The following is a 144,179-nucleotide window of genomic DNA, read 5'->3' on the forward strand; positions in this document are numbered from 1 at the left end:
CCTAAACTCTGGATATTTTACTATACAAGTCTATGTAAACAAACTGACACCCAAGGCGGAGTTAATTTTTACCTTATGGGAATGACATATTATTTTTGTAGAGATCCACTTGGCAATGCTACAAAACAAAAAAAATCTAAGCTCATGGCATTGTAGTTTCCGTAACATGACTTAATTTTATTTTCCTAGATAAGTCTACACAAGATTTGTCAGCCTCAGCGTCTTGAAAGTTTTTGACTCCACCTCAGAGGCATGCTTTATGTTACGTTAGTGAACAACAAGGTGATGCTGCATAAGAAATATCTAAGCTCTACTGGGCATTGCAGTTTCTGTATTTTCTTTAAATATTTCATTTTAAAAGTCTTTAACGTACTTTTGCAGCAGACTATAACAATTCGGTAACTTTTGAAGAGTGTAGAGTATCGGCTAAGGATAATTCCTGTCAAGTTTGTCCAAATTTATAAAATTATTTTATCAGATTTTTTTGAAGATATTGCAAACAACTATAAACTACGAACACACTACTAAATTCAAAGGCTCATCTGTGAGCAATTTTAAGGGCAAACAAGGAAGAAAAAATAACAAGAAGAAAAATACACATATAAAAAGAAATTGGCCAAAGCATAAGGGGAAATTGTTGTTAAAACACATTGGAAGAATCATAAATATTATTAAAAACCCAAGTGAGAGTATTATATATCTGTACGATGATTTTGTTGCTTATTTACTAAATGCACTAATAAACTATGTCGTTAAGTGTTAAAGACAGAATTTCTTGATTGAACAGGGCGGCCAAAATGCAGAAAGTGGTCATTTTGTTCGCAAACAATTACCTTTATATATATATATTCACTTTGACCATAAAATAGTTCACGGTAAAAGTCCTAATTGTATATAGTTTCGGAATGAAAATGACACTTTTTATTGTAAGATGTATCTCAATATTTATTAAAAAAAAACTGTAGTTTTTTCTGCTTTCTCTGTATTAGGTGTCAGCTTGTTATGATTTTGTGAAAGACAAGATACATTTGAGGCTTGGATAGATTTTTTTATGGTATCCTTCCCATATTGGTATGATTTCATGCTTGTTTTTTTTAATTTGGTTAATTTTAATGTTTGGAGTGCAAAACATCCTACTTTACCGATATTATTTATGAAACTAGCTGATATTATGATAACGCATAAAACAAAATGATGAAAAATAATTAGCAACATGTTTGGTTTTCTTTTTTTTTTTTTTCGTTTTTGTTTTCATTTCGAATTTAATTAGGGTCCCTTTATTCCTGTATTTCATAAAAAAGCGAAAGTATAACACACCTGCTTCTTTTGTCAAGGAAGAAAAAAAGATTGCCGATATCATCTCGTGATAAGCGGTAATCTAGCACTTGAATGATAAATGAATTTATGTAAATTTGACTTGGATTCTGTAGTATTTGATATGTGACCGCATTACGTTCGACCATTTGTTTGATAAACTGTTTTTATATTTTGACATTTTGTTTTCCGTTAGGGTCGTACCGTACTCGATCAGATCGAAAAAAACAAATACATTGTTAAACAAGCAATTGTCATATCTTACTATAAAACACAAATGTAATATGCAGAATCAATTTAAAACTTTTTCGCCTCTTGGTCAAATACTAACCTCGGTTACCGTTACTGGTAATTGAATTTTCTAACAGTTTGTTCTTGTTTTTGCTAAAACCGATCTCACCCGTTTCAACGGATAAACGTAACACCCCTTATATTTATCATGTTATGACTGTGTTTGAAGAGAGTCTCTATTATTAAGATATTAAAAGATTTGTTTAGGGTGTATCATATCACCCTTTTATTAACAGTAATATTTTATAGACCTTTAAACAACGCATGCCGTTGTTATTAAATATAAACGGAATGAAGTATTTTTTTAACAATATTTCCCAACACAGACAGATTATATAGATAAACATAGATAGCCTTTTTCTTTAATACAAATAATACAAGAGAAGCATTGATGCAAAGCATCAGAGGCGACGCCTAGATATATTTCTAAAGGAAGTATTAACTATCGTGCACTGGTTAGTGTCAATGTTTACTTCATTTTGAACTGAATAAACAACAAAATCAAATTTAGGCTGTAAATGACTAAGGCTTTGCTCCTCCATTTTGAATAGTACCATTAATCATCATAAATAAATGAATAGAAAAATATATTATTGTGCTGACAATGAACAGTGCATTTGTAGTGTGTATTTGTTTAATCAAAATAAAACTAATCAACAAAACATGACATAAACTGTTAATAATAACAGCTCCTACCATGTGACACAAAAAGGCATTTCACAAGAGAAGATGCCGTTTACCATTGTCGCCAACAAAACAATTTAAATAACGAAAATGTATAACTAATGATAGGATCAATACTGACTAATACTCCAAACCTCCTCATTAAAATTATGAGCATGATCAAAGAAATAGAAAATATAATACCATAAAGCAAAACCGATAGATTTCCTTCAACTTATTTATGAAATTATTTACATTGAATGATGAAATTTGACGTGTTTCCTATACTAATGCGGAGATTAAATGACTGCCATTTAATTTCATCACCTCATTTATCACTACTTAATCAGGGATTATTATGATTGTTTACAACTGATCCGAGTATTACAGCGCCTGAAGATTCATTGCTTTAAGATAATGATGCATAAATTAGCATTTTACATGTAGAGATTGCTAGCGGACCTCTTGAACAAGCAGCTTAGGTCAAAACAGGTACACCCAATGTGATCTAACTACTTAGTTCTGTTACGTTATCAACACCTGATGCTTGTATAAATCTTATTAAAACAAATACATTTACTTTCCGTACGATACATACACTATAATGGTGATGGAGAAAGTTATGTTTTAACAACTGAGCTGCGAATATTAAATATCCTTATCAAAATCAGTTTCATATATTGTTTGACTTTTAGTCCGACAGTTTTGTCCAAATAACACCTCGTTTTCTATGTTTGAATAAGTGGCTAGGTTTCTACGAGCTGAATAAAAGAAAACACTACTTAAAGCGAGGAAATATATGCCCGCAGGCATTTTTTTTGTAATCAATTTCACCAAAACAAACCCTTAACTGTATCAAAAAGTCAATAAATAATGTGGGAAAAAGATACAACTATTAAATAACTAAAGTCAGCTATCGCATAGATTAAGTTGTACACTATAAAATGAAAATGTTACATTATTTTAACCTTATCTGATGAAGAATTGTGTGTCGGAAATTCTAATTTGCAACAATGCGATTACTTAGAGGCAATAATGGCCTTAAGATGTACATAATTGCCTTCGAGGGTCATTATTGCAATGGCGAGCAGTAACTTATAATACATATACGGCGCTAATCTTAGTTGTCGCCCTTTCTAAGACAGTTGTCGATGTTAATAAAATATCAAATGCTAACAAATATCTGTCATTCAGTTTAACCTTTCAATTAACTTAGAAAACATGATAAACATGATAGCAAAATAAAGAGGAGAACATTTGATTTTGTTGTTGTTTATATGATATCAATATATGATCTCCTTTGTGAGAATAACGCTTAGTGCCATTTTCTTTTATAAACTTGTGTGTGTTCTTTTAAGAACGGTAATGATGTCAAGTCACAAATCTGGCGTTTTATTTTCCTGTCCTGTTGATGGTTCTAGTTCTTCCTTTGTTACAAATTGTTTAATAGTTCCTTAAGATCTACCTGGAGATGTAGCCTTAGTTTTATATTGATATATCAACGACTAGATATATTTTTTAGCTTTAATATTGGTTTTTAAAATTTCTGCTTTTATGTCTGTATAGTAGAGCTACCGTCAATCTGAAAGAAATTTTCTGAATTTCCGAGGGTCATGTATTGGTTTGATCTTTTTCTCTTGAGTTTATAGATAGTCCAAGTTAAGCTTTGTTGATCACGATTGACTATGTCCATCTAAACTTAGATTTACTCGCCTATTATGGAAAATCAAAGTGCTGCAGCACTGAATGCGACAGACATGCAACCGGAGAGACATTAAGGCTTTTTTTAGAAAAAAAATTACAAAAGATATAACAGAGAAAATTTGTTCCATACAAGTTCGAGCTTTGTAGAGCAATATATTTTATGTGTCCCAATCTGATATAATTCAGATTTTCTACTTTCAAGCAGAACAAGTAAAAATTTTTAAATACAGAAAGAAAGTTATGCCTAAAAACTCTGGTCAAACTTGTTAATCAGTGTCCTTATCGATTTATTCCAAGAAATGATAAGTAAATAGAAAAAAGACTGTCGACGAAATATTTCTAAAATAAAACCATGCAAAGAAACTTCAAGCAAAATACATAATACATGTGAGAATGTTAATTAGAATTGCTTCGTGTTATATCATCGTGGGCATATAGACAATAAAATATTAGTCATTTGTATTTTTATTTCTCTTGGATATGTCTCATTAATATTTTTGGTTAAAATCATCAGTAATTAATGCTGTATTTTTTTTAGATTTTTTTAGAATGTACAAGGTAAAGATGTAGAGGCCAGAGCACATCGTTTTTATTTTAATTTAAATGTCACTTAAGCACTACAGTGTTTAGTTGTCCCTTTCAATTTCACACTTAATTCCATTTTAACTTGTTTGCTTCTTACAATAATTGTATAGAATTTCTTAAAGTATTGCATGTAAACAAAGTAAGTATCCGCTGGTTTATTACATGTATAATGTGTACTCCTTAATCGCTTGTCCGAAAGTCAGCACAGGTGATGCAGAATCTATTTTTAGAATAGTGTTATCTTCAGGTCATATCGTGACCTAGAAAATTATGTAAACAAAACACAAGAATCGGAAGTAGAACTGATATTATAACTTCCTTCAATAAAGATTAGAATAAAAGACTACATGGTGGTAAAGTGTTGAAAAACTCTCTTGTTACATGCATTTTCAAAAATAGATATTTATAATACTAACCATTGTACTGCAGTCTAATTTATTAATAACTGCTGGATATTCAGCTGAACCCGCGGTATGAGTCACGAAAAGAGTTCTTCTTTTATTAATGCGCGAGTTATTATAGAGTCACGAAAAACTGTTCTGTTAATAAAAATGTTTTGTTTAATGGAGAAATATTTATTTCCTACTTATAATTTCTATGAATTATTGAGCTTACTCCTTAATTATAGCATAATTTGCTGTCCTACTTTTTCGACAGCGGTAAATTGTTTCAGCAGTTATTTGCATATTGCGCAATAATACTACTGGGCTACAGCGTTTTTATCAAATCAAATACGTTCATATTTGAACTTGGATATCTTAATTTGAAATTGAAAAGGCTAAATATGGAAGTTTTTAAGATATCCCGACAAAGTATGGGAGTTTCATAGGATCAAATTCATGTACTATTTTTTGGGCTGTTATTCGGTTGAGGACACTTGCGCGATTGTAGCCGACGAAATCCAATGTGTAGATGACATAGCTCTGAACGCGCCTGAGGGCACGTCCATCGCAAAAAGACGCCGAGTAGCAGGGTAGCAGGGCGAAATAATATCAATATTACCCAAATATTGCCATATAACCATGAAATACACTAGCTTCTGTTACATTATATAGTAACATAGGTATTAACATTTCGTTTTTAAAACCACTAGGCCATCAGATCGTAAATTATAAATTAAGTATTGAATCTTATTAAATTCCTCTATAAATCATGGATCAATTTTGCCAAAACATAAATATACTTTTGTAATAATGTATTATTGAAATAACAACATCAAAGCATGTTCAGCTATTACTTGCGGCATTGAATGCAATATATAGAGGATATTGAATGAGTGTAGGTTTAATTCTAAATTTATTAAACTGGTTAAATGAAATCATATTATGTGAGCTTCTGGCGAGTATAATATTGTTTAAATCAACGAATTTAATAAATTTAGAAGTCAATCTACACGAATATAATATTCTATTTATCATATATTCAAAAAGAGAAAGGTTTACAGTTAAAATGAGTCACATCAAACTGTTATACACTATGTAATATCGTTTTTATGAAATGGTTTTATTACACTTTCTGTGATAAAACGTCGTTTTCGTGATATTTTGCAGCTTCATACTCATTCGGAACACTTATTGCACTTATTCAACCCTGTGCTCCTTTGTCTCCAAAACGTCATATTGTGTCTGTGAATCTTCATCGTACTTGACCTATAGCTGTTCTCGGTGACTTGTTGTGTACGGCGAACTGAAATTCACAACATGTCAAACAAATTGATTTTATCAAAATCATGTCCTTAATTAGATAGGGATTCCTTGAATAACCTAGTCTGCACCAGGAATTTAAGAAAGTTCATGCGAGTATTCTGATAAGATATGAGCCGATTTCTAAACTGACGTATCTTGTTTCAGATAATAGTAGAGATAGGACAGTTTTGATATAGACCTCTAATTTTTGTTGGATTGTGTAATATATAAAAAACCGGGAAGAAATAAGATTATTACGTACAAGGAAAGGTGAGTGGACTTTTCTCCAAAAATAATAATTTTATATTCTATACATACGAATTGTTTTTAAATGAAAAGAACTGCATATTTGTTATCATATAATAATACTTTATCATCTAAGCATACGAAAATTGATATTACGCTGGCCAATGGCTTAATTCTTCCCACCTTGAAATTGATTTTAAATTATGAATCCATAAATCTATATAAATTAAACATATATTATGCCTCCGAAATCCGTTAAAATAAATCTATTATATTCTTTCTTAATGTCAAAATTTGTTTAATAATGTTTTAATAATGTAGTAAGAGCATGACACATTAATTAAAACTGAAGAAAGAAGCGTTGATAGTACAGATAAGTTTCAACATACATGTAATTTATTGTATTAAATACATGTTTACAAAATTATCATACAAATAATAAGTATATATCAATATGCAAATGATGGGTGCCCAATGGGCAACAAGTTCTTACAACATTAGATTAAGCCCTTCCAAAGAAAAATATTACAGAACAAATAATAAGGCAACAATGATTACTTTAAACATGTTTATAAACTTATAAATATGTATTCGATTTTTAACAATTTTCATTTTGATGTGCAATTCATCCACAGGTTGCAATCATTAAAAGTGATTTAAAATAGCTGCATTGTAGTATGGTTTTTGAAGAATGATGGTTTGTGAATGTTTGTCATTTAAGTAGGTTAGATTAGAGCAATTAAGCCAAGACAAATGACAAATATTAGAATAAAAACAAGAACAAGATGAAAAGTCAAATACCATCAAAATAATGGGTCGTCTTTCTTCATAATTGATTAAACCGATTCGAAAATGACAACGTTATCTTCATATTCTAAATTTTCTAGACCAAACAATAATGTATCAATGTTAATGGATAATAAGATCGAGTTTCTCGAAATAGTATTATTTGTTCGACGTAACGATTACATTTGTAAAGGAAATGCTCGGCATTTTAATCACAATATCAAGGTCTTATCATAAACATTAACTAATTCATTATTTAAATTACTGCAATTATTGCTTAAACGTGTATGCAATATTGATAAGAAAAATAATTCTTCTGAACCGTTGGTGCTTAAAACAGGTTTTTAAGTCTATATTTAAATATGTTGATTGTGTCTTGTATCAGGGTCGAGTTCATTCCATAATTCTAAGGAGGATGGTAAAACGATGCATTATATAACTGAGTGCGCCTAGCTTTACTTATATAATTGTAATTATTTCGAAAAGGATAATATAAGTAGTTTCTGATACAGTTGGCGGAAACAAAGAATATAAATAATCCGGTAGTAAACCGTAAGTTTTTGAATTTTTCGCCTACCCAACCTACTTCTTTGACCAAGCAATCTATTGATACTGATCGAGTTGCACCCGTAATAATTCTAGCGGATTGGTATTTTAATTTCTCAAGTGATTGTATTTTCATATTCAGCACACCCATCCCAAACAATTGATGCATACTCCAGTAAAGGACGCATATAAGATATATAAATTTGGTTTAAAGTAGATCTTTTGAGGCCCGCATAGACCCTAATACTTTTGATGCCGAAGCTGAAATATTATATACAATAACTTAAGAAACCTTGCACTGAGACCATCTGACCCACATGACTTTGTAATATCTATCGATTTTAATTGGTTCAACACATAAATGAGCAGTATTTTAGGTATTTTGAAAGGGGGTATATGCTGAAGTTAAGATGTATTTAGTTCAAAAAGCTCAGGATTTTCATAAACAGTCTGATGAATGGCATGGTGGGATTGGCGAAGATTCGCAAATTGTCTGTTGAACAAATTTGCAGTGATAAAAGGGTCAGTAACAGGGTTACCATCATCATCATTGCTCCAATACTCTATCCAATAATAGCATTCTAAACAATACATTTCCTAATTCGTTCAAAAATGCCAAAGTTATTCCTATACATAAAAAGGGTTCTAAAAGAGATAAAAGAAATATAATGATTCTAAGCGACAATATTATAATGATACCATTTTAAGTTTCAAGACCTTCCATTTTAGGACTTATGACTTAAGTTTTCATTCTAATACATAACCTTTGAAAATAGTATGTACTATTTTGAAATTTGTTCTTTGTATTACAGATAGTGAATTTTAAACTTCTTAACAAATACTGAAGAGTAATAAATGCTGTTTATTTGCACGTTGTTGTGTGTGTTTTTGGCGAGTGATGTCACTAACGCAAAAGATTCGAGTATCACCGGGTAATTGTTATACTTTTAACTTCCTGTCTTTCTGAAATAAAATTCTCTAGCTTCTGTTCATTTGTTGTTGATATCAAGATCATCTAACGGTATAGAGTCTGGTCAGACGGTCAGACTGTTCGGACTTGCAGGCTGGCCAATTTTAGTTCTCGCTAGATGTGGGTTATACACAATGAGCCTTTTGATTAACATTATTTTAGTTTTTGTTTCTTTCAAAAATAAGAATACATTTCTCTACATGTAGCAAAAGGCCAAAGGTGGGTTCTAAACTCGTTTTCTATTTAATGGCTTGTATTCAATAAATTCATTGTTATCATTGAAATGATTTAATACGGTAAAACATAATAAAAACGAAATCTACATCAAGTTTGGTGCTATATATCATTGTATACATGTGGAAAGTCGATTTTTGCTTATTTTTTATATAATAAATTATTATTTTTTAGATCGCACTGGATAGTTGTTCCGGACAGATACACCCCTGGGGTGCCGATTCCGCTGACGTTTAATTTCTACAACATTTCCGGGGTTGATGTCGATGTACAAGTTGACTTGATACGTGATGATCATCACAGTGTGTCGACGCTTACTCATACCTTCAAGGGAGGTAATGACCTGTTAATACATGTGGGGGAGATAACTGTATGTTGTGTTTTTTTTAATGACATAAGTTTAAGATAGTTCATAGAGTCGGGTATAATTATATAAATAGATTTACATTATAAGATAAAGTAATATTAGGCGTAATTGAAATGAAGAATAATCACAAACAAACGTGCAATAGAAGCTTTTCAGTAAGATTTGATGGCTTTATTTTTTTTTTTGACATGATGTAGTTTCGCTCCTTGGGGTGCCAAAGAAAGGCGCGAAAATACGACAGTGACCTCTTTCCCTTTCTTTCGCACACTGAGGCGCAAAACCAAAACGTGAAAATACGCAAAATGATCAGTTTGTCGTAATTTTCAGCTTTTAACATTCGTTCTGCGTGCTGGTAGACGAAATCACGAAAACATGAAAATACGAAAAATTGACGTTAAACGCCTGACGTCATCTTGTAAGAAATATGCGCGTCACAGACAAAAGTTGTATAAGGCTGTACATATGTGATCTTTTTAAAATCTTAGACTATACATATGATAAAACAAATATTAACTTCTGAGCCATCGAATATGATCTGGCTATCAATATGTTCAATATGACCTCTTCCGGAGAAAATCACATCATATTCAATGTCATACTAGTCAATAATTGTACGATTTTTCATGGAGCTATTATAACATTAAATATTTATTAAAGTAAAATTTTTTGTTTTTCAGCCAAATCAGAACTAGTGCAATTAAAGGTAAATGTATTTTTTATTGTACACAAATCTTATCATATTTTACACGTTCCTGTATTACTCATTTTAGTTAGACCTGCCTGGGCATTGAGGCTTTTTATTACTATTAAATTACGCTTTACACATAATTCTTTATTTAAGAAATGAGTGAATGGGCCCAATAAACCTGCTCATGAAAATACAGATTTTCTAAGTTCTCATGCAAACATAGATTTTAAGTGGTTAATTTGTAAAATGTTTTAAAATTTGTAGGTACCAGATACTGGAGATGATCCGAACAGGTACACCTTACTGATAAACGGTCTAAATGGGTTATTCTTCCAACAACATGCCATTCTTTATTACGACTCTGGTGCCGTACCAGAAATGTTCGCAATTCACATACAGACGGACAAAGGAATATACAAACCAGGACAGACAGGTACGTTGTTAACAATATTCTAAATATTTTGCCTTAAACGCTATTTTGCGTGTATTTTGTCAAATATTGCCTTTACTGCTGTTTTTAAAAAAGGACTTAACTATGTGCCTAATCCATGAAAAACTATGGGTCAAGAGGACATTTCTTAATCTTGGTAGTAGTATTTATATTTATTAAGCCTTTATTTGTTTAATTGAAAAAAATGAGTTGTCCCTGTACATTGAAACTCTGAACAACGTGTGCTGGTATTTTAATAGGATTATGATGTCTGTAATAAATCGTTTATTGGTGTAAATATTCTTTTGATAAAACTGAAAACGTTAAGCGTTGTGGTAAATATGAAAATCATTTTACGAGATGATTTTTATTTTAATTTGTAAATATCGATTTCTTAGACTCATAAAGTTGTCATAATTTGGTTTAAACAATATTTATTTCTTCATCATTATTTACAGACAATATTACAATGGAGCTTATATGAAACTCTCTCTTATATAACACTCTGTCATAATTTGTGTAATCGATTGAAGGTAAAGACATAGCATTAACTTGTGAAAAAATGATTTGTGTGAAAATAATTCGAAAAAGAAATCCAATAATTATAGTGATTTCAACATATACTTAGATCTTATCTCTTCTGTTTTTTTTAGTTCGTTTCCGGACATTCGGGATATCTTCTGATATGATGGTTTACAGTGGTCAGTTTAATATCTCAATTTACGTAAGTGTTTTAATTCATAACGAACAGATTGCACAGACAGACCGTGGGTTTCAAAGACATAATTACTATTTTCTTGTTGTTGAGTCCTTCATCCTAGATTTGTTACATTTCATTTTCTGTCCTTAACCAGCGGTTGATATTGAACTTGTTTAAGTCAGTGATAGTTAGCGTAGGAAATGTTGAATCTTCATTTCTGTCTGTAACACACGCTGAAAGCAAGTCTGCAATTCTTAACTTTTTTATTTTTATAACCATTGCTCTTGATTTCCGTTGTTCCTGTAAATACTGACCTTGTATACGTTTAATTTAAAGGTAAGGTTATTACACGACAATTCATTTCAATAATTTAGAAATTTAAAAGTACAACATGTATTGGAATACATTCTAGGATCCAAAGGGCAATCAGATGAAGAAGCTCGTGAATGTATCAGAACCTATCTACGGTGTTTTTGAAGATGTTTTCGTCATGGACACTGAACCCGTGCTTGGAAAGTGGAGAATTAAAGTCAGCGTGGACAGACAAAAGGTGAGTCAATGCATTTGATTGTTACTGATCTAAAATAGAAATACAACAACAACAACAACAACAACAGAAAACAACAGTTCGCACCTGAAATTCATTTTATTGTGGGCAGTCTACAGAGAGATTCGAAGAATTATTATTATAAGGTCAACGAGGTAACTTTTCAGAAACCAGCTTCTACAAAATCCAAAGCAACGACATCAAAATCTGCACTTAAAGGAACATGTGCAGTTAAATGGGGGAATTTGGGGCAAGGATATTAAACAAAAAGAGGTTTATTAAATATTTTTTAGGAACGGGAAATTAGGAAATTAGAAACTGATGGACGGGAACAAAACTGAAAAGGGGTGGAAATACTTACCAAGAAGTAAGAAAGTACTAGTGTTCCAAATGGGGATTAAGATGACGAAGTACGTGTCTTTAATCCAATAAATAGCAACTCAAATCGTGATATTAACTTCGGTCTCCGATTTTCAAACAAAGAGCAATTCATCAGCGAAAAAAAATGTATTTATATTCTGTTGCCTGTTGTAGTGCTCTTTAACAGTGACTTGTAAATCTAAATAACGTCAATAAAACTTCCAGTTGGATTATTTGTTGTTGGATTGGGGTTTTACATGGTATTTATATTCCCGTTGGGTTTGTGCTTTTGTTTCATTTAAAGTAATGAAAATAAAACTTTTTTAATTTTGAATAAAGCAAATAATTCCCTTCGATTTAAAGCAACTTTTTTGATGAATTCATTTCTGCCCTCCTAATTGTGTTGTTGATTAAAAGATAAAAACATGTGGCACTATATGTTCCTTTGATAGTCATAAAATCAGTGCGAAAATGATGATTGAATTTGTACGATCTTTTTTTTGTTGAAATGTGAAATACAATTAAACTGTAAACGTTCTGATCATATATAAACCACTTATATATTTGTAGAGGGAAATTTTGCTTACGATGATGGAACAAAGTGACTTATTCAGTATTTGGTAATTATGTGGTATTTTTTATATTTTTGATTAACGTGTTTTAAACTAATATACATCTAAAGATGGAAAGGTCAAACTTGAAAATTAGTCTTTATCATATACTTTAAATTGGCATTATAAATTCATATCAATACATGCATGCCTCTCCACCTTCAGAATATTAATGAGAATCTTACTGAAATATATAACTCGTTATCAGGGGTGGTAAGTTTGTAAAGACAGCTTGCATGTTTTTAAATCATATGTGCATGGTATGCTCTGTGTATGGTCAGTGCTACAATGTATGCATGGTCAGTTAAAGTTATATCCACCTAGTTACCCACCCCTAGTGTAAATGTGAAAGTAGAGGAAAAAAAGTAAAATATAACTTTACATTTTTGACATATTTGTTGTCGATTTTATATTCTACTTTTAATGATTATCCGATAACCCACGTGGCAAACGGAAATTTCATATATATTTCATATATAGAATGTATAAGTAACGCTCAGAGTATAAAAAACTTTGAGGCAGTCTTTTTATTATAATACGTAGTTTTTTAAACAGATAATATGTCAAAATATTTGTCATTCATCTAACTGTTAAAAGTTAAAAGAGTATTTTTCATTCAGCTTGAAAATATGCTATGCTGAAATATAATGAGACTGAATGGCAATGAATTACATGAGTAGAATTAAATATGAATATTAATCATTATTAATCTGTCTACAATCTTCTACTTGTTTAAGTTTTTCAAATACTGTAGAAACAATAAAAATTTATAATTTGGACATTTTTGGTATCGATGTCATTTTGTATTTTGATCAAGCTCTTAGTTATTTAAATGAACATCTAGATATGATGAATAACAATATTTTGTTCTGGAACAATTTATTACCTCTTATATGAATGCATGTTGTAGAATATCACGTTTCACATCACAATTACCGGCAAGAACATAAATATATAATGTTTTCGTGGTTCGATATAATATCTGACGCTAAATATTATCAGTATATATTTTTATTGCATTACAAAGACCTTCCATGATATACCAATTTACTTTTAAAAAATAGAAATTAAAACATCAAATCGAGATATTAATTGTTTGTTGTTTTTTTCTCCTTTAGACAGCAACTGAAGAGAAATATTTCAAAGTGGATAAATACGGTAAGGTGACATCATGTGTTTGTTTGTTTATTTTTCATTATTATAAATAAGCAATAAACAAATGTATTTGAATGTTTTAATTTATTTTCATATATGAAGAGTTAGATTACAATTTAAAAGTATCAAATGTTAATTTTGTGTTTTATTTCTGATCATATTATTGTTGCAGGAAATGCCATTGCCGTAGGCAATAATCTCTTTAAAACAAGTTGTAAAATTATTATTCAACATAAAAACATGATTAAATGAAGTTTGTAAGTTGTTTATACATATTTCTGATTGTTACTTACAGTTTTACCAAAGTTCCAGGTGAAGCGTAGAACTAACTCCCTATTGGTCCCGGCCCAAAGGGAAAGGGCATGGAACCGTCAGGCAAAGAAAAAAATTTTATTTTATTGTTTGCCTAAAATTTTTCTTTTAATTTGAATTTTTTATTTCAAAAAAAAATATCAAAATGATTTAAAAAATAGTTTTTTTTTACATAATCGCTTTACAAAAAATTCTTTTGTCGGGTCAAAAAGTTTTAAAAATTTCAAAAAAACACCCAAAATTTTTAGTTTTTTTTAAGTAGTTATATTCTATTTTTTAAATAATGAAAATCTTTTAAAAAATTCTATTTTTAAAAGAAATTTGCTATAAGTTATGTTCTATTTTTAAAGTAAAGTAATATGATATCAATTTTATTTTATTTTCTAAGTAATGATATCAGTTATTTTCTTTTTTTAAATAATGATAAAAGTTATATTCTATCTTTTAAAGAAATGACAGCAGTTATTTTCTGTTTTAAAGTATACTGTTACATTGTTTGCAGATACACATATGGCAAGCCTGTAATAGGCACAGTAAAGTTATATGCTGACATTGACTACAGCAAAACGCCATGGAAAAAACATGGAGATGAAGTCATGGTTGAGGCTACTTTTGATGTAAGGGTTGTTTTTGTTTAATTATTGTTCTAATCCACGTTTTAGTCACTTGATAAATGTAGTATAAATGCCTTTTCTAAAGAAGGTAAAAATATTTCCAACTATGGCATAAATAAGATATTTTTAACTTGCTGTAAACGGTGGTTTTCCTCTTTGTTGTGATACCTCTCTCCTAGATGTCAGGACTTCTTTCATAAGCGGCATTGGTTCATGCAATGATATAGTCGAAATAATGTATTAGTACTTACTTATTTATAAGTGCATGCACTTTTTAATTGAACTTAACGCAACAATAGATTATAACCATGTGCTTTTTTGTTTTTATTTTAAAAAATTCTCTACAAAATGGCTTTGTCGAAAAAAAAATCATGTTAGATACTTAGCGGGAAAACTGTTAAATAATATACATGTACCAATATTTTAATGAATTATTTTGAAAATCATGGAGATATCATGTAGTATTTATATATAAAGTTGTAACGGCAGATTTAGACGTTTACTTCTTGTTACTGAAAGTGCTCGTAACTTTACTCAGCAAACACATTCTCGTATAATTAAATTCAGTTTTAATTAGTCAACATGTTACAATTGCGTTTTTTGTTTCACTGTTAAATATCACACTTGTCTTTGTATTTAAAAGATAAATGGGGAAGCCAAATTTACCGTTCCATTCAGTAGAATTACGAATGAAGTCGATCCATACACGTTTCAACCATTTGTGGAAAAACTGGCAGGGTATCACCTGCTGATAAAAGCATCCGTTACAGAGAGTATTAATAACATTACAAAGAACGCTACATCTCAGGTTTGTACTGCTTTAATGATATACCGTGCTCATCCTTGAGTAAAATATTCTTAATATAGAAATTTATTGAAATTTCTCTGAAATTCTTACTGCAATTGTCTAATTTGAATAAAAGAATGAATAAACTATGTATGGGAAGCTGCGTTCCCTAAAGCAGGTTAATTAAAGTTGGACTTTTCTTTATTCTTTAATGACACTATATATTGATAGTGTGACCACTGTGTAAGATTTTGTATGCTCAGACTGACTGAGCATGTTCATGAACGAAAGTGATATATTTATGCTCTATCACCGTCTTCCGCAAAAATTCAATATTCGAATATGAGAACAAATTTAATTTGCCATTTGTATAAACTAACCAACGAATATACTCATGGATCAATATGAGACTATAATATAACATTATTTTGAATATTCATGTCAGGTTGTATTCTACCAAGAACCATACAAGATGCACTTTGACCATTCCTCCAGTATGTCGTTTTTCAAGCCAGGACTTCCATACATCGGACATGTAAGATTATACTGTGAACTATAACTTATAATGCCCAAAACTTAATATATTTATTCATCTAGCTTTCTATAGGATGTATTTTATATTGTTTGTTCATATTAATGATGTAAAGCAGAAATCGAAGAAAAAACAATATTTTAAAAGTACAAAACTATAATAAAATAAGATGATATACCCAATATTTTTAATTGTGTTTGTTTATTGAAGTGTAGTTTGCTCGTTGTCTAAAAGTAAAGTAAGTTAAGGGAACTAAGTATAGTTTTCAGTGTTTCCTATTCCAATTTGTTGATTTGACGCTTTAAGAAAAGATAATAGGCAAAACAAAGAAATACAAAACATCTTCCTCATTCATTCTTTGCAGGTTATACTGACTCAAGCTAATGGAAATCCAATTATTTCGAGTACAGAAAACGTTCGCCTTGTCAGTTATGTGAAGTTCTATGACCATGAATCACACAGATACAGGGCCAAATATCTTACTGAACAAACTTATGCTCCATCGGTCACTGGTAGCATCGAGATTTCAGTCATCCCCCCGGTTAACGCATCTTCTTTACATCTAGAGGTATGTACGAACTATTAACGGATCCTCTTAACATCTAGAGGTATGTACAAATTATAAACGCATCTTCTGGTATGAACGAATTATTAACGCATCCTCTTTAAATCTAGAGGTATGCACGAATTATTAAGGCATCCTCTTTAAATCAATCTAGAAGCATGCGCGAATTATTAACGCATCCTCTTTACATCTAGAGGTATGTACAAAATATAAACGCATCTTCTGGTATGAACGAATTATTAACGCATCCGCTATAAATCGAGAGGTATGCACGAATTATTAACGCATCTTCTTTAAATCTAGAGGTATTTACAAATAATTAACGCATCCTCTTTAAATCTAGAGGTATGTACGAAAAAAACACACAAATCATAGAATATAAAATTATATATAGATGTTTAATTTGTGTCTTTTTATCATTACTGAAATGATGAATGTTATGATTGTGTTTGGACTTTTGTTGTGTGTTCTGATTAGTTTTTTCTTCTTCTGTAAATACTTTTAAACGGACTTTTATATTTTTATTATTTTATATTTATATTGCATTGTTCTTTTGGATCAAAATTATTTAAGTTTCAAGATGTTTGAATGTTCATTGACGATCTTATGTTTTCTAGTTTTATAACTTTTCCACCTATTGTTCAAAATATTCTAGGTTTCTAACAGTTAAATAATAGCAGAGATTTTGAAAAAGTTTGTACCATTCATCACAAGCTTGATAATATTCAAACTTTGCTTATTTCACCAATTGATGACAGTCTTTTAACCTGTGTTTTTCATTGTTAAACGATTACAGTATTTTATCTATTTCACTTTCAGGTATTTTATGAGGGACTCACTGATACATTGAACGTTCAGAAACCTTACTGGCTAATGGACGATGGAAACATTCAAATTTCACAAAACTCGTCATCAATCGTGGTGAGTAAGCACTACTTACATTGATAGGCTATTTGTTGTATGTTTTCTGTAAATATGTACATTGAATACCACTCAAGCAGGTGCTACGTGGCGTGTGAGATGTTGTGCTTAATTATATCATGATGTGCTACATTATTTCTCATGAGCAGATCCAATCAAACCGAGTTGATAATTTTCATATACAATATATATGTAATATTGTTATTTTCATTGCTTCCATTGTAGACTATTTTATTATTTAGATTATATGAATATATTTTAGTTACTTTGGAAAACATACTATCACAGTTATTTTAAAATGAAGATTCATAGCTAACATACTAGCTAACTTGCATTGAGATATTCTAATGCTCCCCAAGGGGAGAGCATTTAAAATCGCCGGTTTTTTCGTTGGGTTTTTTGTCTGGGGCAAAAACTTTTGGAAGGGTTTCAAAAGAAAAAAAAATTTCCCCTAGAAACTTTGTAAAATTGACAATCTCATTAAAATTTTAAAGTAATAAAAAAACCCTAAATTCTGCCTTGCCTAATTTTTGAGTAGTTGCCCTTTGTTAATTTTTAAACTTTGTCCGTGACATAAATCTAAAATACAAGATGTATCAACAAGAAACTTAGATAGATAGATGTCATTGGGTAAGTGAGTGCAAAAAAAACCGTAACTGTACCTTGTCTAATATTGGAGTTATCGACTTTTGTTAATTTTAATTGTTTACCTTTAGAACTTTGTCTGGGACATAACGAGTCATCAACAAGTAACTTTGTACGTAAATAGATAATAGAAGTGCAGTGCAAATGACATAAATCTAAAACTACAAGATGTATCAACAAGAAACTTCGTAGATAGATAGACGTCATTTGGTTAATGTGAGTGCAAAAGAACCGTACCTCTGCCTTGCCTAATTTTGGAATTATTGAACTTTTTTATTTTTACACTTTGAACTTTGTACGGGACATAACTCTGAAACCACAAATGGTATCAACAAGAAATTGTGTAGGTATATAGATCTTATTGAGTAGATGTGCAACGCAAATGCACCGTAACTCTGCCTAATCTAATTTTGGAGTTATTGTCCTTTGCTCATTTTTACATTTTTAGCTTCTCCCTGGACATAACACTGAAACCACAAGAGGTATCAACAAGAATTTTGTAGATAGATGGATCTCTTTAAGTAGAAATGCAGTGCATAACAACCTTTACTCTGCCTTACCTAATTTTGGAGTTATTGTCCTTTTATAATTTTACACTGTGAAATTTGTCTGGGACATAATTCTGAAACTACAAGACGTATCACAAGATACTTTGCAGGTGGATAGATCTCATTTAGTTGAAGTGCAATGCATACGAAACGTAACCCTGCCTTGCTTTATTTTCGAGTAATAATGTATTGCCCTTTTTATTTTTACACTGTGAACTTTGTCCGGGTCATTCCTTTGAAACTGCAAGAGCTATCGACAAGAAACTACTTCTCCGTGTCCAAAACCTATTCGGGGAGCATCTTGTTAATGTATGTGTTTGCATATTTTGATACTAATCATCGTGTAATTCATGTGAAAATTGATCGTTAATACGGAAAATATTTGAACTTTTTTTAATGGAAAAAAGCTGAATTTCAAAATCGACAGTGGTCTGCCCGTAAAATTAATTCGTGTTTTTTTCTATTTTCAATCAGGTTGGAAAAGATGCTGTGTTCAATGTAATAAGATCAGACGGTCTGCACCATATTCCATTCTTCTACGCTGTGAGTAACTTCTATCTTTTATATATCATATCAATTATCTAATCAAAATCAAACAGTGGTGGCGTTTTAATGTAATTTTTTTTATTAATTTAATAGATTATAACACATTCAACGTGTGTGTTATATATCTTGATACTGAATATGAAATAGAACTGTTTTATCATCAACTGAAACTGAAACATTGATGGTTTTGAGGATACAAACAAATTTACATTATAAACCAATCATCACTTATGAAAACAGATATTTGCAAACTCTCGTATGCTACAAACGGGCTACCTGCATGACAATGCATCCAATACAATGCAGCTGTCTTTCCACGTGACCGACAAGATGAAGCCATACGGAAAACTCGTTGTTTACTATTTCGATACCGACTTGTGGAATGCTGACGCACTGTATTTCGACGTTAAAGAAGATGCTAACAAATTCAAAAACAAGGTAATGAAACTACAGCCTGTATGATCTAGATTTGATCCTATCCTTGATTTCACGCCATTTTATAACGTAACGTAACATAACATGGCATAAAATAGCATAAGCATACATATAGTCAGTAGACATTCATTATATATATGAAAAGGGATAAACGTATGATTAGACTTATTATCGCCGAAGAGATAATTCACGTTGCTTTAACCCTTTTCTGCTCGGTATTTTATTGTAGAAACCTATTCTGATATTTTAACTTATCTATGTTTGACAATGAAGTTCAAAGCAAATATATGTTGCTTTCAATATGAAATGTCAAACTGCATTTTCTAAATTATAAAGGTGTTTTGATTATAGCGCAAGTCTGTAAAAAATCAATGCTAACTGCAATTTGTCAATTTTCAAATTTTTGATATTTTATTTAACTTGAAAGCAATAAGATTTTTTTCCTTGAAACTATTAAGTAATTCTTGTATGTCACTGTCTAAATCATTATAATATAACTTATATAGTAATACTCGGAAGACAAATGACTTTATCAAGCCTCATGATATAACGATTGTTTTATTTAGGTTGCTTTGTCATTCGACAAAAGTCAAGCAGAGCCTGGGGAGAACGTAAGCTTGTCCATAACAAGTGATCCCCAGTCGTTGGTAAACCTTCTTGCTGTTGACCAGAGCGTCTTGCTTTTAGCATCCGGAAATGACGTCACACAGTCTGACGTAAGAATTTTGATTTGCAATTTCAAAATGACAAAGGTTATTACAATACCCGTGTAGTTATAAATCAATTTCTATTCTGTGAATACATGAACATAGGATATTGTTTTATCATAGCCTCAAGTCTTTTTCCGACTTGTTTTAAGCCTGAAACTTTAACAACAAAATGATTTACAGACGCGTGTTATAAAATGTAAGTGAATTTCGCTCTCGACATGTTTCATACTTCTTCATCTTGGCATCTAATGCTTTTTATGTGTCAAATGAAAGTGATACGTTCTGTGCACTCTTTGGATTAGAATTATAAACCTTTCCGAATACACTGAATAGTTATTTTAAAAAGGCGTTCTTTTAAAAAAAAACATACGTTTAACGTTTGCGTAAATGTGTTAATGTAGGCGTAGCCTGAATGCTTGTCCAAGCTAGCAAGACATAAATAACATCGCTGAAATGGAGTCGAAATGATAAATAACATATCAGGGTTTTCAAACTAAGACCGTCTTTGCTTTGAGTTGAAAATAGGATAATATATCTGTAGTATTACTCCTGAATGGGGTCCCCGTGTTATCAAGACAACCTATCTAAAAATACTTAAATTTTACTTGGATGGGTACGCATTCTAAAGACTGGTCTTTCATCTTTTTCTGTGTTTTGCTAGTATCTTATTTCTTACATTCATTACAGGTTATAAGATCGCTACAACCTTCCTCGCACTCCTCGGCAGATTCTAGTGAATTGCATGATCCCAAAAGGGTCATGGAGGTAAGTGTCGGCAAAAACATCTTTACTTGTGATCAAGGGGTCACTGACTTTGTAATAACAAGATATCTAGAAAAATCCGGTAACGTGGACCGAATGCGGGATAATGACTAAAATGTGTAAAAATCGACGTAAAGTGACAGTATGCCAATCCAAGGGCATATGCATTTGTGTAATTGAACAGGTGAAAGTCAAAATACGTTGACTTTATTCCATAATTCCTTTCAGTTTTATAATTTGCTTTGCATAAACGATAAATAACTCGCGTGACCTAAAGAAATTTCTGTAAATTTTTATCAGAATTTACCTGTAACCTTCAATTTATAAAAAGATGGGGACTTTTATATTTATTCTCAACATTTTTAAATATCAACGGTTGGTTAATCACCAACAAAACAGTCAATCTTTTTAAATATATAATCAATTCAGCTCATTTTGAAATGAAAATGAGCATAATGTACAAACTTTAACGGCCAAAACGGTAAAATTGGAAATGTTCCAGGATCGGTCCAGTTGACGGTGTTCATGGACATTAAGTAATTGCAAGCTACCAACGACTGGCTTAAGCAGATTTTGATATGAAAATAGCGAAAGTTTGAATTAAGAACATACACTGAACTAGTTAAAAATATTCACAGCCTTTTAGTGGGTTTCTTTAAACATAATGTAACTTAATAAATTGTCGATCCGTGAAATACATGTCAATTTTTACGCATAGAAATAGCAAAGGAAACGTTCAAGAATTCTAGATACATACGAAAAATCAATGTACGTACGTAATCGATTCGCTTTGTAATATAAAATATAATTTATTCAATATATTTTTCAATACAAAGCACACCAAGTAGGACAGTAAATTAATTTTTTCATGTGTTTCATTGTTTGAACATTGTACACTTTCATTTCTGAGTCAGTTTTTTAAATTTTAATTAAGTATGAGCTTTTTTAAGAAACAGGTCAAACCAATATTGGAATAGGATACATATGAAAGGTTAAAAATATAAATAATCTGTTCAGTTTTTACTAGATTTGAAAGAAATGAAAGCCTATGAAAACGTCACACCTGTCAAATAAACCAACTGATGTTGTTTTTGAGACGTAACATACCAAAGAAGCGCCTAACTTAATAGAAAACAGGTAGAGATATTGTTGCATTAAAAGTAGAGATATTGATTCATTAAGTCCTCAATACCCCTTACTATCTGTGAAAAAGCTAAAGAGAGTTCTAAGAGTTGGTTTCTTTTTATTACCACAGGGACAAGGTTTTCAATTACTGACTGACGTTCATGGATTCCAGTGGGCTACTGGGTTTCATAAACGTCAAATAGATTGTGGACCGTATCCAGGTAACCCAATTTATAATTAAAGTAGTTTGATAAAGATATGACCAAAATGTCAAAATTATGATTTATATTGGTTCTAATACTTCCCTGTAAAAAACAAAGCTTTACGACTGTATATATAATGCTTAAATTGTTCTAAGGCCATCTTTATACTTGAAAAGTGAGAAAATATGTTGTTCATTTGCGAAATGTCCGAGAATGTACAAAATAGACAGAACTTTAACAAAATATGATGAATGTATTTCAGGAAATGTTAACATTATATCATTTTTGAAACTGTAGGCAATTTATTATATTTTAATAAAAAAAGAAATACTTTTTTATGAAAATTTAGTGAATGAAAATATCAAAGCTGTTATTGTACTAACAATATTTAGATAAACTTTTTAAAATGAGATTCAAACCCCATTTAAATGTACATGTTTAAAGTACAAGTGAATTCCAAAATGAAAGTACAGTCTACCATTTTTATTCACAATTTCATATCCTTCTTTTTACGAATATATAATGACCCACATGATACAGGAAAAATTCTATAAATATCCTTCAGAGTGTATCAGTAACACTCATTTTATAAAAAAGAGTGGGCTGTCTTTTTATATTTTTGGCAGTATTAATAGTTTACCCTAAACATTTGTGAGTATCAGTTATTGGTCAATTAATAAATTGGTCAATCTTTTGAAATATGTGTCTAATTCGCCTCAACTAGACAACGAAGATAAATGAGCTTATTGTTACTTTAACCTCATTACTAGGCTATGTAACATCACGTGATAACAAGAATTTTACATTTTGAGATCATTTTAAATAAGCGTTCATTTTAAATTGGTCCTAAAAATTTCAATACTTTGAACATGAAATTTGGTCAATTTAGAAATCGTTTTTACATCATGTGTTTGTTTATTTAGCTAAAATAGCTTCCCGGTAAAGGAATTATATTAAAAAATATTAAAAATTATATACATCTTCTGCATAGGTTGTAGCAATAATGAGATGGTACATTAATTAACAAAATTTGTATCAGAACTGATGAAACATTTTAATAATAAATGAACGATATTTATGTATTTCAGGTGGAATGCCACCATCAGCTTTGCCAGGTAAAAATACTCTAGAACAGAAAGAAAACGATAGAAATGAATTGAGAACTGCTAGATAAAAACACGATGTGAATAAAATGATGTCCTTAATTACCTAAGCTTAATAACGAAATAATTTGAATTAAGTATTGTTGTCCTAATTTATCTGAAACAATGAACTACTAATGAAACGATGTGATTAAAATGATGTCCTAATTTGGCTAAAAAGGAACTGCTGGACAAGCAAACAATATGAATTAAATGGTGATATCTTAATTTAGCTAAAAAAGAACTGTTACATGTAGGTAAAGAAAAGATGTGATTGATATCCTGTTGTCGAAGTAGTTTTAAGCAAGGCTCAATAGGTTTTTTAAACGTTTAGTCATGTCAAAGGTTATTAGCTGCTATTGGTTGATAGGCTTTAGTTTGGGGGTTGTTAAAAGGTACGTTGTATCCAGCTGATGTCATATTTTGATAATGTTGATGATGGTACTTTTATTAACAATGAATGTATTGAATGTATCAGATGATACATATAAATAATAAATGTATTTTTGATGCCCGGACAAACACCTACAGCTCAACCAGGTAAGCATTTTCAAGAATATAAAACTTAGTACATTTAAAACCCGTTTTGTCTTTGCTATTTGCCTCGTTACTTTTAAGTGTTTGTTACTTAAGGGTAAAGAAGAACTGCTTGATAAAGAAACGATATGATTTAAATGCTGTGTCTTAACTCAGCTTAAAGCGAACTGCTAGATAAAGAAACGGTGTGATAAAATGATATTCTCTTAATGTAGCTTAAATAAGAACTTTTAAGATAAAGAAACGATGTTATAGAATGATATTGTCTTGATCTATCTAAATAAATAACTGTTAGATTAAGAAATGATGTGATTAAATTATATTACTTAATCTAGCTTAAACAAGAACTGTTAGATAAAGAAACGATGTGATAAAACGATATTGTCTTTATCTAAAACAATAACTGCTAGATAAGAAAACGATGTTACCAAAATGCTGTTATCTTAGTTAAGCGTAGGAACGATGTTATTAATATGATGTTGTCTTGGTATGACAACAAAATTAACTGCTAAACAAAGAGGTGATGTTTTTGTCATAATTTAGCTAAAAAAAGAATGCTTGATAAAGAAACGCTGTGATAAATATGCCTTTGTTCTAATTTAACTATAAAAAGTAATTTTAGCATGACTCAAATGCGGTTTCTTTCAACGTTCATTTATATCAAAGGTAATAAGCCTTTATTTGTTGGTTTTACTTTGGAGATTATTAAAATGAGCGTTGTATCCAACTGATGTCACATTTTTGATAATTTTGATGATGGTACATAACAACGTATGCATCAGATGATAAATTTTGTATTCATTTATTTCAGGTTTAATTATGCCTGCATCACCAACAGCTGTACCAGGTAGGCATGTTTTAGAACATGAAACTTGGTAAAATTTAGAAATCGTTTTTACACTTCAGAATTTGTTAATTTAGGCTAAATTAGAATTGCTAGATAAAGAAACGATGTGATTAAATTATCTAAGTGTGCTGCTTTAGTGGTAACAATTATGAAAATAATGACTACTTATATGTAAGACAACGAACTAAAAGCTGTTTATTATTATTGTAACATTTAAATGGTTGTTAATTTAGAAAAAAGGCAGAAACAGCTTAGTGATAAATGTATGTATCACCTGGGCGATTGTTATGACTTTACAGCAGCTTGTTTCTAGAAATTAACAAAATTCTATCGTGATACAAATATTTCTAAATCTTACTTCATCATCATGAAAAGGTTGACAGAAATGGAAATGTTGCTTTAAAATGTTCATATTTTCACATTTGCAGAACACTCACTCACTCACTCACTCACTCACTCACTCACTCACTCACTCACTCACTCACTCATTCGTTCGCGCGCGCGCGCACACACACACACACGCACACGCGCAAACACAAAACATAACAAACACACACACACACACACGCACACACACAAAAACAATAGACAGTCTGTGTTAAAACCATCGAAAATACCTTCTTTGATTATACTACGAAACTAATTCATCTGGTTGAATATAGTATTTTTTATTCAAATAACTACGCAGTAGATTTTGCAAAGTGAAACATGTTGTATCAACGTTCTTTGTTAAATTAAGATATCAGTTATAATGAACTTTCATATTTAACCTTAAGAGACATGTGGTTACCGCTTACTTGATCTTTTTTTCCATCTTATCGCGCTACTTGAGCACAACGTGTTCGAGGTGAATTGTTGTGATAACCCTGTGTCCGTCGTTAACCTTTTCACTAAAACAATTCATTCTCTTAAATCCCTCCACCAGTAGTGCTGAAACGATAAGAAATTATCATATTGAACAAGATGGCAGCCAGAGATGAAAATAGAAAAAGTGTTAAACGACATAACTTTTTTCAAAATGTATTTTGATGCAACTTTACAGATACGATTATTTTGGCTGTCTTTTACTGAAAATACTCCGTTTATTTCCGGTCTGCCGAACAAAATAAAATATTGATCGGTACTAATCCCCCCTTAAATGTTTGGTGGACTTTGATTCAACTATTTAAGAATGAACCTCAGATGGTCCTCTATAGATTTTTGTCAAATGAAAATGGTCTGCTGAACAAGATGGCAAGCTGTTTTGGACAGGACTTTTAGCTTTTTAAATTCAATGTTTTTGTAATGTTTTTTGTTAATTTTGTAACATATACTCAGGTAAGCATATATATACGTTTATTATTTACAATGAGAATAAGCTAAATGTTTGTATTTTAGGTAAATATTAGGTATATTTATGTATTTCAGTTTTATTGTCCGGTGCAACACCAACAGCTAGTTCAGGTAAACATTTTCTAGAACAGGAAATTTGGTAAAATTATGAAATCATTTTTTCTGTGCACCTTTGTCTGGTAACATTTATGGTTTTTATCTAAAGAAATGCTTGATAGAGAAATAATTTGATGAAATAATTTTAGTGTTCTGCTTATAGAATAAAATTAGGAACAATAATTACAACAAAAATACTGCAGCTGACTTAAAGCTTAACCTAAAGGTGTTAACTTTAATTGTGTCAATTTGGCCTAGTTGTTAAGGTCGTTGACTTCAAATTACATGCCCCTTACCGCTGTAGGTTTGAATGTTGCCAGGGATTTTGATACTTTCATGTGAGGAAACTATCCAGCAAGCTTACGAAACATCGATGGTTCTAATCAGTGACCCCTCGTGCCTGAAATAATGCACGAGGGGAACCTGAGGTTTTCTTTCACTAGTAAAGCTGAAACCTTGTCATATGATCTCTACTGTGATGGTCCGACTGAAAACTTTGAACATATGGATAACATATTAATGAGCTGCATCGAAAGTTATGGCTGTGAAAACGTTACGATACCTATTATAAAATAATTAAATAAGACACAAGTAAACTTATTTATACAGTAGAAAACAACAGAATCCCTAAAGAAGACCCAATACGGTAAAATTGAAAATGTTGGGAGCTCATTGGCTCTTGTTCCATAGTGAGTCAACAATATTGTTAACATACATGATATCATACTAGGTGACTTAACGGTACTAGAATCTGGAAATTAAGCTTATATTCGGACATAAGCACTAAATGGTGAAACAGGATGAAATAAGCATATGTTATGTTCTTGAAATACCTTCTTTGATTATACTACGAAACTAATTCATCTGGTTGAATATAGTATTTTCATTCAAATAACTACGCAGTAGATTATGCAAAGTGAAACATGTTGTATCAACGTTCTTTGTTAAATTAAGAAATCAGTTATAATGAACTTTCATATTTAACCTTAAGAGACATGTGGTTACCGCTTACTTGATCTTTTTTTCATCTTATCGCGCTACTTGAGCACAACGTGTTCGAGGTGAATTGTTGTGATAACCCTGTGTCCGTCGTTAACCTTTTCACTAAAACAATTCATTCTCTTAAATCCCTCCACCAGTAGTGCTGAAACGATAAGAAATTATCATATTGAACAAGATGGCAGCCAGAGATGAAAATAGAAAAAGTGTTAAACGACATAACTTTTTTCAAAATGTATTTTGATGCAACTTTACAGATACGATTATTTTGGCTGTCTTTTACTGAAAATACTCCGTTTATTTCCGGTCTGCCGAACAAAATAAAATATTGATCGGTACTAATCCCCCCTTAAATGTTTGGTGGACTTTGATTCAACTATTTAAGAATGAACCTCAGATGGTCCTCTATAGATTTTTGTCAAATGAAAATGGTCTGCTGAACAAGATGGCAAGCTGTTTTGGACAGGACTTTTAGCTTTTTAAATTCAATGTTTTTGTAATTGTTTTTTGTTGATTTTGTAACATATACACGTACTCAGGTAAGCATATATATACGTTTATTATTTACAATGAGAATAAGCTAAATGTTTGTATTTTAGGTAAATATTAGGTATATTTATGTATTTTAGGTTTAGTGTCCGGTGCAATACCAACAGCTAGTTCAGGTAAACATTTTCTAGAACAGGAAACTTGGTAAAATTATGAAATCATTTTTTCTGTGCATCTTTGTCTGGTAACATTTAATGTTTTTAGCTAAAAAAATGCTTGATAGAGAAATAATTTGATGAAATAATTTTAGTGTTCTGCTTATAAAATAAAATTAGGAACAATAATTACAACAAAAATACTGCTGGCTGACTTAAAGCTTAACCTAAAGGTGTTAACTTTAATTGTGTCAATTTGGCCTAGTTGTTAAGGTCGTTGACTTCAAATTACTTGCCCCTTACCGCTGTAGGTTTGAATGTTGCCAGGGATTTTGATACTTTCATGTGAGGAAACTATCCAGCAAGCTTACGAAACATCGATGGTTCTAATCAGTGACCCCTCGTGTCTGAAAAAATGCACGAGGGGAACCTGAGGTTTTCTTTCACTAGTAAAGCTGAAACCTTGTCATATGACCTCTACTGTGATAATCCGACTGAAAACTTTGAACATATGGATAACATATTAATGGGCTGCATCGAAAGTTATGGCTGTGAAAACGTTACGATACCCATTATAAAATAATTAAATAAGACACAAGTAAACTTACTTATACAGTAGAAAACAACAGATTCCCTAAAGAAGACCCAATACGGTAAAATTGAAAATGTTGGGAGCTCATTGGCTCTTGTTCCATAGTGAGTCAACAATATTGTTAACATACATGATATCATACTACGTGACTTAACGGTAATAGAATCTGGAAATTAAGCTTATATTCGGACATATGCACTAAATGGTGAAACAGGGTGAAATAAGCATATGTTATGTTCTTGCAGTATGTTTTGCCCAGATATCGTATTAATATTTTGAATAGGATTTCAATAAATTGTGTTTAAGAGACGTTTAATTGGTTGGGTTATGTGCGAACAGTGCCTTAAAGCATTTGTTTATGTGTGTTGCGTTTACGTAATATAAAATCATGATATTCATTTTTGGGGGGGAAAAAAAATTTGGGCCTCTACCCCTTTAAATGAAATAAGGAAAATTTTTTCGTTTTACTTAAAATTTTTTTAGCTTTAAAAAATAAAAATAAAAAAATTTACTTTTGGTCTAAGCAACAGTTCAAATACAAGAGTTTTTTTCCCGGGAAACATGGCTTTTGGACAAACAAAACTATGGGGTTTTTAGAAAAATTTTTAATTTATATTAATATAAAAAATTAGATGGGGTTTTAAAAAAAATGGTTTTAATTTGCTGATTGACTATATTTTTTGTTTGTTAAGTATTAAAATGCATTCATCTCTTTCAAAAAATAAATTGTTTTTTCCCGTACCAGTATTTTTATTTTTGTTATGCGATATCAGTTTTGATTGTTTATTAATGTTTATTTGGGCTTCGGTGGTTTTAAACATTTTTCTTTTTATTAAAACCCCGGGGTTTTTAAAAATTTGAGATTGGTATCAAACGTTTTTATAATCTCATTTTGAGCTAAAATCTCCACTTACTTGTGACTCGGAGCACGGACCTAAGCTATGAGTTGAGATTTTTTAAAAAATTTATGGCCTCGGGGCCAGAAGTGGGATGTTGAGTGGATAACTGCAAGATAATTATATAAACTGGACAAACATTTTAATGTTATCACATCACTTCACGTCAAATTCGACGTCAATACAGCCTTCATGATCATATTATTGCACATGTAAACTTAAACCTTGCACCGAACCGTGTATTATTATACAGCAAGGCATTACAATTTTTTTAATTCTTATCTCTTAAGAATTATTCAAAATTTTACATTCTCAGCTCTAGTGGCAATGCCATCTTGACAACATCTGTACCTGACACGATAACCTCCTGGTATTCAACAGCCTTCTCTGTCAACAAACATTCCGGATTGGGCGTCACTGATGGTGCAACAAAGGTATGACGGTGTATATGTTGGCTTTAACTACAACATTTTGTTTAATAGACATTCCTTCTCCGCCCAAACGTCGACAGACATTTAGAGGAAGGTATATAGACAAAAAAATGTTTTCAAATCAGAGAGCATCAGAAGAAAGATGTCTCTTTACTTACTTTTGAAGTAACCTGTCTAATTTTGCTTGGAACCGTCGTGGTTTTCCTGTAAGCTAGCCTGTGAGATACATTGCAAACGAGCTATCTTTCAGATACAAATGTATTGAGTTAACCTTCATTCTGAAAGACGATCGTGTTGGATAGTTAGTAAATGTTTAGCAAGTTATTTTATTAGCCTTCATACGAACTGCCTTTAAGCTATATTATAAGCTATTTTAAAAGATACGAGTGCTTAATTGGTCTCTTGTAAGATGTCTTTCAGGCTACTTACTATGTTAGCTTTATGAAAGACTATCTTATGGGCCCTCTTTTATGCTATCTGAGAAGCTTTTATAAGCTACCGGTAATGTATTGACGCTCTTGTCAGCTTTTTTAAGCTTTTGTGTTTTCTTATAGTCTATATTATTGGCGCTCTTGTAATCTATCCTTAAAAGTTTTTGTGTTAGATTTCATTTTTTCCATCTTATTGACTCTTTTGTAACATTTAATTTTGTGTGTTAGTTTTCTTATTGACTATGTTATTGGCGCTCTTGTAATCTATCCTTTAAGCTTTTGTGTTAGATTTCATTTTTTCCATCTTATTGACTCTTTGGTAAGCTTATCCTTTAATTTTGTGTGTTAGTTTTCTTATTGACTATCTTATTCGCTCGCTTGTAATCTATCCTTTAAGCTTTTATGTTAGATTCCATTCTTACCATCTTATTGACTCTTTTGTAAGCTAATCCTGAAATCTTCTGTGTTAATTTTCTTATTGACTATCTTTTTGGCTCTCTTTTAATTTATCTTGTAAGTTAAACCTATTTTGTTTGCCTTCTTGTGGGCTATCATATTTGGCTATTTTATTGGGTAATCTTTGTGAATATCTAGTAACATATGAATAACATAATTATATATGTAGTTCAATTTTCATCTTTTAGTTCACCACTTTCCGGCCATTTTTTATCAGCCTTAATCTTCCCTATTCTGTCATCAGAGGTGAACAAGTTGTGCTACAGGCCAACGTCTTCAACTACATGGGACAAGATCTTGACGTAAGTTTCCAGAAGAAAAAAAACAAGATTTATTTTTCATCTGATAATATTTTGATATAGGTCTTATGTGCTGATTTAAGGCATAAACATATACAGAAGCATATAGTCCGCATTAAAGTGGCTATGTTTTTTCATGATATTAAAATTTTTAAGTGGACTCTAAGCTGATTCCATCAATCTCAGGTTTAACGCACTGATATCAGCGCGTTATGTTTTGTTGTAAGGTTGAATATACATATTTTGTGTTTTCTTTCACAAAAAGATGCTTTCATTTTATTTTTTAATACTATATAGCTTTTATTTTGTGCATACGTTAACATCGATATGTTATTATTTAGGTTGTGGTTACTCTGGAGAAATCAGCAGACTTCAAGGTGATTTTTAACGATTCAAACGCACACGTTACACTCAACTCGACCGAGGTTGTGAAACAAATACATGTAAGTACCCTTTAAAAACTTATATAGTCTAATTTAATTTATCCGTGTGTATCACCCTTAGTTACATACAACCTCGTTTATTTGTAAGCTGTCTTGACGGGTTGGTACGTATTTGTATGTGTTAAATTTGTAAACTAATTCACCAAAGACTGTTTTCTGGACATATAGTATACATGTATATATTTTACGTCTTTAAATAATTTATTCGGCTTTTTATTTCTTATTAATTGATTAATAAATGAAACTTTCTTTAACTTTGCCTATACCATATGAACTAAAATAATGCTACTTTTAAAAAGTTTTATACTGTCTCTTTGTGTTAGATACGAAACATTACCCATTTTCAGAAATAAACTAAGTAAAATAATTTTCTGTTACAATGTATAACATTCGTCGATTTATGTTGCTGATTTAAAATTTAAAAAAAATCACACTCATAAACTTAATGGATTTTCTTGGTTTATTTTGCATACGTTCTTATTTGCAATCTTAAACGTTAGTAAAGGTATATTTCCTTCAAAAAAATATAACATGATAATTATTATACACGTGTCTCCATGGAAACAGATTGAAGCCGGTCAGGCGGGATCAGTGTTTATTCCCGTTGTCGCAGACATCATTGGCGTTGCTACCATCACAGTGAAGGCACAAACACAATTCTCCGCTGATAGAGTGAAGCGAGAACTGATCGTAGAAGCTGAAGGAAAAACGATGCATTTTAACGTTCCAATGATAATAAATGAGCACACATCAGTTAACGTACCACTTAGTTTCCCGCCAACTTTTGTTGCTGATTCGCAGAAAGTCCAAATATCTGCAATAGGTACGATTATAAAACGATATTTAAACTTATTTACACACGATTGCAACGTAATCAGTTCGAATGTAGTTTAAATATCATTTGTAGTTTAAGTCACAAATTTAACTTGCTGGAAGTGATATTATACTCTGCCAATAGTAAAGAACAAGGATAGTCAGCACATATGTGCAGTCTGACAAGGTTCTATACTGTTAATGAGCTGGCTCAATCTTTGTATTTTGAATAAAGTGTTGAAAATGAAATTATGTCAAATATACATTTAATAAAAGATAAAGCTAGCCATGTAGTGATTTTTGGTTGGTTGGATTGTAGGATTTTGAATTGACACTTATGTGCTGATATTTACATAGTGATTTTTGATTGATTAGATCGTAGGATTTTAAATGATATGTGTGAATTACAAACTAAGTTACCTCCCTTTTTGGAAATGCTATTTATATAATGACATTTGGTTGGTTGGACCGTAGGATTTTAAATAACACTTACGTGCGAACTACAAAATGAGTTACCTCCCTTTTTGGAGAATACCATCATTTGAACTGGATAATTGCGTGTAAAGTGACGCAATGCATTTATTTTGTATTTCTTGAAAATCTTTGCCATTATTTCTTTATTTATTTATTTATTTATTTTCTTGACAAAAGAGAACGTTGTCCATGGTATACACATTCAATATGCATATTTAATCTTTAATCTTAACATAATATCAACTTTGAAACATATTTATGAAAAATAATAGCTAAAATACTTTTGTTATTTTAGTACAGCGTAAAAGACTAGATTAAATTTAGTTATTAATATTTAACAGGCGATACAATGGGGCCCACCATAAAGAACCTTAAGAGTTTACTAAGAATGCCAACCGGATGTGGGGAGCAGACGATGACCAGTCTTGCACCGGATGTTTTCGTCTACAATTATTTAAAAAAGACAAACAAGTTGACACAAGATGTTGCAGAAATGACCTTAGATTACATGTATAAAGGTATAGAATAAAATGCGAAAGTTCCACTGGTCTACTGAACAATTTCTTTCAAAATGGTTGAAAAAATATATTTATGAAAATCATACAGTTTTATTTTATATTATCATTTAGAAATATATATTATATCACGTTAATTGATGTAACAAGTAAAACGTCTTTCTAAATTGTTATTTTAATTTTACACTATATTGTAAAGTGACGCTGTGCACTAACATATATTTTATTTGTATATCATATAATGTAAAGTGATATTTTATTTGTATATCATCTAATGTAAAGTGATATTTTATTTGTAAATCGTATAATGTAAAGTGATATTTTATTTGTATATCATATAATGTAAAGTGAACCTATTATGTAAATCTCTTTTATGAATAATTTAAGTTATGATTAAATTTTATCTTGAATTGAATAATACAAAGTGATGTGACAAGCTCAATTTTCTTCTTTACAGACATAACGCTACAACATGAACAAAGTCTTTTGTTCATGTTTACGATATTTTTTTAATACATTTGATATACTTTGCAAAATATTAAAATATAACTACTTATATGTTAATGTAATAGGGTGTTTATTTTCAATTAAAGTCAATAATGAAATAGTAATGATTATTATTATTATAGGGTACCAACGTGAGCTGACGTTTCAGCGTAATGATGGCTCGTTTAGCATATGGGGACAAAGGGACCGCATGGGGAGCATGTGGTATGTTACTAATAATATTAAAATGTACCAAATTTAGTATGAAAAAAAACAAAAATTTAGTACACTGCGCACTGGATCAGTGAGGTCAAAGCATGTAACATTATGAGCTTATTATACACTGTCGAGTACAATATGCTGTCAAACCTGTGTTGGACGAGGCGAGACTAGCCGAATCTGATAGAGGTTTTGCAGGTGTGTATGAGTCAAATAGAATCAGTAACGTTTTCAGTCCTTTTTATTTAACTTTTTTCACATTTTTCACTTTTGACATGTTTTACCATGAAAAAAAACCCCACAAAAACAGGACTACATGGGAGCAATATGCATTCGATATGGATTTGGGAAATGAGGCTTAATTGAAAAGATTGGACCCTATAATGTTTTTCTATTGGAATAAAACTTAGCACAAATGCTGAAATTTTATTGGTTATATTTAAATAAGATGTGAAATAAAATATATTTACCTTTAAGATATCATTTCGAGTTTCAGATGATAAAACTACTGTATACTTTTTTCAACTTCAATGGAATAAAGAGCCTTACTTTTTTCAGGTTGACAGCATTTGTGTTGAAATCATTCTATCAAGCCAGCGATTACATATACGTGTCGGATTCTGTACTTATCCGAGCCGCTTCGTGGATACACCGTTACCAAAATTACGACGGCTCCTTCCAATCAAAGGGAAGTGTGCACGCAACAAATCTCAAGGTTTGAGTTTGTTTATTCTCAATAAAATTTGTATGTTCAATGAATTAAAACAAAACAATCTATTTGATTTCTTCATTAGTATATGATTTTAATTGAATTAAACATTCTATTTGATTTATTCATATCCGTATGATTTTTATTCAATTTTACATTAAATTTTACTTATTCATTACCGTATGATTTTAATTTAATCTCACTTTCTATTTGATTTATTCATAACCGTAATTGATTTTAATTGAATTTTACATTATATTTGAATCATTCATTACCGTATTATTTTAATTGAATTTTACATTCTACTTGATTTATTCATTACCGAATGCTTTTAGGGAGGATCGAGCAATGGATATAGCCTCTCGGCTTTTGTGTTGATAGCTCTTGCTGACGCAGAATTTGTTCTTCAGGACGTAATTACACTTGTTCTTTCTTTTTACTATGTTATATTTTCAAATTAATACATTGATAGGGTTATAAAATATTATTTGGTCCCCAGAGAACAATGTCGTTTGATTTCAACCACTTTTGTGTATTTTGGTTGAAATCTGAGTTTTTTCTTCTTTTTGTTTCTTTTTTCTTCATAAAAAGGTTCAAATCCTAGTTTTTTGTGCGTTTGCTTTTTTAAAGAAAATGATTCGGTTGCCAAGTACAAAAACTTATTATGTGTGTAAAAGGTGCAATTTTGACATAAAATAAAATAAATATGAAATTGAACAAAGCAAAATATGAAACAAATGAGCGTGCCTTTCATGGCCTAACTTTTCTTATAGCATTACATTGCTGTCAAAGTATTTTCATTTCACTTGCAATATCAGTCGTAACACTGCATGCAATCATATTTTGTATAATTACAGTTTAGAACTTCGGGTCATACATTGAAAAACTTGTCTCGTCTTTGTTTATAAGAAATTTAACTGTCTCTATTGTAGAAAACCTATTTCAACTACGCAAATATGGTATCGAAGGCGCGTAGATATCTGGAGAATTTAATTCTGAGGGACAAAGTCACCGATGATTACGACCTAGCTATAATAAGCTATGCCCTGAGTAAAACCGGAAGTATACACGCTTACAAAGCGTACACTAAACTCGAGAAACTCGCTGTAAAAACTCAAGGTAAATAAAATGACATTGCAATTTCGTGAAAGAGTCGGCATACGTTATAATTAATATTTAAAAAGCGTCCATATGTTCTGGAGCAACAAAACAGCTGTTCATTTTAAATACTCTGTAACAAATTTGAAAGCACATGGAAATATTAACGTACTGTACGTAAGTTGACAAGCTTTAACGGGTAATCTATATCAAACAAATTTCAGAAAGAAAAATTTAAGATTTCTTTTTTTGCTGTTAACATATCAAAACTTTATCTACAAAGACAATTTTTTTAAAGAGTTGTGTATTCCAGCAACAACTAGAAAAGGAAATACAGAAAAGAACAGTTGCTGTACGGAGCAATATTCTAAACACAAATTATAGAATATTTAGCAAACACATCTGACTTTTCTTACAGATGGAAAAATGCATTGGGCCGTGGCACGCAGTCAACCACATTTATATATATCGGGCTGGGAGATGAATTATTATCAGAGTCCACCATTAGAGATAGAGGTTGCCTCGTATGCGTTATTATACCTTATTGACAGCAGGCAGCTTCAGACAGGCTTTCCCATTCTACAATGGCTTATCTCGCAAAGGAACTCTAGGGGTGGATTTAGATCCACACAGGTAACACAACATGCATGTTTAAATTGAACTGTATATCAACAATTGTAAGTCAGTACATTTAACTCAACGTTATATTCGTAAGCCGGTTCAAACAAACACTTTTACATCGGAACGCAAATCAAAACACACAAATAAGCAAAAGGATGGAGATGTCGACGTAAAGGAAGAATGTTTACTTATCAACGACATGATGTTGGTTATGGATCAGTTTCGTACATTAAAAAGCTAACTGTAGGTATATTAAACTTTGTGGATGGTTTCCTCAATGTTTAGAAAATGGTAGCAATATTCAACTCTCTCGACGGAATGGAAATAAAAAATTATTATGTTGACAAGACAGTGTTTATTGAAACTGTCATCATGCAGTAATCTATCTGAGGTTATATAGATTTGACGTTAATTCTAATTAGGTCTTATTATTATCAAAATGTTTGACACATTTTTTCAGGACACGGTCCTTGGACTTCAGGCCATGTCGGAATATGGATCTGTTTTCAAGGATATACTTGATCTCACAATTGATGTCGAGTCAGGCAGCTTTCATAAGAACATACATATAGGCAAAAACGATGCAATGGTCCTAAAATTACTCGATGTAAGTATTTAATTGAGTTTATAACGCATTAAAAGAACTCTGAATTTATTCCTAAATGATAACGTACTGCAGTAAACTCCGCTTATAGCGATATTCAGGGAACCGCCGAATTTATATCCGAGAGGCAATCATTTTGAAAACAGGAGTCGGGATCGCGGCAACAGCATCGTTATAGGCGGTATATCATTATAAGCGGTATATCGTTATAAGTGAAGTTTACTATATACTTAATATATGCCAGAATTGAAAGCATGCTATGTTTAGTATATTATATCTTGTGCTATTTGTGTCATAATGATAAAATATTCACAAACGACTACCCAGTAGATACGTAAACATTTATGAACGCGAGAGTTGTAATGGTACTATAATAGAAAATACAAGTTGCCATATCACCACAATGATGTTGGTGTGATTTAAAAGTAAATTTTTGAAACACACGAAATGACCAACAATATGTTTTTTAAACAGATACCAAACACTGCAATTGCCCATTCTAACAACAGCTTCAACCACCCACCCGCTGTTTCTCTCCAAGGTCATGGAACAGGCTCGGCCCTGGTACAGGTAAGTTTATCTAAAACAAGTAAAAAGTAATTTTATCATAGAATTCAACCACTAAACAGAATGTAAAAAGATTCTTTGTCCTCTCTATACCAGTAGAATAAGCTGGAATCTTTTTATTAGAAAATGAACAAAGATAATACTTTTTTTTATTAATTATTGGTCTTTGGTTACATAGCAATTCTAGGGTGAGGGTTTGTAAGCATGCTCTGTCTCTCAAACCACTGAAAATGTTCACTTATTTAGGTCATAGGTCATCATGGGACAGTTTGTTAAAATCATACTAATCCAGTACTTTTACTGAAGTATTCAAAAAATAATTATCATTGTATGTATTGCTATATTAAGTTATGATCAATTGCTGTTCAGAAGAATCCGACGCGGTGTCATCTTACTATCAATCAAACCGAGCCTGCAACATTTTCAGTTCTGTTGTGTTGGACTTTCTTTAGGGATTCTTATTTTCTCTATTTTACTGTCTGTTCTTGTGTAAGAATTATTTCTGTTTTCAACTTAAGGTGTCTGTATCATTCAATGTAGAGACTGAAGTTTCTCTTCCCGCTTTCAACATTACAACAACAATTTTGAGGGAAACAATCCGGTCAATTGTTGTGAAAACATGTGCAAGGTAACTTAACTCCATCTGTCATTTATAAAGGATTTTACATTAATATCTTATATGAGATAAAGGATTTTTTATGCATGTGATAATAACAAAAATACCATAGTTAGTATATTTCATATATTTATACTACTTCTTACATGAATTTATTAATATCTTGCTACTTTGCTCAAATACGAAAAAGGCGAAATATACTGCAAATGAAACATTACGGCATACATGTATACTTTTCAATAAACAACGCTGATCCAATTACCCGGGCTAATAAACATAAACAGAAGAGCACAATTTCAGTATTCAGTAACTTCAGTATTCAGTACATAAAAATGCAAAAACTGAGCAGCAATGGTTAGATGTACTCTTTTTCTGCGAAGACGCAGTTAAGAAACCAATTAATTAAATTTGCAATATTTTGCCGTGTTGGGCGTTCGTTTAGACTTCCATTTTACCTGTTACACAATTTATTATCATCGCTTAGGATTTTCGTTCTAGATACTTGCCACAGCGTTTCGTCAACCCTGGCATGGCTGTCATAGAGATAGACCTTCCTTCCGGTTTCTCGGCTGATTTGGAGAGTCCAGATACGCACCTTGACAAAGTCAGAAAATCTGAAATCAGAGACGAGAAAACCGTTGTCCTTTACTATGATCAGGTGAGACTTTATATATTTTCAATCACAAACACGGTACTACACCACAGTGCTGTTATATGTTTCTGGTCCTTCTGGATCATTGTTAGTGTTGATGATTAAAAACCGCTTAAGCCGGTGCTAGGGAGCGTGAGAGATGTTGCACTTTTGCACCGAGTGTGCAATTTTCATATAATACTGTTGTTTCACTGCTTCCGAGGCATTACCCTTTTCAAGATTTTTTTCCCTACTATATACACGGATTTTATATATGAGAACAAAACAATCATATATTTTTAGTAAACTAACATAGCTCTCAGCTTATTGCATTTGTTAATAAGTATAGGTCTCCAAATGTCCAAACATAGTTGTTTTATTGTTTAAGGGTAGAATTCATCTCAGATTTGTTGATAGGTTGATGGAATTATTGACCAATGACGAACGAGTTTTTGCTGTCTTCCAATAAACGTTGAACTTGGTTGTTATTCCACTGTTTCCAGGCATAACTTATTAATATGCCATTAAGTTGATATCCCATACATGTATATCTTTTATAATTGTTACATCATTTCCAGATCTTGCCAAACGTATATCCACAAACATGTGCCACTGTAGAACTGATCAGAACAGATCTTGTTGCCAAAACCAAACCTGCTGCCATCCGGGTATTTGACTACTACGAACCAGGTAATATATCTTGGTCTCTTTTCATATTTTTAAGGACAATAATATTGGTTAGTCCACTCACTCACTCACTCACTCACTCACTCACTCACTCACTCACTCACTCACTCACTCACTCACTCACTCACTCACTCACTCACTCACTCACTCACTCACTCACTCACTCACTCACTCACTATTATCACTCATTCATTGATTCATTCTTTTATTCATTAATTTCCTTTATCCATTCCCATTATTCTTAATTTAGTGAAATCATTATTTTTACATGCTTTACGGTCCGTGCCATTCTTGTGTTCTTATTTTGTTTTCCTAAATATCACCTAGATATATAATATCCTCTTAAAAATACTTTCATTTACTGTTTTCTTTTTTTATTTCCTTAGATAATCGTGCTCTTGTCTTCTTCGAGTCGCAACTGCTGAGGGACTCCTCTTACTGTGACATTTGTAGTTCTTGTGGATGTCCATAAATATATCAGAACTGATTGTAAGGTATGTGTGATAAATTGAATTAATTTAATTTTTTTTTTAGAAAATGGGGCTTTAAATTAAAAGCTGCTGATCTTTCTCGCAGCTCTGTGTTTGAATCTAGACCGGAGAGAGGATTTTTCGTATAAGAAAGCAATAGGCTCGGGGCCTGGTTGTCTTTTATTTTTTCAAATAATTTGAGAATGCAGACGTAAAATTACTTTGAATGGCTTCGGATGGCTTTGGAAAGGAAATCTTAAAAGGTTTAGCAATTGTCACATAAGTGATAATGTAATCCAAAATAAGAATTAAGCTACGCATGATCTTTGTTCCTTATATTTAACAATTTACGTAATTACAAATATGATAATATGTTTTTTTCTGTTTTTTATTTCAGGATGCATTCCGGACAACATTTATTAGAAGAATTTGAAACTTTCGCTTTATTATTACATCTGTGATAAATAAAATAAAAACAAGATAAAATAAACGAGAATGCAAAGTATGGATGATTTTATTGTATTTGTTACCATTAGTGTTCGGTACAATGAAATTGAAGTTGGAAAATAGTACAAGGCTATAGCACTTCCAGGTTTTAATAGGTTTCTCTTTCCAGCCATGATCCAGTCTCCTACAATGAACTAGTTATCTTGTTTAAGTGACTTTGTTCTTGGTTGAAATTATTAAAAGAGGTCGCATTTTAAACGTTTGCTCTTTGTTTGAACTTAATATAACACCAACAGACTATAGTTATATTCCGTTTGATGATTTTACTGTTAATAATTGTTGAATTGTCTCCAAAACAAAAGTGTTTGTGGCACCCAAAAATATCTTTAACTTATCAACAGTGTCACAAAAGAAACTGGACATATAGGGTCCTAGAATATATGCGAGGTGACTCTTGCGGTCGCCACACAATGTCAGCTCAGCAGTACTTCAGTATACATGTACATTACTGTAATATTAACGTTAACATACACCAATAAACACTACTTTCTGTACAAGGCGAGACTCAAGATTATGCTTACGGTGGATAATGATGACGATGATAAAATCGTACTTCTTTCAATAGATGATAATTTTGTCATTGTTTAATGAATCAAATACATGTATTGAAAATGATAATGATATAAGATAAATGACATTTAATAATATAATTATAAATGATGTATATAACAGCATGACAAACACAGAAAAAATAGTATTTCTTTTTAAAAATCACCAGAACCACTATCAGGTTCACCATTTTATTTCTTACGGAAAGTCCGTACCGTTGCTAAGTGTCTGCACTGTTGTCGAGACAAAACAGAAAGTACACAAATTTCGAATAAACAAAATTGACAGAAAAAATGTTGAAATTGCACTTCAATATAAATGTCTCTTGTACGGAGATTGACTCAAACATTTAGCACTTCGCTCGGTTTGAATTTCATGTACATTTATTTACAAACGTTTTTAGTAAAAAAATCATATATATCATATGTAACATACATTGTGAACTTATTGATCTTATAGTGAATTTATTCCACGTTATATGCAACTAATCTTCTTTTACTATATAAAACGGATGTTTCTAAAAACATAGAAAAGAAAATGACATGTACCTTCTTGTTGTTTACCTCCCTCCATATTGGATGGAAGCACTGTATCACGGAAAATCTGCACCGTGTTACGTACCCGACAGTGAGAACAAAATACTAAAATTTCTTGTTAAAGCATGTATGTTAAGGAGAACATTGCTGTATACATTTTGATATTTCTGCATTTTATGATTTTTATAGACAGCTTAATTCAGATACTGTAGATGCAAATGACAACCCAGAAACAGATTTTCAAACTATTGATTTTGATTATGGGCTTAATGACAGCATAACAATATCTGAGATGCAAAAAGCAATGGCAAAAGTTAAAAATGGTAAGGCGTTTGGTCTGGATAAGTTACTAACAAATATATTAAGGGGAACAGTACTTTACTTATACCACTTTATCACAAATTGTTTAACTGTATTCTAAACACTGAACTTTCTGACAGATTCTTGGTTGACAGGATGTATTATCTCAATCTATAAAAAATTAAGGTAACATTGAAATGCCTGAAAACTATATAGCTGTTACATTGTTTAGTTATATAGGGAAATTATTTACAAGTATAGTAAATGGAAGATTGAAAAACTATCATGAAAGTTATAATTTATTAAATTCAATCCAAGCTAGACTTAGGAAGCATCGTTCAACTGTTGATAATAATTTCATTCTCCACATGTTAACATATTACCTGAAACATAAGAAAACTATTTTTTTGTGCTTTTCAAGAGAGCAGTTGTTTGGTGTAAAATTATCAAATATAATATTTCTGGGAAGATCTTGAATGTAATAAAAAACATGTATGGTGAAATCAAGTTATGTGTATCTGTTAATGGCAAATTTTCATTTTTTATTGTTACAGGGTTTGTCACCGGTATTTTTTCTGTATCCTAATGACTTAGAGAATTACATGTTATGTTTCAATTATACTAGAAATTAATAACATTGAAATATTTTTGAAATTAGTTGTTTTGTTATATGCTGACTTTACCATTCTTTTTTTGTTGAACACCTTTTCAAATTATTGTCAAACCTGAAAATTAAATGTAAACTTTGATAAAAGAAAAGTAATGGTATTTGGTGATAAAAGAAATAGACACAGGAATATCACGGTAGATAATCACGTTTTAGAGATCGTAGACACGTTTAAAAACCTAAGTGTAGTTTATTCTAAGAGTTGCAAAGAAACATCTTGTTGAACAAGCAAGACGGGCAAATGTTTGGTTTTTATAAGAAAATAAGAAATCTACATTTACATATTTTACTGTCAGTTGAAGTAATTTGATCATGCAATTTTATCAATTTTAACTTATGGATATGAAGTTTGGGGCTATGCGTACATGCCGCTTAAAGAAAAAAAGCGTACAGATTCCATTTAATATATATTTCATGTTAAAAATGTACACCGCAAGTTATGGTTTATGGCGAACTTGGGCGACTCTCATTATCAATTACTATATTAAAAAGAATTGCTGGTTACTAGTATTGGTTTGACTTAGTCAACAAAAATTCAGCAAGAAAATTGTCGTCAAATATTTATAAGCTTGTATACGAAGATTTTGTAAGAAATGGTAAAGAGTACAAATGGTAATGTTAAGAGGATTTTTGACGCAACAGGTATGAGTTATATTTGGTTAAATCAGAAGTTTACTGGTTCAAAATGCTTACTGTTAAATTACTTGATATATCAATGTGTATCCAATAGGTACAAAACTGGCGTAGTGATGTCGATTCAATGCCAAAATGCTTAAATTATAGAGTGTACAAAACTGACCATTGCTTTGAACCGTACCTTTGTCTACTGTCAGACAAACATTTGTTTATTTCTATTTATATTAGTGTTACAATCTCCTCCCTATAGTAAAAGGAAGGTGGTTAGGTATTGTTCGAAATGAAATAAAATGTAGTCTTTGTCACTCAAATGGCATATGTGATGAATTTTATTACATTGTTTCATGTATCTATTTTGAAAATAAACGTAAACGACTCTTACCACAAATTAATGAACAAAACAAAAATATGTTTACGTTTAGGAAATTAATGAATGAAACAGATCCACAAAAAATAAACAACAGTGTTAATTTTTTTTGTTATACTGGAACACTTTCAGAACCCATCTGACTAATCGCATTGTATGGAATGAAATATTATAGTTATAAATACTTTTTAAACCTAAATAGTTCCTTTAATTTGTATACACAACCTGATTACACATTTTGTAAGTTTGTTTATATATTATTGAACACCTCTTATCATAATATGACTGTAAGTACATTTTACTAAAAATAGTCAATAATGTCCGTCCTCGATACACTTTTACCATTATGTGCAAGGTAATTGCGGCATAATATAAGAGACAGCGCACAATTTACTTTTGACCCCCTAGCATTATAATGACCTCCCAGTCAGCTACAAACATTTAACGGATCTCAGTCTTAGGTATCAGTCGGTTAAATGTTTGCGGGCTGACTGATCAGTCACTCTAATTCTACGATGCCCTCAGTACTGAATAACCATTTCTTAATTCTTTTATTGACCTGAACAATACGGGAATATATTTGGACGAGTACAACGCTTGGGTGAGAATCATATTAAAAACACCATTTTAAGAAAAAAAATGGTTCATGGTCCTACTTTTTAAATTATCTGGCTATTGAAAGTAACGTTTTCCTCATTTAAGGTTATTTTCATATGCAAATAATTCAACTATTTAGCAATTAACGCCGAAATTGTTTTCAAATTTGTGTTGTTTGTTGTTTTGATTGTTTGCTTGGATTTGTGTGTGTGTGTTTTTTGTTGTTGTTTTTTTGTTTTTTTTGGGGGGGGGGGGAGTTACATTATTCCTCGACATTGTGGAAAAAATGCAAGAATACTACCCAAAAATTATTCTAAAAGAGTGAAATACTCACTTTCAGTGACGGTTAGCTCATAAAGAAGAACCGCTGCCCCCATTTCTTTTAATTTGTTTCAAAGTTTATATATCTTATATTGTAAAATCTATATACATGAATTCCTGCTCAATTTCTCAAACATGGTATTGAATAGTAATGGTTTCCTTTCCTTGAAGATACAAAACAAGTTTAAGGTTTTTCATGTTTGTTTAGTCCGTCATCTATTTGCAAATCTTTGCCTCACTGACACGATTTTTTGACAGGCGAATGTTTGTCCTTTGTTAATAGTGAATAGTACACTGTGAAAATGTAACGTACGCACCACGTGCACGTCAATGGCTTTAGTGGTCTTGACCAACGGACAAAAGCATGACTAAATATTTGTTTTGCGATAGCGGGTTTTTATACGCCCGTTTGAAAAACGGGACGTATTATGGGAACGCCCCTGGCGGGCGGCGGGCGGGCGGGCGGGCGGGCGGCGTCCAATTTTGTCCGGAGCATATCTCCTACATGTATGGAGGGATTTTAATGAAACTTCATATAAATGTTCACCACTATGAGGAGCAGTGTCGCGCACATGAACCAGGTCTCTAGGTCAAAGGTCAAGGTCACACTTAGAGCTCATTGAAAAATGCTTGTCCGGAGCAAAACTTCCACATGTGTAGAGGGATTTCAATATTACTTGGCACAAATGTTCACCATTGTGAGGCGGAGTGTCGCGTGCAAGATTCAGGTCCTTGCGGCCAAGGTCAAGGTCACACATAGAGGTCAAAGTTCAGATAAAAATATGAAGATGTGTATATGGACCATTTAGTCATCATTTATTGAGGGATTGTAACACAAATGGTCATTATCAAGACTATGGCTGTGATACATATAATTTAGGTCAATATATACAAGGTCAAGGTCACTAAAGATGATGAAATATCCAGATTTTGTAAATAGAATTTAATCAAAGGGAGACAACAAAGTTATTACTTTGTTCATAAATGACTTACACAATTACTCCCTTGATCTATTTTCACTTTCAATTCTAAAAATAGAATTTAATCAAAGGGCATGAAATAATCCTCTTTCTTGGACTTGAGTATGTTCTAAAGAATGTAACATTTATTTACACATGTTTCATTCATTGGTCAAGATTCTTAACTGTGATAACTATGGTGTTCTGTAGACTTGGTATTTGTTCATAAAGATCATACAGTAATTACCTTATCAAATGTAAATACTTTCTCATAGAAATTTAATTATATTTTAATTTTCAAGTAAATATCAGTTCAGCTCATTCAAAGATTAAGAATTGTAATGAAATGTATTTCCCTAGAATAAAATCTTAAATCAGAATTTTTTAGTTATTAAATTACATGTACTTTTTATACGCCCGTTTAAAAAAAGATAAAAATATGAAGATGTGTATAGGGACGATTTAATCATCATTTATTGAGGGATTGTAACACAAATGGTCATTATAATGGCTACGGCTGTGACACATGTACTTTAGGTCAATATATGCAAGGTCAAGGTCACAAAAGATGGTGAAATATCCAGATTTTGTCTGGAGCATATCTCCTACATGTATGGAAGAATTTTTATAATACTTTATGGAAATGTTCACCACCATGATATGTATTGCTCCATGCATGATCCAGGTCTCCAGGTCAAAGGTCAAGGTCACACTTAGAGCTCATTGAAAAACGCTTGTCCGGAGCAAAACTTCTACATTCATAGGGGGTTTTCAATACAACTTGGCACAAATGTTCACCATTGTGAGGCTGAGTGTCGCATGCAAAATTCAGATCCCTGCGACCAAAGTCAAGGTTACACATAGAGGTCAAAGTTCAGATAAAAATTTGAAGATGGTTATAGGGACCATTTAGTCATCATTTATTGATGGATTGTAGCACAAATGGTAACTATCATGACTACAGGTGTTACACATTTAATTTAGGTTAATATTTGCAAGGTCAAGGTCACTGGAGATGATTAAATATCCAGATGTTGTCCGGAGCATATTTTCTACATGCATGGAGGAATTTTAATGTTACTTTTATAGAATTGTTCACCACCATGAGACGTAGTGCCCTGCACATAAACCAAGTCTCTAGGTCAAAGGTGAAGGTCACAGTTAGAGCTCATAGAAAAACACTTGTCTGGAGCAAAACTTCTACATGCATAGAGGGATTTCAATATAATTTGGCACAAATGTTCATCATTGTGAGGTTGAGTGCCGTGCATGAAATTCAGGTCCCTGCGACCAAGGTCAAGGTCACACATTCTGTGCATATCTTCCCTATTGATTTGTTTTAAGGTTCATTTAACAACACAGTGCCAAGAATAAAAACTTGCTTGCTAGATAACACTTATCCATAATGCCCCCATCTCCATCTAAAGCTTTTTCGTAAACGGGCGTATTTTGTGACTATGGCACCCTTGTTAAATTATTGTTATTGTTCTGTTGTTTTTGTTGTTGTTTGTTGTTGTTTCTTTTTTTTTCTTTTTTTTGTTGTTTCTATTTGGGATTTTTTTCTGAAATTTTCCACAGAGTAGCCGTCATCGAATTTCTAGGGGTTTCAATATGAAAATGTAACATGTACAAAATGTAATAAAGTGCTTGGACAGATTAGTTCTACGTACATAAAACAGTATCAATACAACGAAAGAAATGTTAGTTGTACAACTACGGAAAATCAAACAACAAAATTTCAATAAGCGTTTCTTTACTAATTCAATATTTTAATATTTGATAGTATATATAAACACACATGTCAGTTTATTCTATTTGATAAGTAAATTAAAATCAAGATACGATATAAAAGAATGGAAAGTAATATATTTAATGTTGCTAGAATAAGTGACATCAGAAATATGATAAAAGGCACATAATGCCCCAGACGCAATTGAATTTTGCCATCTTTACAAGTGTTATAATGTTTAAAATAGAGCAAATAAGAATACCTAAACAATGTACAAAACGGCCAAATTGAAAATGTTGCAGGCTCGATTTAATTGAGCTTATTCATCATTTAAACATAAAATGGCAAACAATTGAATTATTGAATTTAAAAACATCTGTAGATGTGTTCTTATGGCGGTTATCATGGAACCTTCAATGTGAGAATTCCGTGCCATTCCATGAAAAGCGGCGTATGGTCCCCAAGTAAAAGAAAGGGTATGCCGTAAACGAGAAAACAATGGTATTGATTTTAAAAGTCAGTTTTATGCCTAATTATCCAAAGAAAATAGTGCAGAATGTAAAAGTATCTGTCCAAAAAGTAACCAAATATAAACAAAGCAGTTACAATATACTGAAACATTATATTCATACTAATTTCTAAAACGCAACATGTACATAAGCAAAGGATTTAGTTAGGTAATTGGCCAAAGAGAAACATTTTGGAAACTATAATGGAAAACTATAAATGAAAAGCTGTACAGAAATAAAAAATAAATAATTTTTTGGGCTTTATATGGTTTTAAAGCACCAGATTGAATAATCTGCAGGAAATGAAATGTTTTGTATAATGTCATTGAAACAAGGGAAAAAAGCAAGCACTGCTTTTGTTTATTCGTAAGCTTAATTTTTAGGCATAATAATAAATCACTTAAAAGGGACAAGATGTTGATGGGTTTAGCAGTCATCTTAAATGCCCAAGTTGCCTCAGACATGCCATCATTTTCATTACTCAGGAACATTTTTATTTTTGGTATCTTCATGCTTGACATTTCAAGACTATTGAAAAGGCATAATGTACCTTGATCGAAATATCAAGGGGACTAAAGGTCTTTGCTGCATCTCTTTTAAGTATGAAAATGTTTAAAAACACAATACTTCAAGGATCTTTTGCTGAAGATGAAATCAAAGTGGATTGAAATAAATTGTGTTGTTTCCTTTTATTTACCAGATTTTTTTATCCATAAGTTCATATTTTGCATTTATCTGTCATAACAAATGATATTGAAACCCATTTAAAAGTTAAGTATTCGAAAAAATGATTTTTGGCCTTCAAATAAGACAAACAGTTCCTTTTAAAAATAAATAAATATTTCATATGCGCCAATAAAAGTAGATTTGTTCACACTTGAAAACATCTTTAATGAGGGGTTACTAACGTCAGTTTGAATTAATGCTCCAAATGACATTTACGAACGTCATTTTAAAATAACATTAGTTAAGAAAATTGGAAATTTACCACAAGGTTTTAAAACCCGTCATCTGCACGAACTGTTCCTGTAAGGTTTATGGGAGTCGTTTGTCACTGTATGAAAGTAAATGAATTTCGTTTGAAGGATGAAATTCCCAGCATTAAATTAGATTGCATCAATAATTTTATGGCCGAGACAAATGGATATAATCTGCACTTTAAGTTATCAAGCAATTAGAAAATTTGCGTGGAATATTGTCTCTGTTTATTGTCTATGTTACTACTCGTTAATTTATATTGTCCATTTATTTTATAGACCAATTATTCCTGCTCTATTTGAAGGAATAGCTTTAGCTGTCTGTCTTTATTTCTAGATGCACTTTCCACACTGTCTCTCATTACAATACTATGTACCTAGACATTCGATACATTTACGAACTATTACGGACATTTTCACAGTATTTGTCGTACATCAGAGTACTGTGTCATTACTTAACATCAGAAAATATCACAATATTGAAAATAAAATAGTATTTGTATCGCTGTTTGACTCGCAAGCTTTTAAATATTCAATATCTCTGGGATCGGGCTGCTGAATATGAATATAATTTATTTCATATTCAATTTATTTTTTATTAATTAGTAAAATCTGCCAATCGTAATTATTGATTGATAATTCACGAAAAACTGAAAAAAAATTTTTTCCCTTTTTTTTTTTTTTTCCCCAAAAAATATAAATAAAATGGTTGGGGGTTATACATCGCTATGTTTTGTAACCCTGGAAATTTTTAGTGCTAAATTGTCAATAAATATAAGATCATTCTATAAGTGAATTTTCTATATATATATTAGTCTCAGTTTTATTGATTTTTCTGCCATAAATCTGAGCCAATTTATGCCTATGAGAACTTTAAGCGATCTGTGGTGCGAACTAAGTTAAACAGTTACCTTTGCAAATAGTTTTATTCTAACGGAAAATTATTTGAAAGAATCGCATCGTCATTATGAAAAAAATTCGATTGTCATAACTGTCAAAAAGCCGGATTAATAATACTTGTATGTAGATATTTACATTATTTCTTGAGACCAATATATGGTTTTGTTAATGTTATTTGAAACATTGAAACAGCGTGGCAAGTTCAAAATCAAAACTGATCGAATTATCATTGTTGAAGCTGTATAGTTCTTCAAACGCAAAAAATACGCAAATTCTTAATTCAATTCATCTATTGAAAATAAGACTTGAATTACTCTAAGAAAAAAAATGTGATCCTTTAACAAATTAATACAAGACAAATACATAGCATTGGCGTTTAATAAAAAGGTTATTGTTCGAAATTTACCTAAAGCATCATAGAAGTAGAATAATACTAAATTTCCATTATTTCAACTCGATAAAAGTAATTTGTTTTATTAAAAACTGCATCGTATTGGGAACATAATAATTTTGCATGTTTATCTCTATCTATATCAAAAGTTCAATATTATTACAATATCTGCTGTATACAGTACAATGATACTTATACTTGTATTACACATTCCAAAGACACACACGAAACCTCAATATTAACCTTGAACCTTTGGTTTTCTATTGAACCAGAACAAACAGCGACAAGATTAACGATTATGTATTGATGATCTCATTATTTTCCGCTGGTTGACCCATCAATCATCTTTCGATACATATAATGTTTGCGAATAGTTCACACTTCCTATCGGTAGACGAAAACAAAGGTTGCCATGATAAACACCTTTTCCTTTCTCTACAATATCGTGCAGAAAACATTTCATGTGTTGTTATTCATTGATATTTTCAAATACAAATTTTCCTCTATAGAAACATTGTTAGCATAATAAAAAGTACAGTTCTTGTCGTGTTATATTTATTGATATTTTAAAAACAATTTTTTGCTCTATAGAAACAATTTAGGTAGCATAGAAAGTACAATTCTTGTCGTAAGATTCGACTTCTCTATGAATATAAATGTCACCGTTTTGCATTTGAATCACCAATTTGTTCCCGCAGCCGTCCTGATCTAGAAATTACAGTCAGATATAAGCGTACGTTTCATCAAGGCTATAATTACTTATTTTTCGTTCATCACAAAGGTCTGAATAACAAGAAATTTACACAGGTTATTTGAAAGTCCATGTTATGCTTGATTCGTGTGTTCAAAACATCAAGAACACTGTTACATGTACACCAAGCAAACTAATTTTCGAGTCATGAATATTATGACAAAACAAAATCGTGTCGTCATAATAGCTACTAGTAAATAAAAACATATATATCAATTATGTTTCTTACTAACATGTGTGTTTATGACATAATCAGTCGGCTCTGTTTTGATTAAGAAAGGCAATAATATCGTTTATTAAAAGTCTTTAAAGGCACATCAAGCCTCAGAGATAAATATTTTTTCTTTAGAAAGGGCAACCATGTGTTTTATAATGATGTAATAATTGATAAAGAACGTTTGTGCGAGATGCCTATCATTTGTGATAATGGTAGCAAAATGTAAACAATATTTAAGTTTGACTTTCATAAAAAATATAAATTCATTATAACTGTACTAATTGATGAAATGCAAAAGTGGATCAGCTTTGAGTAATTAGGAATTTTGTTTTGGAAACTATAACAGGACGCCAAAAATAATAAACAACTGATAAATAAAAGAGTAGCATTTTTAAGCTTATTGGGCCTGAAAACTTTCGTTAACCACATACTTGTTACAAAACTTACTTTGGTATTTAACCAAGAAAAGGCTAATACGCTAATGTTCGTATTACATGGGAAATATTTACCAGGTTTAATTAATGTATAACGAAAATGATGCAACAAATAACTGTTTTTTGAATTAATTTCCTGTTTCTTAAAGTCAACAGAGGAAATAAGTCTTATCAACTATGTATTGATTGATTGCTATTATAGTATAGCTTATTTGCAAAAATACATTTGATATTATCGAATTGAGTGTTTCATCGAAATAATGACGAATATGTCGGTACAAACCTTTTAACTTGCACTTTAAGTTTTAACACAATCAAAACCGAACGTGTAGTGATCATGTCTTTTCACATGCTTTGGGTCATGCTTTGGTGAAAGGTAAGCTCCATTTGAAAATGTCCCTGAGCGCTCCTTTATAATATTTGCATAAGCCAAATGTCTGATTAGACGCAAGCCAACGTATACAACGTCTGTTCCGGCGAACTATGCAAACACTATTTGATTCTCATAACATATTTACATGACGCTCAATTTTCACAAATATGATTTTAGTATAAAATATTTTGCAAACTTTTAGTTGAAAATTTCATCTATTTACTGGTTTCAAAGATAATACAGATGCGAAATAGCATCATGTGATGGTGCATTAAAATAAAACGTTATAAATAAGTGAAGAACATTCATTTAAATAAAATCACTCCAGTAATATGTATTTTACATCTTGGAACTCATCTATGAAGAGACCTGCGTCAAAATCCCTTTCTTTGTTTTAACGCTTAAAGCCAGTGCATCTTTAAAGTGCTTCCTTTAACTTTTATAGTAAAATCTATCTTACAAATGTAATAACATTACACCAAAAATTGACTGAACTTTAAAAACGTGATATAATGAGTTACCATTTTCAGAGAGCTTCTTATACATAAATAGCCGACAAATATACTGGGATATTTATTAAAATCTCATCAAGTATCTTAAAAGAAAATATCTTATATAATAGAAATATTATGTAGCATCTTATCGTTGAAAATATAAGATGTGTTGTAATATCCTCAATGCTTATGCATGTTCAAGAAGGACACTAACATTTGAAACCTTAGTATTTTTATATGTATTTCTAACAAATAATATTAACTTTAAATTTCAATATATGATGCGTTTATTTTTTTATTTCTTTTTTATATTCTAGAAAAAATATTCATACCACACTTCTGTAACAATTCTAGTTCAGATTGATATGATATAATAGGTAATATGGGAAAGAAATATGTATATTAGTAAACTCGTTTTACGACTTTAAGCGTACTTTTGCCATAAAAAAAACAACAGAAGCACATGAATTATTAATGGTCCATTCAGGATATTACAAACAATTCATTCGCCCATTACTTTAATATCTCCATTAATATATCCTATGCATTTCATTCACTCATGTCATTCCTAGTATTAATCAAATATAAATTTGGCAGACTTTTGGTGGAGGGCTGGCTGATGGTCTAAATCGTTTTTGATAATATGTAATGATTAAATAAATCAGTGTTTGTGCAATATATTTAAATATGTACAACTTTATAATTTTGTTCTGCCTTAACAAAATTGCCAAACACTCATAGATATGAATTATGCGAGAGACGTTTGGACTCATAAAAATCTGGAAACAAAGTGATCCCTCGGAAGCATTAACACAACGAAATTACAAGAGAATTGCAGACTCGGTTTGATTGTGTCTGTAAATGAGGGATAATGAATATGTGCAACCTCCCTCTCGCCCCTAGCATCGGCTTGAGCGGTACTCAATTCTCAACATTTAATAAAGCTGGCATCAATGATCCCAAAGGACCAGAAAAATATAACAACACTGGAGTGGAGTACGGGGCAACTTTTTACACCTGCTGTTGTGAAGTATAAGACACTTGCCATTTAACTGTCATGGGGTAATTTTCGTTCAAACAATCAAGATATTTTATGCTAAAAAATTCGTTTTGTTTTTGTTCATTTTTCCCCATAATTGGTAATTGAAAGATATATTATTATTTTATTCCGATTGCAGATGTGATTCTGAATAACTTTGTCAGCATTAAAAGTAAAGAAAATGTTTAAAGTTAGAAGCTCCAGGTTGTGAATTAAGTTACTGAGTTACTTTACTTTCAAGTTTATTTTTTCAACAGTTTTAACAGTGAAAATGGAAAAAAATGAGGAATTATAAATATGAATATGTTTTGAGAAAATTGCTTATAACAATTAATACACTGCAAGAACTGTGAAAACAAAACCCATTACTTTTTTTATTTCTCTCTTTACCATTACTCCATTTAGGTGAGTTTAGGACAGAAAGTCTGCTTTGTTGATCAAACAGTATGTTGCCATTGTACTAACACCAGTGATACATTATTGTGCAGTTTGTAATTCTATCACTGCTCAATCTAAGGGAAACAGCCGATTAATACTTGTTGAACACTTTCCGCTTTGTGTGTATATCGTTTTTCTCTTCTTGAAATGTTAACAATACATTGTCAATATATATTTCTTCGAAGATTAAAATGTAATTGATTTAGAAATCATCTTCACTCTAAATTAAATTTAAAAACATCAAAAGAATGGGAAATAAATGCATGCAATATTGCTAAAATATTTTCCTCCGACAATCCGATTGAAGAACATGATTGAAGCGTCAGCAGGAAATTAAAAACAATGTAAAATGTCAAAAAGAAAAGAGAGGCGCTTCTGTTTATTCTCTAGCTTATTTTTAAGATTAAATAAGTTCCGATAGAAGAATGGAATAACGTTCTTTTGATTATCAAATGAACGTACGAGTATATGTAGCATAACCCTAGATCACTTTGTTTCCAGATTTTAATATTTAGAAAAAAAATCATTAATGTCTCTAACTATTTATTGAAAAATGTGTTTTTGGTTTCGCGTTTTGACAGGTCTCTCAAGTGCTACCTTAACGTGCAGTAAACGAAAACGTTGATTCAACAAAGATGACAAAGATGACATATCTACTCTTGTAAAACACAATTAAAACCTCTTCAGTGTCTGTCCTGTTTCTGCACGGTGCGGAGTACAATTATTGTCCACCTATGTAGCTAGATGTTATCGGTGGCTGCGTTCATTGAATGTCGCTTCCTTTTGTCCTCATATAATATGATTGTTTTCATCGATATATATAAACAAACAAACAGTATTGTCATTTAGGAAACATCGACTCAATTATCTTTAATGCGTTTTAATAAAACACGTTGTGGTTGGTAAGTATTTGCAACAGAGTAACGATAAAAGCTCCCTTTTACACGTAGCTGGAACCAACCCTGACATGACATTGACCCCAATATATTATAAGTGCAGCCTGCACATCTTTGCGTTCTGAACAGACTCTTTATTGGCGGTACCTCTTTGTTTGTATTCTGATATCAAAATCACTTTAAATATACATTTACAAACTCAAAGCTTGACGAATCCGGTATCCCATTCAGCAGGTTAAAGATTGCAGCAATGTGCATTAGTATTATCCTTGTTCCATCATCGGTCGTTTTTATTTAATTTTCTTTAATTCCCGCTTGTCGACTATATCAATTTACCTAACTATTTCCAAATAGTCCGCCTACAGCAATTTGTAAATCGTTAATCAAATAATGATTAACTCAAATTACGATTAACTTAATGTTTTTATTCCTCGTTTAAAGATTCTGGAGAAATAATTGACAAAACAAAAAAGACAAAACACATTGATTCACGAAACTGAATCAAAGTGCTATTATGAAAACCATGGAAAATCTAGAAATGGCGATATACAGATGGTCAGACGAAAGGTTGTGGATTTATTGCAGATTACATTTTAATTGCCAGAAAGTTCATGGAATAACTCAGGGCAGAAGCGTTATTTGAAGTGATTTTTAAAGATTCACAAAGATATTAATTACAGTACAATAATAAAAAATTATTTTCAATTCATTCCGATATGCTCTATGTCTAAATATAAATGTAAAGTTGGTTGTTGACTGCCTTGTTTCCTGATATGTTACATATGCCTTAAGAATGAAAGTTTGTGATACATTTAAAACTAGATTAATAACAATAGCAGCATGGTTACACTGAATTGAATTTCTGTAAATTAAATTATGTAGTAAATGAACAATATACAAGTGAAATATTAGTATCGTTTGCTATAATTATGGATTGAGAAGACCTTTTATTCGAAGTTATATATTGCTCTCAGAATTTCGAAAATACTTGTGTGAAAAAGATAATTATATTGTCAATTAATTTACATGGACAATTTCACAATTTAGTCTGCTTTAACAAAATTAAAACGCTCCATTGAATTGATTTATTCCTAAGAAGGCATTACCTTACACTGTTTATACGTTTCGAAAACAAAATGACATTAATGTTTTCTTTCAGTCACTTGCAGCATTTAATATTTGAAGAATTATCCGAGGGAAAGCAAATATTGACTTTTAATTCTGATGTCTGTGCTTTGCAAATGTAATGAAAACGTGTATTGTGAAAGTATGCACCGATGCAAATTATAAACAAACTATTTTTTTCTTGGAACAACCACTTTACGTGAAGCCCTTACATACAATTTTTATCTTAAAGACAATACAACGTGTACCTTAAAGAGACGGCTCATCAAAGTTTAACTTTATAGCTGTCACGGATTATTTATTCTGCATTAATGCTGACTTCATAAATATTCTTGAAGAAAGAGAAAAACAATTTGCTGCGGTACCAGTCCACGCGCGTGTCTCATAGAATTTCGATTTTACGTTTTAGGAAAAAAAATTGTATTGCTTGTATGGTTGGATAAATATCTTTCCATACGTCTGTGATTATTCCATATGATAGAAACATTATAATCAATGTACACAAGCAATATCAAAATATGTTTCTGTAAGGATTGAATTGACTGTCCGACTTGTTTATTTCTCAGTTTTAAAATCCCAAAAATTCAAACTCTTTTCTAAATAGATAATGTTATGCTTTATTTCCCTACTGTTGTCAAAATAAAGAAATATACACTTTATATCAATTAGTGTTTAATAATCTATATACGAGAATGGCCAAGCATGGATTGATTATGTCCCGTATCAAGTTGCAAATAATGAAATATAAGCCATAACATATTAATGATCCTATTATCTCCTGTTGCTTGATCCATCAATCACAATTTCCAAAGATGCAAAATTAGACTGTCCAATCTTAATAACAGCAAAAATAATGTTTGGTCAATGACTTGAGTTTTTCCTGTAGTATTTCTCGTAGGGCATTATTGAAAATAACATGGTAACACTTGCTTTCTCTTTATCTTGTAAATATAAAATACCTACTTAAAGTAACAAAGTTGTATTAGTAAATTGCACGTAATAATTTTAAAAATAAACTTATGCAAAGAATGAACAGAAGTGAATACAATGTTACTGGTATTTTTTTAAATTTTCTAATAATAACCGCTCTTATTATTAAAGTTTTCGATAGCTGAAATGAAAACTCGGAAACATTTGCAGGGTCGTCCGTGACAGAGTGATTAAGGTCGTTGACTTTAAACCATTTGCCTTGGTTCGGACGTTCGATCCTTTCATGCAAGGAAGAATATTTACTCATCTGCCACATAGTTGAACTATCTGTTATTTCGTTTGCTCTATTGGCAATTGGTGTAATTATAGTGAATGAGTATTTTGTATGGAAATCGAAATGTCAAAGGGCATAAGTGTCTTGCTTGCATCTCTAAATGCATGAAATATTTTCAAAACACAAAACTTCAATGATGTTTTGCTGTCGATTAAACCAAAGTGGATTGAAATAGATTTTTGTTCCTTTTTATTTACCAGGAATTGATCTATAAGTTCATATTTTGCATTCATCTATATTGAAACCCATTTAAGTAAGTATTTGAAAATGATCTTTGGCCCTCAAATAATACAAACAGTTCCTTTTAGAAATAAATAAATATTTCATCTGCGCCATTTAAGGTCAATTTGTTCATACTTGAAAACATCTCAAATGAGGGGTTACTAACGTCAGTTTGAAAATAACATCAGTTCAGAAAATTTGAAATTGAACACAAGGTTTTAAACTCGTCTTCTGCACGAACTGTTCCTATAAGGTTTATGAGAGTCGTTTGTCACTGTATGAAAGTTAATGGATTTCGTTTGAAGGATGAAGTTCCCAGGATTAAAGCAGATTACATCAATAATTCTTATGGACGAGACAAATGGATATATGCTGCACTTGAAATTATCAAGCAATTGGAAACTTTATTTGAAATATTGTCTCTGTTTATTGTCTATTTTACTCGTTTATTTATATTTTCAATTTATTTTATAGACGAATTATTTTTGCTACATTTAAAGGAATAGATTTGGCTGTCTGTCCTTATTTCTTGATGCACTCTCTCACTGTCTGCCATTACAATACTATGTACCTTGACATTCGATACATTAACAAACTATTACGGACTTTTTCACAGTATTTCTCGTACATGCTAATGGCGAATTAAAAACGTTTACTACTGTTTTAGAAATATTTAATCCTTTCATAGAATTTTCCAATTTATTTGAATGATAAGTAAAATTTAATGGTGAATTCACAAGAAGAAAGAAATACAAATGTTGACGTGTTGGACTTTTTGAAAAATGGCAGTTTCCATGGTAACCGTTTGTATCAAAACTGTCAAATAGCCACACTGTGTATCAAAAATAAAAAATGTATATGACAGCTTAATACACAAAACAAGCACAATTTTATACAGAAATAACTTTATCTGATGATTCTGTATGACACAAATGATAATCTGAATATATTTCCTTAAAATTGAGTTTTTCAAGCTTCTTAACTGAACAAAAAATGAGTAAAATAAACATGAAATCTGTAAATTATTAAAAGTATCGAAACATTTCTTTCATAGAACTGTCTAAATTTTTGTATGATGAGTAACATTTAATGATGAATTCAAAAATAAAAAGACAAAATCGTTGATGTGTTGGATTCTTTGTAAAATGACAGTTTCCATGGTAACCGTAAATATCTGTAAAGTGTCAAAAAGGCCACACTGTCATAAAAATGTATAAGACATCTTATTACACACGCAAAGCACAATTTTACACAAATATATCTTTATCCAATACTTCTGTATGAAAGAAACGATAATATAAACATATTTCTTTAAAATATGAATTTTTCATGCTTCTTAACTCTTAACTCTATTATTTCTTCAATCTACTAACACATAAGCACAGTTAGCAAGTTTTCAGAAAAAAGAATGAAAATAAAAATTTGAACATTTCTCGAATACTAATTTTGTTTTTATTAAACTTTTTTAAATATATCATTTTAAATTTCTTTGTCCACTTGTCTTCCAGTAATCTAGTGGGGACTCACTTTCGTCACTACCACTAGTGGGTGGGGTAACGTACGCGCGCGGAAACATCATAAATGTTGTCTTACTAACATACTAATGGTAAGATAATTATTTTATCTTATGTTGTCTAAACGACCCTGGTATTCTTTGAACCCGATCTCCTCCTGAACATTTAGAAATATATATACTGTAGTAATTACTCATTATATGATTTGTAGCCGAAATTAAATACAGTTATCCGTTATTAAACATTTTTGAAGAGCAATTATCCCTGATTATCTCCCTTGAATTCACATTACGATGCGCACAAAATACTAGCGAAAACGTCTTAAAACTTTCTTTTGCCGATATTCGACAGACATTTATCAGAGTGCTGTATCATTACTAAACATCAGAAAATATCACGAATGATGAAAAAAACAACAGAATTTGTATAGCAGTTTGAGTCGCAAGCTTAAAAATATTCAATATTTCAGGGATCAGGCTGCTGAATATGAATATAATTTACTTTTTGTTAATTAGTGAAATCTGCAATCGTAATATATTGATTGATAGTCATGAATGAGTTCAAATGAAAACTGCATTTCTTTTTCCAAAAATGTTGGGTATACATCGCATGTTTTTGTAAACATGATTTTAGTGCAAATTTGTAATAAATATAAGATCATTCATATATTTTAAAATAAAGTCTCGTATTTGATATTTCCATAAAAATCCACCACTTTTTCTGAAAATTCAAGCATCAACTAAAAATACAAGGTTAAACATCACCTTGCAAATAGTTTATTCTAACGGAAAATTATTTGAAAGAATCGCATTATCATTATAAAAAAAAACTTCAATTGTCAAAACTGTCAAAAAGCCGGATTAATAATACGTGTAAGATATTAACATAATTTCTTGAGACAAATTCATGGTTTTGTTGTTATTTTTTAAAAAAACAGCTTGACAAGTTCAAAATCAAAACTGATCGAATTATCATTGTTGAAGCTGTATAGTTATTCTTCAAACGCAAGAATTACACAAATTCTTAATGCAATTCATTTATTGAAAATAAGACTTGTATTTCTCTAAGAAAGATGTGATTCTTTAAACAATTAATACAAGACAAATACATAGCATTGGCGATTATTAAAGAGGTTATTGTTCGAAATTTACATAAAGCTAAATAGCAGTAGAGTAATACTAAATTTTCATTATTTAAACTCGATAAAAGTAATAGGGCCCGTAAGTCTCGTTTACTTTCACTTTCGATTTACCACTTCCGGGTACATCGGCAGACTTATTTACCGTTACGCATATAGGTAACCCGAAGAACTCGAGGGATATACAAGTTAAATTTGTTTCGGTCCTCTTCAGATTTGAAGGTATGGATAGCACGGGTCAAAAAATGCAGGTAGGTCAATTATCTGACGGAAAAACGAGGGATTTATAGAGTTTAATAAAACTAGTTTATTTTCGGATAGTGACAATTGTTTCGGATGTTTTGTCAAGGTAGTGAATTCTAGTTGTTTAGCTTTAAGTATTGTTTTAAAACTACTGATGTGAGAAATTAATTCAAACCATTTTAACTTATTGAAATAAACAGTGGAGAAACACTTTAATTCTAGTGTATATTAAAGTTATACAAAATTCGGACATTGCACAGTAATTCGGATATTTTTTCCCTTCCATTTTATTCTTGTTCCTTTTTCAATTATATATACATGTTAATATGGTACCTAGCAAATTATGATTGAATTAAAACATATAATATTTGATTAAACCATTTCAGATGTATAGACAAGGGGGTATATGACAAGTATAGAATGTATACAGTTGTTCAATATGGACCATTAATCAACTGTTTGCACTGCCTATGATCCTGAAATATCTATACATCAAAGGTAAATACATGTAAAATTATTGATTAATTTTTAGTTGAGATCGGAAAGATAAACAATTATCAAAATATATTATTATAATTTAATAACTTTTGGATTTCACTGCATGATAATTGATTAGTAAATAAAACATTAAAAATAGTCATGTTTCATATTCAAGAAGATCAATATTTTTAATTTTGTTATATATTATGTGTTGTTGTTTATCTTTAATGATTATTTACTTCAAATATGAAATTTTTCTGTCAATCATGACCAGCTTATTAAATGTAATGTAAATATCATTTCTAGTGTCTTACACTTGTAACAACATATTTATTGATTTTTCATTCTGCAGATAAAAAGGGAAAAGATGAAGGAGGATTTGTCCATGAAGACTTTTATTGCAACTACCATCTTCCAGTTCCTTAATTTGAGAATGATATCAGAGAACACACAGTTACAGTGCAATATTAGTTTAATATAAGCCACTGAGAATAGTCAAATGTACTTTCCTGAAGAAGATGAATGACATCCAGCACAAAAATCTTAATGTATAAAGAGTATGATTTTATGGTGTTTGACACTATGATCTTGTTAACATGTTAATGTCAGAGTAAAATATCCACATTTCATTGCAGTTTTAAGTAATACTTATCTAGTTTTAATACTCAGTGGCGTACCTACCGATACGCCAATACGCAAGGGCGTATAAAAAGAAGAGAGTTTCGAATAATAAAATATCAAAATGAAATCAATAATTTGGGCGTAGATTGATCAACATATTCATAGCTGCTAATCGATTGTATATGTATGCTTAAGATGTTACCTTATTCGAAGATGCGTTAACAATCAAGAAATCAATTATAAGAAGAGGGAGTAAGCACATATGAGCAAATTATAATAAAACAATTGCTTGGGTATATCAATGCTTAAAAGAATCAATGTTATAATGCTAATAAACCTTGTCAAAATCAAAATAATGATAAGAAATTGTCCAATATATGACAATCATTTTTTCACAAGAATAAAAATTAGTGAAAACTAAACATTTATTTCATTTTTTTTACATCTAGATCTATATGCAAAATTAAGATCTTGTCTGCAACTTGGAGTTTGCAGCCAAATGGAAGGGAGTTAGCTGTATGGAATTTACCTTGTTGCTATAAGTCAATATATTATTTGTTAATTTAGTAACATTCGTTCATCTTATATTCAATTAAAATTGTGTAGAATAGTTTAGGCCCTATGAATCAGATCTTTGCCAGACACTATCATTACAAACCAAACTCAACTTCTGTTTATATGACCGTAAAAATGAATGCATGTATCTACAAAATATATCACTACAGAAAGATGTTTCTACTGTATTATTATATTGTGTATAGAAATGAAAAAACTTCTGCAAACAATGTATACTTTTATTATAAGTAATCTCATCTATACATATTTAAAACATAGACAAATATACAATGAAAACAATGTACAGCCATATTAGACAAGTCAAGTACGTCAGAATTCTTTTATTTTTACCAACTTTAGATAACGAGTTGGCGAGCATCCTTTTATGTGCGTGAGGCATTAAATTTCCTGATGACAATATCTTAAATATTTTGAATGGAAACTGAGAGAGTAGAGAATAAAAACTGTTAAATAAAATATTTATTGTCTTCAACATTGACATAATACGCATTTAAAAATATTTTAAAGGACCTTAATGATCGTTCGATACTACATTTTAGCTGATATATACGATAACATTTTGTTACACTTAAACATTTAAACTATTGTGTTTGTATTAAAGTCATACAGATCATGTTAAAGCAAATTTTTCCTTGATTGTATCTCATGTTAAGTTATGATGAAACAAAAGAACAATAACAAAGAAAAAACTTGTTAAACATTTTTTATTACAATAGAGAGACACCTGGCTATGTTTTGTTTTTCTAATAGTAAATAACTTTTGAACTTTTTAAAAAATTGTCAATGTTAGACTTCGTGCAATTTCTCTTACATTCAATACATGTACTTGATGTTATTTTCATTACTGTAGATAAAGACAATAGAAGTACAATTAGTTTAGATGTCCCTTAAATCCCTTATTTTAGCACATGTAGTTATATTTTATGTATATCTCTGGCGACCCTTCGACCAAAGACCTGCACTCGGCGTACACTCAAAATAAGCCGAGGTACGCCCCTGAAAAAAGTATTAAAACTAGATACTCTATATATACCAAAGCTGAAAACACACCAGAGATAAGGTTTTTTCATGGAATCACAGTATAGTCATATGACATTATGGACATTAAATGACTATGAAGTAAAGATTAGCAAAAATATTATATATCATCTACTACTAATATTGTGAGGTAATCATTGATAAGCTCACAAATTTGCAATCAAAGCTTTGATATCAAGCTGAACATTTTTCAATTAGAATATGATTTATAACTCTTAGTATGATAATTTGTACATGTTAATTTTCAAAGTCTTTACATTTGTAAAAGGAAATATTCTTATTCTTGTATCAGTAGACATTCACAGTGTAAAGTTACATTGTCCAAATAACTAATAATAATTCCAAGTGCTTTCCTGAAGTTTTTCTTCCTCTGGAAAATCAGTGTGATATATATGCTAAGCAGTACACTATAAATTGTGTAAAAATAAAAGTTTATTAAACTTATGAACTGTTTTTTGTTTCTACTATTTGGCATTTATCTATAGCAGTGCTAGATCATAAGAGTTCATCTGCAAAATATGTGTCACTGTGTACTTTAATTCTCTAACAGCAATGGCTAGATTGTTTGAATATGCAAGCATTGACTATATTAAATACTATGCATGTCATTTGAATTTTGTCTGTCCTGAAATCGAAACAGACACTATCTTAATAATATTGATGAAAAGTTCTTGACAGCTCTTCAATGACTACATTTACACATATGTACATGGACAGAAGTTAAAAGCATTGTGTGGTGTTTTTTTTTGAAACATTGACAATTTTGAAACAGTTCCAATGGGTATATTAATGTATCAGTGATGTAATTGTTTTGTATCAAGTGCAAACCCTAAGTTTTGCATGTATTGTATAGATAATTCACTTTTGGTCAAATGTCAACAGGTTCAATACATAATAAAACAGGTAATTTGAAACCCAAAGAAGTATATGGTATGAAATAACTACCCCTCTGATACTAAAATCTTCAAGGAATGCAGAATTGCAAGTCTTCTCCAATTAAGAGAGAGACTTGGGCTTACAAGGGCTAGCAAGCTAGTGTTTTGCTACAGAATACTCAACACAGATGAATTGCATTAATATTGTTTACTCTGGTATTACTACCTGCCATGAACAATGCAAATAATGGCTTTTCTAAGAGCAGTGAAAGGCTATAACTGGAAGGAATTTTACACATCTTGCCTCAGAAACAAGTTTTTCTTTGAGATGATTTTTATGATATTTAAATAATGGTTAAAGATTACATTACTTTTACAATTGCAGTGATCATGGTGATAATATGAAATGAAACTCAATCAAGATAGAAACATTTTAATGCTGAACATTTATCTTTTTACCATTCCTGTTAATTTACAAGTCTATTCATAACAAATTTATCTTAACTGTTTTGAAACTACATGATGCCTGGTTGAAACTGTTTTGGGCAGCTATTTGCAGAAGATAAATTATCTTTGAATAATTAAGTTAATACAAAGTTACAAATGACAGGTTATTTATTTCTAATAAAGACAGGTTATTTATTTCTAACAAAGACAGATATTTTGTTTAACATTTTTACACTGACATACATCTTTGAAGTGTCTTCAACCTTAGTTTTTATTAGAATACAAACATTCAGTCAGACAGTTTACACAAGACATGGAGCTTTAAGAAGCTAATTTAATTCAGTCAAAATCTGTAATGGACTGCCATGTCTCTATACCACTATGTACTCCAAGTCTGTGTATGGACATTTCCTTTCAACTATGCCTGGTGGTATCACTATTTGATTTCTAATCTGATGGTGAACACTCCAAAATAAATCAAGAGCCATGACAAGTACTCAAGATCCAACCATGAAATCACATACCTGTATATAAAGAAAATTTATCATGAGTTGAAAGCAATAATAATTGGTCAGCTATAAATTTCAATCATTTTCATATTGTCATGAATAGAAAATAATGTTGAAAAGGAAGAAACACTTCTTGGTGTCCTAGTTTTTGTAGATTTGCTTTGACAACTGATCTTTAAAAAATGTGATAGTGACTAAGTTCTTTTAACCATTTACTGAACATGATTTAACTAAAAAATATGACCCACTTACTTGAGAAAAATACTTTAAACAGTATTTAACATGAATTAACTACATTTGCCATACTGTTTGTTTATTTAGCTAACTGTAATTATTTACAAAAACGAGAACATTATATGTTATACAATAATATTTATTTTTCATTAATGTAGTTTAAGTAGCTTTAAGTATATATTTCTTACCAAAACGATTTTACAGCAGAGCATGCATGTGTATTTACAATGGATACTGACGTCTTTCATCTCACCACTGTCCTCAGTCAAAATATCTACAGGAGCAAAATATTTCATTGAATTTTATGACAATTTAAATTGGTTATATACAGCTTGACTGTTTGTGCTTTATAAAGATAATAATTATAAATAAATAATATTTTCAGTTGGAAGAAAATATATTCAACTAAAACACACTGATAATCATATTGAAACGTTTATCCGAAATATGCGCTGTCCGAAATTTCTAAACATTATATACTTCTGAGACATAATCAGGTAGCGCTATAGAAAATTGATAAAATCAAATGCACCTGTCTGGTGTCAGATGCGAATGATGTTGTATCAAAAAACAAATTTATTAGATTTACATGGAAATGAAAATATTACAACATTTATTGGGATAAACTGAATTTGAAATGACACACCCACCTGAAGATTATACGAAGTTGTCTTTCATTGATACTTGTTCACAAGATGAAACCATTTGCATTTCGTTACAAAACAAAAAACTGCCAATTTCCACATATCATTTGCTTTTCCATGTAAGTTTTACTTTCCCACCGGCATACAAGTAGTATATTACCCAATATAGATATGCAATGTTGTTGATATTTGTTTGTACCCGGAAGTGCAAAATATCGTGAAATCTCGCAAGTCACATGACGAGACTTACATACCCTATTTGTTCTACTAAAATCTGCATCGTATCGGGAACAGAATAATTTTGCATGTTTATCTCTATCAATATCAAAAGTTCAATATTAATACAATATCTGTATACAATACAATGATATTTATACTTGTATTACACATTCCAAAGACATACACGAAAACTCAACCTTTGGTTTTCTATTAAACCAGAACAAATGGCGACAAGATATGTATTAGTGATCTCATTATTTTCCGCTGTTTAACCCATCAATCATTTTTCGATAGAAGTAATGTTTCCAAATAGTTCACACTTCATATCTGTAGACGAAAACAAAGGTTGATATAATAAACACCTTTTCCTTTCTCTACAATGTCTTGCAGAAAAACACTTCAGTGTGTTGTTATTCATTTATATTTTCAAATACAAATTTTCCTCTATAGAAACATTGTTAGCATAATAAAAAGTACAGTTCTTGTCGTTTGATATTCATTGATATTTTCGAATACAATTTTTCCTCTATAGAAACATTATTAGCATAATCAAAAATTAAGTTCTTGTCGTTTGCTATTCACTGATATTTTCAAATACAATTTTCCTTCTATAGAAACAATGTAAGTTTCATAAAATGTACAATTCTTGTCGTAAGATTCGACTACTCTATGAATATAAATGTCACCGTTTTGCATTTGAATCACCAATTTGTTCTTGAAGCCGTCATGATCTAGAAATTACATTCAGATATGAGCGTAGGTTTCATCCGGTCAATAATTACTTATTTTTCGTTCATCACAAAGGTTTGAATAACAAGGAATTTACAAAGATTATTTGCAAGTCCTTATCATGCTTGATTCCAGTGTTCAAAACATCAAGAACACTGTTACATGTACACCAAGCAAAATAATGTTCGAGTCATTAATATAATGACGAAACAAAATCGTTACGTCATAAAAGTTACTAGTAAGTAAAACATATATATCAATCATGTTTTTACTAACGTGTGTGTTCATGATATAAGCAATCGGCTCTGTTTTGATTAAGTAAGGCAATAATATCGTTATTATAAGTCTTTATCGTTTATTATAAGTCTTTAAAGGCACATCAAGCCTCAGAGAGAAATATTTTGTTTTCTTTAGAAAGGGCAAACATGTGTTTTATAATGATGTAATTATTGATAAAGAACGTGTGCGAGATGCCTATCATTGGTGATAATGGTAGCAAAATGTTAACAAAATTTAACTTTGACTTTCATAAAAAAATACTAAATCATTATAAATGTTCTAATTGATGAAACGTAAAAGTGGATCAGCTTTGAGTAATGAGTGGTCAATGAGGAATTTTGTGTTGGAAATTATAACGCCAAAATAATAAACAACTGATAAATAAAAGAGTAGCATTTTTAAGCTTATTTGGCCTCCAACTTGCCTTAACTACAAACTTGTTACAAAACTAACTTTGGTATTTAGCCAAGAAAAGGCTAATACGCTTCATATCACATGGGAAATATTTACCAGGTTTAATTAATGTATAATGAAACAGATACTTTCTGAATTAATTTCCTGTTTCCTAAAGTCAACGGAGGAAATTAGTCTTATTATATGTCAACTACATATTGATTTATTGCAATAACAGTATAATTCATTTGCAAAAATACATTTGATATTATCTGAGTGTTTTATCGAAATAATGACGAATATATCGGTCACATATTTTTGTTTAATACAATCAAAAGCCGAACGAATAGTAGTCATGTCTTTTCACACGGGTCATGCTTTGGTGAAAGGTAAGCTCTTTTTGAAAATGTCCCTGAGAGCTCCTGTATAAAATTTGCATAAGCCAAATGTCTAATTAGACGCAAGCCAACGTGTACAACATCTTTTCCGGCGAACTATGCAAACATTATTTGATTGTCAGAACATATTTACACGTCGCTCATTTTTCAAAAATATAATTTAAGTACAAAACATTTTGCCAAGTTGAAAATTCTCTTCTAATTACTGGTTTCAGAGATAATATAGATGCAAAATAATATCATGTGAAGGTCCATCAAAATAAAACGATATAAATAAGTTAGGAACAGTAGTTTCAATAAAATCAATCAAGTTTTATGCATTTTACTCCTTGGAACTCATCTATGAAAAGACCAGTGTCAAAATCCCTTTCTTTATTTTAACGCTTAAATTCAGTGCATCTTTAAAGTGCTTCCTTTTACTATTATGGTAAAATCTATCTTACAAATGTAATTTTATATTACACCAAAATTTGACTAAAATCTAAAAACGTGACATAATGAGTTACCATTTTCAGAGAGCTTCTTATACATAAATAGCCGTCAAATATACTGGGATATTTATTGAAGTATCTTAAAGGGCCTCCACTTAGGTTTTAAACAGAAATATATGCAAAGATAGTGAAGAAATATTCTTTGAAATAAATTGAAAATCGTGTTTTCATGCTTTTCTTAGCCCGATTTGAGTGAAAAGTGTTTAAACGCTTTTCATTTTGGGCCATTTTTTTACAATTTTAATAATAATTCTGGAAAAACGAAGTGCGCCAATGATGTGACATTTTGCACAAAGATCAGTGGTCTAAACCTGCATCAAACGGTACATTTATCTGAAAAAAAATTTCAGTCCCATCATGTCAAAAAACCTCAGTGGAGTCCCTTTAAATGAAAAAATCTAATATAACAGAAACATTATGTAGCATCTTATCGTTGAAAATATAAGATGTGTTGTAATATCCTCAATGCTTATGCATGTTCAAGAAGGACACTAACATTTGAAACCTTCGTATATTTATATGTATTTCAAACAAATAATATTAACTTTAAATTTCAATATATGATGCGTTTATTTTTTCATTCCTTTTTATATTCTAGAAATAATATTCATACCACATTTCTGTAACAATTCTACTATAGATTGATCTTAAGATAATAGGTAATATGGTTAAAAAATATGTATGTTAGTAATATAGTGAAAATAAGAATCCCCAAAGAAAGGCCTACACGGCAAAATTGAAAATGTTGCAGGCTCGGTTTGATTGAGCCTGTTCATGGACGGTACTGGAAAGTGTAAGTCCACGCCCCCTAGCACCGGCTTCAGCTGAATTCGACATTTAACATGTACTGGTACAAATTTGAATTTTGAAACATCCATAGATGTGTTTATATGGCGGTTATCATGGAACCTTCAATGTGACACGTAAGTGCCATTCCATGAAAAGCGGCATAAGGTCCCCAAGTAAAAAAATGCGTGTGCCCTAAACGAGAAATCAATGGGAGGAACTAAATAAAATGAAATTTTGAAAGGGTATCAAAGACTATGAAGCCTGCATATTACAGATAAGTCGTCAAAAGACAAATTTAAAAGTAAGCCATATATCCTTAGGGTGATTCAACAGTTTTCAAGTGAGGAATACTGGAACCACCCAACAAGAATAGACAAGAACTTAATTACCACACAAGCACAACAATTATGTCGTGCTGAACGATCTTCAAGGATCCGGAAATATAACATCTCTGATTGAATGTACGGGGCGACTTTTTACAGCCTTCACACCGGCACAAAAAAACGCTGATGTGGCGATAAAATAAGAATCCCTAAAGAAAGGCCAAAAACACGGCAAAAAATTAAAAATGTTGCAAGCTCGGTTTGATTGAGCCGGTTCATGGACGGTACTGGAAAGTTCAAGTTACCGTTCCACACACTCTAGCACTGGCTTAAAAGCAGAATTCGACATTTAACATGAATTGGTACAACTTTGAAACATCCACAGATGTGCCTTTTTTTAGGGCGGTTCTCACGGAACCTTTTCAATTGTGACACGTAAGTTGCCATTTCATGAAAAAAGCGGCATATGGTCCAAAAGTAAAAAAAAATGCGTTGCCCTAAACGGGGAAAAAAACCAATGGGGGGAAAACAAAATTTAAAATAAAAATTTTAAAAGGGGGACCCAGAGGTTAAAAAACCGGCTTATCACATTTAAACCCTTTTTTTCCCGATTTTAAAGGGTGTATTTTAAATGTCTTTTTGCCATAAAAAACAACAGAAGCACGGGAAAATTTTTTATTTTTTTCCATTCAGGTTTATTTTTTTCCCAAAACCAGTTTTCCCCATCCCCGCCCTTTAAACTTTTTAATTTTTTTTCCCCTTTTCCCTTTTTTTTTAAATTAATATCCCTTAAAGGGAAAATTTTTCCCAAAAATTCCCAATTCCATTTGCCCCCTTTTTTTCCTAAAAAAAATTTTAAATTTTTTTTTCCCCCAAAATTTTTTCCAATTTGGAAAAAGTCCTGCAACATTTTCATTTTTTGGCCTTTCTTTAGGGGTTCTTATTTATCTATTTAAATCGGTTTTTTAAAATAATATTTAAAATGATTAAAAAATTCAGTGTTGGGGTGCCATATATTTAAAATTTGTACAAATTTATATATTTGTTCTGTCCTTAAGCAATTCTGCCTAACACTCATAAATATAAATAATGCGATAGACTGTGGAACCCAAATAAGACATTTGCAAAATTAACTTTCATGGTTTTTAATTCTTGTTCAAAACAATCAAGGGATATTTTTTTCTAAAAAAATTTCGTATTGTTTTTGTTCCACCTTTTCCCCATAATTGGTAATTGAAAAGATATATTATTATTTTATTCGATTGCAGAAGTGGGTTCTGAATAAAATTTGTCAAGGCATTAAAAGTAAAAAAAAATGTTTAAATTTTTTAGAAGCTCCAGGTTGGTGAACTTTAAATTTGGTTTTACTAAAACAAGTTTTATTTTTTCAAAACAGTTTTAACAGGGAAAAAATGGAAAAAATGATGAATTATAAATATTGAATATGTTTTTGAGAAAATTGCTTATAACCCCCAATTTAAATACACTTGCAAAAGAACAGTGGAAAAAAAAAAAAATATTTTTTTTTTATTTTCTCTCTTTCCGTACTCCTATATTTGTTGAATTAGGGCAGAAAAAGGTCTGGCCTTAGTTGATCCAGACGAATGTTGCCAATTACTTAACACCGGTTTTATAGACAAATGAATTATAGGAAACCCGGACGCGGAAACAAATGAGATCGTGATACATTATGTGCATTTTGTTAATTTTTTCACTGCTCAATCTAAGGGGAAACAGCCGATTCATAACTTGGGTTGAAACACTTTCCGCTTTGTGTGTATATCGTTTTTCTCTTTATATATGTCTAGTTCTACTTGGCAATGTATATTTCTTCCTAGATTAAAATGTAATTGATTTGAAATCATCTTCACTCTATACTAAATTTGAAAACGTCAGAAGAATGGCAAATGAATGCACGCAATAATGCAGTATTGCTAAAATATTTTCCCCCGACAATCAGGTTGGAGAACTCGATTGAAGCGTAAGCAGGAAATTAAAAGCAATGTAAAATGTCAAAAAGAGAAAAGTGGTGCTTCTGTTTATTCTCTAGCTTGTTTTAAGATTAAATAAGTTCCGATAGAAGAATGGGATAACGTTCTTTTGATTATCAAATGCACGTACGAGTATATGTAGCATGTCTTATATTTAGAAAAAAATGCATTATTGTCTCTATTTATTGAAAAATGTGTTTTTGGTTTCTTTTGGTTACTATAATTATGGATTTATGAGGCCTTTTTATTCTAAGATATACACGTGCTGCTCTCAGAATTTCGAAAATATTTGTGCGAAAAAGATAATTATATTGTCAATTAATTTACATGGACAATTTCACAATTTAGTATGCTTTAACAAAATTAAAACGCTCCATTGAATTGTTTTTTCCTAAGAAGGGAACCCTTTATGTTTATCCCCCTTAAAACCCAAAATTGCCCCTTTGTTTTCTTTTTAGGGGGCCCCGCCTTTTTTTATTTTGGGGAATTTTCCGAGGAAAGGCAAATTTACTTTTTTTTCCTGATGCCTTGCCTTTGCAAAAGTTTTAATTAAAAAAACTTTTTTTAAAAGTTTAAAAAGGTTTCCACGTGCAAAATTTTCAAAATTTTTTCCTAGAAACAACCAATCAAACCCCTTCAACAAATTTTAAATTTTGTCTGTTGGGTTTTTTCCCGGAAACCCGTATTTAAATTTAATTTATAGCTTCAAAGGAATTTTTTATTCTGCATTAAAATAGAAAATACCCGAACCCTTTAAAAAAAAGCCCAACACGACAAAATTTAAAAAGTTTCAGGCTCGGTTTGTTTTAGCCTGTTCATGGAGGTTTCTTTGAAAGTCAATTTACCGTCCCCGCCCCCTAAACCCCCGGCTTAAGCAGAATTCAACATTTAAACATAATATGGGTTGAAAAAAAAATTTTTGGAAAAATTAAAAACATTTCCGGGCCCAAAAAAATGGGGTTCAAAAAAAGGGGGGCCGGTTTTTCTTTTGGAAAAAAAACCTTTCCCAATTTGGTGGACACCCCCGGGGGTCATTTTAGGGAATTTTGATTTTTACTTTTTAGGGGGAAAAAAAATTTTTTTGCTTGTATGTTTGGGGTTAAATTTTTTCCCCTACGTCAGTTTATTTTTCCATATCCCACGGGAACATTGATAGAAATTATTATAATCAATGTTTCGCAAACCCAAAAATCAAAATATGGTTTTTGAATTGACTGTCGGCCCTTGGGTTTTTTTTCTCAGTTTTTTTAAAACCCAAAAAAATTTAAAACTCTTTTCTAAATAATAATGTTATCCTTTTTTTTCCCTTTCTGTTTTCAAAATTTAAAGGGAAAAATACTTTATATCAATTTGTGTTTAATAATTATATTTCGAGAAAGGCCAAGCATTTGGGTTGTTATGCCCGTAAACAAGTTTCAAATAATGAAATATAAGCCATAACATATTAATATACCCTTTTCCCCCTTTGTTTTATCCCTTTTAATCACAATTTTCCCCCGATGCAAAAATTTTAAATGTCCCCCAAACTTAATAACAGCAAAAATAAATGTTTTGGGCAATGACTTTAGATTTTTCCCGTAGTATTTCTCGAAAGGGGGATTTTTGAAAATAAAGGGAACCCCTTCTTTTCTTTATCTTTTTTAAATATTAAAAAAACCTAAAATTAAAGTAACCCAAAATTGTTTTTAAACAAAAATTTCACGTAATAAATTTTTTAAAAAAAAAAACTTTATGGGAAAAATGAACAGGGAATGAAAACAAAGTTCGGATTTTTTTTAAAATTTTTAAAAAATAACCCCTGTTTTATTCAAGTTTTCGAAAAGTGAAATAAAAAAAGTCGGGAAAGCTTAGAGTTACAACATTTGCAGGGGCGTCCGTGACAGAGTGGTTGAAGGTCGTTGACCCTTTAAACCATTTGCCTTGGGTTTCGGACGTTCGATCCCTTTCAATGAAAGGACGAATATTTACACATATGGGGCCACATAGTTGAATTGTCTGTTATTTTCGTTTGCTCCTATTGGCAATTGGTTTGTAATTATAGTGAATGAGTATTTTGGTATGAAATCAAATGTCCCAAAGGGCATAATTGGCTTGCATCTGTTCTATGCATGAAATAATTTTTAAAACACCCAAAAACTGGTCAATGATGTTTTTGCTGTCGATTAAACCCCAAAGTGGATTGAAAATAGATTTTTGTTCCTTTTTATTAACCAGGAATGGGATTTCTAGAAGTTCATAAATTTTGCATTCATCTATATTGAAACCCATTTAAGTAAGTATTTGAAAATGATCTTTGGGCCCTACAAATAATACAAACAGTTCCTTTTAGAAATAAATAAATATTTCATCCTGCGCCAAATTTTTAGTTGATTTTTCATACTTGGAAAACATACTCGAAGATGAGGGTTACTAACGTCAGTTTTTGAAAAAACATCAGTTCAGAAAATGTGAAATGAACACAAGGTTTTAAACTCGTCTTCTTGCACGAAACTGTTCCTATAAGGTTTATTTGAGAGTCGGTTTGTCAACTGTATGAAAGTTAATGGATTTCGTTTGAAGGATGAAGTTCCCAGATTTAAAAGGCAGATTAATTCAATAATTCTTTAATGGACGAGGACAACAATGGATATATGCTGCACTTGAAATTATCAAGCAATTGGAAACTTTATTTGAAATTATTTCTCTATATATTGTCTATGTTACTTGTTTATTTATATTGTTAATTTATTTTATAGACCATTTTTTGCTACATTTGAAGGAATAGATTTGGCGTCTGTCTTTATTTCTAGATGCACTTTCCACACTGTGTGTCATTACAATACTATGTGCCTCGTTTTGCGATTACATTTTTCGAACTATTTACGAAAAATTTTCACCGGGATATTGTGAAACGTAAATGGTTTAGAATTTTCGGTGAATTTAAACATTGAATTTTCCCGATATCCCCCCAGACCCGGGGATTCCGATGTTTTTGGGTTACAGAACATCCCCAAAAAAAATTTTAAAGTTGAAAATAAAGTAGTATTTGTTTCCCTTTTGGGGGAAACAGCAATTTAAAAATTTTTTAAATAAAAACTTTTCTTTTAGTGCAAGTTTAAAGGGGAAAATTTTCGGTTGATGCGTTATTTTGCCCTTAATATATCGGTTGGGTTTTTTTTAACAGGTTTAAACCCGTTTTAAAAAAAAATCCCCCAATTTTTCCTAGTTTCTTTTTTTCGAACATCTAACCTGAAAGAAGTAAAAAAATTGGGGAATAAAGATAGCAAGGGGAAAAGCAAATTAAACGCAGCCCCCGACACAATCCAGTCACACAAGTAAGGGACCCCAGAAAGCCCCCGAACTGGGTTTTTTTTTCTTGGGGAAATTCCCTGCTCAGATAAAAAATTTTTAAAAAAAGCTGTGCCCAATTTTCTAGCCCAAACCTTTTTTATTTTCCCGTACTAAAATGTTTTTGGGATATGTAAGCAAAAATATAGAAATTTTAAACCCCGCAATTTTTTAAACAAATAAAACCCCGGCCCATTTTTTTATTTTGGTTTTAATTTTGGTTTTTGGGGGAATTTTGTTAAATTTATTTTTAACCCAGACAAAAAAGGAAACTGGGAAAAATTTATTTTGATATAAAAACCGGATGCTTTTCGTAAAATAAAATAAAAAACCTTTTTTTTCTTTTTGCCACTTTGGTTTTTTTTGGGGGATTAATGGGGGTTTTTGGTTTTCCAAAATTAAAAAGCCCGGCCCTTTTCCTTTTTTTGAAAACGTTTAAATTTTCAAAAAATTTTAAAAAAGAGCGATGTTTTATATTCTATCGTTTAAAAACAATTTTCTAGTAATTTACAGATGATTGGGTTTTTTGGGCCCTTGTGTTTAAACCCCTCATTTATAACTTCTAAATGCGGGTTTTGTTTTTTACTGAAGTTTGTTAAAAGGCTCTATTAGGTACCATTACTCATGAAGATAAAATCCGCAGCATATACTAATTTTTTTAAAAAAAACAATGCACCCTTTTTAAAAAAGTTAACTGTTAATCGCCAAAAGTTTTAACTTTTAAAACCCAATTTTTTAACCTTCAGGTTATTTAAAAAAAACCAAAAAAAAAGGGGGGGGCCTTTTTAAACGTCTTTTTAAAACCCTCCCCCTTTTTTTGTTGTCTCAAATGATGAAAAAATCCCTTATTTGGGCCCCCCAACATTGTTTTTGTTTGAGAAATTTGTTAAAAAAGTGACCTCTTTTTCGGGGGGCCCCCCCCAAAAAAAAAACATCAGGGGTTGCCAAAGGGGATGTCCCCCTTTTGTTTGGGGGGGTTTTAAGGGGGGGAGTCCCCCCCCCCAAGAAAAATTTTGGACTTGTGAGAGCTGTAAATGACCCCCCGATTTATCATAAGGTAACTGTAACCAACGCTGAAAAGCATTTGACCTTTTTTCAAACCATTGAAAGTTTCAAACACTTTGAAACAATTTTGATGGAAAAATCAACGCAAAAAGTGATTTTGCAATTTTTAGAGTCCCCCCGTTGCCATGGTAAAAGAAAATTTAAAACCTAGCATGTTGTTGCAAGGGCAATGGTCCAGTCAAAAAGGGAAGATTTTTAAATTTTTTTTATAGCAATTTGAACTTGTAACGGGAGACTTTTCAATGAAAACAGCCATTTTTCACAAAATGCTCATGAAGTAATGGGTTAAACATGTTTGAATCTTTAGTAACTTTGTCGTACAGTATTTGAATACTTCAGTAGACTAACTGTACGTTGGTCTGAATCATAAGAAAAAAGCAATGCAGTACAAAATTGCATGGACTTTATCACTTTATTCGTCTGTAATTCTCTAAGGTAACATTTTAGACCTTTCGTACCTTGCCTTTCCTAACAAACTAGGCATGGCCTCCCTTCAGAGCTGCATTACGATAAGATAAAATCTTGCCAGCTTTACTTTTGCCTGCAAAGCTTTTTTTATTTCGATGAAGTCAAATAGATGGTCCTATATTGAGTAAAAATTAACAAAACATTAAGAGATTTATGCATGTATAAATTTAAGAAACATCGGGACAAACAATGTCTAACTTAGTTTCTTTTTCTTGCCAGTAATAATTATCCAATACGAATTACAATATATAAATTTTAAAAAATGTCATTAAATATTGCAAAACATTAAAAAGTATATCATCATGCCGTCGGAATAGTATTCAAATACATTACATTTGAATTTATCGCATATTGTAAATGTTTATTTTATTCATAAATTTTTTGTTTTTTTTTTTGTGTTTAACGTCGTCTCAAAAGCATGGGGCGACTTTCCAGATTAATAGGGAGAAATCCCATTTGCGAATGAACTGAAAAAAACTTAAACGAGTCCATGTTGGGAATCAAACTTTTAGAGTGAGGGGCACGTAGTTATCTCAACAAATTAACAATTCGCCAGGACTCCAAAAGGAAAAACTAGTTTGGGTTTTTTGTAGCTTTTTTATTGATAATATACATGAATAAACATTTTTTTCTATGCTTTACTTCTGCAAAATATCGGAATGGTAAGTTTTGTATACCCAAGAATGGACTGAACCTTTAAAAAGAAAAACGGGGCCCCAAACCTTCATATCGAAACTCCTACGATATTAACTTCAGTTTTTTGAGGGTGGCGGGGGGATTAAACTCGGGCTAATGTAAATGCCGCTGAAATTTTATTAAAAGAAAATTTCCTCCCGTAAAATGGCAAGATTAATCAAACCCTCGTAGGTTTTTTTTTTTTACTTTTTGGGCGAATTTTTACTCCCCCCAAAACCTTGTCATACATGACCCAGCTTCAGGGTATATTCCACTTTTTTTCATTTAAAAACCCAATTTCGAAAAAAAAAATTTTACCCATGGCAACGGACATAGGTAAGAAACGTCTTCCCCCGTCAATAGGGGAAAAGCAATGTCTTTCGTTGTTTTGAATTTCCCATCCGAGTCATTTGAAAACCCTTTTTATTCCACCGGCCTGTCTTTCTGTGAGCTCTTGCTAACAAATGTGTACTTCCATGCATTTTACTTTTTTTTTTCGACGTTTAATATTCTATATAAAAAAACATTTGCGATTTCGCCATTTTAGTCACATCTTCAACCCTTTTTTCCAATCTTTTTACTTTTCTGAAAAAGTTTGCGCAACTTTAACATTAAGTTCATTTTGAATACTTAGAACAGCCCCCTTTGGGAGAAAGAACTCCTGAAAATTTTAAAACTTTCTGAAAAAAACAGTTTGTGAGCGAAAAATTGAAACATTAAAAAAATATAATAAGAAATACAATTTGTCTAGTTAGCGGATGGAACACGCACTAACAAAAAGTATTTCCCCTTTCCCACTTCTATCTTATCTCCACGGTAAGAAAAAACGGCTTTGTTGCTCGTGTTCTTTTTTAACTCTAACATTGTTAGAAATTTAATATGTCTTCCAATAAAAAAAACCCCCTTTTCATTACTATTTTTCTTTTTTGTCAATCATGTCTCTGTTACAAAAGACAAAACGAAATATCAAATGAATTTAGCTGTTTTTGCTTTAATTCTAAAGTCCTCTTTTAAAATTTTGGCATGTGTAAACTTTGTGGTTTTTTTTGGGTGGGTTTTCCGGTTTTTTTGGTTTTTAAATTTTTTCCATTTTTTCAACAATAAACAGCTGTAATGAAATTCATTCCTTGATATTTTAAAGACTGGGTTAGTTTTTTTTGTCAATTTACGCAAATAAATTCTACATTAGAACAAATTTGCTTAACATTAAAGGAAATATTGGTTGAACTGTTTTGTTATTTCTCGACAGTGCAACGAATTTCTATTTAACCCCGTTGACCTTCTAAAAAAACCATCAACCAAAAAACGGGACCACCAAAACACAACAACCAAAAGCCACACCGCAGCACAACAAATAGGAAAATACTGGTGCAACAAGTCAATCACATCCCACGGTATAAAATTATTTTTGAAACTATCACTTGTGTATGGTCAATGTGTGATCAGCAGGAATGTCAAAGAAAACAGGAATAAAACCTTTTTTGAAGTCTTTTCTACAAATTGGTTGGCTAACCTATATAAAAAATTTTTTTTTATATAAAAGAGTTTTTTTAAATTTGGGGTTTTCCTTTGGAATTCTTATTTTCTTATTTATCACCACATGGCGTTTTTTTGTGTCTGTGGAGGTTTTAAAAGTCGCCCCTAATTAAACAGGATGTTTATTTCCCATCCTTAAGTCGTTAGCATGACATATTAAAAGGCACTAACGTGTAAAAGAAGTTTAAAATAACCCGTTGGAGCATCTGCAGATGTTTTTAAATTAAAAATTTCCCATTTTCGGGTTTAAATGTTGTTTTCTGCTTAAGGGTCTAGGGGGTGGGGACGTAAGTTTGCACACGACAGTACCGCCCATAAAAGGGGCCTAAATCAAACAACCTGCAACATTACCAATTTTGCCGGGGTTTTTAGGATTCTTTTTTTCTCTTTTTATTGTAATCATTTTTTCCCTAGAAAAATTTCAAAACAAGGTTGCTAGGGGGTCAGTTTTTAAAAAGTCATGCAAAACTCAGTAAAAAATTGCCCAAAATTCTTCCCCTACAGCTTTATTTTTTGATTGAAAATTCTACAAAAACTATTATTTTGAAACATCATGTGCGCATTTCCCATGAAAAAGGGAAAAAAATCCTTTCAAAAGGGACACCTATTTCCCAAAAATTTGTATTTTTAAAACCGGGTTTTATAAATCGTTTTAAAAACTTAAGTTTAGTGTGGAGAAGAATGATACAAATATCTAATTTATTTTCAGAAAATAAATCGACGATGATTAAGAAATGTAATACGACGAAATCTGCGGTAAAGTTCCACGGAACTGAGCATAAAATGACTGACAGTGTGTTTCGCAAAATATATTGTAGCTTCACCATTTATTATATAATTTAGAAAATTAAAGTTATTTTTCACTTTCAAATCTGAATGCCCCTTATAAAGGTAAAATACTCGGGAAAGAAAGCAGGGGACTGGTGTCTGTAAGAAAGTATTTTTCTCCATTAAAAAATTCAATAACTGATTTGCAATATCTATTATAGGTATACAAACAATTTTAACCCCTTTTATGTGAAGATCTTTTTATTCAATGGGGGTTTTTCTAAAACAATTAAAAAAAGAAAAAATTTTCATTGCATTGTTTTTTATTTTCTTCAGAGCAATTTTACAATTTTTTCTGGCTTTTTAAACTTTAAAAAAGCAACAATTTGCATTAATAGGGAAATTTTCAGGAAAAAAAACTTCTTTCACCAAACTGGATACACAGGTGAAATTAAGTAGAAGTAAATAGCATTTAAGGTAAAAAACACGCGAGAAACCATTCTTTAACGTTTTAAAAGATGCGACTCGGGGGCCCATGCAAAATTTATGGCACTACTGAAGTATCCAAAGGGGCCTTTGAAAAAAGAAAAAAATTAAAAGATGATTTTTTGCAAATTTTATGTGGTTTTGTTTGTTTTGCGTTGGGGACGTAAAAGTCGCCCCGTACATTAACAATTTTTTTCCGTTCAAACGACATTTTTTGTTTTTTTGTGGTACATTTTTTTTTTTTTTGCTTTTTTTTTTGGGTTTTCTACTTGGGTGGATTCAAATTCTCTTGATTTTGTTGTATTGCCTTAGGAAATTTTTCCTGGTTTTTAAAATTTTTCTTTTGACGTATTTCTGTGAATGCGGCTTTTATAACTCGTCCCCTTTCAAAATTCCATTTTATTTAGTTCCCCCCATTTTTTTTTCGTTTTGGGGACACGTTTTTTTTTCTTCAAAATTTTTTACCCTACGCCCCTTTTCATGGGAAAGGCCTAAGTGTCAATTGAAAGTTCATGATAACGCCATATAACACATCTGCGGGGTTTTAAAAGCAAAATTTCACCATTTTTATTTTAAATTTGATTCTGCATAAGCCCGGGCTACGGGGTGTGGACTAAGTTTGCACACGGGCAGTAGGTCCATGAACAGGGTCAATAAAACCCAAACCTGCAACATTTCCAATTTTGCTTGTTTGGGTTTTCTTTAGGAAAATTCTTTTTTTTCTCTATTTTTTGAGTGTTCAATTTTTTATTTCCCCTAAAAAAAAAAAAATCACAAAGGGGTGCTAGGGGTGTCCGTCTTTTTATAAAAGTTATGCAAAAAACAAAAGATAAACTGACCTAAATTTTTGCATAGAGGGTTTTTTTTAATTGAGTTTTAACTACAGAACTATTATTTTGAAACATAGTCGGCATTTCATCGAAGCGTAAAATGCCTTGCAAACGGAAACCCATTACCAAATAATTTTTAGTTTTACCGTTTATAAATCGTTTAAAAAAACTGTAAGTTTAGTGTGGGAAAATGATACAATATCTATTTAATTTTTAGAAAAAAATCGACGATAATTTAAAAAATGAAAACGACAAATCCGCGGGGAAAATTCCCCCGAACTGAGCAAAAAAGACTACTGTGCCTCGCAAATATTTTTTAGTTAAACCCTTTTTTAAATAAATTTAAAAATTAAAGTTTTTTTTATTTCAAATTGAATGCCCCTTATAAAGGTAAAATACATCGGAAATGACTAAGACAAGGGGAGCGTGTTGTCTGTACAGAAAGTATTGTCTCCATTAATCATTCAATACAACTGTATTGCAATGTCTGATAATAGTGTAGTATCAAACTAATTATACCCATTTATTATGCATCGAATGATCCTTTGTATTCAATGGTACTTGTTCTAAAACAATTAAGAAAAGAAAACATATTTTCATTGCATTGTTTTTCATTTTTCTTCAAGAGCAATTTCACAATTTTTTCTGCTTTTTAGAACTTTAAAACGAGCAAAATTGCATTTAAAGGGTACTTTTTCAGGAAAAAAATATCATTTTGCACCAAAATGGATACACAGGGAAAATTAAGGAGAAGTAAAATTTCATTAGGAAAAATCACGCGACAGTGCCATTTTTTAACGTTTTAAAAAAAATCATGACTCGGGGGGCCATTTAAATTTTAGGGACTACTGGGGAAGTTTAAATTTTTCAAAAAGATCAATTTGGAGCCTTTGAAATGAAAAAAATTAAGAGATGATTTTTATGCAAGTTTGATGTGGTTCGTTGTTTGTTTGTGCCGTGTGGAGACTGTAAAAAGTCGCCCCGTACATTTAATCAATTGTTTCCGTTCAGTACGACATTATTGTTGTGTTTGTGGTACATTTTAGTTTTTGCTTTTTTTTGGCATTTTTCTACTTTGGGATTCAAAATTCCCACTTATTTATGATGATTGCCCAGTATTGTTTGCCCGTTTTTAAATTTGTCTTTTGAGTATTATTGTATATGAGGCTTCATAACCCAGTCCTTTAAAACCATTTATTTAGTTCCCCCATTGTTTTTTTTTTAGGGCACACGATTTTTTTTTTAAATTTTGAACCATACGCCGCTTTTCAGAATGCCAACAACGTTCAATATGAAAGTTCCAATGAAACCACCATAGCGGAACACATCTGCGATCTTTACTAAAATTCCAAAATTCACTCATTTCATGTTTATAATTGTGTGAATTCTGCTTACATTGACCGGGTCTGCTAGGGCGTAGACGTAGTACTTGTTATGAACAGTAAACCATAAAGCAGGTCAAACTCAACCGTAGCCTGCAACATCGTTATAATTTTGCCGGTTTTGGACTTTCCTTAGGATTCCACTGATTTTTCTCTATTGTTGGAGTTATAGTTCGTTTGCCGACGGATTCTTGATATATTTCGGTCACGCATACCTATTAAGAGCTTATTTCTGGAAACGACAATTTTGTTTAAGCCAAAATTACGTGCGAATTCGGGCACACGTATGATTGGCCAATACTTCATTTAATGAACAAAAGACAAAAAACCCTTGGAGTCCCAATACAGTTAACAATAATATCTCCAATAACTACCTCAAGAGGTCCGTACGCACATAATTTTAAAGACGGTTTTAAAAATTAGAACGTTAATATAATGATGTTTAAGCGATAACCAATTTTGACTATATTTAAGTCATGTACATTAAACTGATTGCAATAAAGCCTTTGTTTATCTCACCCTGAATAAGCTCAAGGAGTTCCTCCACATGAACAAAATATTTATTCACTTTAATTAGGTAATATATTTACATATCTACAAAAACAACAACAAGCTTTGATGTTTCCTAAATGGCACTTATTATTTTTGATTTTTTTTATGAATAGTCCCCTTTTTTATATTTCTCTAAATTCATTAATAACTATCGCGGGTTTTCAATTTCAAAATCAAGCAAGCCAACTAATTTGATAACCTTAAAAATTGGATCCGAGCGTAAATGAATGATCATTTTTGAAATGCGTATTTTACAATTAAAAGACGCAAAACAATTAAGATTGTGTTACAAACATGTAATCCAAAACCAACGAGTATAAACAATGATTATCTTCAATCAATTGCACAGTAATGTATATAGATATTTAATGAATATCCGTATCAATACTTGATTTTTTGACACAGCCTGAAATCAAATCATAGTATTTAATCACGACCATCATTTTTATCTACATATCCAAAAATTAAGTAACTGCTTCTGTATAAAAGAACCATTTTCACAATTGAGAATTACTCATCAATTGTAAGCTAATATCCTCAGTTCTCTTGTTCGAGCGAATTTGAATTAACAGGCACTAAGGTAGATTTTGCATTGATCCTCTCGAGAAACAAATAACTTGGACTCTATGTGATAAGGGCAAGACATTGAAATTTAAAGGAAACTTAATGATTGAGAGCATGTTTGAATTTGGTTGTTCTTGAAGATAACTAGCGTCTTAATATCGACCAATAATTGTCGCCAATGGTTTAACAAATGTATGTCGACTTCCATAAAATCTGTACTAAGCATCAACAACAGAAGAAAAGATGATTGATCTAAAGTAAGAGGCCATGAGTAACTTAAGAAACTATTTAAGAAACCAAAAAATAAAACACTTTTGAAGAAAGTAAAAAATAAGAGCATTCTGGGACATATAATCATTATTCAAATAAACTTAACAATAAAGGTTGTCATGATTATAGTAGTTATGATTTAATCTACATCTACAATGTTGCAAAGGTATCTGACTCCAATAACTAGCTCAAAATTTTCAATATAGCAATAAAAAATTAAACTATTGTGGGTGTTGTTAGTTCCAATGTATGTCTTCGTATATGCGCCTTTAGATTTAAACCTTCCTTATCCATAAACTATAGAAGAGATTGCATTCCTGTTAAGCGAGATATTGTTATACCGCTAACTGCGGAGATTCAACGGAATCTGATCGTTATGGACAAATGATTGATGGTCAACGTCGGAAAATGAATCATTATACATTATACTAATCTTGCACCGTTGTTCGCTATTCTAGCTATTATATTCAGGACCATTTTGAGCGCTTATGTTCCTCAGTACCTATAGAACTAGTTAAATCCCATAGTCAACAGAGAAAAGAAAGAAAATCAGTATATTACATCGTCATTCACATATATTACTTTTAAGCCAGACCTATCTGAGAAAGATAAAATCTCGACGTTTTGTCGCTTATTGTTTATATTAATCATATCCTTATATTTAAATTAAAATAAGCTTGGAATATCAAGAATAAAAGAAAAGAAAAACGTCACAAAAAACAAACATTGAAAATGCCGTTAGCAGCTTTGAGCCTTGATTGCGGGTGCTTGTAAGAGTGATTTGGAAACTCATTCTTCTGCGTATCAATAATCAATCTTGCAAACTCACTAATTGCTTTCATTTCGGTGACTTTACTGTCTGTCAGTTTGTATTTTAACTATTGGCAAACTAAGCGTTTGATTTGAACAAATTAATATAAGCGGAATGACTATATAACCCTTTACTGTCCATACTTTTCTGTAAGAAAGTCAGGCATTCATCATTTCATTGTGGATAAAAGCGCTAATTGTCTGCAATCCGAATCAGTATATCATTGTCATTTTGTTCTTTCCTCTTACTCTATACTTTGTCTGTATATCAAACAGGTCATGTCATCTTCAATTTCAATTGTGTAATAAAGGCGTATATTGCTTGCAATTTTTTCGCTCAGTAATATTGATTATTTATTCTCCTATCCGGGGATTAACATTTCAAGAGTTCTTTTACATTTGAACATTTAAATTATGAATTATGTAATGGCATACAGGCTAATCATTTTTTCAGTGTATTGATTTACAGAATTACAAATTTATCGGGATTCAAGTTATAGTTAAAGCGATGTTTATTAGCTCTGCTCATTAAATTTATTTTGACCATGAATAAATTTGAATTTATGCAAAGATTTTGTAAACTCTAGCGCATCATTATTTATGTATATTCTGAAGCCTTGTCTCATTTATATACATTTATAAAATGTATTTGTGATTCTGTGACGTTATTCAAAATTTAATCATCGTTTTCATAAAAAAATCAATGTTTCCCGAAACTGGTGTGTTTGGCTGCTCAGTAACAATTTTCCAACACTTAATAAAAATAATGAATCTTATATGATGTAAGAAGTCGGGGAAAATTTCAATTCTAGTTATAAAACCAGCACGTGTAATGACTGAAGATTAAAGGAATTTGATGTAATGTTTGAAAGCTCTTCTGAAAAGCATGAATGGGACTGATGCATGCATTCGGGCAAATGAACAACATTACAAGACATTACTCGTTCATGAAATCCAATGTTACAAATTAAGGATTCCCCTGCGAGTTTCATTCAGAAAGTATTTCATTGATTGATCAAAAAGAATCAGTTTCATCTGATACTGAACAATAAATTATTTTAATTATTGTGCAAATGCTTCTCTGATAGCATATAAATTGCCATCTTACCAACACAAAATCAAAATTACAAATCGCGTTTTTTTGGATAATTATTTTATGTTCTTCAGTATTCAATTTGACAGCTGAATTGTTTTTTTTTCACATAGGGTTTTGTTCATTTGATACTTCAAATTATAATAAGTAGTTTCTAATAAAATAGGAAAAAAATAAATTAAATAATTGAGCAATGATTTAGAGAAATGTAAATGCAACGAAAATTACTAGAAGTCGAAGTTTCATCGCTTAACTCAAAATCGAAAAAACAGGAATAAAAACACGCATTTTATGTAAACAATACGCTCGTAAATAAACGCCGCTTATATCCTGTGAAATAACGCAAACCATGTGCTAAGTAACGCCGTCTCGTTGCAAAATATGGCAAAACGAACAACGCAGTGAGTACACAGATCAATATATATTAAAGTAAATCAAATTGAAAAATATGAAAGACAATATCAATAAGGAAGGGTGGCATTCAGTGAACGCCAACCCCTAAACGACATAGCAAAACAGGAGTACGGGAAAGGAGTCCATAAGAACACCAAACAAAAACAGGACAGGACACAAGAAAAAAGGTATAAGGTTTCTAAGATATTTAATTTAATCTGCATTACAAATAATTCAAGGAAAGGGTTTTCTTTTTAAAATCATTGATGAGAATAAAAACCTTGGTACCGTATTAAAGGCGATTATTTTGTGCTTTGTCGTAATTACAAAAACATACAATAACGCATGTAAAACTTTATTGTTTATTGTTTAAGCAAATAAAATGTGACTCGGGCATGTTTTCAGATTGTTTAAGCCATGCATCGGTTCATCATTTACGTAATAGGCGAAAACTCATAAAATAAATTCTTCGAGTATACCGAATATAAAAAACAATAACGAAATATATCTATTATTGTAATGATGAATATGGACGAAACAATGAAGTCGACTTCAATATGGCAGTCAACTCTCCTGCGTATTAACTGAATGTTTCAATCCTACTCACTTTCTAATGGTATTGTATTCACTTAGCTGCTAAGGGGCTGCAATGAAAGACAGATTGTCATTCTCACGAATGACCTGAAAAGCAAAACAGTTTCTTGGATTTGTTTTAATAATGTTACGAGCGGTCATTCGCGCAATTTTTTCTTTTGATTTAATTTATTACAGTAAGGTATATTACCTACTATGGTGCACATATCGGGCAAATATTTTGTTTTGATTAATGATTCTAAGGGAACACCGTTATTGAACATTTTTCTGGGTTGCTACGACATACCAACGTACCAAGAGGCCAATGACACACTAACAAAAGTCAAATGTAAACTATTTGGATTTGTTTAAAGTATCAATGATCAATTTAAGATATTACATATTTAATTGAATTTGTTAATACAACTACACCTGTAAGCATCAAAATAAAAGAAACTCCAACATTTAGAGATAAAAAATGGTAATATTTACATCGCAGATTCATCTTTAGACAGTTGAGAATTCCTCACTCGGATTAATTTAAAAATCAAATATATTAGACTTTCCTTGTCCCGTAATTGTTTCAGCAATATAATCAATATTATATGAATATAGCTAATTATATTAGCGTATACATACATATTCAAAATAACACAAAGTAGTGAAAGATTATTATGAAACGGTATGTTGCACGCCAGGACAACATTTTGCAGTACCGTTGACAGTGTAAACTTTTTAAAACTATTCCTGAGGAAGACTTTATTTTTGTTCCTGTGAAAATATTCAACCATTTATAAAAATGCTGCATTTCATTATGCAATACACATCCTAAAAAGGTTTCTGCAAAGCGTTTAATCTGAAGAAAAACATAGAATTTCATTTCCTGTTTTAAAATCAACGCGCTTGACGACTGAATGAATATAATAAGAATTTGATTAAATGTTTTAACAGCAATTCTCAAATACATTCGATTCCTTTTTGCAGAAAGTGCGATGCTCTATGAATTCAAATGAAACGGATAAATATCAGAAAAATAAAATAGAAGCAAGAGCGTCTTTGTGCTTGTCCAAAATAATGAGAATAAATATTTTGAAAAGCATTAATGTAGTTGTTACAGCAACATGATAACATTCTCATTTTCATTTTAGGCTGTTTTGTTTGGTTTTGGGCGCACGAACACAATTTAAAATATATGGCGCCGAAAAAGGAAGAATACTTTTTGCTCACCACCGGTGTTACAACTTTAAGCAACACCAGGAGTCAAAACCACCTCACCTGATTGAGCTAAGAGATAATGCAAAGTCTCCAGTATTTGGAACCCATCTAGCCGCCTTTTACGATCACGCAGTGATAAGCTATGTCTGGATTTCTGAAAGGCAACCCCTAAGTCAAAAGGGGTACTTCTGGGCTTTTTCACATGTTTTATGAAAGTTATGTAGCTCAGAATTATGCCTCGAAAAAAATGTTGTTGTGAGATATGTACAGAGAAATATCTATCAAACTTTCCAAAAGGCTTTTATGTTTTTGTTTGGTGTCCTGCTCAGTTCCTTGCCGGTGGTCCTGTGTTGCTGGGTCGTGTGATGGTCGAGTTCGTTGAACGCCGCTCCTCCTTGTTGATCTTGTTTTTCCTATTTTTGTTAGCTAAATAAATTAATTACATTTTGTCTTTGAGGACTGTTAATAAAATGATTCAATTGAAATGTTGGTCTTGTGTCTGACATCTTTTCTGATATAATCAATTTCATGATGGAGCTTTTTGCAGGAAATCGGGAAATTCATTTTGTTAGTGTAACAAACAAAATATTGCAGGCTTGGTTTAATCTAATGTTTTGGACATTGCACTCCAGCACCGTATTTTTTTTTAAATACGTCTGTCATCTGTTTTATTTATAAACATGTAACATGTCCTTATAGTGGTAAAATCTTTTTAAGAAGAAACTCTTAAACAATACAAAATAGATTGGTGAACTGTGTTGAATAAAAATTATTTAAAGTAGTATAACTTATATTCGGTGACCTTTGACCTAAATTTTTTAAAAATTTTTTTTTAAAATCTAAAAAAAAAATTGTGGGGAAAAAATTGGGGAAACATTTTAAACACAACAATTAACAAAGAATTCGTTTTGACTGAGTCTGTAAAGAGGGGTAATGAAAAAGTGCAAATCCAGACTCGGGTTTTACTGGCTGTACATGGGAAATAATAAGGCCCCCCACGCCCCAGCACTGGGGTAGACGGTACTCAATCTCAACACTTATCATCATTTTTTGGGGAAAGCTTTTAAAGGAATTTTTCACATTAAGGTTTTCCCTTAAAAACTGCGTGTTTTAATTTTAAATTTTTTTTTAAAAGTTAAAATCGCTTAAGCCCCGGTGGGGCGTGGAGTATTTTCTTTTCCATACCTCCATAAACAGGGGTCAAACAACCACCTGCAAATTTTAAATTTTTTGTTTGGGCTTTTTTTGGGGTTTTTGTTTTTCTTTTTTTTTTTTAATTTATGTTTAATAGTAACATACAGTCAATTTCCCTACGAATCGATGGCGGATGTTTTAGTCTGCCTTTTTCGCATGAAAAAAAAAAACTTTTTGCTGCCAACAGGGTAAACTAAGTTAAAATTAAAAAAGTAAAAGTATACTAGTATTTTTAATATGAATGTTAACACAAAAAGAAAAAATAGTAATTCCTAAACTTTTTACTTCATAGATAGTTGTATACTTAATTTTTTATTTTTTTAGGAAACATCTCATTGGGAAAACCCTAAACAGTTTTAAATTATTTGAATTTTGAATTTAATTCTTCTTTTCGTGTACATATTTAAAAAACCGATTCCACCAGAACGTATGGATAGTTTGGCAAAACAATGGTACTTTTTAGCTTTATTTTAATCAATCTCAGCATATTCGTAGGTGGGTTTAAAATATGATAAACAAGACCAACAAGGAAAGGTGGCGTTCAATGAACGCAACCCCTACATGACCCAGCAACAAGAACCAGTGGCAAGGAGCCCAGGTGGACCCCAAAGATTGCCATGATCTATTTAGTTATAATTTTATTATTTTTCGTTTTAAAATATTTGTCTTTAATGTAAAGAGGATCGGATTAAAGTAACTTACTGTAGCGTACTTTTGTATCACTCAAGAGACTTTTGAAACTTACATGTGCAGAAACATTGTAGTTGGAAATATAGCATAGACGAGCACTAGAGGTTTTCGTCCGCCAGTATAGAAACAAGGCATGTGACTTTTACAGTATAACTTTGCATTACAAGAACACAACAGCAAAACACAACAATGTAAGGTTAAGATGTAAATTGAAATATTTAAACTTATCAATATCAATTAGCAATGAAACAAAATAATACAGACATTTATTATCTCTTACTGTAACGATCTGTAAATAACTTTTCCTTAAAAGAATTTTCCCAAAATACTACCTCGTTATACATTTATGGCCTATTGTTAATCAAATCAACAAGAAGAGACATGCTATGCTTTCTTTTAACTTGACAACGCAAGAGGGAAATTTTTAAAATGCATTCTTAAAATTAGAAAATCTATTAGAAAGTTTCTAAATTTGATACGATGTGTTATTAATTTTCGTGCGGAGATTCTTTTAAGATGACATGCAAGTTCTATTTATAGGACTCTGTTTGATTATTTAATTCTGTGCTCCCCTCTCAGAACGTATTTTCTTAAGGCAAGAACAGGCACCTAATTAATTTGATATTTTTTTCAGGTATAATTATTTTAAAGGATTCGAAGTATCATACATTTGCCATATATGTTTCTGGCTGATTATATGGAGAATATAGCCTTCTGAAATCTGTTTAACCCTCGAATGGCGCCTCAGCTCATATATATTTCATCGAGGCTATATTCTCCAGTATATCTCGTCTGAAATAAAAATATATAATAATAAAGCCTTTTGAGAGTAAAAAAAACTCATAAAGATATCATTCAGGCTAGGTTTTCAGCAAATATCACGCCAGCAACCCAAATAGCTAATATTTAAATCAATATAACATATATTTACAAAAACCATCAAACATGCATTTTGTTTTGCAACTCAAAGAATTTGTAATGGTGTATAAACATCCCGTTAAGGAGTCTTCTGTCGTGTAAGTTTATTATAAAAAGTAAGCGCAGAACAAATCCCATTTTAATGTGAATTCTCTTTCTTACAGGGATTACATGGTTATTTTCGTCTAATATCTTTGCATAGCTCAGCTGCATAATGATATATGTTTGTTAGCATATCTTCTTCCATGGATTCAGAAAAATGAGCTTTTGCAACGGAAACGGACATAGGATCTTAACATGCCGGAGTTAAGTGTGTATTACCACCTTGGCAACTTTAGGCAAGGGTTTATTTCACAAACCGTGTAACCCACCATGGTAACATTTACGTCTAGTTCTTGTCAATAAATGCGTTGAAATAATACTGTGTACTTCATTCTGAAATCTTTTGTTGCTTTTTGATGGTGCATATAATAACTGATTGAATAATACTGACGTCATTCTCCATCTCTTCACAAAATAAATTTGACGAATTCTTTCTGTCATGAGTTTCGTCATGGTTCATACTATTGAACATATTTGCACTTTAACGATCAATATTGCTTTTTTAAAAATGTTTTCCAGGATGTCACAAGATGTCACAAAGAAAATCCCCGTCGAAATCCCCAAATGAGATCTACCTTCTTTTGCCAATTTTGTTAGAACTGATGATTCAGACATTTCTTTTTCAATATATTTTGTTTAAGATTCAATGTGATCGTCCATCAGAAAAATGTCTATATGTCACAAAATCATGGTCATATGTAAAGATGCCATTGCTGAAATGTTTTAAGACATGAAGCTTTAAAATGATCAATAACTTTTAATTCTAGGAATGAAGGTTATCACCAAAAAACAATCATGGTCATAAGGCGTCTCCCCTGTTTTACTAGTGCCCCTTTGGATATTAATAAAGGCACTAACGGGCACCTGAGTAAAACCACTGATGTTCTGTAAGCCAAGAAAACCAAGACAAGTGAAATTTGCTTCATTGTTTTTTTTACTGTGCATGGTCTTAGAATATGATAAATCATTTACCTTAAAAACAAGAGTGGTTTTTTTTTTATAAAATTACATTCCTTGAACTTGAATTCGTTGCTTATTTGAAAGCAGATCAATGACAATGCCGTATTTTTCTGCTTTCCGTTTAGCAGATTTTCTTTTACTTTTTGCGCAAACATTTAAAGAATTTGTAATTTTTTTTCTGGTTATTGTTTTTTTTAACTTATGCCAAGATTTTTCAATACTTTTTTTTGAAAAATAGTAACAACATTGTTTTATAAAAATGCTTAAAATTTTGATATGTGACTAAGAAAGATTAAATTCTTACAACATGCACACATTAGATTATGATTCCTCCGATCCATGTAAGTTATCTGCCCTTGAATTAACCTTTAAAAACTCGTGTGTAAATAACGCAACAGATCGGCGGCCCCATTTTTCACTAAAAAAGTGTGTTTTTCTTTTCAAAATATCTTAATATCGTGCAAAGTTTAAATAAATCCCGGAAAAAAAGTTTTATTTTGTCTGTATGAAAGCTATTTAGTAAACGTTCTTACATCTGAATAGCCACAATTTGATTGGAAATATAAAATCTGGACAAATATATCGCTGACGCCTTTTAGTTATTACTGTTACACACAAATACTCAATTCATTTTCTTCTCCATCAATGAAATAGTGTTTCAATAAAATCGAATAGAACAAGATATGCATTGCTTGCTTTGTGTTCAGAAGAAATGTTGATTGATGCAAAATTTCATTCTGTGAACATTGACTTATTAAGCCCAGTTGAAAGGAAATTACCTATTTAGTTGCTATAATAGCTCTCAAAAACATTAAGAAAACAACGAAATAAATTGACAACATTCTTGAGCAATTTAAATTCATGTCGTAAAATTGCGTATTATTTTGTATTCCCTTTCTTTGTGATTGCAAGATACGATCTTATTCATAGAAACATTCTGAAAAATATTTGTAAGAAAGAATAACATCTCCCTAGTGAATAATATCTGAATAAAGAAAAGTTTTTTTTAAAAAAAAAGCTTCACTTATAGTTTCTCTAACAAGAACATCATACTTGGCCTCTATTTATACAAAGACAAGCTTCTGTGATCAATAATTGCTTTCTACAGTTATTGTAGTATTTTAAATAATTTGTTTTCAATAAACATACATAATTGTGTGCTTAAGTTTTGGTAGTGAAAATATGCAGTATTTAATGTCTACATACATGTTCTATTTTATTTTTGTCGCCGTTCGGTTTGCTAAATAGGTAGGGCGTTGGACTGTGAATCGGGCGACCCGGTTTCATTCCAGGAAATGGAAAGTTCCATAAATAAAGATTATCTCAATTAATTATAACAAAGCTGAAGAAGACGGTATGTGGGGTAGTTACTTATTTAACAAGAGATATGGGACAACAACGCTATATTTTTTTCCTTTTGATGTTATTTTTTTCTTATATAAGTGAATGATAAATTCTATAATTGTGAGTACGTATTCGTATGCGAATAGCCTATGACGACAAATATTTAAACATGTACCAATCTTTAACAATCAGCAATCTAACGAATTTTGAATATTTTGTATACAAATGTAATGCGTACTTGCTGAAACTGAGTAGAAGCAGTTCGCACTATATAATCCGCAATATGATGATATCTAACTATTGTGCTATCTATCTAATTTTAACGAGAAAAAGAATGTAGTTTCTTACTTTAACTTTAAGTGCAATAAATGAGTTTGATGCGTGAAATAATGCCGTTAAATTCTAATGTTACTTTAAAATTTGAGTTAAAGAACTTCGTTTTTCACATTTGTATTAAAAGAATGAAACTTTAAAATCGCTTCCGAATGAATCAGCTATAACATGCAGATTTATGGAAAAATCTTAAAATTGATATCTCACATAAAATAAAAACTACTTACATTTGCAATTTTAAGCAAAATGAAGCAGATTAAACTTTCTTAATTCAAAATGTCACCATTTTCTTGTTCAAAATACTGAATTCTGCTTAAGCCGGTGTAAGGTGGAGTTGAAGGTAACTTGCACTCTCAAGTACCGTCCCTAAACAGGCGCAATCAACCGAGCCTACAACATTTTCAAATTTGTCGTTTTGGGCTTTCTGAAGTTTTTTTCTCTTTTTTTATATCAACATTGGTTCAAATGTTGGAATGATATATGCAATCCTGTTGAGTAAGAATAATTAGAACACTAATAAATTGTTTTTGTGAAGGTAGAAATATTGTTAATGTTTACAGAAGATACCAAAACAAACATTGTATCAAGAAAAAAAAACACTAATTACAAAATACATGTATATGATTCTGCAGTACTGACGTATGTGCAGAAAAATATACAGAAAACAATGAAAAAGTTAATTAAAGGCACATTTTGCCTCAGAAATAGATAAATTATCCACCTTTAGAGATTTAAAACGTTTAAAGGATGTTAGATAATTATTACCTGAAGGAAGTAGCAATAAATGAGAAAATATTTGTTAAAAAGTAGTAAAATGTAACAAAGTTGTATTTTGACTTCCATGCAAAATACGAAATCATTATAAATACACTAATTAATTTACAAAATCAATAGAAAGAACACATGCTTCAGGTACTTGCCCAATGATAAAGATTGTGGAAACTAAAACAAGACACAAAAAAAAAGTTTTTGAGAAAAATATTGATAGCATATCTGGGACATTATGGGCCTTTAAGGAAGTAAATATACATAAGGATGATTTTTGTCTGTTATTGAATGGTTTGATTTGATTGAATGAATGGAAGAAGTACGTATATTTTACAAAGAAGTCATTTATTACAAAGTAAATTCGAAATATTCAAAGACTGTGACATTTGGTCAAGAATAAAAGCTTCAAATTAAATTTAAAAAACAAAGCTTTGTTTGGTTAAATAGTTCATCTGAAAAACAAATACAAAAGATTTATGCTTGTGTATTTGTCTATATGCATATTATCTTTCATTTAAGGTTCAGTATATTTGCGTAAAAGTACATTAATCGTAAAGCAGAAAATGTATGTATAGAGTAATTTGAAACCAGCACACCAAATTTATTTTTCATCTCAGTCTATATTTTTTCTAAAATACATGAATGAAAACAACACAAAGGTTACGTTTGTTTCTCGACAAATAATAAATAAATTATCACATTTCCCAGATTAAAACTTGTAACTGTCCATTTTCCTGATACAGATAGATGAACGCAATGTCGAAGAAAATGGAAAACGAAATTCCGGTAATGAAAGCCACAATAGTACGTTTGTCTACCGGAATGAAAGAAACGTTCTTAACCTGGATTAAAGAATGATGTTTTTGCCGTCGATACCACATTAAGATCCAGAAACGAGGTACAAGGTAAAATTCCTTTTACTGCGACTATAAGGTTTTGATTAAAAATGCTGAAAAAATTTATTCCAAAAGGGCAATGAAAGTAGCTTATAAATGTGACGTCTACTCCGCTTGCTACGGTGGTTGAATTGTGCCATGTCATATTGTTAACAAAGTAGTGTGTTGACAAAGTGGCAACTTTGTCGTTCTTTCGCTCCGTGGGGCGCCAGGCGAAAACACGACAATATAATCATTTATCGTATGTTCGTGTTTTCGCTAGACGCCCTTTCATGTTTTTGTCTGGCGCCTCGCGGAGCGAAATTACAACACGGCATTGATCAGCTATGATAGCATGCCGAAACTCTTAAGTCTTAAAGGCAGAATGTGTTTGCATTTAGAGAAATTTTTACTGATCTAACACCCTTAAACCGAAGGAGGACGCCTTAAAGCGTATATGTTGTACATGAACGTCTCTTCAAGCATGTTGAAGCTAATGTATGAATCATATTTTACTTGTAATGACATTTTTTGTTCCGTGTATCTATTTTCCCAGTCATTTATGCTACAATTCAAAATGCGATATAGTGTGGAATATAACATTGCTCCAACTTGCTGTTAGAATGACCGAAGAAATATAGCAGTTATTAAATTAAATATGATTAAACATTGAAAAACAATGAAACGGAATTAGCATTAGATTCTGGAACATGTATAACGCATACAGCTCCATTTGACCCAGCGGAACTGGTATTTGCCATGACACTTGTTTAAACTAATTTTTTATCTCGAAAAATTACATGTTTTTCAATATTTCCAATGTCAAATTTGAAAAGTAAGTAATTCTTTTTTGAATGATGAAGATATTTCACATTGCACTGATCCATGTTCAAAACAAAATGTCTTTTAAAAAAATGAAAAAGAAATTTATCATATAAACTACGGCAAAGGAGTGTAATAAATACATTTAATGATACGATATTACACTAGTGTTATAGCACTTACTCATTCAATACCCTCAATATATTTATCAGCTAGGTTTCACTTACATCTTAAATACTCTTTTCATCTCTCACGTGCGACATCAGCATCGTATGAGATGAAATTTGGATTTCAAATATTTTCTCTGAAACAAAGGATGCCATTATTCACAGATATTATTTTTAAGATAAACGTTTTTCTTACAGAAAAATCCTGTTATGCATTTTAAAATGAGTTAACTCTTTGATATTTCAATGAATGTAATTGTTACAACTTTAATGAGAAAATTAAATCCAATCTTTAAGATGCTACTCTGTTTAGAAAAAAAATTAACGATCTCGCTTTCTTTAACTTGGCTCGTTCTACATTCAAAATTACATTTTATGGTATGGTAAGGTAAATCTTATCAAAATATGTAAGTAACCGACTTTCTAACGTGTCATTGACTTGCTTAAATAATAAGGTATAATAACAGTGTTTGTGTTCGATCTGCTATTATTGTTTGGCCGCATTAAAGCAATTTCCGTTCCGTCTCGTATAGAAAATTGACTAGCTATTCATCACTGATAGATAGACATAATTGCACTTCAACTTTCAGCAGTAATTCTGTAAACTACATTATTTTCAATTTATAGCCCTGACAATAACTTCTTAGCTCGAAATCCTTTCTCTACTATACTATTCCACTGGATGAACTGATGTGATTTTAGCTCATTTCGTTTATTTTTGACACAAACTAAAAGAGATGTTATTGGGCTGAATGAAAGGATAACAGCACGTCAGTATCCTTTTGCGTGATAAAAATACTGCAGGCATCGTAATTGTTGCCGACCAAATAACGTGTCTGTGAATGATGGCAATCGTATTTGAAAGTACTTTTATAAAAAACTGAATGCACAATTAACACTTAGCATTTTGCTTTTTTAACCTCAGTTACGGAGTTACATTGTACCAAAGTCTGAAAGCGTCACTCTAAAATATTTACCCAAAGTACTATGAACACTATTATTATTACCTCTTCCCCCAAAGCATAGGCTAATTTGAGCGACTTCTTAATTGTGTCTAAAAATGACAGTTTCATTGATGATGTGTGTAAAAAATATGTTTAAGAAAATCAATCAAATATTTGCTAACTGTAGTTTACGAAACTTTACAGAAGTTTGAAAAATGTATGATTCCAAAATACCCGTATGAAAGAAAACATGTATTTTTATATTTCTTTAAGATCAAATGCTCCTGTTATAATCGTTGCTAAAATATCAAAACCACGTTTTGGAACATTCAATTTTGTTTCCGTGAAATGAGTGACAGCTATCTCTGGAACAAAGTTGATAAATGTCCTAAGTTTGTCTAAGATTATACTGTTTCGAATTGGTAGCTAAATAACAGAAACCTTTATGTAAAACCTATTTTCTAGGTTCAATGATAGATTACTGAAACCACATAACATCAAATTTATAATAAGTCACAAAACTGCCAAATAATAATGAGTTTACAGATAACTCCATTATCAAATATTGTGATTATTATTAAGCAATTATATATAGCTAGTGGAAATCGATATTTATTTTTACTTATGAAATCTGCTCACAGTTACAGATTAGCGCTGTCAAAAATCTAAAGAAAAAAACCAAATTTGAGCTTTTTCCGGTGAATTGCACACTACTAATCTAGATGAGTTGACAATGATGTTTGAAATAATTGACTTTCCATATGCAACCATGAGGCTTTTTAGATTGACAATATTAAATGTCATCAACAGACTCAATAACACTTTGATTGAAATATAATCATCTTTTTGTATTGTTTCATAGTTGCTTTGTTATGCGTTTCAAATGGAATGCAATTGTTAAATGAGTTAATATTCATATAACTTAGACACTTACATTGTTGATTCCATCAACGGCACATTCATATGATCAATTATTTAAGGTTAGAAAACTAGAGTTTCATTTCAAAAGACAAATGTACTATAATGTTTTCTTTACCGACATTTCAGAATCAATTGTCTTCAACATTGCGTTCATCTATCAGCGAGATGGACAGTTACACGTTTTAATCAAGAAATCGTTGTCACCCATGTAAGACAGTTTGTATTTTTTTCAACATCCAACTTATGTGTATTTTTATTTATTCATTTATTTTTACACGCAAACTATACTATATGCACAGAAATAGGACAGTTATATATTTTTTCGAAATATGCTGTCATATAAAATAACATTCAGTGATAAACAATGTTGTTTGGCCAAAACTGATTCTTCCATATCGTTATTCTTTACCACTGCCCAGTATTTAAATGACTATCAGCTATTTAGAGATATATTCTATCTTACGGAAATAATATATTTATATTATATAAATGTAACAAAATGGGATAAAGAAATGGAATTGGGAAATATATTTCTCAACGTGCTCGTTAAATAATAAACATAAAATTATTTTAATCATATGTTTTGAGAATTATTTTTTAGAAAATTAAAAAAAAAAAATAAGAAAAATAATTGTCTATGACCTTTGTAAATATTTTGGTTCGTTTTGACATAAAACGGCTTTTGTTTCAAAGTCTCTATAGGGACATTTTACATGATGGGATCGGATATATTTGACGAAATTTGAATAATATTTGCCAAAAACCTGTTTTCCAATGTTTAGATCATTCGCCTTTTTACCCTAATAATCAGTTTCATCGTGTAAACTCAACTCGGGCTAAGAATCGAACAAAAATCAATTTGTCTTTTGGTTCTGAGTATATGTTTGTATGATCTTTTACACAATTGTCTTTCACACAAGTGCCCTTATTAACATATGTTTAAGTAACAATAAGGATATTTATATTTTTAGGCTTTTTGACCTCATTGGAGCACATTCAGAAATAATGAATTTGGCCCTATTAGTTCCATTTTGAGCATGGAAACAAACTTTCAAATACAGTGTTTGAACATTTTTGTTCGATTGATCGAACAAAATGTTTGTTTTAAATTTCATTTGATTTAACAAGATTTGGTAATGAAAAGAAATTTTGTTCGGTCGATCGAACAAATAAATTAACAAGAAGTTTGCCCTTTTTGTTCGATCGATCGAACAAAATATATATATTTGTTCGATCGATCGAACAAAATGTTTGTTATATGTATTTATTCAATGTTTTAAGTCAAATTTTCAATTAAATTGAATGAAAAAAGAGTCACTTGTTCTTTTTTGTATTCCCCATTTGTGTAAAATAACTCCAATATTTACACCCAAAAACCCTATTTTTAGGCTAAAAAGAGGGACTGATTGGACAATCCCTTTTTATTTTGGAACGAGATATATATACGATTTGCTATCAAACAGATTTATATAGCATTGGTGTTCAATGTATTTGGCATAACTCATTATGTGTCACACGTAGAAAAATAAATCATTTCCCCGTAAACTTAAAATGACATTGTTATGATTAGTACACCCAAACGAAAAGTAAAGCTGCTATAATTACAGTGTAGTTCTGCCAATTTCTGTCTAATATATGTAATTGCAATTCATGTATCTTTACATATATTACGTTTAAGATTTCAACTATAAGCGTTAATGAGCAAGGTTATTAGTAAAGGAAATAATACACATTTCAAGGTAAGTTAAAAATCATACATCTCAGCATTTTGTTTCGTTTTGCTTGATAAAACCAATATTACACCGTTAAAATTATTCCAGACCTCGCTTCGATTCGACCTGTTCATGAACAGCACTGACAAAGGAAAACCAGTCAACCCCCAGTTTATGACAAAGATTCTTGTTAACATAAATTTGCGGTTATTCCCAAGGTAACGCGTGAAACGAAACGGACATGTTAAGGATATTGATTTAATTTCTGTTGAAAGTCGAAACGTATCTTACGCATCCATCGTCACAGCAAATGGCGTTATATAAAATAAGAGGCACTTTTCAATGCGATGACCAATGTTTCTACGTTAGAACATTTTGAATTGGCACCAGGATGCTTCCGTATATTGATGATTTTACATCATCTGAAAGGTTCAGAAATTGATGTGTAAATCAATTTTTTGACCATAAGCTTTACCGTCTAAAGTCATTCAGTATGTGTATGTTTTAAATCATGCCAGGCAGCAAAATGATTTGTCAAATATTTGAATGTTTTGAGAAATAACTAATGAAATTATTTCTGTTATTATTATTTTAAAACAGAGAAAAACAGAATCTCTAAAGAAAGCACAACATGACAAAATTCAAAGTGTTTTATTCTTCTTTAAATAACTTTTACTGAAAATAGTGATTTTATAACAATAGCTCTCGATAAAAGCCTTTATGAAATTAAGATATTTTTCAGAGTATTCCTTTTGTATATATCTATAAAAAAGTAATGGAACATTACTTTTGATATGTCTTGTAAAAGTTTTATTTTAACACTTTAACGGAACAAAATGGTGAAAAGTCATTACGGGCAACACACGTTAGTGTCATAAACTTATTTTATTACTAATATTTTCTAACAATTTTATACAGTCAGTAGACAATCTATATTGAATGCAATGTTTGCATTAAGCTAAATATTTGATGAAACATTTTTGTCAGTGTTGCATTGAATGTGTTTAAATTGAAAACAATGTTTTCTAAGAGACCTGTTCAGAAAATTATCAAACAAGTTCCAGTTTTACACATGACTGACAGGTTATTTGATTGTGCAAATCGTAATCAATTTCAATAATTCTTGACCTGATTCAGTGTTTGTTTTCAATTATTACAGAGTTATGATTGAACACAAGTTTTGAAATATTGTTGTTGGAACTTAAATGAAATGCAATTATGATTTATTGCATGTCATCGTTACACTTTCATGTTATTACACAAATAATTAATTTGTAAACAAGATTCATTCATAGTAATTATATTTATAATTTATAACTCCCAATCTGAAATCTGATATTGCGATATATCATTTTCGTATGAGTCTCTTCAAAATGTTACCATAACGGAACGGAAACATTTACAAGTACATGACTTGTACAATCGTTTTCTTAGTGGACAGATTCAAATTTCGTAAAAATGTAGGATTTTTGTTTTTGTTTTTTTTGCATATAATTCTTAATACTTTATCGTGAATAATACGTTTTGGAACGCCGAATCTCTATAAACTTAAACTAGCGTCTTATCTGAACATCAAGTACATATTTTTAGATGAACAATATGTAACCTATTTATGCTTGCCTTGCTAGAATCTCAGAAACAAATATCATTTGAGGCTAAAGATTGGTTTAGAAAATATCTATTATCAACTGAAACTAACGTATATATTTCATTTGCATACAAAGTACCTTTGTCACTCCAGTGTACGATGCCAGCATCTTGTACAACGAGATATTTATTCCAAAACATTTTCCAAATATACACATTTGTTTCAATAACAAAATAAGAATTGTAGCGTTTATATGTCAGACGAAAGTAATAATGCAAATAATAATCCAGTTTCTTTTCATAATACGTGCTTCTCGCTTCAGTTATTTCTATATTTTTAAAAGAAAAGGCTCTAACGTTTGAACATTTGACAAATTTACATTTAATGCATGTTAACTCCTTGCATACGCATAAAACATTAATAAATTGTCTTTTATAACATCTCAATAATACATGTACATGTATTTCAGATCTACAGTATCAGGTTCTTGTTGCAAAGTGAGCCTTGTGCAATAGCTACATGTTTAGAAACCGTTTTTTACAACTGTTTCAACAATAGGGATGACAAACAGAAATAGATAAATCAGTTCATGGTATTAACATGTAACGATCTTGATTAACATGTAGTGACCTTACACCCTTTTGTTATGTCAAAAAAAAAAACTTAGCAAGAAATGTAGAAAGTATGTACCAGTTCTCAATATTGGTTTATGTATACAAATGATCCGGCAAATATCTAGATTACACATATACTTTAAATATCTAGATATTAGAATAAATTCAATATTTCCATTTTAACAGGTATTAAGAGAGAAATAAAAACAAATACATTCTTAAATGGCCAATTTAGAGAATATATGGACAGGTATCTATAGACTATAAATTATAACACTCAATTTTCACCAAAATATGAGGTAAAATGTTCAATATGTTCAACAGATTAAGTTTTCATAAGCGTGATTGTTTATTATGCACGCAATTTCAATGTATAACATTGAACATGTATAAAATAGGCTATAATTTACCTAGAAGATTGCTTCAATAATGAAACAATAAAAAATAATAAAACGGCCTAGTTATAAGAGATTTAAGTCGCATTCCCTAATATTGATTACTTGTATCCGCCTGCCTGAAATATTCTGAAAAGTTGAAGACATAGAAAAGAACACAAACTTTTAATAACATGTATATCAAAACGTGTACATTTTTCCGAATTAAATTGTAGCACTGCGGTTTATCTGAAAGTGCATTACAAGAACATTTTTTTCGAAGGATAACTGCACTATATTTCAATAGTTTTATTAATCGGTAATAAACAATAATTTCGACTTTAAAACCGAGACTTTATGTTATTTGTTATATTATGTTAGTCTTATATATTGGTTTGACTATTTCATTTTTTTCATATTCTAAAATATTTTCACAGTAAATGTTATAAAGCAAAATATACAAAATCACGAGTTACATAGTAAGTACTGTATTAACTTTCGGTTATTTTGATTGTATAATCAGATAGCTTTTCATTTCGCTATACTGATACAACAACTGATACAACAGTCTCATCATTAAATCACCATTAACGACATATATTGGACGTTATTTATCATGCATCTACAGAAAAATAACATCCTAAAATGAATTTATTGATTTTGCTGGCATTGTTGGTGGCATTGAAAAAGAACGTCAGAATGAGTTTTATATCAAAATGTGTTTATCCATATACAGTCTGAAAAGCATTGAAGAATATTCTATCACTTGATTATTAACCTTTGAATTCAAATATTTGAGAAAAAACACGAATTAATAAAACAAATGATGCGAATCTAATAAATTTTTTTTTTTTTAATTTCAGTAACCATAGGTTACCCATTTATTTTTCCCAATAATAAACATATTTTTACACACATACAAAAAAAATACACAATACATTCAAACTTAAATTATCTTTTTGAATAATAATATATAATACATGTTACAAGTACTAATTCGAGTAAAGATTATAATTTTTAAAAATTCTATGGGAGTTTTTTGTTTTTGTTTTATAATGTAATATATTTTTAAATTACAATCTAAGCTGTCGATAATTAAACTCTTTATGTCCAACATATAACTAGAAATGTTATAACATTATTTTTATTTTTCTGTTGACTGTGAGAAAAATGTATATTTCTACTTTGAATGTTTATACAAATTGATTTATTGTAACATAATACATTTTTAATGAAGAAATAAACTCATAATTATAGCATGCTATTTACATTCTTAATTAATGTTTTCCAAAAACACTTCTGATTTTCATATTGTTCTTAATCGAAAAACAATTATATCTTCAAATCTCCATTAAAGATACAACAACAACCGACAGTATTCCTGTATATACATAACCCACTTATCTCTTTACACCAACAACAAAAAACAGTAAATATAAAATGATACAGGTATTATCTCACTTTATTCATTTTGATGTTGTTTTTTTTAATGTTTTAGACAGCTTGTTTGAAACATTGAACTATAGAGAAGTAAAAAGCAGAGAAAAAAAAAATATTATAAAAAAAAGGATAGAGAAAAAAAACCTATATAAAAGGTTTTTGGTGCCAACTACTAGAGTTTTCGTTAAGCGGTAACCTTACATATAAAAGAACTGGCAAGTAATTCTTTCTTGGAGTAATTTTTCAGGTTTTGGTGGAGGAAGAATGATTAAATTATAAACATTCAGGTTTTGGTGGGGGAAGAGTTTGAAAATAATTATGAATAAATTATAAACATGTAGTACCACCCCTACAAACTTATTATAAATTTAATTTAAATCTAAAAGAAAAGACATCACAATCATAAGGGGCTCACTAAATTATTGAATTTTTCCATGCTTTTTCAAATTCATTATGCTTGAATGACTGTTTGGACATATATTTATCAATTTTATAACTGGCACACAGTTGTTGTTTAAAAGTTCCTATATCAGGCCTTAATTGTTTTAATCTACAGTAATATATGTAATATTTGGCATGTAATATTATTTTATTTATAACTTCATCAAGATGAGCACTGCCAAACAATATATCTAACTGACTCCAGGTTGGAATGTTAAGGTGGCATCTATCATTAATATAAACTTGTAGTTGTTCCCAAAAATGTTGTGTTACATCACAGTCATAGAAAAGATGAATCAATGTTTCTTTTTCATTATGACAAAATGAACAATTATCATCATTAATTATATTCATTTTCTTAAGCAAATAGTTTGTTGCAAGAATTCTATGGTTTATTCTATACTGAAACCATATCAACTTTGAGTCCTCTGTATATTTGTAAACCAAATTATACAAAGAATTCTTTTCAAAAAATTCACTGTTATTTATATTCCTTAAATCATTTTTTCCACTTTTGTAATGATTTTGGGTACTGTTTTTCAGATTGCATTGCTCTATATATAGAACGGCATCCTTTTTTATCTCTATTAATTATACATATAGGATTTGGAATAGGTGTGTTATATTTATGTTGTTTTGGTAAATCTTGAACAATTTCTTTTCTTAAAAATTCTTTAACTGAAGCTACTATACCTCTATACTCTAAAAGTTCTAATATTAAATATTGAGGAAAATTCATCATATGTATAAAACTCCCCTTCTTGGTTGATAAGATCTCCTATAAAAAGAATACCACCTATTATCCACCTATTTAAACAAATACTAGAGTTTCCTATTTTTATGCTTGGATTATACCATAAGTTCACCAAATAGTACTGCTTAGTATTACATAGTTTTAAATTCATAGAAAGTGTATAATAACTATAAATAACATCTCTCCAAAAAGGATTAATGTCTGAATGTAATTTTGTCTTAATATAATCTGTTCCAAATTTATACATTTCTTTTATGAATGGGTTAGTTCCTTCAACCAATTGACAGTATTTGTTATTTGAGTTCAGAAGTCTTCTAAGCCATGTAGCTTTTAAACTGCACATAAAACATTTAAGGTCTATCATTTTTAATCCTCCAAATTTATATTCTTGAGTTATAATATTTCTTTTGACTTTATCTCTACCATTATTCCCAAAGAAACTTAAAGAATAGGTTTTGTATTTCATTTATTTTAATCAAAGGTGGATTTGGTATACTTAAAATAAGATGGTTCAATTTTGCTAGGGCAAGTGATTTTATAATGACTAGTTTGCCAATTGGAGAAAGTATTCTTTTTGACCAGTTTGCAAATAGTTTCTTTATTTCTTCTATTTTTAAGTCATAGTTTAGTTCTACTATTTTCTTTAAATCAGTAGAAAATTTTACACCAAGCAAAGTAAAAACATCATTATTCCAATCAAGGTTGTATTCAGGGCATAAAATCATATTACTGTTTCTATTTGTACCAAACCAAACTACCTTTGTTTTCTCCATGTTTATATTAAGGCCTGAAATTTTAGCATAGAATTTTAATATCAGCATTGTTGTTTTAAGAGACTGTTCTGTGCCATCTAAGAATAAACTTGTGTCATCTGCATATTGAGAAATTTTATACTCAGTTCCATTTATTTTGATTCCTTTAATATTTTGGTTTTTCCTAATTAATATTGAAAGTATTTCAGCACATAGAATGAACAAGTACGGTGACAGGGCATCACCTTGACGACAACCCCTCTGAAGTGAGAACCACTCTGACATGTGTCCATTAATAATAACGCATGATTCTGTATTTGTATAAAATAATTTAATCCAAGACTTTATTGAGGGACCAAAATTAAAAAACTCGATGACCTTGTGCATAAAATTCCATGACACAGTATCAAATGCAGCTGCAAAATCAATTAAAAGCAATAACCCTGGAATGTTATTCTTTTCAGAGTGAAATAATAAATCATAAAGCATTCTTATGTTGGAAGCCATTAGCCTGCCTGGCAAGAACCCAGTTTTGATCTTCATTTATAATATCTTTTAAGTTATTTTTCAGTCTAAAAGCTATTGAGAATGATGCAATTTTGTACGAGACATTTAATAAAGAGATAGGTCTCCAATTTTTCAAATACAATTTATCTTTGTTTCCTTTAGGAATACAAGTTATAACTCCTTGTCTCTGAGTAACTGAAAGTTTTCCTATATAATATGCATAATTAACTGATCTAACAAGTAAAAGTCCAATATCACTCCAGAAAAATTTATAAAATTCAACAGTAAAACCATCATTTCCTGGGCTTGTATTGTTTGACATTCGTTTTAAAGAATCTAACAGTTCATTATAGGTTAATTCACCCTCAATTGATAGCTTACAATTTTCTGACAATTTAGGTATGTTAGACCCCCCAAGAAGTTCTACCAAGGATATGTTATCTACTTCCCTCAATTTGTATAAATTTTCATAAAAACACTTCACTTCAACCAAAATTTCTTCTTGAGTTCTTAAAATCTGACCATTTTCTGAGATTAGAGAATTCATTAATTTTGAAACATAGTTTCTGTTTTCAAGATTGCAAAAATACTTTGTGGGTTTCTCTCCTTCAAGTATCCATTTGGCTTTGGATCTTATAAAATTACCTTCCAATTTTTTTCTTTCTCAAATTCAAAAAGCTCTAATTTTTTTGGCGTCCAGCAATTCATAATTAATAATTTGTTCTTTTTCAATTTTCTCTATTTCTTTAGTGAGACTCTTTTCTTTATCTACCTCTATTTTTTTCTTATGTGAGGAATAGCTTATAGTCATTCCTCTAATATTCATTAATAATGTCTCAAAAAATAATTGGTCATTTATATCAAATCTCAAATCAGATAGAGGAATATCATTAATATTATTATTTTCTGGTACATTTGTTGCATATTGGGTTTTTGTATCTAAAATAACCGTTTTTACTTTATTTACATAAATATCGTCTCGAAGAAGGGAATTGTTAAATTTCCAATATGAATTACCTTTTTGAAATTTTCCAAACTCTATTGACATGAAAATTAAAGAATGGTCTGTGCGATATCCAGGTAAAATCTTAGTATTGTCAAGATCAGTATAGAGATAGTCTGAAATTAAAAAAAAATCAAGACGCGCCTTTTTAATGGGATTTCTTCTAAACCAAGTGTATTCTCTTTTTTCAATATTATTTTCCCTCCAACAATCCATTAAGTTATACTTTGATATTAAAGAAAGAACTTTGTCACGTGCATTAGGGTTATTCAAGTGCAAATAATTAAAAGAATCAGCATCTGGATTTAAAACTAAATTAAAGTCTCCAGCAAGAATGAATATGGAGTCTTCAAACTTTGACATTTTTTCTGAGACATTGTCATAGAAATTTGGATTGTCCCTATTTGGGCCATAAATATTAACAAGAGTTATATTTTTGTCACAAATACTACAATTAAGTATAAGTAAATTTCCTTCAAGATCTTTTTCAATACTGATCAGCTTATAATCAAAATTATTGTTAATAAAAATTGCAACACCACGTGATTGACTATTAAAATTTGAAAAATAGGTTTCGTATCCCCACATAGAACGTATATATTTTTCCTCTTTAGTGGAGAAGTGAGTGTCTTGTAACATACAAATGGAATATTGTTTACTTTTCAGATAATTAATTACATCTTTTCGTTTTGCCCTGTCAGCCATTCCCTGAACATTCATGCTTACAATAGATATCTTATTAGTCATAGATTACGTTTGATGGCACATTTATAATTTTTTGAAATTGATAAAACATGGGAAAAAATAAATATGAAAATACTTTTATATATTCTGGTACGCTCCACTGTATAGAATTCCTCTCCACAAAATAGTAGAAGAAACTCGAACCTTCCACCAAAACCCTTAAAAAAAACTTTAATGTAATTGTTGATTAAATAAAGAAATTTCATGTTTAATGTATTTAAGCTTTTAAAAATGGAAAAGGTAAACAACTTTAGAAAATGCTAAACAGTAAAAAACTTATTCAAGTTGGTATCTATGTTTGCATATTTTCATGATTCCTCTTATTATATAATCTAAACAATGCTTATAGCTACCATAAGTCCTGATGCAAAATTAGTTTTAGTTAAACAATAATGCAAACCTAGTTCCTTAAAAAGGTAAACAAAGAATAGAGAAAAAATCAAAATACACAATGAAGCAATAATTTTGTACACAAAAAAGTGATTAAGTTGTACAAGCGAATCTAATAAATTAGCATAGCAAAACACATGGTCAGTTTACTTGAAGCTAACACATCCGTTTCTGAATTTTTCGGATGATTTAAGATCTATATTAATTTTTAAAATAAAGTCATAAAAACTAATTTTGGTAGAATCTATAGACATTTAATGCATTGGTATTTGTTATGAATAAAATGTAAGTCTTAACCTTTTTTGAAAATATTGTACTCACTGAATCATCATGACCTGTTGATATTGTCTAGATTATGCTTAAAGTCATGTCCGTACTTAAGCCGTAATGTATTATGGAATTTTATGCAGGGCTGTTTTTTACTATATTCATTTATCAAGTCTTAAATATAAAATTTCTGATTGCTGTTATTTTCTTTTTGTGCATTGATTAGTTATATTTGACATAAGAATAAGTTTACGAATACCATGGAACCAAGTCTGCACGAGAAACAAAGTGAATTCTCACCTGACCGCCAAACTGTTTGCATAATGTCTTCAAACAGAAATCCAAACACATCTTTATCATGTCCATTTTGTTTTATTTTTGTCGTCTATTCAGTAGTTACTTTGCATAATAACTATTGTGTAATGCAAATGTATGTTAACAAGAAACCTATATCACGAACTGCGTGTGCATATTCTAAATCATTGTGTAAATTTGTACAGCTTTAGTGGTTCCATTGCGGTTTCTTGCATAACTGTCCGCATATTTTGTCAGTAAAGGTGCTATTAGATTATACAGGATTAAATGTACATCAATTTACCGCCATGTTTTTATTTTAGCTGTGAGAAGGATAACTGCAACTTAAACATACTCTTACTTCTAGGGATGAAAGCATAAGATATCTCAATGATTACGCCGATCATTGGCCCTATAGGTCAGGAAATATGTGTTAGAAAATAACGAAACAGGGTGAGTCAAGGTGTCAAAAGTATACAAATTGACAAAGCAAATTGAAATGCCTCATAATCGGTTAATCTAATAAAACTCAAAATTGCACTTACTTTATAGCGTTCAAATACTCATCAGCTGGTCAATCTAATTAAAATCACCTCTAAATAACGCTCCGATTTTAGATCTGATCGTGACCATATACGAAATTATTTCTGGTGACTATTCACACAGCCAATCATCGACAAGCTTTCATAATTTTAAAAGCGATGTGTTTTCTAATTTTAACCTGGGAAAACCAATACTGAGTAGGTACATTTCATAATTTTAAGAAAAACATGGCGTAGTCCATCTAGCCGACAGGTATACTGGCAAAACAATCTTGCCCATTAAAAAATAACTTTATTTGTTCAAATAATTTGTTAAAAATGACTTAAAACATCTTCTTTTTCTAACAAAAAATGAAAAATTTATTTAACTTGCACGTATAACGGTATTTTGATACTTCTTCTACTGACTATATAAAAACCGGTTTGATTGCATGGCTAAAATAGCTTTCTAGGGAAATCCGAATTATAAAGAAGGCGAAACATATACGGTCGTCTTCAGATCTACATAAAAGAAATAAGTAGATCTGAACTTAAGTCAGATTGATCAGCTGGTTATCTTGTTCTCACAATGTCTTTATCAAGTATTGTGTTATATTTATACTGCAATGCACGCAAAAATGACTTACGAGGTATATGGTTTATTGTCGGTTGCACTGAAGCTCATTTAAGTGGTTTAACATACACCTAAACTGTATAAATATTTCAGTACAATGTCATTTTCTATGCCGTATAACGATTTCGATAACATATGTTATGCATATAAATGTTATGGATGATTTTAGTTTCTGAATACATTTGTCTTTTATCTTAATTCATTACACTGAAAAAGAAAATTGTAAAAAATAGGACAAACACAATATTTGAGCTATAACTAAAATGTTTCAAGATACATTATATATGCGCTTTAAAATGAAGAATGATTCTGTATTTTTGAATCACCCATCATGTACTAGTTGAAAGAATTTACTACTTTGAATTCTAATTCCCGTAATATTATTTTAGATTTTATATGAAATTTCTAAATAAATAAATATTAAGATGATTGTAACGAAAAGAGGACGAGGCAATCAGTTTTGATTTTAAATCATTAATATCACATTCACGAAGAAAACAACAATTCAATACGCCAGAAAACAGTGGAGCATGTGTTGAAGAGATGGTGATTGATTTTTAGCTCACCTGAGCATATGCTCAGGGTGAGCTATTAGGATCACTGTTCGTCCGTCGTCTGTCGTCCGTCGTACGTTGTCCGTTCACACTTTTCAAACGACATCTCCTCTGAAACCATAAGGCAGATCATAATGAAACTTCACAGGGATGTTCCTTGTGTGAAGCCTTAACAAAGTTGTTCAAAGAATTCCATTCCATGCAGATCTCTGGTTGCCATGGCAACCAAAAGAAAAAACTTTAAACATCTTCTTCTAGAAAACCCAAAGAGCTAGAGCTTAGATATTTGGCATGAAACATTTTCTAGTGAGTTTCTTCCCAGATTGTTCAAATAAAAGCCCTGGGGTCAAAATTGGCCCCGCCCCAGGGGGTCTTTGATTTTCCCTATATGCATATAGTAAAAACTTTAAAAAATCTTCTTTTAAAGAACCCAAAGAGCTAGAGCTAAGATATTTAGCATGAAACATCTTCTAATGAGTGTCTACCAAGATTGTTCAAATAAAAGCCCTGGGGTCAAAATTGGCCCAGCCCCAGGGGTCATTGATTTTCCCTATATACATGTAGTAAAAACTTAAAAATCTTCTTTTAAAGAACCCAAAGAGCTAGAGCTAAGATATTTAGCATGACACATCTTCTAATGGGTGTCTACCAAATTTGTTCAAATAAAAGCCCTGGGGTCAAAATTGGCCCCGCCCCAGGGGTCATTGATTTTCCCTATATACATAGAGTAAAAACTTAAAAATCTTCTATTAAAGAACCCAAAGAGCTAGAGCTAAGATATTTAGCATGAAAATTGTTCTAATGGATGTTTACCAAGTTTGTTCAAATAAAAGCCCTTGGGTCAAAATTGGCCCCGCCCTAGGGGGTCATTGATTTTCCCTATATTGCATATAGTAATTAAAAACTTAAAAATCTTCTTTTAAAGAACCCAAAGAGCTAGAGCTAAGATATTTAGCATGAAACATGTTCTAATGGGTGTCTACCAAGTTTGTTCAAATAAAAGCCCTTGTGTTAAAATTGGCCCTGCCAGGGGGAGGGGGGGGCAAAAGTCATTGTGTTTCATTATTTGTGTATAGTAAAAACTTAACATCATGAAACATCTTCTAATGGGTGTCTTCCAAGTTTGTTCAAATAAAAGCCCTTTGGTATAAACTGGCCCCGCCCTGGGGGCCTATGTACAGGTGAGCGACCCCAGGGCCATCATGGCCCTCTTGTAAAGTGTAGATTTATGGTTTTTATGCTTAAATGTTGCTGGCTATTAGATTTTGGCTTTCATTTGTCACTGCCGTTCATGAACAATACGAATCAAAGATGGTCGTCTGGAATAATTAACGGTATACAGTTTGTTTCATGAAGCATATCAATAGAGAATGCGGAGACGTTAGACATGAGGATGACTTTGAAATATGTACTAGTTACTCTTAATAATTACCTTAGCCTTATTTAATATTACAGTTGAAATTTAAAGCATAATATAAGTAAACGATACATCCATTGTAATTCCATTAATTAGACAAACTCTTGCAGAAGGTGCAATCATATAATAGCATTATTATAGCAACGTGATTTTTGTTTGGATTTATTTATCATTGCAGTGTCATTTTAAGTAAACGTCGAAATGATTAATTATTCTACTGGCAAATAATGAATAATGACATAACAGTGACCCTCCAGTAAAACACCACACAATGTACATAACAAACAATTTATGTTTTCATGCTTTGTGATATTTTCCGACTCGCTTGCTGTCTAAATATCCATTAAAAATAAAAAATCTGACAATATGATGATAAGGAAAATTCTTTTAATATTTTATGATATACTTAAAGCAAAATCTGTTAAATTATATTGGATTCCAAGTCATGTATGTATACAAGGAAATGAAAAAAGTAGATGCTTTAGCTAAACAATCATTAAATTTTCAAAAAACTGACTTTTTGTTACCTGCTTGAGATTTTAGACCGGCTATAAATAACCTCGAATCATCTGAATGGAAAGCAAATTGGGACAATGCCGTTTTTGATAAACTTCACGATATAAACCCATCTCTTGATGTGTGACCATGTCTTTCTCTGCCAAAACGCCATCATCAAGCAGTTCTTCTTCGATGCCGAATTGGACACACTAAAATTACCCACTCTTATCTCCTCACGAATGACAATTCCCCTTTCAGTGTAGCTTGTAATGAAAATTTTACTGTCAAGCAATTTCTTCTTGAATGTCATGATTTTTCACAGGCCCGTAATAGATTTTATTGTGTAAATTCACTCAAAGAACTCTTTAATACAATTCCATCAAAAAACATCATTGATTATTTGAAAGAGATAAACTTGTATTCTAGGATCTAATTGACTCATTTTTATTGTCATTTACAAAGTTTTACATAACATTTTAAGCCTATTATAGCATTCGGCACGATATGGCCAGTTATGTGTTGACGTGCCGTAAAAATCCAAACAAACAAACAAACAAAACCATGCTCACATGTCACAATTTATCTAATAGATAGAACTCGGACAAAATAGATATAATAAACAACATTTTATGTCAGATCCAACCAATTATTTACATCTATTATTTCTATTTTTAACATCATTGTTGTTAATGAATATTTTAAAGAATTTTATTTTCATTACTTTGAATTTACTTATCTGGAGAGATTTTTTCTTTGAGTCATAAGACAGGTTCTAAAATCATTTTCACATTTATTTGATTTATATAATTGTAAGCATTCGTAAGATAGACTTTATCTCTAATTATTTGATACAGGCATTGAAATGCTAGACGGTGCTGATGCTAACGATTTTGGATATCGACATACGCTGTTTTATTTACAACATATTTCGCAAAATATGTCCTATTTTTGTGTAGATAATTATTTTTTTTTGCATGCAAAACATATTATCTAGTAGCCATACATCATATTTTTATGCAGGTAATTATTATTTGTTTTTTCAGACAAATAATATACTCTAGTAGCCGGAAGCAAAAAATACTTAACATTTTATAATAAAGGTCGCAAAGACATACTTAACTTACTAGAAATATCTCATGCAGTTCTTGATGATTGTTTATTTTAAATCATCTTACATTCTACAATAATTACTTTATTGTCTTCACTTATGTGACAGATATTTACAAGGAAATACACCGAACTACTTTGACTGTCTATCATTGTGACAAAGATTTCTTGATTAAAACGTGTAACTGTCCAACTCGCTGATAGATGAAAGCAATGATAATAACAAAATGCCGGTAATGAAAACATGATAGCGCATTTGTCTTTCGAAATAAAACTAGTTTCCTAACCGAAAATAATTAACGATATAAATGTGTCGCTGTTAAAATCAACTATTTTGTCTATAGAAAGTTTTGCGTTAAGGTTCATAGAGGCTTCCATTGCCTCTGGTTTATCGATATAACTGAAATTTTTAACATTTTTGAAACGAGACAAAATATGATATATGCTGCAATCTAAATGTGATTGAGTAATAAATTAACAGCACTTCTAAATTGTATTTCTCCGTATCCTGTTTGATACAACAAAAATGTCATCGTATACAGCTACTCGAAGAACTATTGGGTACTTTTTGAGGGTCGTTTTCGGCAGTAACTGTTGTTTTTATATAGACTGAGATACTCAGTTATTAATTTACAATGTTGTAAGCAATATATTTCAATGATAATAAACTCGTCCAATTAACATATTCCGTTGACAATATATTAAGTTCGATACAATAGAAGTCAGACATAAAATACATGTTCTATAGATACATATAATACCTTCATAATGGTAAAGCTGTCAAAGGCTATTGGTCTATGTGATGGAAATATTACTTAGACACGATATGATTTGATGCATGGTTCATTGTTATATTAGCAGTATTTTTTGTTGAAGTGAAAATATACAAGGTTATTTGATAAGATGAGAATAGTTGTACTTACTAAAATACATTCAAGCACATTTCGAAAATATTTCTTTCATTAAGTACAAAACTAGAAAATGATTATTTTATGAAACGAATAGTGGGATTAATTAACTCCTGAAAAAAAACAGTCGAATTTTAGGGACTACAAATTAATCGATGGGTCTAATGTAGTGATTGAAGATGGCCCTAGCATTAATTGTTGTGACAACACACCAATTATCACACAAGTTAAATAGATAAACATCCTGAAAAATCTCAAAATGAAATTTTATTGGCATAAAATTTTCAATGGAAATACGTAAACATATTTTGCATTTTCTTAAGTAACACTTGTTTTCTCTCTCTGTTTTTAAAATAAAAAGTACTATATATTTATGATTTAAAGATATTATAAGAGCTTTATAATATTTTAAGGTTATTGTAAGATTATAAGAAACTTACACTGGCTGCCGTTACAGACCGGAATATCTAGCTCGAGGGTTACTGTTTACGGCGGTAACGAGGCTCTTCCGAGAGCTAGATATTCCAGTCTGTACCGGCAGCCAGTGTATGATTTTTTTCTTGCATATTACATATCAATTATTTTCGGAACAGAAATTACGAAAACTGATATTCTCATTACGCACTGTTTTCTTATAGTAGAGTATGAACTTACAACTTCATTCATAACGGTAAAACGTCATCCTAAGAACGCAATTCATTCATAAAGGCGCGTGGCAATGACGTCAATTTAAAACACGCGACTTGTCTTACATGGGAGGGGCGGGGGGTTGTAAAGCAGGGGTTTCTAGCACCGGTGTAAATGGTGGATAATCCTGTCTAACATGCAAGAAAATACGAAACTATTGTGCTTGTCAATATACAGTATGTACATGTACTTCTAGCATGAATTTCATCGTGATTTATCCGTGCGTCCTGTCCTGTTCGATATAAAAGATATAAAGACCCTATCTGGAACACAAGATGAAAGACGTGATATGATGGAACAAATAACACTGATGTGACAATAAAAAAGAGAAAATCAGAATCCCTAAATAGAGCCCAACACGCCAAAATAGTAATGTTGCAGACTCGGTTTGATTTAGCCTGTTTATCGACGATACTGAAAACTGCAAGTTACCGTCCACGGTCCCTAGCACCGGCTTTAGCATTATTCAACATTTAAACATGAAATGGTGAAAATTTGAATTCAGAAACATTTGCAAATGTGGTTATCATGGAACCTTCAATGTGACACGTTACTGCCATTACATAAAAAGAGCGGCGAATGGCGTATGGTCCCCAAGTAAAATAATGCTTGTGTCCTAAACGAGTACATAATGGGCTGAACTAAATAGAATTGAATTAATGAAATTTTGAAAGGGGATCAGAGGTTATGAAGCAGTTTGTAAACATTGATTTATTTCTAGCTCTATATAATGGCTTAATATTGTTTACAATAGCCTTCCGATTTGCTCATAGAATTGTCTGTAAATCATTCTTATTTTCCCTTTTTGTAATCAAACGTGATGTATATGATCATTTTTGTGGGCAATATTGGCCGAGAAACTTTTTTAAATAACGGAAGAGCCATCAGGCTTCGCAGTAGCGTATATCGTACACACATCGAAGTTTAAATTATGGTTCAAAACAAATGACGCCCAAAGAAATAGTACACAGGCTGATCAAATAAACCAATTATATTATGTCATGTTGCATACAATATTTTCAGAGCGGTAATTTGATTGAACCAGTAATATTTTAGGTATAAAAATATATAATGTATAAATGTGCTAAGAAAATTTGCAAAAAGTATAAATGAGCTAAGAAAATTTACAAGAAAAGAATAAAGACCTAAATTCAACAACATCTGAAGAATTATTTAAAATCAGTCAATGCATTTTAAATACATAGGGTTAATAAAATATAATGTACAACATCTGACGTAATCAATAGTTCATACTTAATTGCAAAGGTCGAATTTAAGTGCAGTGGTAGGTTTTGGAGGATGCGTTTATTGAATGCTACTCTTCCTAGTTGATCTTGTTTTTCATGTTGAATATGTAGGTGGTTTTGACAAACGAAATTATGATCACCGTAAAACAAAAATTGTAGTGCTTATCTTTTCTCATGATATGATTGAATTAAATTTCTCACTCATAAAATATCTCATTATATTCATTGAAATATCAAAAAGGGTGCAGTTAATGTTAAAGAATGGATTTCACTTTAAAGTGTATAAAGCTTTTATATATTTCTGCTTCCTTCAGCATACAAAATATTTGTTTGAATTTTGAATAAAAAAGAATGATTAAAGTTTAGTTAGTTTAAACATATTTTATTCCTTTCAATTTTTTGCAATATGTACAATGCAAATATATAGAAAGAAAAATATATAAATACATTTTGAAAGAAAAAGGGTTGGACCACAAGTTCAAATAACATTAGTAAATCGGTCCGTCCCTATTAAAATACGCATGTATGAAAGAAATATGTTATTATATTTTGATTAAAATGCGAATAGCCCAGACAATTTAAAATAGGACCATAATATTTTGTTCCGGAACATTTTTTTTAGTTAACATACAGATTTATGGTAAATAACATAAACATTCTATATTACAACTCTTCCGAGAAACAACCATACAATTATAGAAACATCATGAATTCTGTTTTCAAATTTTATAAAAAATATTTCTTAAATTATAGTTTTGTACCCTTTAGGAAATAATTCATTAAGTACAATATAATGCTATAAATAAAGATCCGTTATTGTACAAAATCTTGTTTAGAATACAAATCTCATCTCATACGATGCTGATGTGATGTCGTAAGTTAGAGATGACAAAAGTACTTAATATGTAAATGAAAACAATACGCTGTTCCTGTCTGATTAAATAGTATTTTGTTATTCAATTTACAAAAAGACGTTTTGCTCTGAGCACGGAACAGTACATTGTAAAGGAACATTATCGTTTATATAAGATTTCTTTAAAAATCAAATTTGACTATTGAGATTTTTTCCCAATAATAAATCATTTTCGACAAAGAAAAAAAATCGAGATAATAATCAAAAATGCATTGAATTTTAAAGAAAAATTCCTGTGTCATCATGCCCATGGCAAAACATTATCTCTGCCGGTGCAAAATTCAGCTCTTTGTTATATACATGTACGTACGAGAAAAACATAATAATGTTCACTTTATCAATGCAATTATATAAACAACTGTCACTCTAAAGGCAAGTTTGTTCGATACTATATTCAACACTGTCCTTTTTGATTATCCAGCTTCAGCTATTAACTTGATAAAAAAGTAATAGGAACAGCAGATGAAGTTGAATACTCTTTTATAAGCTGTTTGCGTTGCCCATTTAAAATATGATGTTTAATTATTTGTTTAGCATGTTGTATCACCACTTTACATATTGAAAATATACTTATTGATTTTACTAAAACAAAGAAACATGCGTTATTGTTATGTAAAGGAAGCTGTATCCTTTGTCTCGTTTCTGAACCTATCTGTGACATCGGCGACATAATAATATCATTCTTTAACGTTCGTTTTATTTTGAAAGACAAATGTGATTTTATGTTTTCATTACCGGAATTTCGTTTTCCATTTTCTTCGACATTGCGTTCATCTGTCAGGCAAATGGACAGTTACAAGTTTTAATCTGGGAAATGTTGTGATAATATGCTGATTATTATCGAGTAACATTGATGTTGTGTTCAATGGGTCATCGGTGAAAAGAGAAGTACAATGAACGATTTAATAATAGGTTTATACTTTACTGGTTGAAATGGTTAATTTTACAAAATTTTAATGAACAAGTGTTTTACATATACATTGCAAAGAATAGAGAAGACTAAAATCAATTAAATGTGACTTTGTACATCCATTTCTGATTTACTCTTTAAATACTTTTCTACAAATTATTGAACTCAAAGTTATTAATAAATTGCATATATCTACTCATTTATATTATAAGACTGACATATAAATTTCAAGTCGTTGATCCCATTTAAAAACAACCAGTTTAATAAGATGAATTTGAAACTTTCTTAACGCCCTCCTGAATCAGAGAATTTTCTCAAATATAAGAACAAACTTTCATGTAATATTTGACCAAAATTTCTCCAAAGTCTTTGCATTTTTCGCATTTACTGTGTTACAAATATCTTCTTTATAAAGTAATTCGATAATATGAAATAATTCAATATAAGTATGCGTATTTATTTATTTACTTAATTTAACATTTCCATTAGGACAGTTGTTTGCACGTATCTTTTAACAAACTATTATATATTTTGCAATCTGTGTTTTTTAATTATTTTTATTATTATAATTATAATTATTATTATTATTATTATTATTTTGAAAATAATGTTTATAAAGGTCTGTTCTGTAAACATTTTACCTTACATTTTTCTTAACAAAAAAGATGTATTCAACCTGTCAGGGCTTAACTTTATTCTTATTTATTACACAATAAATAAGTCTACGAAATACCCCAAGTTATTTGTTTTAGAAGGATGGCATATATCTTACCTATATTTAATTTGAAACAGAGATTGGTAAAGTTCAATGTACTGAATTTTGCTTGAAATTGAAAATTTAGGTTTTTATTATCAATCAGTTTTAAAAGATATAATCTGTCTTCATAATTATGTTTTAGTTGACTTCTAGTCTTTCTCTACTAGATTCTTAAAGTTGTTATGCAGTTTATTCTTTTATGTCAATTGCTAAAATAGAAGTTCTTACACTCAAATGTAACCTTAGGATTAGGATTTATCAAGAATTTTAGTAACTTCATTAGAATATTATAATGAAAATATTATAAACATCAAATAAATAAACATGCAATTAGTATATTATTCTCTGAACATACGTCCTCGATGAAATGGTTTCAGATGTATAAGTGTTAACAACAAAAACCTTAACTCACTTACAACAGCTTTGAATGTACAAATTCTTCAACATTTTAGATCTTTAACATCAATTCTAAGTTTTTATATTTGCCGCCATAGGCTTATTGAATATTTTTTTACTGAACAATTCTCGAACTATATATACTTCTTTATACCAAATATGTGAAAGAATCTTAGTAATAGTAGTAATTATATTTTCAGAATGACGTAAGTGTTCCTCAACAACGTATAGTTCTCCAAAGCAAATAAAAATGTCTTATCTCAAAAATTAATTAAACCCAAATATGACATTTATCATACTACGTTCGTCAATCGCTGTCACTTGAGGTAAGAATTAAATAAAAATCGCTGTCACTTGAGGTAAGAATTAAATAAAACTATATAAATCTTAACACCGAATATAGCATTTATGCAAGTGAGCGTTTTTGTTTTTTTGTTCCATTTTATAGCTATGTATGTAACAATCCCACCCGCCTTCTTCAGTTTTGTTATATTAATTGTCTACGATGATCTGATTTATGAAATTGTAAATTGGTGTTTCTTCATAGTCCTTCTGCGTGTAAACTATTTTATGTACTAAGCTGACACAATTAAATGCGACCAGTCATTGGACAGAAACGCTAATTTCCTAATTATCATAAACAAGCTTAAATCAAATGTACTTTATTTTCTTTGTTTTACAATGCGTAAGAGACGTTATGACACACACTAATGTATATTTACAGGACATAATGATGTCTTTATTCTCATTTGCCGTAATACTGTGATTCTAAAGAAAGGATTTGCAAAACTTCCGTGCCGGCTTATGCAATATTAGCAGGAAAATGGTACGTTATATTATATTAAAAGATATATTTTTTCTAGAGCAATAACTTTATTGATATAACAAACACGCTCACCCGTTTGCGTAACAAATGAGAAAGCTCACAGGGAAAGGCGTCAACCAATGGATATTAATCTATTTACAGTCCTAATTAATGTTTCTAAAAGCAAGTATTCAAATAAATTTCAAATTGATTAACATTTTGTGACTACTTTTTTGGAATATAATAAGCTTATACAGAATTTATTTTTGATAGATTGTGATACGTTTTCTTTGCGTAGTTTAAAATATAAGTTTCATACTGTTAGATTGTGCAAATCCTTACTGAATTCAGTAATTCTTGTATCTCAATTCTTGATCTGTTTCTCTGTTTTTCCCAATTATTCGACAGTTATGCTTGAACACAAGAAATTAAATCTTCATGTCAGAATTTGAATGAGATGTAATTATGATGTAATGCGTGTCATCGTTACACTTTCATGTTACTTAAAGAGTAACTGTGCATAGTAATTAAATTGTTAAGCTCAATGTCACGGTATGATTCCTTTTCGATTTCGACTGACCTGATTAGGTTAACATAATGAGAACATTTACGGATAAAAAGTAGTCACAGATTGAACGTACTTATTTGAACAGTATTTTAAACAAACCAAAATCTACAATTATAGTATACCTCTTTCGATATATCTCTCATTAAAATCCAAGGTAGTGTGTCATTTTCTTGTTATAGATGACGTTTTTATTCTTCGCATGAGAAATTTTTGTTGCTTGTTTTTTTATCGTTTATTATTCATACTTTATGACGAATAATACGTTTTGGAATGTCAAATCTCTTTTGACATAAACGTGCATTTTATCTTAATACAAAGTCAATATTTTTAGATGAACAATGATTAACCTATTCATGGTGGCTTTGCTAGAATCTCAGAAACAGATGTCGTTTTAGGCTAAAGATTGATTTAGAAAATATCTATTATCAACTGAAACCAACGTATGTATTTCATTTGCATATTAAGTACTTTTGTCATCTCAATTTTGCGATGTCAGCATCCTGTACAATGAGATATTTATTCTAAAACATTATTTCCCTAACATACACATTTGTTTCTGAAGGTGTTCTGAAATTACAATATAAGAATGGTAGCGTTTACATGTCAGACAATATCAAGAATGCAAATGTTTAGCTAGTTTCTTTAAAGCTGAAGGTTTGGCAATAAGTACATTTTACATGATAATTTATAACTACAAAATAACAGGACATAATTATCAAACGACAAGAAAGTTTGACAGATTTATTTAATTATCCAATTTAACTCCCTGCATATGCATAAAATATTCATTTTTGATTTTGTTTGTTTGTTTGTTTGTTTGTTTCACGACGTTCCAACATAGTATAGGTCATAATTATGGCGCCGAAACAGGAGAGATGATTTTGGCTAACCTCGGGTGTTACAAACGTCAAAGCAGCACACGGGGTCAAAACCAACTAACCTGCTGGAGCTAAAATATTATAAACAAGATCAACAAGGAAAGGCGGCGCTCAACGAACGCAACCCCTATACGACCAAGCAACAAGAACCAGCGGCAAGGAGCCCAGGCGGACCCAAAACAAAAACAGAAAGTGATGCATAGACACCAGTTGTTCTTCAATCCCATTAAGTCGCGCAGGAATAAACGGTGTATGTTATTCTAAATATAAATATCTCAATATTAAATAACATTGTCTGAATTTCCTTCTTCAAAATAGCTACAAGTTTGAAACTGTTTGAACAACTGTTTAAACTGTCTAATAAACAATCTTTAAATTGGAGCTATGGCATTAACATGTGATGACCTAAGACATACATTATTATCTGAATGTGTCTATACGTTTAATGTGATCAAAAATATATATGACGTTTTAATAACGAGTTTTATACATTTCCTAGAAGTAGGCGTATATGCAGTGTGTATTCTGTAATTTGGTTTTCAGAGCATCAAGAACAACCCGCGCTTGGTCAACGCAGCACGTTTTCACCATATTAAAACAATTTCATATCAACGTGGGCCAGTGCAATTGTACTCAAATTATGGGGAAATGTTTCGATAAAATGCTACAAGAGTCATATCAATAATTCACCAGCACTGACATATATTTGACGTTTAATATCATGTATACAAACATGTCATTCTTAGATGGATGTAGTGATTTTGTTGCATTATAGAAGGCCACAATAAAAGAAACACTTCAACTTAATTCAATGATCTAAAGAGATTATTTTAAAATCTGCATAAGTTACATCTTATTATCTTATAGCGGAAAACATCCTAAAAGGTTTCTGCATGGTCAAGTAGTTCTGAAATTATAGAATGAAAGCAAATTTTTCAAACAGATTTCTAAAATGTCAAGATGTTATATTTAATAAAGAGAAAACAAAATATTAAAGTTAAAAATAAAAAGGAGCAGACCTTTTTGTCACAGATGAAAGGATTAAAGGGAAAATAAGACCTTAATATTACACATGAATGCGAATTAATATAACACATGAATGCAAAAACAAGACCTTTATATAAAAAATGAAAGGGAAAATGAGACGTTTATATTACAAATAAATGAAAACGACCGAGGCCCTAAAACCTGCCCGTACATATCATCAAAGATGTTACATTTTCGATCCTTGAAGATCGTTCAGCAAGACATTGTTGTTGTGTATACATGTTTGTGACATTTTACGTTTCTTCTATTTGACCTTTTGTATTCCTACTTGAATACTGTATAATCACCCTTATATAATATAATAGGATATGGTGTCTGCTTTTTATATGCCCGAAAGAATTTCGGGCATATTATGTTATACCCCCTGGCGTCCGTCCGTCTGTCTGTCCGTCCGTCCGTCCGTTAGCAATTTGGTTTCCGGAGCATAACTTAAGTTCCATTTGGCCCACAATATTCAAACTTCATAGGATGATTGTCCATATTAGGTAGAAGACCCCTGTTGATTTCTGGGTCAAAAGGTCAAAGGTCAAGGTCACTATGACCTTAAAACAGTTTCCGGAGCATAACTTATGTCCAGTTTGGCACACAGTGTTCAAACTTCAGAGGATGATTGTCCATATTGGGTAGAAGACCCCTATTGATTTTGAGGTCACAAGGTCAAAGGTCAAGGTCACTATTACTTTAAACTGAACACAGTTTCCGGAGCATAACTTAATTTCTATTTGGCCCATAGTGTTCAAACTTCATAGGATGACTGTCTATGTTGGACAGAAGACCTCTCTTGATTCTGGGGTCACAAGGTCAAAGGTCATGGTCACTATTACTTTGAAATTGAAAACGGTTTTTGAGCATAACTTATGTTCCATTCGACCCACAATATTCAAATTTCATAGGATGATTGTCCATATTAGGTAGGAGACCCCAATTGATTTTGGGGTCACAAGGTCAAAGGTCAAAATCACTTTTACCTTAAAACTGAAAACAGTTTCCGGGGCATAACTTAAGTTCCATTTGAACCACAATATTCAAACTTCGTAGGAGGATTGCTATTTGAAGGAGGTCATACTTTTTTTTTAATTCCAATGTCTTACAAATGCTTCATCTTTACTAAAAAAATCACTTTCGGGCATATAATGCTCCGCCTAGCGCTGCTCTTGTTTAAATTTGTCTTTTGGCGACTTATCTGTGATATGCAGGCTTCATAACCTTCGATCTCCTTTCAAAATTTTATTTCGTTTAGTTCCGTTTTTTTTTTCATTTAGGGCTCACGCGTTCTTTTACTTTGGGACCATGTGCCGCTTTTCATGGACTGGCTGGCACGATAGTGTCACATTAAAGGTTCCATGATAACTGCCGTATGAACACATCTGCGGATGTTTCTAAATTCAAACTGCACCATTTTCGTGTTTAAATGTTGAATTCTGCTTAAGCCGGTGCCGTTGACAGAACCTTGCATTTTCCAGTACTGTACATGGACAAACTCAACATTTACAATTTTGTCGTTTTGGGCGTTCTTTTTATGAATTCCGTTTACCCTATTTTACAGATGACAATTGTTTTAATATCATAACCGTAGATATTATATAACTGAACAATATTCTAATACATTTGTACTTTATTATTTCCCTATCAATTTATAAATTTGACAAATCATCTTGCTTGCCTTGCATAATTTTGAAAACAAAAGATACCTACATAATGCCTTAAAACGGCAAAGGCAAAATGTCTGGTAATTATGAAATTTTCAAACGATTTAAGATCATAATTATCTTAAAGGAATACTCAGGCAAATTAATGACAAAAATATTAAAACGATCATATGTACTCACATCACGCTAAAATGACATTTTTCAAAGTCCAGCATATATTTCTGTATAAATTCTATATATTCTGGGTTTGAAGCGTAAATATGTCTATATACGTTAAACGAAATTCTATATATGTTGACGCCGACAGAATCACCGAGTAGTTTTAAAACAAGTCATGTGTCTTGACCAAACCATGGAAGCAACAATAACAGATACTATGGATATTGTATGATTGAAACAAGTCAAAGACATGCTTTTGGCATGTTCTTAAACTTACCAGAGTTGACTGTGGCAACTATTGTGAAATCTTAACGCTCTTACCTGACCCACGAGGGTCAAGTTAGGAAACCACCATTTTATTCTTTATAAGGACAAAAGTTTTGTCCCTATGACTGCCTAGTGTATTTATTTTGAGAAAATTTACAGAATAATGAATGAAAAAATCAAAACGAAGAAATGAAAATTTTGCTTGCGTCCCCTTTTAATAAACCGAGCTTTTATGCATTGGTATATGTAATTAAGAAAATGTAAACCTTTTACTCACTTTGAATATCGTCAAGCCATTTTGTTATTATCAAGATATTGCTTATTTTTCAAATCAGCTGTAAGCTTTTTGTTCAGCACGGTATCTATCTGTACTCAGAGCCGTTTTGTCTATATTTATTTGACATGACAGAAATCTATAATGTCTTAGGTTTTTTATGGCTAAAAAAGTTGTTACTTCATGCAAATTGACCTTAACAAGAAATCTATGTCATGTTTAGCATGTGTCAAGTTATAACCGTCTAAACAAGTTGTCAGTTAAGATGCGAATTGATTATGAGGGATAAAATGTGCACCAACTTCCCTACATGGATTTTCGGAAAGCTGTGAGAGGGATAACTACAAGATTATCATGTTATAAATTCTAGGATAACGCCGGTTATTAGCTTTATTTATAACCTAACGCTTAAGGTCAGCAGATATGTGTTAGGAAACGATGGAAAATGGTGAGTCATTGGGCAAAAAGCATACAGATTGACAACACAAACAATCGATCAAGCTGATATAACTCAGAAGTGAAATTATTTCATGGCGTTTAAATATTCATTAGCTCTTTGTTTCAAACTCATTCCATGCTGTTGACACATATCGAATAATTTTATTTATTTGTTTTGATTAAACGGCAATTTGAGGGAGAAAAAAGTCGCCAAATATCTTCGGTTATATTACACAACTTACTTTATTGTTATTTTGTCCAAATTTCGCTGTAACACTAGCCATTCACGGCGATAATAATGGTACTTTGATAACATATTCTATGCAAGAAAAACGCTATCGACGAATTGTGTTTCTGCATATTAAGTTATTGGTGATCTATAAGATATTACACTCAGGAAAAATAAAAAAAATAAGGAAACATAAAACAATATCTAAGCTAAAATTCCATTTAATCTAAATTGAACATGCGTGCGAATATTTACGGTTGAAGTAAATACATAAATACGCCTGTAAACCAACATCAAAGTAATATATTCACTAAAAAAGATAAAGAAGATAATTTAATTACAGAAATATTTTATCTCCAACATGCAAGAAGTGTTTACTTAAATTATTAAATGTACATTTTACGTTATATTCAAATAATTGTATATATGCTTCAAATGTTCAAACTGTTAATAGTTCCATACATACATTAATCATTTAAGTTCGCTTTCTAAGTCGCTTATGTCTTGTTCGACAAAATATTAACTATGTTTTACAATACCAACGAAGAAAAAAAGAAACTATCTCTGACAAACATTCTTATTAATGATATAAGATAATCATCTTTTAAAATAATATTACGACTACGTTGCAACAATTTTATAAATGAAGTTGCGCATTTCGTCTAAACGGAACATTTTGCTTGGCCAAAAGGAAGTGAGGAACTTGTCTTTGAACCATCTGCACATATTGTTAATAAATCACTTTCAGAAGGATCTTCTTCTGTTGGTTCATGATTTATAATATGAACGTTATGTCTGTGCTGCTAAACTAAAGATGAAAAATATGATCAATTATCACTACAAGACTCCCTGTTAAATGAAAAAAAAACCCGATCAGAGAAGTTGCTTAATGTTTTACACAAATGGAGTTAAAAGTTGAAATGAATGATACCAAGTCTTGTTTTTTGCTTGCAGAGAATACACACCAGTAGTCGGTTGAAGCTTTATTACCAGGTTGCAATGAGACATAAGTATTTCTCATTTGGGATATCTAATGAAATTCTGGAATATTCTTTATTTCTGATAAAAATCTTAAAAAACGAGAATAAAGATCAACTAGGCAAAGGCAGCGCTTACAGGAAGCAGCGCTCGACACACCCAAGATACCACAGCAGGTCACCCAGAAGGCACCAAACCAAAATAATATATATTACATTCCCCATAAATTGTCAAAAAAATAAAAATATACAACTACACTGACTGTCTACCATTGTAACAAAGTTGTCTAGATTAAAACGTGTAACTGTCCACTTTACTGATAGATAAACGTAATATCGAAGAAAATTGATACTGAAATGCTGTTAATGAAAACATGATAGCACATTTGTCTTTCGAAATAAAACTGTAGTTTTCAAACCTAGAATTATTGATCATGTGTTGTTATAAAAACAAAGAATATTAGTTTCATAAACACTTGTGCTATGTATAAGTAAGTTTCCTTGCTTTTTTTCTTATCTAAAGTTTACTCTTATTTTAAAAACTGATAGAATACAGGTTTTCTGTATAACTTCTTAAGTAATGTCAAACTTTGGGTACTTTAAAATTCTATATATTAATATGACACATTCTGCAGAGTAAAATTGTATCCATCTGGAATAATTTCAGAAAATGCTGAATATCACGCGCCCGTCACGTCATAGATATTAGCGGTTATGCATCATCCGCCGAAGTTCTAGCATGAAACTGCTTCACAACAGCAGATGTCAACTTCAGTGTGACAGCTGAATAAAGTTTCCCCGTACTTCTCTTCAGTTTGTTATATTTTCTGGTCCTTCGTAATCGTTAATTCCGGCACTTTTAAGTGTTGAAAATAGAGCAACACCGAAGCCGGTGCTAAGGGTGTGAGGGATGTTACACTTTAGAACTGAATATGTCTGCAATTTTAAATTTTAATGTAATTTTGTTGTGATTTGTTAGTGCTAAGCGTTTTTCAAAAATGTAGTACCACTGCTAAGTGTTAAATGTGCATACTGCTTTGACAAAAGTACTTTTAAATATAATAATCACCATTATTCACAGACACGTTTTTTAATTGCTAATATTTCTATGTCTACAGTATTGTTTATCACGCAAAGATATACTAGCATGCTCTTAATTATCTTTTCATAAGATCTTTTCTATTTTGTGTAAAAAATAAACAATTATAGTTTCATCATTTCATCAATAAGAATAGAACAATGAGCTATGAATAACTAGCGAGGGCGATAAATTGAAAACAATGTGGTTTGCAGAGTTACTGCTCATATACGAAGTGCAATAATGTTGATCAAGACAAGTCCATTTTCTGTCGAAACTTAACGGATAATGCTATAATACGGCCAAACAAAAGCAGATCAGACAGAAATACGGTCATTATACTGCAATTGTTAAGTCAGTCAATGTAACGTTCGGTTATTTACCTATTATAATTAGATTGATCTTATATATCTTTCCAATATACTAAGTTGTGACTAACATAACTCAACACAACTTAACTAACTCATATTTTATTAAAGTATCGTTTGTTTACATATTCATTTGTCTACATTTAAAACATTGTAGAAATAACAAAAACAATCCTTATTTGGAACAACAGATGACTATAATATCACCTTACATTCTAAGCAAAAATCTGTACAGTGTGAGCTCTTATTGGGTTACAAAATAAAATTCAAAATGGAAATGATATATGCAGAACGGGCATCTTTCCTACAACACCAAGAGCACTTGTCATCCAAAGACATCCCATTTCAGACCACCTTCTACGGAATAAACTATCGTTGTAGTAAAGGCATAAAACACTAGCAATTTAATCAAATAAGTTGGCATTTAAATCTGGATTTGAATTAATAGTTATTTATTCCAAAAGCTGGTAATATGCTGGTGAATGACTTATACTTTTTTGACCAAGTGATACACAATTTTATATTGTTCATCTATTCACAACACAGGACCGTCCAACATCTAAGATTTAATTTTCTCAATTATTTTTTAGCCGTATTCATCGAAGTATTAAAGAGGTTATTCAAAAACAAAATGCATGCTTGAATTTAATTCCCTACCTAATATGTTGGCGAATGACCAAGTGAAACACAATTTTTATATTGTTCATCTTTTCACAAGACAGGATCGTCGAAAATCTAAGATGTAATTTCTCACTTATCTTTTTATAAACGTATTCATTGAAGTGTTTAAGAGGTTTTTCCAATGAAAATTCATGTTAAAATAGAATTCCATACCTCGGTTTTGTGATGACTCTTGTCTTTTGTGTTTCAAAGATGTATACTCAATGTCACAAATTGGACTGCACTTTTTGTCTTTCAAATTTCAGCTGAACACCGGATCAAACGTAGCATGGAACAAACATTATAGTTACTGGTAAATTATGATAGTTACGCTAAAAAGTTTTTTGTACAACATTAAGACTTTTACGTTTTAAATCCACATTGCAAATATTCTTACATTTACGCCGGAAAGTATTTCTAGAAAGTCATGCACTTTTTTCTTCTTTTTTTTGCTTGTTCTCGGCATGCAGAGTTGAAGAACCCTAAATAATGATGTTTAATGTTTTATTTTGTTTGCAATATGTTTTATCACAACAATAATAGACTATCGAATTTGTTGTTTTTACTGAAAGAAGAAACGTGCGTTATTGTTACAGTAACAGGAATTGTATCCTATGTTTCGTTTCTGAACCTAAGTGTGACATCGGCGGCAGATAATATCAGTTAAGAAATGCGTGTTTTATTTTAAAGACAAATGTGATTTTATGCTTTCATTACCGGTATTTTGTTTTCCATTTTCTGCAAAAGTGCGTTCATATATCAGGATAATGGACAGAAACAAAGTTTAATTAGGGAAATGTTGTGATAATTCATTGATTATTTTCAGTAAAGAGAAGACACTTTATCATTTAGCAATATAGATTACAGTAAATTTGATAATATAGTTGAATTAACAAATAAAATAGTGTTTAACATCTATTGTTTTGTACATTGCAAAAATAGAGATGAAAAATACAATTTGGTTTGCTGGTTTCAAAATACTCTTATCATACATTTCCAGTTGTCAATTATAACATACACATATAAAACTAATCTAATCGCAACAATAATAAGTTACTGTACAAAATACATATAATAATCCTCGTTCGATTTCTTAATTATTATCAATCATATTTCATAATATGTAGTATAAATAAGTGTTTACTAGATTGCTAAGTGTTAAATATAATTAAATGTTTTAATACTTGATGACATAGGCTAACTTATTATCCTCTTTTACTGAAAAACTTCTAAAAATTTGGAACAAAATCATCTTTATAATTTAACTGCATAGTAAACCCTGCTTTTTAACTTTGTTTATGCCGAAGCCGAGACGTTCACATGCGACCTGTCCTTAGACAGAACAATAACTCTTAATTATCATAAACAAGCTTACAACAAGTGTACTGTTCTTTTTTCTTGTTTTACAATGCATAAGGGATATCATATCACAAACTAATGATTATTTACACGACATGATGACGTTTTTATTTCTCATTTTGTTTAATACCGTGATTCTGATGAAAGGATTTGTGTAAATCTCATGCCGGATTATAAACGCTTGAAGCTGGGAAAAAGTACGCAGTATTGGAATATAAGATAGATGTTGTTTTTTTCCAGAGCAATAACTTCATTAGATAGATCAGAACCTCATTAATATTACAGACACGCTCAAGCTTTTGAAATATAAACCTTGATCTTTTTTTTAATACCTTAACTACAAATATCAAGTTCAAATCAATGTTGATGTTAACAAAACCTTTAAATGTTTTAACTACAAATATTCAAGTCAAATCGATGTTGATGTTTTTAACTACAGTGTACTTTTAGGCTTATAACTTAAGTACATTGTATTCTGAATATGACTTCTTATATGTAAGTAAGTAATTTTTTTCAGCGTTATCATCATTGCATGTCCAAATAAAAATCATTATTAAATCATATCTGTTTTCAATTTATTTGCTTTGACAGTCCATATCAAGTCACCTGTGCACTATTTCTAGTCTCATTTCCCTTTTCAGCGTCCAAACAATTCATGTCAAATATCGTTTCACTTACAATACTTAACCGACACCTGTATTTATTTTTACGTGAAGTAAGTTAATATAATTAGAGATATGTCTGTTTATAGAAAACAATTACTTAAAATACTTTAGGTACTCTGAGTAAAATGAGTGGTTGCATAATCTTGTCCTTGTATCAAAGGAGGCCAAATATAGTGTTCTTGGTAATGTTACAGAACAGAATAGTATTTTCTACAACTAAAACCGTTTGTATCATATATTACTCACCGGGAAGAATACTTTCTTACATATGGCAAATACAAATATTTCCTGAATGTTTCTATCAATATCATCGTCTGAAGCAATCTCAAATATCCCAAGAAAAGGGATACACAATTTAATACTCAATTTTTAACTTGAATTTAAATTGCCTAAAAATGTTGTTTATTTATTTCGTTATTATCTTAATGATTTCGAGAACTGTAACAACCACTAAATGGTTTATTTTCTTACAAATGGGCTTAATATCTAGCGAAAAGTCAATGTCCACAGAACGACGGAATTTCAATCAATCAACATTTCTTTTAAACACAGATCAAGAAATGCATATCTTGTTCTACTTAATGTTATCAAAAGACCAGTTCACTGATGGCGAAAAAAACAAAGTGAGTATTTATGTGTAACAAATATAGCGAAAAGCGTCACCTATACATATATACATATTTTCAATTTCCAATCTAATCGCTGCGGCTGCTTCCAAAACAAAAAGACAGTTTTGATAAAATTGTTTTCATACAGACAAAATAAAATTTTTTCCACAGGAGTTATTTCTAAGAAAAGAATTAAAGAACATGTTAAGTGTCTCATAAATTGGGGGTCGTCGATCTCTTGAGTTAGTTGCACTTGATTCAAGGGCAGACAACTTAAATCTTAGTTTATGTTGTCCGGATTTATTCTTTGTCACAAAACAAAATTTCAAGCAGTTTAATAAAATATTCTTTTGTCAATAAAGAAACTCAGAATTCTTTGAAAATGCAAGAGTTGTTTGATAAGTTTGTTGATTTGTCAATTAATAATATTCTCTTTTTTATTTAGGCTCTGTCCGAATGTAAGTACATCGTTTAATATTTCTTTGTTACAACGGGGTACAAACTAAATTAAGTTAAAAGATTTGTCAACAGGTTAAAAAGAAATAACACACACAAAAAAACAACGCCCATTTGTCTTTGACTCTAAGTAAATTGCATTTTCTTTTAAAGAAGGTTTAAACAAGGTTTTATTTCAAATACTAAAAAGAATTGAGTAGAAAGCTACAAGCTTTTTCTTTTGAAACTGACAACTAAAATAAATAAACAGACACATTGTAAAAGAGGAGACAGAGGGAAGAAAAAAGTAAGCGATGATATAATTAACAAATGGTTATATAATGCATATATATTTAAAAGAATTCATTTTTACATTTTGGACTCACATTTGGAAACTACTTAAAATTAATATTAATATAAAATATTTTGAATAGTTAGCTTATATTGTGTCGTTGACAATGTTAGCTACAGTACGCTCACCGCGGATTTTGCTTTTTCCGCGATACCACCGCGGACGATTTTTTTTATCGCGGACAATCGCGGGGGGTTCGTCCGCGATGAGAAGCCTAAATCCCCGCGATCCACGGTGTTCAGTTGTTTCCACCGCGGACAAAATTCTGACGACCGTTCTTCATTTATCGATAAAATCAGTCACCCGTTTCCCGCGGGGGAACGCCATGGTCAGTTGGTCAGTATAAATTAACCTCCAAAAATAATAGACGTTTTTATTATTTTTAACGTCATCTTTTTTACACAATGACTTGAAAATTGACCACAATCGTCTCCTTAAATGTTATTATACGTTAAATTATTTGAACGGAATTTGAAATAAAAATAATTACAGCTGTACCTGATTTTGTTGTTGTTTTTAATATTTTTTGTTATAAACGTCCACAAAACTATTCGTCACCACATACAATATTTTTACAACTGAAATCGTCATTTATCACTGTCATCTTTACTTGTTCATTCCTTGTGGTTCTATAAGTATTATTGCTGTTAAACTATATGGGAGCCATAAATATGATACTTAGTTAAAAAAAAAGGACATTTGTGCTGATTTCTTCTCAATGATGACTGACGCTACAGTACATGTCCTGTAAGAGGTCGATGAGTGTGAATACAAGACAGGACATAAATAAAATACATGTACATATATTAGAAATAAAAGGAACAGATATTTAAACCATCTATAAGATTTTATTTGTATGCAATTATATTCTTTAAAAACGGGTAGACTTGTTTGTTTGTGTTTTTTTTTCAGTAAAAACCCCGTCGAAAATGGACATGAGAAATATGCATGACACTTGCCAAAAAGTTTATGTATACTGTACATACCGTAAATATATTTGACACAAATTCAAAAAGGTTCTCTTTGCCATCATGTCAGATATTGTCGGATATTGTATATTGTCAGATATTGTATATTGTCATATTTTCTATATTGTCAGATATTGTATGTGTGAAAAGGGGACATGTCGCCGCTACTTAATATGTACTTAAATAGTAGTATTATACATAAATATTCATAATTCGTTTGTGCTACACAAAGAGAGTTCTTTAAATGCTTTGCATTTAATTTGCGTCTTTAGTAATTAGTTAGATATTACGAATTTTCTATTTGTTTCTATGAGCTAAGACTTTTATCTTTATAACGTGTAAGTTTACAATTAAGTGAGTTACATCGCTCTTTATATAAATTAATTGTGAGTTACATCGCTCTTTATATAAATAAAGTTTAAAAAGATCGTATAATGTAAACTTAAAAATGGTTAAAGTGGCACATTTTGATAAACTTGAAATTGTACGGCTGTACACAAGTGGTTTGAAAAATATTCAAATTCAGAGGAATTTAGAGTCTAAAGGAGTTTCTTTATCCAGACAAAACATTAATTATTGGATTCGCCAGTATCTGAATGGGTCATTTAACCCAGGCGAGATCGAGTCAAAAGTGAGTGAGTGTAAAAAGGTTTCACAGAGAGACGCTGACCTTATTGAAAAATCTTTAAAGTTAAATGCCTTACAATCATGTAGAGATGTTCATAAAGAACTTATGACTGATGGTTATAACTTATCATTGACAACCACACGGAAAGTTATCAAATCCCTAGGTTATACGGCATCTAGGCCGAGATACGGACAGATGGTGCGAGATGTAAATAAAGAGAAACGTGTTCTATTTTGTCAAAGACTTATCAACCGGAATGATTCCCTTGACGACATGATATTTAGTGACGAAAGCACCGTCTTTCTTCACCACCATAAACCAGCAGCTTACCATCCAGAAGGTACAGCCAACATTGTTATACCCAAGCCAAAGCACCCACCAAAGCTACATGTTTGGGGCGGGATAAGTCGCCGAGGTACGACAGAATTAGTTGTGTTTGGTGGTATAATGGAGAAAACGTTTTTCACCAATGAAATTCTAGGTGCCACTGTCCTTCCATTTGTAAGGGAACACTTCCCAAACGGCCATAGGTTTCAACAGGACAATGATCCAAAACATCGTTCCAAACTGGCCAAAGAATTCATGACCACCAACGGGATCAACTGGATTGATGACTGGCCATCTGGTATGTTTTTGAACGATTAAAAATATTTATTCATTTGGTAATTTTGAAAATAAACCGCCATAATTCATAAATGTAATTAACAGAACAGAATAACAGATGAAAGGCATAGTATAAACAGAAATTATTACTCGTCCTCAGAAGTTTTTTTATAATAAGATATAATTTCTTAACGGCCGTCCAAAAATTAAAACAAAAATTTTTACTCAGAAACATTTTATCATTTCAATATTCATGTTGATAGACGAAATACATTTGGCCGTAAGATTATGAAAACGTTTTACTGTTTATGAAAATATTTGACTGTTTCTTATGAAAGAACAAAACAAAAAAACAACAACACACATGTAGGCTAACACAACTTTTAATAACAAACATATAATGAAAACAAGATGTCACATACACAACTTTCTTTATTATACAACATAAAATGAACACACAACTTTTTTATTACAAAATAGATAAATACAGAATCCCTAAAGAAAGCCCAACACGGCAAAATTGAAAATGTTGCAGGCTCGGTTTGATTGAGCCTGTTCATGGACGGTACTGGAAAGTGCAAGTTACCGTCCACGCCCCCTAGCACCAAACATATAATGAAAACAAGACATATACACAACATTTTTTATAACAGAATATGAACTGAATACAAAAATTAAAACACATACACAATTACAGAACATATAATATATACAAAGCACATACACAACTTTTTATTACATAACATATAATATATACAAAGCACATACACAACTTTTTATTACAGAACATATAATATATACAAAGCACTTTCACAACGTTTTCCATCGTTCACCATCACTTATGTATCTACAGATTCATGTACTGCATGAGTCCCCCAAATGCTGATGGTGAAACACTAATATTTACGTCTCCCAAATTTTCTTGAAGCGGTTTTCTCTTTTCCAATCTTCTGAGTGATTCATTTACTTTGGGGACTACCCTATCCCTCCATACGTCACTGTCACAGACCTCGGGGTGAAAAAAGGTGACATACCGTTTAATAACCTCCTTTCTTGAAGCATCAAGTTCATACTTTTTCTTTTGGCCCCCACCATACCAATTATAGTTCAGCCTTAGGTTCGTCGGGCCATAGAGTTCAGGGAAGAGCTTCTTCACCAACAACGCTGCAAAATGGCCAGCGTTGTTTGAGTCCCTGTGTACCTGTCTAAGTTCCTCCTCATTGATAATAAGTTCCTCTGGGAGCCCTTCTGTCATTTCACCAAGACTGGCTGGACCAACAGACATTGTTTCACTTGGTGGTACCCTACTTCTCGTACACTGACCTGTGGTGACCACAAGACCGTCCACCAACCCACGGAGGGCCAAAACCTCTTCCGTCAACTTCTGATTTTGTCTAGCTAGGCTCTCCATACCTTTGAGTAAACGGTGCCGCTCTCTTGCTGCCTGTCTCGCATGCGCCTCCATGGACGTCATGAATGAGGCCATCAACTGATGTGTTGGCGTAGCTGCCTGACGACTTATTCTAAAAAGTGGTCTACTTGGTGTTTCAGTTTCCTGTAATTCGAAAAATAAGTCTGAGCAAATGTATGATATATCATATCAATTATTCAAATGAGCCAAAAAAATTCAAAAAATCAATATTGAGGAAAATGCACTAATCTTTTAAGAAATCACCATACTTCTACCGCGTTACTAACGCAGTAAGAGCTGCTTTTGCATATGTTTACCACTTTAATTGTTCACCTCACATTATTTTACTTTTAAATACATTTCATTTTTTTTATGATAATAAATATGAATCTGGAGACTGCTGCTTTAATGTCACGACTGAATGAAGAAAATTTAGACTGGAGGTTCCATTTCCCGGTATTTTCATAACGTACTGTAATACTGTTATATTATAGTAGATTCTTGTATGTATATAACACAATCTATTTGATACAAATGTATTTATACATATATTCAGATATTGATTAAGTAGACAGCAGAAATATGTCCGATAGTTTAAATCGACAGTGCTGTACATGTATATACATGTACATGTATCAACATTTGTTGTGTTCGTAATCTTATTGTGTCAAATTGAGCTTATAAGACATACTTTATTGGTGTTTTAAAGTGTACCATACCTCTTCGGGTGGCTGTTGATGTTGTTGGTCTTCTTGTTGAACTTGTTGCTGAATATCTGATTGCGAAATTACGGTAGCAGGCTGTTCTGTTGTCTGTAATTGAAAAAAAAATGAGTGTTAAGAATAAAATAAGAAATGTAATTAATTACAGTGTAACTTCTGAAAACCGAACACCCGTGGGATACTGACATTTTGAAGTTTTTACAATCATAAGTATAATATTCATCCACATCTTTTTCAATTTCCGGATTTTGGAAATGAATTTGAATTGAGACTAATTTAATATGTGGTCACTTTTAAAGATATTTACATGTACTTATTACACTTCACTTTGTTTCATGGGTTTTCATAAGATACAGTACATCAACTTTATAATTATAATGCTTCATGTTTGTACTGTCCTTAAATACGTCTATACAACATAAATATAAAGTTAATATTTTTTTCTGTAATGAAGGAAGTTTGCAGCATTTTTAAATTTTTCATTAAATTTATCATATAATAATCGGTATAAAGAGATGAATTTGACACTGTAAACATTTTGAAGTTCATTCCGTATTTAATGTGGTGCTCCACTCATAAAAATTGTTCAATACCTCTTCAGGCGGCTGTTGTTGTTCCTCTGGGGACCCTATGTTATCTGCTGCTGCAGGCTGTTCACTTTGAACTGGTTGAGGGTCTTTCGTCCGGGTCTGACCCCGGCCTCTAGCAACTACTGCTGCTGGCTGCTTTGGCTTAATGGTCGTCTGAAAAAAAGGAAAATGCACTTGTATAATATTAATACGGAAAAGACCAAACACATGTATTCACTGAAATATGAAGATATGACATTTTGTTTTTACTGTAGTTGTAGTCGACGATGATTACAAAAATATTATCACTACCGTAGTAACTGTCAGTGCCGTACCGTACCGTGCTGTGCGTACGTCGTTTTCGATAATATAGAAAACGTGTACCAAAGAGTTTCACTATACTTATAGCGCAAAATCAATTCAAAATATTTTACTGTAATAATAACTCAAATTTTAACAATCTTATAACAAATATAAAAGCTTTTAAACTTCAGCTTTTTATCATTGCAGAGTCCCTTTAAACATGTACTATCTTCTAAAAGCAACGAAATACGAACCTAAGATTTTATTATTTCATTAATGAATATACAACTGAGTGTGTAACTGTTCATCATAAGAATGCAAAACTTGATATCATTGACGTAGTTACCTATATATTTATCTAATTATCAAAGTGCAAGGACCATATGTTATCCAGAGTAAACTATTCTTCCGAACCGAAATGTTTCAATATGTTTTATAAAGCTCCTATAAATTTTGTCATTCTCTTAAAGTTTGTCCCTCTTCTTTTTGACAAATATCAAAGGAATGATTTCTAATTGTTTGCTTTATTTCTGGTCATGAGGTATTTTAAACAGGAAGAACGTAAACTATAATTTCAAACTTTATAGTTATTGATATAAAATAGAATGTGGTGGTGGTAATATTTTGCAAATTGTATTCCCAAAAGAAAGTATGTAAATATCATTCCTCAATGCGGCGTCTGTTTAAGCCAGTTGAAGCATTTTTGCCTTCCAGTTGCATAAAATTATCATTAACTTCCCTTTTTGTAAACAATGATAAATTATGAATAACGAGATTCTGTTTGACAGAAAAACATCGCACTAGTCATGAATTCTGACATCTCGAGAGACGTGGAAATTGTGCACAGTTTTCAGTAATCTTCAAAATGTATTTTTTAATAAAAAGAAACTAATGTGAATACAAAAATGTAATTTGTGACTTAATGTGCTGATGTTATTGCGTTTTGCATACATTTAAATGCTTACTAATTGTCGGAGTGCAATTATATAAATAACAGTTTATAAACAATGAAAACAAGACAGATATAAATTGCAAGTTCAATAATTGACTAATATTTGAAATCAAGTTAAATTATGTTTTTGATAAGACGGATACATACATTAAAAGCTTCACCCTTATTCTTTTTACTCCTTTAAGATTTCAATCACTTTGAATTCTGTTAGGACTAACAATAATACAATAATATTAAATTATTAAATTAAAATTTAGTTCTATAGATATAAATATTCTTTATGTCTAAAAATAAATGTGGTAAAAATCTGTCCTTAACCATTGACATTAACAATTATTTCTAAAAAGATTCCCAACAAAAAAAAAGAGAAATAAAATAAATGTAAAATAATATCATATCGGAGATTTGAATCGTGTTTTTATAAACACTGACAAGAGGAAATAATGATATATATGTTTTCTAGATTTCCCTGGTAATGCTTAGAATCACATGTTGCTTTACTCTCTTTAAAATTTATAAAAAAAATATTATGTCAATAAATATCTTTCTTTTTTTCTAGTTGTTGCATGTATAACAACACTTTACTAATGATTTTATACATAGGAAGTTTTCTATTCTGAAAGTTATATGTTCAACAAAACCTAATGAAATACAGCTGGTCATTTTATTGTCCATGTAAAAAATTAATTTTGGTATTCTTGTCGGTCAAACAGCAGTATCAAACTCTATTTCACATTGCCAGGTACTCAGATCTTCACACTTTAGGATATTAAAAACCTGTATTACTTGTCATACTAAGATAGTGATGTTATTTTGATTTTATTATTCAGAAAAGATTTTAAGATACATTATCTCGTATAATTGTATACATGTACTTCTCCACGTTGGCATTGTATAATGATGAAAATCAATATCAGGACCAATATTTATCTTTAAATAGTTTCAATAACAAGAGTGGAAGACATATCTGCATACATTATTTGCATCTGAACAAGTACGGTTTGTAATCAATCTTATTTCTTATCATTATATTGATAAATGATATGTCATAGAAGATATGCAGAGTAAAGAAGTAGATACTTTTAGTTTTTACGTTTTAAGTATATAATATTCTGACAAATATGTCCAAATCATTGCTTTGAAATGATGAAACAGATTTGTTTTAAGTCTAAAAATATTTTTATTACTGAATTCTTTTGACGAAATAATGATGTACAATTAATCTTGCACCATGTTATTGCATGTCTTTTTAATAAAACTGTTTAGCTTTCTCACTAGCATGATCGCATAAAAGAACCAATTACTTCACTATTTTGAATATTCTTATTGCGTTATAATGTTCCTAAAAGGTAAAAAATAAATACTTAAATTTAAGATGTTCCTTTCAGTCATCAACCCCGGCTTCTTTTCTGTTGTAGCACACTAAAATGTCCATACCAGCTACGTGGTCCAAACAATGGAACTCGTACAATCATAAGTATTACAGTATTTTAAAATAACATTGCAATTTACACGGCAAAAGTCCGTCTCGACATTTGTTGTCATTTCATGCATTTGAATTCCTGTACACCGAGCGTTGGAAACTGTTTTTACAATAACAATGACTGTAATATAATAATAGTACCAAAAAAATATGCTGATAATTTAATCGTATTGTTATTTTGTTAAAAAAAATAAACATCCCATTTCCTAGACATCAAGGCATTATTATTCATAAGAGCGTATATTTAAAACATTAGTAAATGAGTAATACAGCTTCTTAACACTGGTTGTTTTATTTTGTCCAAAATTAAACACAATTTCAGTGCAAGATCATTTATACAGTCTTCAAGAATGGAATAATTTAGAGTTACCTATTACTTATACTTATTAAATATGAAGTATAAGCAAGTCCAAGCATTTTAGAAAGAAGAAGTGATATTTTTCATGTAATTGAATTGAATTTCTTTACACCGAGCGCTCAAGGATAACCTACGAAAGTGCAAACACTTCTTTCCAGTAGGGTCCTTACCTCAGCAGACTCCAGAGACCGCTATGAGATACAAAGGAATCCGGGAACCAGTCTCTAGCTCTTATTGAATAGACCCCTTGGTTCTTAAGCCTATTATAGCATTCGGCACGATATGGCCAGTTATGTGTTGACGTGCCGTAAAAATCCAAACAAACAAAATTTGTCCAGTGTATAGCACTGATACACGCAAGGATTAACTAGGTTTTTATACAAGTATACCTCTAGGTAGTTGGGAAACACTGAAAGTGTCTCTAATTTTGTAATTCATTTTAGATTTCCTTTTAAAGTAAATCAATTTTGAAGCTTTTTAACTTTGATCAGGTTTTCAATTACTTTTAAAGATGAAACTTGCGATCTCATAGTCTCTCATTATAGTGTGTGCTAACAAGCAGAAAGCGCTTGAAAATTGCTAGGTTCGTTGAATAATTGATTGTGTACTTTTGCTTTAAGATGTCGAACATTATTCGTATAACGCTTATTGATAAAAGCTTTGAATTAACGATTCTTTATTTCCTGAAACTTAGTGTCTTGAATATGAAGGCTTCTAAATCAATCGGTGTTATTGATATGATACATAAAATGAATGTTTTAGTAATTATTTGGATATGTCGTTCTTTCACAAACTAGAAAAAAAGATTGAAAGTTTATTTGTAGCACAATTGGTTCTGAACATACTTGACGTGGCACTATTAAACATAGATATTCTATGATATATATATGCAAGATTATTGTTAAATTATCAAGCTTGAAGTATGATCTTGAATACATTTTTGAATACTTTTTGGCCGGCAAGGTCAATTGATAAAAACTGAATGTGAGATAAGATACAGATTTTTTCATTCAGTGAATTGTTAACCACATTCCCCGTACTTTGATGACCGAAATTATTCATTAAACATTTGAAAATTTGTTTGACGTCATACAAAAGCAGCCATTTGACACAAAAAGAAAATGCATTAAGGACGCGTTCTATTACTGATTGTAGTTTATTCCAAGACGACCTTATTAAAGCAATTGAAGCTAAAATATGTCATAGCCATTAGATTTTCATCCAAATTATCGTTATCACAGGAAATATAAATGTCATTATTGGTATTATTTAATAGAATGTTTTATATCTTTCAACTATTAATTGATAATTTTAATCAAAACTTTTTAGTGTATCGAAGCTGGTATGAAAAGGTAAATGGTGCTAAAATTGAAAAAGTAATTGTAAAGAGTTTCTTTTTAGAGTCCGAATTAGAAGATCCTTTCTGTCAATTGCTGTCTTGGAAATTAGAATATTTTCTTCCATATACCAAAATGTGTTGTTTAAGTATATACGCTATACTCAAATAATAAATGAATCATATTGCTTAAAAAGGTTTTATAATATATCAATCTAATCAATATCATATAATGTTATTTCAATACGAAACGTATATTTACAATAATTGTTATACAACCCACATTTCCTTGTAGGATGAAGAGACTTTTGAATCAATTGACTACCAACCAATTCTTGCATTTAGGAATTTTAAGTAAAATTATACGAGTGCACGCAATATTGACATAATATTTGCTTTCCAAAATTTGTATTTACGGTCAAATATCTCTCCGGCTACCATGCAGATGTAAGTCGGAGTTTTCTAAGGGAATATCGGAAGTCTTTGACGCCGCCGATGATATAAAGCAATCTTTGCTATTCTCCTGTATGCCAGAAATGATAGCATTTTAAGAATTATATGAATAACGTTTGACATGTGTCAATATATGAGAATCAAAACAAATTGTTTTTAAATATTTTTTGCTACCAAAGAATATAATGATATTACAGACAGCAGCATTCCTCCAAAAGTAATAGAAAATCACCGTCGTACTAATATTGTAACATAGTTATTCAAATACAGAAAATAGTTGAAACAAACCGAATTGTCGCTTTAAAATATTTATAATTTGACATTTTTGTCTCGAAAACAAACAGTTTCTATTGAGATAAACCTTCTTTTTCTATTCGAGTACTACGAACCTTTTTCATCTTATCCTGGTTATTAGTAGTACTATGTGAGTATAGATCCGTAAATCGGGAGGCAGGGGATCCGAGATCATACGTATCAAACATGGAGGAAAATAAATAAATTGCTTTCGATTTGATTTTTGTCGTAATGAGTGACACTAAAAAGTCATAAAAATAATTATATAACATCTGAAAGATTTAAATTTTAATTACTTATCACTAACACAGTTAACTATTTGTTCTGTTTGTTCTATCATAAACAGTACTAAAATAGACAAAATTTAAATCGTTTGGACTGCGGAGCAAAGTAAAATAAATCACAATTCTCCTAAAAAGGCCATGTGCTATAGACATAAATATTTCAATTACTTTGCCTAAAGTATTATCTCTCAATGCTATAAATAAATGCCTTATTTTGAATCATATACTTAATAATCAAAGTGGTTGGTCTCTGGCAGAGAGACTGCATAATTATCTTGAATAAATTCTGCTTAATAGATATTCTAAAGTAACCAAAGTACATTTTTCTAGGAAGTTTTATGATTGGTTCGATGTATATTCCCTGCACCTTTTGTTTATCAAATTACAGCTTATCAAACGAAGTATGGAACAAACACAATAGTTACTGGTAAATTATGATAGTGAGTTTAAAAACGTTAAAAAACGTTCATGTACAACATTAAGGCATCTTCTATTTAGATCAACCTATTAAATATCCCTTCAGTTAGGCCGGAGTATTTCTATATATAAATGCACTTTCTACTTTTAAGTGTTCTTAACAGGCGGAGCTTAAGACACGTTTATAATGTTTTAATTTTGTTTACACTGTGTTTTACCACAACCTTAAATATACATTTAAGATACTGTTTTACTAAAATAAAAGAAACATGTGTTGTTGCTACAGTCAAAGGAGTTGTACCCTATGTCTCGTTTCTGAACCTGTGACATCGGCGGCACATTATATCATTCTTTAATTAAGGTTAAGAAACCCTTGTTTTATTTTGAAGACAAATGTGATTTTATCATTACCGACATTTCGTTTTTCATTTTGTTCGACTTTGCGTTCATCTATCAGGCAAATGGACAGTTACAAGTTTTTTTTGGGAAATGTTGTGATATACTGATTATTATCGAGAAACAAGAGTATTATAAGGGTTTTTAGGTGAAAAGAGGAGTACAATTAACGATTTAACAATAAAGGTTTACAATTTATGGTAGCATATGGTAGAGTTCAATGTACTAAATTTTGCTGAAATTGAAAATTTTGGTTTTTATTGTCAGTTTTAAAAGTACTTTATATGCAAATGAAAACAATACACTGTTCCTAGCTGATAAAATATTACTTTCTTACTCAATTCACAAGAAGACATTTTGTTCTGAACTAGAATCAGTACATTGTAAGTAACATCATCATTTATATAAGATTTACTTAATAATAAAATTTTACTATTGAGATTTTTTCCCCAAAAAGAAATCATTTTTGACAAATAAAGAAAATAAGATAATAATTAATTAAACATATGCCCATTTTCTAGGAAATCTAGTGCCGTCACCGCCATGGTTAAACATTATCTCTGCCGGTGTAAAAGCCGGCTCTTTGTGTTATACTTGTACGTATGAGAAAAACATAATAATGTCCTTCTGAATGCAATTATATTAACAACAGCTGTTTTCGTTCAAACTCTCTAAAGGCGAGTACGTTCGATGCAATATTCAACGCTGCATTTTTCTGTCTATCAAATTACAGCTACTAACTTGATAAAAAAGTAAGACGGAACAGCAGGTTGAGTTGAATACTCTTTTAAAAGCTGTTTTCATTGCCCATTTGGAATGAACTGTTTTAATTTTTTGTTTCCAGCATTTTGTATCACAGCCTTACAATATTAATGTACAGTTGTTTTACTGAAAAAAAAATAGTGTGTTGTTGTTTCAGTAAAAAATCAGTTTGTATATATAAATTATTACCTCGTTTTTTGAAACCTAAACTGTGACATCGGCGGGGCAGATAATATCCTTACTTTAATCCTAGATTTAAGAAACGCTTGATTTATTTTGAAAGACAAATGTGATTTTATGTTTTTCATTACCGGAATTTCAATTTTCCATTTTTTCGACATTGTATCAGTATATGATTATTATCGAGATGCAGGGGAGATACCCAATCCCACCCTACGCCTTCCTCAAGTTTTTGTTATATCAATTTTATTTATGCGATGACCTGGGATTTATTGAAACTTGTACTTTTGGATTGTCTCTTCATAGTCCCTCTGCTAAAACTTATATTTTTGTACTAAGCTGACACAAATTAATTGCAGCCTTCCTTAGAACAAACACGCTAATTCTTAATATCCCTAA

The 144,179-nt window shown here is 30.9% G+C and overlaps 3 protein-coding genes and 2 long non-coding RNA genes across 6 annotated transcripts; 3 read left to right on the forward strand and 2 right to left on the reverse strand.

Annotated features, from left to right (window-relative positions):
- The first annotated feature begins 8,614 nt into the window (after window positions 1-8,614).
- Window positions 8,615-28,258, forward strand: LOC132729234 (CD109 antigen-like). Its single transcript, XM_060714952.1, has 22 exons — window positions 8,615-8,752; window positions 9,199-9,359; window positions 10,069-10,094; window positions 10,344-10,512; window positions 11,163-11,233; window positions 11,622-11,759; window positions 13,846-13,885; window positions 14,178-14,252; window positions 14,675-14,811; window positions 15,452-15,616; window positions 16,041-16,130; window positions 16,492-16,695; window positions 17,512-17,613; window positions 19,281-19,349; window positions 19,593-19,790; window positions 20,354-20,503; window positions 21,185-21,262; window positions 22,515-22,605; window positions 23,676-23,702; window positions 25,078-25,113; window positions 26,521-26,556; window positions 28,170-28,258. Exons 1-22 carry the CDS (start codon window positions 8,676-8,678, stop codon window positions 28,235-28,237), a joined length of 2,208 nt encoding a protein of 735 aa, XP_060570935.1. The 5' UTR covers window positions 8,615-8,675; the 3' UTR covers window positions 28,238-28,258.
- Window positions 28,259-29,950: 1,692 nt separating this feature from the next.
- Window positions 29,951-40,692, forward strand: LOC132729235 (C3 and PZP-like alpha-2-macroglobulin domain-containing protein 8; the record flags this gene model as incomplete). Its single annotated transcript, XM_060714954.1, has 17 exons — window positions 29,951-30,106; window positions 31,179-31,292; window positions 31,631-31,732; window positions 32,300-32,555; window positions 33,361-33,537; window positions 34,164-34,245; window positions 34,798-34,954; window positions 35,284-35,361; window positions 35,881-36,067; window positions 36,465-36,679; window positions 37,128-37,274; window positions 37,746-37,841; window positions 38,357-38,466; window positions 38,953-39,112; window positions 39,664-39,775; window positions 40,159-40,266; window positions 40,640-40,692. Coding segments are annotated over 16 exons (2,235 nt in total), but the record flags the coding sequence as incomplete, so codon positions are not given.
- Window positions 40,693-60,174: 19,482 nt separating this feature from the next.
- On the forward strand, window positions 60,175-61,453 carry LOC132729244 (uncharacterized). 2 transcript variants are annotated; one of them, XR_009625587.1, is made up of 3 exons: window positions 60,175-60,441; window positions 60,722-60,833; window positions 61,168-61,453. It is a non-coding gene; the product is annotated as an uncharacterized LOC132729244 (long non-coding RNA). The 2 variants fall into 2 exon arrangements; XR_009625586.1 differs by having other exon boundaries at window positions 60,175-60,343.
- Window positions 61,454-63,638: 2,185 nt separating this feature from the next.
- Window positions 63,639-65,979, reverse strand: LOC132729241 (uncharacterized). The gene is made up of 3 exons (XR_009625585.1): window positions 65,766-65,979; window positions 65,304-65,389; window positions 63,639-64,896 (listed from the first exon to the last, which is right to left on the reverse strand). It is a non-coding gene; the product is annotated as an uncharacterized LOC132729241 (long non-coding RNA).
- Window positions 65,980-134,707: 68,728 nt separating this feature from the next.
- Window positions 134,708-141,929, reverse strand: LOC132729236 (uncharacterized). The gene is made up of 4 exons (XM_060714955.1): window positions 141,837-141,929; window positions 136,587-136,736; window positions 135,991-136,083; window positions 134,708-135,415 (listed from the first exon to the last, which is right to left on the reverse strand). Exons 1-4 carry the CDS (start codon window positions 141,927-141,929, stop codon window positions 134,708-134,710), a joined length of 1,044 nt encoding a protein of 347 aa, XP_060570938.1.
- Window positions 141,930-144,179: the final 2,250 nt, after the last annotated feature.

The sequence above is a fragment of the Ruditapes philippinarum genome, unplaced genomic scaffold, assembly GCF_026571515.1.
Source record: "Ruditapes philippinarum isolate M1 unplaced genomic scaffold, ASM2657151v2 ctg5737_1_1_1_1, whole genome shotgun sequence".
Taxonomy (NCBI): Eukaryota; Metazoa; Mollusca; class Bivalvia; order Venerida; family Veneridae; genus Ruditapes; species Ruditapes philippinarum.

Coding starts and splice junctions, on each gene's coding strand:
- LOC132729234 (XM_060714952.1), top strand. CDS start 8,676: ATGCTGTTTATTTGCACGTTGTTGTGTGTGTTTTTGGCGAGTGATGTC. Junction 11,234..11,621: donor AGTTTAATATCTCAATTTAC/GTAAGTGTTTTA, acceptor AATACATTCTAG/GATCCAAAGGGCAATCAGAT. Junction 16,131..16,491: donor GACTTCCATACATCGGACAT/GTAAGATTATAC, acceptor CATTCTTTGCAG/GTTATACTGACTCAAGCTAA.
- LOC132729236 (XM_060714955.1), bottom strand. CDS start 141,929: ATGTTTGATACGTATGATCTCGGATCCCCTGCCTCCCGATTTACGGAT. Junction 136,084..136,586: donor AACAACAGCCGCCTGAAGAG/GTATTGAACAAT, acceptor TTTCAATTACAG/ACAACAGAACAGCCTGCTAC. Junction 135,416..135,990: donor ATCAACAGCCACCCGAAGAG/GTATGGTACACT, acceptor TTCGAATTACAG/GAAACTGAAACACCAAGTAG.